The sequence below is a fragment of the Saccoglossus kowalevskii genome, chromosome 17 (assembly GCF_978046115.1).
Source record: "Saccoglossus kowalevskii chromosome 17, keSacKowa6.1, whole genome shotgun sequence".
Taxonomy (NCBI): domain Eukaryota; kingdom Metazoa; phylum Hemichordata; class Enteropneusta; family Harrimaniidae; genus Saccoglossus; species Saccoglossus kowalevskii.
The window spans coordinates 22,211,796-22,336,197 of record NC_140657.1 but is presented as its reverse complement, the minus strand read 5'-3'; the positions used below and the strand labels follow the sequence as shown (position 1 = coordinate 22,336,197).

The window sequence follows — 124,402 nt, the reverse complement described above, 5'->3', positions numbered from 1 at the left end:
TATAAACGTAATTCATTCTTCCAAAGAAGGGCGGAGAATTGAGTCTTAACGCTGAACAAACACCATGACATTTTAATTTAATGTTACTTGTTTTAAAACCTGATTGTCTAAATATTATTGTGGTTACCATGTAAACAATGAATAACATCTTTTGGAAATAATACTGTTATAACACTTTTCAATCCGTTATTAACATGATAATCTTAATAAGTTTATATAAGGGGTTCTTATTCAACTTGTATTTTTTTTATTTCAAGCAGATGAAATGGACGACAAATTTTAAGTTATATTTTGCTATCACTTCTTTTCCGCAAAAACTGAACTTTTTCGTTTTTTATCCAGTTTTATTGCATTTTTTATATCAAAAAAAAACAATAAGACCGTCCAGTAGTGGCGCTGACCGTTGATTTGTCGACCAACAATCGATTAGTACAGTCTTCACGCGAAATCGACAAAATCTGCATATTCCAACAGTACCGAAGCATGGACGTGAGGACTGCGAAAGCCTGAACCTATCCGCTATCGATACTAAATATATGACACTGATTTTACTTTCTTGACCTTCTGTATTAATGTATAATATTAGTTTGCAAAGAAGAAGAAAACGGACAATACAGTGAAGAGCGCTTCAAGACTGTATAATAATGTACCAGACTACAGAATTCATGACAGTAAAAATTCTTTTTTTTTTACCTTCATGAAGTATCCAGCATTTAATGTCACTCCTGCCTTGTTTTACACATACGAGCGATAACCGTACTTACAGAACTTATACCTATGTTTGAGACTACATGACAGTCCTGGTCAAACATAACCACCTCCGAGAGTCGCACATGTCATTAATGTCAGTTTGGCATTATTTTCGGTGTTCAATCCTCCATACACAACGTCATCCACATGGAAAGCGTGATTTGAATGTCTGTCGACGTACCTACGGTAAGGGCGAGAAAGGTGGGCTGACATAATCATATGGAGATGCTCAGTACAAGAGTTAACCATAGGGTAGGGCATAGAACTGTTACTATGACATGCTAATTTAATCCTATTTATTTTAAAACTTATGATTGTGTAAATATTAGTGTGGTTACTGTAACCATATAAACAATGACGCCATTATTGGCGATCATCCGACGCCACGTCCTTATCCTACGCGTAATAAAGTGACGTAGTTTCCTCTACGCGGAGTAACGTGACGTAGTTACCTCTACGCGTAGTAACGTGACGTAGTTACCCCCACGCGTAGCAACGTGACGTAGTTACCTTTACGCGTAGTAACGTGACGTAGTTACCCCTACGCGGAGTAACGTGACGTAGTTACCTTTACGCGTAGTAACGTGACGTAGTTACCCCTACGCGGAGTAACGTGACGTAGTTACCTCTACGCGTAGTAACGTGACGTAGTTACCTCTGTGCGTAGTTACGTGACGTAGTTACCCCCACGCGTAGTAACGTGACGTAGTTATCCTTACGCGTAGTAACGTGACGTAGTTCAATGTATTGTATTATATGTCAGTACTTACACATAAAAAAGTCAGAAGAGACAGTGTTTGTTTTTGTTTGTAATCGTGTCATAGCATTTCTATTATGAAAACACGTTGTAGGGTAGTGGCGTTCAACGTTGAAGGCATCGACCAACGAACTGACGAATCAGTACAGTTTTCACGCGAAATCGACAAAATCTGCATAAAGTTTGTATGTGTAGACTGAGAATACTTATTGGTCGTTCAATTTTGTAGTAATGGACTAAAAAGGCGAGTGATTAGTTTCATTTTAGAAATGTTATACAAAAACGGCAACACAACATCATTTCGACAACAGGAACTACTAGTATATAAAACAACCGCAAGATCGCCTAAGGGGTAAATCACTCAACCAATCAGAGAACGTCTTCCGGCGAAGTTTTACTTACAGGATGTATCGCCCACATCATACTAGTATTGCGCAAATACAGCGCGACGCTTTGTTGTTCAAAACGAGCATTTCACTCGGGATCATGTTCGGACGCAGCGCCACATTGGGGCATAGATGTGAAAACATATTTAACTACTGTAACATTACTTGTCTTCAAAGAAGAAACAGTCTGTGTATAGTTTCGACCCCACTAAACTGAAAAAATGTTAAAAATACGCAGCGTTAAAATGCGTTAATTTTAGTCAGATTGTAATAAGGAGTTCATGATATGGTGACGGAGACCACTATGAACGCAAATTACAGTAGATGCATGGGAGCGGTTCGACAATTACACTTGATATAACTTGAACCCACCATAACACATATCCTACAAGCGAAGTTCTGCCTTAACACCACACATGGGTCGAAGCATATGTACAAGTCATAATTAGTTTGATCCAAGCTTTAGTGATGGCTTTGTAAAATAAAGCATTGCACAAGATGAAAGCGCGGTGGTCGTCGCAATGCGCGTGTTCAAATTTCAAGTAAATAAACAATGTATTTTACACGCGTTGTATACGTACGCTGACTACACTCCCGCTTTAACAATGATATTTCAAACAGTGGATGCGATGATGGAACATAATTTGAGGAGAACTGTGAGAACTATACACACATGTGTGTAGTTATCACACCCAATCCACCTGGTAATCCGGCGAACGATGATAAGTGTTTACAACTTGGTGAGACTGTATTTGAAATCGACTGCGTAGGTGAGGAAACCTACACTTTACATTATTTTAGAGGGAGGGGTCTCGGTTATGCTACTACACGTATATTTTAGCGGGAGAGGTCTTGTATTATTTATATAATTTATTTTGTATTTATTTAGTGATTGTATTTTGTTATTTAGCATATTGTTTTCTATTTTTTGTTTATACCTTGTGACCATTTCCTTTCCCTCCGGGCATTGTGTAACAGTCAATAAGTAAATAAATAAATAAATAAATAAATAAATAAATAAATAAATAAATAAATAAATAAATAAATAAATAAATAAATAAATAAATAAATAAACAAACTACGGTCCAGACCAGTCGGTAGTTAGTGCGCCCACGCCTATGGAAAAATGGGATTCGACTGTTGTGCTACCCTTTAGTGGAAAGTCGGCTTGAATGTTGTTTACATTATGTATTATTCACTTGTTCACAATCTAAGTTTGTTTTATAGTATGTAAATATTGAATTGTGAAATGAAGGACTTATAAGTAGCGTTTACGCACTGGCACTGCTCCTTAGCACGTGTGTGCGTGAACGAAGTGTGCGTGAACGCTTAGCTCGGGTTAAGCTCCATAAACGCCATTGTATTCAATGTTTAATAATATATTCATAAATATTCATTTCGGCATGCCATTCCCGACATGACAATCAACGCGCACACATAGACGAACATTGTTCTAAATAAACAAACGATGAGATTCGATGTGCTACTTTCTGTTATTCTGCAATCTGCACTTGAACTTGTATGGGTATTGTTTTATAAACTTTGAACTAACATGTATATCTTCCTAGTACTGTACTTAGTAATCATAGTTAAAATGGTGAAATGATTTTTGTATATTCTTAACAAGTTTGGGCGTTCCTTAGCCGGTGCTAAGCACTGTTCCCTACAGTGCGTGGACGCAATTGGGTCTATCTGATATGCAAACATATTAGATTAGGTTAAATCTTAGCCCGTACTTCTTGTAGCGTGAACACTACTATACATTATATACATCTAAAGAAATAACTAATCTAAATGTTGAGTGCATGACTAAAAAGAGAAAAAGACTTCATGGCAATAGTTTAATTTTTATAAAACATGCACTAAATAAATAAGGCTATGCATATTTGTTTAAGTTCTATATATAGCAACAAACAATAGAAATATGGATGATGTATTAGTCCATAGGGTCTATGATTAGTCCGCCGTTTGAAACATTTTCTTATACGCTATTGTTAACTAGCCATTTGAGAAATTACTTAGAACAACGATTATCACATATTATGTATATAAGTCACTAACTATCTCAGTTTTTTTATTCCAACAGTTCCCACCACTGCTCCACCGACTACGACCACTCAGGCTCCCACGGAAGAATCAGGTAGTGCATGTATGCTGATCACACTGCAAGTTGCGCCCTCTAGTGACAAAGCGCTTCATGCATGGATGGAAGGCCGTTCACATCGTTGATATTGCTTTAATCACAGTCCATCAACACCGTGAGGGACTGTGTTTTAATCTATGGAAATACTGTTTTTTTAGAGATTCACTATAAGATATACTCCAAATCAAGAACATCCACAACATTGCTTCACCGATCTACGTATTACCGGTAGTTACGTCATAGATGTGCTTCGTCGCTGGAGGGCGTTACATATAGGAACATGTGCATTGACATTGTAATTGCTCGATGTGAAATTGTGGTTTTAACAATCAGTTGTGATTTGTTATAAATTACAAACTCTGGTATAGTCAAGCGAGAAATATTCAGTTGACGAATTAATGAACAATCCAATTTGTATTTCTTTGGAATTACTGATACGCACCGTTCATCATATATGTACCTTAACGTGGCAAGTGTTTCTCTTCCTCCCTAGGTGGCTCGCATGGTATTGACTGTTGTTATACATCTTCATTACTTATGCTAATGTTGCTACTGGTTCTAATGTAAACTTCAAGGACTGCGGATTTGTTCGAGTAAGTATGTACAGGGAGCTGTAATGAGAAGGAGACTGGACCAAGCTATCCCCTTTGATGATATGATGGACGCCGTTATTTACTTTGCAATAACGAAAGTTTGTGTAGCGGTTTCCATCCCCCTGTTTTCGAGTAGGGGATTACGTGGATTATGGTTCATGAATAATCATCGGCTAAGTTCGGAGATTTCCGTCAAAACTTTTGTAGTTAAAAACCTCATTACAGCTCCCTGGTATGTATAAGTGGGCAACAACAACCAAACGGATTTAACTGCCATTGAAATTGACAAAGATATACCGTGAACGACGATGAAGGGAACGCCCTTGTAGCACTGAGAGTATCTTTATAACCCAATTTTGAAATTAATGTTTCAAATTCTGAAAAACAGTTAAATAATTTTAAATAATTTGTAAAATTTAAGGCACCCACTTACTCATTTGGCCTTGCTTTTGAAAGAAGATGAAGTCAATGAAGATGGTAGCATTTTAGAATATTATAAAAAAAAAGGAAACGTTTACATAGTACACTATTTTTTTGTAATAAATTAAAACATAATGATTATTCAACGAATGAGTGGAGCTGGCAGAGCTTTTACTGAGAGATAGCACATATCATTATGTAAAGTAATTGTCTACTAATTAAATGTGTTTTTGTTAATTTTAATTGAAGCCACGCAATACAAACATTTATATAATCTCATAGTTACGGATGCAAGTCTAGACAGTCACGTAGCTGTCATTTTATATTAGTTGTATTTTGAGAAAGAATATTACCATAATACTTGGTGAATCTTTTCTTTAAATGTATATCAACAAATCAATAAATAAATTTTATAATTGTGTACGTTTATACAATTCGTGTAACACAGGTATAATTTTGACCGATGAGCACCAGACATGAACTATTATCAACCAAGGTATATTAGGCACAACATGAATGGTTATTCGTCTACAACAATATTTCCCGCCCCTGCAATAGTTCAGTGCTAAACGTGGTCTCAACCACGCACCAATGCAAATAAAAGCGACATACTAGTACACACACCACAGCAAGGTCGGTAACGATGCAACAAATGGAAGAGAAAACATTCGATACCCTGCATATATATATATATGTATACAATGTAACTTTTTTAAATAAAAAAACAGCTATCATAATAATAATCAAGCCAATTTTGTTTGACGACTTCACCAGCAATTACAAAAATAAATGTGAAAGTAATCTGATCCACATAATTGTAATTGTAAACTTTAAGAGTTATAGAAAATAGAATTAATGTGTGTACATAGGTATAGTTTTTCTTAGAGTACTTATTTACCAAGTTCAGTGAAGTCGAATGAGAGTTATTAAAGATATCTGTGGAACTGTAACAAATTGGTTGATTATTACGCGAATTGGACAATTACTGTGCACTGATTACTAGGCATGTATCGAGTTACCTTGACATTCTCAGGTTTGTTTTTCAAATGATCAACCGATTTCTAGTGACGTTTATTAAATAAATATATAAAATTTCATCAAATCAATATTGACCCTTCCACAATTTAGCATATAAAGCAGGAGGGCTGTCATCTGCGCACGCGCGGGAATTGAAAACGCAAAGACTCATGGGTAGACGCTTGTTTGTAAACAATGACACGCTAACAAGATGCTTACCACGTGACCTAACTAAATTGATTTATACTCATTGTTAATAAAAACAGCTTTAATCACTATGCAAATGTATATGCAAATTAATATGCAAATTAAATACATTGGTTTTAGCCCGTCACATGGCATAGTCATTTAGATGCAATGTTGCATGTTTACCCACAACTGGGCTTTTGGAAATAAACTAATAATAATAATAATAATAATAATAATAATAATAATAATAATAATATTTATCTATAACATATCTATGACAGCATCTCGAAGTTTGATGTAATCATTTCTAGTATTGTGAACCTGGGCTGACAGGCGGCACCAGAGACGTTCTTGGTGATATACAATCATAACATATATTCTGTATTTTTCGTAGATTCTCTGGACAAGCTGAGGAATGTTCTTGTCATTCGTATTCATTATTGGGCCCTTACTGGTGTCTGGCAAAGCAACAATACCCATAAAAGGCGCCCTCATACTGTCAGGTATAGGCAAACTTTCTGTCTTCCAAGATTCTTTTAATAACTCCATCGCCCAAAGAAGTAATTCTGTGTTGTATTTGGCGATTTCCTCCTGCAAATACAAGGTCAATGATCAAATGACAGATTAATTATTTTAACAGTAATTAATATGTTATGATCTACATAGTCAAAATTGTCAGCAAAACTAAATTAAATTCACAAATATCCACATTTCCAAAAAAATCTGAACATCGTTTTTTATGAAGGGATCCACAATTGCATTATAGAATCAGTAAAAGCATCATAAAAGTGCAGGCACTGTCAGAAAACAAAAAAGTGTACTTGATAAATAAGACAGCACATGCATGGCAAAATACAAGAGGGAGAAAGTTAGCTGTATTCTACATGTATAAAACATCTATTCGTCTAGAAGAAGCAAAATTTGGCAAGTGGAAATGTACATGTTAATAACAATAATAGAAACTTACAAATCCACCAATATCTTCATAGAATTGTATAGCCGCCGGTGCACAGAAATAAGGAGTAGAATCGCGTGTTCCTTGACTGGAGAACTGATCGAACAAACTTTGCCGATAGCAGAGAGACGTGATCAGTGGTTTAATAGACTCGCAGTGTTTTGGGTGTATCCACAATAATGCACTACCACGGACGGCAAATACCCATTTATGCAAATTACCTGGTACATTAACATATAAACAGATACATAGACGATTATAGAAACACGTCATACTTGCATTTGAGGTACAGGCTGAATCCTCCAAAAAGAGGATATGTGGGGTCGAAAATGCAGCCATGTGGTCTCACTCTGCTGGGCGAGTTCCCCTGCTGACAGACTCGCGTTTTCTTCTGGTGAGACATGCAACAAATTCACTGTACATTCCAAACGTACCCCCCTCCGAATCACACTGGTAATTCAACACTCCTTGCGGCTGGCAAAATCAATTGAGAGGGTACATCTGTCCGACAAACTGATATTCCGACAACCAATATATTTAACGCACGCAGAAACGTGTCGTGTTTGGTATGGGACATGTTACGCTTTAATACTCACCAATGTAATAGTCAGCACCAAGCTTTTCTAGATTTAATTGTAGTTGTCCAGGTGCATGTGCCCCGTCTATTACCACCTGTACACCTCTACTTTGACAAACTACTATGAGTTCTTTAATTGGCATTACCATGGCGGATGAACTGGTGATGTGATCGATGACTGCGACCTTGACAGATGGATTGTTTTCCAGGACATCTATATATTGTTGTATAATTTCCTCTTTGTTGTTAATTGGAAGTTTTAGAACTAGTCTAATGACAAACATTTCTAAGAAAAAATGAAAGATATAGTTACAGCAGTGCATTGTTAAAGGCAATATTTTGTTTGAAGTTTCAACAGAATGAACAGTGATTCTGGGTTTTGGGTTATACTAGATTAGCCTGACGAGGTCGCGTGAGTTGCGCCCTCCACGATGCTCCAAACCCAACACAGTGGGGTCTGTTGCCGTTCGGCCGGTGAGGGCGTACTCACGCCTACACGTCAGGCTAATACCAGTTGTGATGGCAGAAAACACAGCGGTTATAAAGAGACCACCACGACTACAAAGGTATACAACCTAGTGTGGTCACATTTAAAGGGTCAACGTCCCAGTGTGGTACTAGTAATACCTTAAATCATAGTATGAAACCTCATGAGCACTGCACACAATATGCTATTACCTTTAACTAGGTTAAAGGTAGACATATTACATGAATATTAATTTAAAGTGCAATTATTAATAGAAAGCAATTATGAAACTCCGGAATCGTGTATTTTCGGTCTTGACCCCCACTGTCTATTGTGGTTATTTGAAGACTATACATGCTTTCTATCATCATTGAATTGTCACCATATTTAGCAAGTGTCTGTTCCTTTTACACTGTTTGCCGATATGAGCATTTGCAATCCTGAATAAGTTTAGATTGTAATAGCACCACCAGTGGCTGTTCCTGGCTCCATGCCTCTCGTAATTTGTGCCATTTTCTTAATTTCCCACTGAACAAAATCACAGTTACTGGTATATACATTGATATGATCAGTCAACAAACTTGGTGATTTTTAGAAAACTGTTGATTAAATTACTGTAAAAGTATAACATGTGCAATGAAGTGTACAGAAACCTGATGTAACGTATAAAAATAAAATGTGATACCTACATAACCTATTGACAATAAACATTTCAATCTGTAGTTTATTAAACATGAAGATCAATTAGTATATAGAAACCGATAAGATACTATAGAAACCAAATCTATGGAAAATGGTTCCCATTGAAACCCACAAGTCTACTAATATATAGGCGTGTTTATCTATAGAAACCTATAGGTTACTATATAAATGTAACCTATAGACACAATTCCCTATTGAAACCTATAGGTTCATATAAGGTTTCTAAACCTTTAGGCTTGTTGTTCTATAGAAACCTATAGGTTACTATAGAAATGTATCCTATAGGAGGTAAAACCTATAGAAACCTATAGGCTCCCTATAGGTTACTATAGAGTGCTATAGAAGCCTATAAGATTTTTTGGTAAGGGCAGTACTGGTTCGACTGCGATAATGCATTTGGCCCAGTCAGTGCACCTTTGCGTTATTCAGAAACTACAATGACAGTACATAGCGCAATGGACCTTGAACGCTCAGATATCGTTGGACGCAAGAAAGAGCCATTGTTTTTACCTCTCTAATACATCAGCGCAAGGTAGCAATGAATGAAATATGTCCTTAAACTCTCGATGTTTTCATTTGAAGGAAATGACAATTTTACCGTCACCTGTACTATCATTTAACACATAATCATTCGGAACGAAATTAATGTTCGCCAGTTTCGGTGAAAATATATGAGCTCACAGTCCCTCAACGAACGGTTGGGAAACGCTGCACGACCACTGTAATTGTCATGGTAATCTGGTTTGATGGCTCGTCTCATTGGCTGCTGACGAATTGGTGACGTCATGTCGACTGTTTACAAGTGTCAGCTGACGATGCGCGTTTCGCTTTTCCCAAGTGTCATTGACGTCGCCGGCATCTCGCCCACTTTCTGGTAGTCGTAACAGCGGTTTCATTACATGACAAAACGGACATTATTTATGTTATATACTTCGATAAAAGCATCTACACCAAGAGATTACAACTAACAGGAACCAAAGCAAGGTGAGTGTATCTGACACTGTTAATGTTTTTTTTTCATTTTTTTCATTAGAAAATCATGAGATTGTGTTTGTACGTGTTTTGACTTCGTACCTCAGGGTGTCAGTGCAAAGACAATTTTTTGTAACCATCTACCGAGGGCCTAATGTTGATAATCTGTTCATTTATAAAACAAATATTGAAGTTTAATTATCGATGATTCAGGCTTTGTATTTCTTTAATCCGTACTGTTATCATAAATCATCTATTTGTTAAAATTTGCAGACGACTTGTTTCTCGTGAAGAAAATACAAATGGCGCCTTTGACTAAAAATAATATCGTCTGCCCCATTTACTTATTGCCTGCAAAAAATAGTTTAAAAAATAAAAGGACTTTTCAAAAATAGTATCTTTAACCACTATAAAATTCTTGTAAGAATTAGTTTATATGTTGGTGTTTTACTTTCAATATCTTTAAATTCGGCTATTTTTACGAATGTTGTCGTCAGGGACTGAACACATAACATTTGATTTCATGACTGTGTTTCGGTTTGACCACTTAAGTTTGTAACCTTTTTATACATGGTGTATGATGTTGAATGTTGTCCTCCTCAGTATTTATCTTTTATTTATAGTTCCTTTTATCGGGGAATAGTCTCCTTTTGAAGAAAGTGTGTTATATTCAATTTGATTTAATGGCAACAAAAATGCAAATGTTGTGAATATGCGTCATGTCTGATATAAAAAAGATCTACTCAATGTCAAATTTGGGGGGGGGGTAATATTTTCCGTTCATTGCTTTCAATTGAATTATTTATATCCTATGTAGCATTTTTTAAAATAAACAATTTATTTTTTCTTCAATTCATTGGGCAGAAAATTTTATGTTGTTATATCCAAAATCTTCCAGCCCACCCTATTTTTGTATTGTAGAGCCCTTAAGAAGCCATACAGAGCTCTCTGTTCTTTCACCAGTTTTAGTAAGGCTCTGTATTGTGGCTCATAAAACAATTTGTATTTCTGGTGATGTTCTTGCATTAATTTTAAATTATCTTACAGGATCTTAAAATGCCATACAAGAAAAATAAATGGGACCAGCCTAAGCGTTATTACAAAAATTTAGTTGAAAGAAAAAAAGTGGAAAAACTGCTTCAGGTAGACAGATACATAGCTTACACATTATAGTTTCACAGTATCACAATGAGACAATGAATCTCTTTATGGCAACAGTGGCATGAGTCAAACTCATATTGTAACAACCTAAATATAGTAATATTTTATATTTCAGGTATGTCATGAACCAGAACCAGAGCCAGTTTTGTTTTCTTTTATGTATCTTAAACAACATGTTGGTGAGGTCGTGCTGCCTTCCAGTTGGTCAATTTTGAGTTCATCAACAGAATTCCGATTTTGTAAGATTGAGTTTGTTGGTGATGAGTCAAAAGTAGCAAAATGTCTTATGATCGATGATAATTTATGCTGGCGTGTGAAAATTCATGGAAAGAATGTTATCAACAGTAACAGTATGTTTGCAGGCATTCCACCAATAGTAACAGATATGAGTATTCTGAACAACTTGATAACTCTGATAAGTCAATGTAATGTATGCATGGGAAATACAGATCAGTCATTTATGGAGCTCCTACAGAATAGAGGAGGAGAGATTGTAAAATCAATTTCTTTTTCTGGGGAAAAACAAATTTCTGCATACATTGAAGATGCTTTTAATGCAAGATCAATAGATGGTACAGTCTACACTTCTACCATTCGGTCTGTTGATTGTTCTTTAATTGTCACAGGAAAAAAAAGATGCACTAAATGTTCTAACTATCGAAATAATCTTCGATCATTGTTGTCAAGAAGAGAAAGTCAAGATCATGAACGCAAAACACATCCTGACAGTCGAGTCAACTTACGTTATCTTGACAAAAAACAACTGCAAGAAAGAGCTGAAAACCTACAGAAAGAAAAGACAACTTTCCGGAAGTCATTGAATAGAGCAGCGAAGAGACTCATTAGTGTTGACAGTATATGCGTTGATAAATCATTGCATTGTGACCTTAAGGCAGTAATGGAAGATAAAAGTAGTGAGGTAATTAAATCTTATCCAGAAGACAGCTTTCAACGATTATTTTGGGAAGAACAGCTAAAACATGCTAGATGTAATGACAGCCGACAGATGCGCTGGCATCCAACAATTATACGTTGGTGTCTCTTTCTCAAATTCAAATCATCATCTGCATATGAAGCATTACGTTCTTCAGGGTTTGTTAAGTTGCCAAGTCAGAGAACTTTGACTACTCCAACTGTATTAAGCCTCAGCCAGGAATCAATCATTCAGTTTTGAAAGAAGTGATATCTGAATTGAATTCACATGGGAAATGTGAAGGTGGGAAATATGTAGCGCTTCTTCATGATGAGCTTAAGGTTAAACAAGAACTAGTATATGATAAATATACAGGGGAGCTTATTGGGTTCATTAATCTTGGCAACATCAATAATGAGCTGTTGAAACTTGAGAAATGCAGCAACGATGAGAGCATTACTGGAGAACTGGGAATTGCTAGTCACATTTTGGTTCTCATGATTCGTGGTCTAGCATCTAATTTGCATATGAGTGTGGCCTACCATCCAACTGATGGTTGTAGGGCCGATCACCTGTTCCCTATCATCTGGAATACAATTAAATACCTTGAAGTATCCTGTGGTTTGAAAGTTTTGGTATCAACAAGTGATGGTGCTTCATGGAACAGGAAATTTTACAGAATGCACAGGGTTCCAGGTGCACCCAGAGATACACTAGTATTCAAGTGCAAAAATATCTGGGCTTCCAATGAAAGGTTTATATATTTCATATCTGATGTCCCCCACTTGGTTAAAACTGCCAGGAATTGTTGGGCTAATTCTGAGGCTCATCGAAAATCAAGAAGTTTATGGGTATGTATTGGACATATATATCATAGATTGCATTTTTGTATACTTGATCATTATGATTTCTTTGACACCTCTGTCATTAACATAGAGGGCAAGCACTACTAACATAACAAATACAGTATGTGAAAAAATATATTCAAAGGTGTAGGAAACTTATGCAATGTAATGTAGTACATATGGTTTAATAATTATGCATCCTTGTATTTACAGAATGGAAATCCAATTTTATGGAGACATTTGACTAACTTAGTAATTGATGACCAGTCAAGGGATATTCATTTATTGCATAAAATTGGATACGAACACATTAATATAACATCCTTCTCAATTATGAAAGTGAACCTTGCAGCTCAGGTGAGTAAAAATAATTATACACAATGAGTGGATAGTATTCTTGTTGATGACCCTTCACTGCTTTACCCCAAATGTGCAAATGACATTTATTCATCAAACTATGCTAATGCAATATACCGTTTTCTGTTCAATGCAAGATCCTATGTTATGCATGAAATCAAACCTAAAAACGAAACAAACAAGGGTCATAGCTTTGTGGTGACATCAAAATATCACATGGGATTCAACAAATGCTAAAATAATTTTGAGGTATTTTCCTGCCAAATAATATATAAATTTTATGATTGTCGATTTTGATGAAGTAAGAGTATTCCAATTAAATATTCCCCTCCCAAAGGTTGGCACTGTGACATTAGCTATATATAAGGAAATTCAAAATCAAATCATAATGCCTTTTACAAATATGCAAGATCTTGCAGTGAGCGGAAAATCAATGTATATTGAAGTTATACATGTAACACATTAGCCGAAACAAACATTTAAACCAATTAACAAACCTATTTTTTATTTATTGTTTTTGTGTAACTTTATGATTATTTTTTTATCCTAGGTCTTAAGTGAAACTGTAGCCAATGCTATAGAAACTTTTGGACCACCAGAAGCTACAGCAACTGCCAAGTATGTACGTTTTATGGACAAATTCTTTGATTGCTTGAATGTGAGGAGCAAGGAAAAACATGTGCGGAAAAGAAAACCAAACCTAGCCCCTTATACTGATGCAAATGATCCACGATTGAAGGTAAAATATATTACTTTGCAAGGGGCATGTGTATGACATCATGGAATAGCATAACAAGTCTTGTACATTTATAGGCTATCAGTTTCAGTGACTATAATAAATTTACTTGATCCACAATTTGGTGACATTAAGCCAATTTTAATTATATGCCATAGATCTGATATACCAGTATAATATAATACATATTGGCTTTATTTCAAATTTAAATGCACATTTCTTACATTCCAGTGGCTTAAAAATGATTTTCTTAAATATCTTGATGATTGGGAAGAGGCTGTCTTGACACGACCAGGAAATTTCACAAAATCTCAAAGAAATGCTATGTGCATAAGTAAACAAACATTGGAGGGATTAAGAATGACAGGTATGTAAACCATTTGTGTTTTAGTAATTTCTGTTTGTACCACAGGCAGTATAGGATTGGAAAATTGAACAGCATTGTTACCTAGATATAGTTACCTACCTGAAAACTGTAAGGGGACTGGAAAAAGAAATAATGTAATGGAATAAATTATTTGCCAAAAAAAAATATTGTAGTCGTCCATTGGTTCTAATGGTAAAAGTTTCCCCATATCTCAGTATTTGGCGAAGGTAATGAAGCCTAGTCATAATTTTTGACAAAATTGGTCATAAATTACATGACAATGTTCATTAGTTTATTATGTACAATCATGAAGTTAATGTCTCATGGTTCAATGAAATACCATTATTTTGTAGGTTACAGTTACGCTTTTTAGGAAACGTGTCCTAATATTTCTTGAAAATTGCTATTTTTAGAACAATTCCATAAAACAAAATGTTAAAAAAATGCATTTTTTGACACTTTTTAAAACCCAGATTTTTTAAATAATTCAGAACAACAAAAACTACTCCATCATTAACAATAAAAAAAAATAATAATATGAAGTCTATATACCTCGGCTATTTACGATAACCTTAGTTTTTATGAGTTTAAAAAAAAAATAATTCGACCGACCGACTCTAATAGTGTTAAAATGGCGACGTTCCACTAAAATACAACCATCAATTTCTTGAAAAAAAGGCTAGTGACCTCCAACTTTTTTGAGGTCAATATCCTTATATTGCCTTGAAATACAATTTATTGCAAAATGAATAAATTCTGGGTTTTTTAATTTATGAGTAGGCTTCTACCTTAAATGTCTTGAATTAATTTGAAAGGTAAAAATAATGTTGTTTTGTTGTTAAAAATGTACAATATCTTTCTTTTTTGTTTGCAGTTAATTCATTTGTGGAAGCTATGTCATATTTATTACAGCATGGAGTTGAATATTTCTTAAGTGAGAAGCTGTGCCAGGATCCTTTAGAGCAACATTTTAGCAAACATAGGCATCGAGGTGGAGCAAACAATGATCCAACTGTTTATGCATTTGGTTACCAAGAAAATGCTATTCGGTTGCAGAAATCGCACCATTTGCAGTGTGTCACAGGCAACACAGGGCACTATAAACGAAAAGAGCCTGCAGATCATGTCATTGATAACACTCCCTTACAGAAAAGGAGTAGGAAAGGAGTTTAGATGAAAAAAACCAACACCATGTTGAATTAGTAGCCTTTATATGTATATGATGTTGTATGTTGTGTTGTGTCTATGGTCAAAATAAGTCAGATTTTAATACTGTTGCCCGTACTGGGCTGTAGACTTCTGACAACTACTCAAGCACATTAGAGACTGTTAATTATCAGTTATATATTGTATATTGTAAAAGAAGAAAATATTAAAAGATAATATTATACATCTGTCACTGTATGTTTTTTTCTGATGCCACATTTATCAAATTATCAATATCTATACATTTTCGTATTTAAATTAAATATGTGTAACTTACTTCAGGTACATTGGAATCTGTATGCTTTATCTATATTTATACATACAATGGAAAATTTAACTATGTGCCCTCAATGGATCATTCAAATGTGTGGTTTAATGATGCTGAATATACCGTATATAATTTAAAATTCACGTTGAAAACCATCCTCCCAGTCACAGTGGCTGACACTAGTCAAGGGTACCTCGATCACTAGATAAAAGTTTGAAAGGCACTCCTAAATCTGTTGTAATTAGAGACCAAACATTCCATAAACAACATCCGTGGGTTATACATGTACTACAGGAAAATTAAATGGTATATTTGCTCTATTAGTAGCGCATACATTTGCATATATTACACACACATACTTTTCTATTGTCAAATATTTAATATTTTAATGGTTTAGTATACAGCCAATGTGATTTTTAGTTTACCCCGGTATATGCGCTTTTATTGGAGATGCGCTTGTAATATAGCAAATATGGTAGAAGCATTTAAAAAAAGTAAAACATGATTGTTTGCATTGAAGTTTATTTTTTATTTTTATATAATAAGTGGTAAGAAGACATTAACGTTGAAACAGAACATACATTTGTTTGTTAATAAAATATGAAATTCAAAAGAGACACTTGTACAGTATGATTTTATATGGGAATGTGATCATTCCAACCAAGTGTGACCTCATCCCTTACATCTTATTTCAATTACAACCATATTATCATTAACTAATTAGTTGAGATATATATTATTTAGGGTGAACAAAATCCAGATGAATATGTATAATGTGTAACATTTTTTGAATTAAAAATATAATGCTTTTAAATAATTTAATAAAAATTATTCACTTGTCTCAGCAAAAATGTTTGATAGAATTAAACAACAACAAAAATGTCTCAGCAAAGAGTTTTGCCTGATAGTTTCAAAAATTTATAATATAAACGTACAAGAAAAAAATCGGAAATGAAATCCGTTCCATTTGATACAATATTGTACCAGTATATTGAAATTTAACATTTTAATGACTTTCTGAGCCCCTTTGAGCCCTTAGTGTGTATATTATTTCTCTTCTTGACAAGATCCATTACGCTTTTAGCAAATGTAAAACACCGGATTTGAACATACAGTTTAATAACCATAGTAGCAAGAACTGATGAAGCCTCTTCACTTGCTGCTTTTCTTGCCACACAAGACCAAAGAATATTAACTTTTCTATTTGCAAATAGATCATCCTGAATTTTGCTATGAACATCCCTGGTGGAGATATTCAATATTTTGTTGGTGAGATGCTTTTTGCATACTTTCTCTACTTCTTCGAAGAACAAAAATACTCTGTCAGTAATATTAAACAAACCGCCTCGGTCTTGCTTGTGTAGCCATGTTTTTGTAGCTGCCATACAGCCACCACTATGATCATTGTCGGTTTCCCTCATATCATCAATTATATCTGACAACTGGGTCATACCACCTTTGGCTCTATTTAATTTTTTCATTATTTTAAATGGGATATACCCAGCAAAATAACGAAGAGCCTGTTTCTCTTCATTACTCAATGAGACATCATGTTCATGTGCATTTAGTTCACCTTCAGCATTATTTTCAATTGTCCTGACAATTTTAATAAGTTCAAACAAAAAAATTCTTGTCAAAAGGAAAATGTGAAAATCATTAATTTGTGTGTCCTCCAGAATTGCATAAAATTGAGTTGATAATATCTTGGTAGTGGTGGTATCAATCCATTCATTGTAAAAGGTATGCCATATCTCTTCATTTTGTGTGCTGTACAAGGTCATCTTGTCCCCAGCTGATAAAACTTTCCATATTACTTTAACCATAACTTCTGTTATTGTGGTGATGTCATAACCCAGTTTTATTTTCATTTCGAGCATATGTGCTAATTCAGAAATATCCTTTCCATGAACACTTGTTTCAAAGTTTAAATTGGGGTCACTTCTAATTTTTTCAAATGCCTGTTGAATATAATTGGGCATGTTATGACTAAGTTCATCCAAATCCAAAGCTCTATGAGGATTGACAAAACCTGAAAAACAGAAAAACAGAAAATAGTGTCTAGCTTATACGTGTTTTATACATGTGAATAGATATGTAGGTGATCATCTGGCTATGATATTAGTTGTTACAATGTTATATGAAGAACATAGAGAAGCTGCTTATAACAAATTAAGAGAATCCATGTATAGGTCATTACATGTAAAGGTAAATCATCGAATCTTAAACACAACTAAAATCAAAAATCAAACTAAGCCCTTTACCAGAACCATCAACAATTATATCAATAATTTTATCCACTTTAATTGATGATAAAAACAAAATTTCTGCATACCTGTTTTCTTTGAACTATCTGATGGAGTCTTTATGTCATTTTTAGAACCATCTATGGGAAAAGCAGGAGAAACATGTATAAAAGTATTGATGATCAATTTGCAGTGTGCACAAAATGTCCATAACTATAAACGTCTTTTCAAAGGTATCTGCTATAACCATTGAGTCTCATTGAGTCTAGAAAATGCTAGACTTGACAAATTGTTTTGCAAAATAATAAGCAGACATTTTTTTTTATTACTATAAATGGAGTTGTATTTACAATTGTATACTGTATTCATTATCTAAAATTAATTTTCTTGTCAAAAAAAAACTTATTAAAAACTCAATACCTCTTTGCAAATTATCTTCTAAATTGTCATCAGCTATAATATGTTTGTGCTGAGAAGCTGTAAAAAAATGGTTTAGAATTATTACATCTTAAAATTCATAATTCAAATATTGTAAATTGACCAAAGATTATAGTCGCGGGACGTTTCCATACATGAAAATAAAAAAATAAAAAAACATTTCATATCAAAACTCACCCTTCACATCTTGGTGGTGGTGTTTTTTTACATGCCATCTGAATCCACTGGCACTTTTATAATGCTTACTGCAGAACGGACAATCATACCCGTGTGTACTGGTCACCGAGGGATCACCGATGTCACGGTCAACAGCGAGTGAGGATGTTTCTGGCGAACCAGATAACACTGGGGGTTGATTGTCCGTATTCTCCACGGTAACGTCGTAGTTGTCATCGCCTTTTTCTTCTAAAACGTACGACCAATCAACGTCGTCGTCATCAAATGCGACAAAATCGTCGTACGCTTTCCACATAGTACCGGTAATATAATAAGACACCAAAACAGCTGTGAATCAAAACAACAATACGCGCGTGCGCACGAGAAAAAAATAACGTCATCGCGTATGCTAATTTAAATGACCCCAAACAAGACGCGTAGAACAAATCAGCGCAAACGAAACACGGTCTGTCACAGCTGCGTTTCCCAACCGTTCGTTGAGGGACTGTGGGCCAAATAAACAAACCTCGGCTGGCAATGACGTCATAATATCTGATTATTGCAATAATTGCTCTATGAGAAAAGCATAAACAAATAATAGCGTTTATCGTAAACTGAATCTTTAAAATATGATTTTTCCGAGACAGACCTGTCATTCACGTAAGTGTCACAAATAGTGTCCACTCATTTAATCTCATAAATAAAATACAAATAAATTAATAGAAAATATTGGTTGTATGTAATTGATGGCAAATAAGTAAATGTAAATAAAAATTCTCACCTAATTCTGGATTATCACATACATCTACAACTGTATTAATTATACCGGGAAACGTCCAATTATTTATCAAGATACTATCGCCTTTCTTGAACTTCATAGCTTTTAAAACTGTATTAATGCCTTCAGAGGAAATTAACATGAGAATGTGGTGAATGTATGTATATGTTTTGAGGTTACAGCGGCCAGCATTAAAAATCACCAGGAAAATTGTATTCCACGTATGAAAAAAAGAGTTACCTTGAATTGCAAATAATAATTTTTGGAACATGCATTTCCAAGGAGTAATTCTATTTTTTGTATAAACAAGAGAATTTACATTTAGTCTAATGAGGGCGCAGTTTCGTTGATAGGGTGAGTCAACAGTGCAATCTGTATGCTAGCGGAGTTTGTCAAAATAGTTCACACGACCACAAATATCAATCGTGTAATATCTGGAACAAAAATATCTAACGTGTAATGTTTGCAGCAACAATTTCAAACGTGTAATGCCAGGAGGAAAAAGTCAAACGTGGAACGTCTGGAACAAAATTATGATCAAATTATTGTCAATATTTATTGTCGCATGTGAAAGTACATACCCGACGAATATCTAATTCCGCGGTCAAAACGAAATGTGAAAATCACTGAACACAAATATTACATACATATCATAATAAAATCAGTTATAGACCCCATATATGGATACCATGGTATGCATAAAGTTATGCCAGATGATTCAAAACGAGTAAGTACATCACGACACCCGTCTTAATCAAACATGTTCTATTAATAGTGACCTTGAAGCCATTGAAATCATCTGTGTTATATCGTATTTGACTGCAATTACATCTGTCAACAAAACTTTTGAATGTTGTGGTTAGTCGTTTTCTACAAATGTTTCAAAAAGGTGAAAAGCAAAACAAGCAGATATGTCTGTTTTTTGTCTTTATTAATTCTGTTTGTTTTTAGTACACGCTATTCATATACACAATGTTACATTGCTATATTTAAAAAAGCATGCACGCACACAATGAAAGTACACAATCAAACCAGATAAATATCACTGTGCAAGACTCACCCCTCTATCGATTTGTCACCAAAACATCGACTTAACAGAGATGTACTATTTCTAGGTGTGTACAAGTAATCAATCACCAAACAATGATTTTATAGCAATACCTGCTGTTGTATTCTCCACAAATACCAAGTGCTCAATATTAGCGCCGACAAATTCAGCAACTCTGAGAAGCGCTTTCTCGTAATAAAAGTTACTTTTCAGTCTCATGAATATATCAGGGGAATACTCTGCTTCTTTTAGGAATCTACATGAAAAGAAAATATCACGATCATAATATGAATAAAACGTTCGGCGGGAAGTTTTCTTCATCATAATATACCTAAGATGTAAATGGCCGCCGATATCTCGTTGAAAGCGAGAGTTGCGAAACTTATTTTTACAACTCAAATAGTGTTCCATTGTCTCGCACTTTCAACGAGATCTCGGCGGCCATTTATATCTAAGGTCTATTACTCAGAACAATGACTGACAAATTTGAAAGCATGAAGAAAACAATTCGGTTTGAACCACTTGGTTTCCAAGACAACAAATATTACATACACTCCTCTCGCTTTGAGCACTTGTTTTGGCACAGTACCATAAGAACCATGGTTACAATTGGTGACATCATCGCCTAGCAGGAATGCCTCGTCTCGAATCTTCCGCCCATATCTTGGTTTTTCCTTCTTTGGCTTCCTAAGCAACCATACAGATACATAACTTAGAAAGCTCATAGCAGAAGTGACCGCTAATGCAACCATTAGAGGTCGAGGTGTCGTATCCCATGCCATTTGGATACCAGATCTGGAGGTAGTAATGCGAAATATTGAATAAATAATTTTAATTAAGTCTACATATAATATAGTATAATATTGTCACATTTGTTTCATAATTACTCGAGTCTACTTTTTATTTGTTGTTTCGTGATAGGAAAGCAAGGAATATTATCTCAGGTAAACGTATATTTGCCTATCGCTGGCATGTCTCATAGACTCGGACAATAATTTTCCTGCTTATGAAGGTGCAGATGATTTAAACAGAAATACAACATTCCCGTTGTTATCCCTGTGCACAATATCTACAGTATAGCGGGCAGCGGGCAATTGGCAATTGAATTCAAGCCTTTTTTTACTATTCTGACGTTTTCTTGGTGGTATTTTATATATACAAGTCATACACTGATAAGAAAGTATTACATAAGTTATCAATCCGGGCATAGTCAATATGGGACCTGAAGATACCGTTATCGAAGTTCACATTACACAGTATACAAGTACTGGAAACTGCTAAGTACACAGTGTAGTTAAATCAGACAGCAAAAGATAATATGAACCCTGTGGTATACATGGAAATGTAACTATAAAATAAATGTCAAAAATGATAAAAACCTCAAATGCAACCATAGCACACATGCAAAGTAAACACAATTATCGAGAGTGATTTTGGATTTGTCAACAAATTTCCAACATGCATGCTGTGACATTATATATAATTGGTGGTGGGAATTGCCAAGCCAGTTTATAAACTAGTGAACAAATATTTTCGTAAATAACACTGTCCGCGAAATACGCCCATCATTGCTGATGGAATATTTTTTATTGCAATTTCTTTCAATTTAAATTTACAATAAATCTTAACTATATTGGAAAATTGTTCTGGGGATTATTAATTTCAATAAACAATATTCAACTATCCTTCTACAACACCAATAAGATAATTACTTATAATATGCCACTAAGCCGTACGACAAGAATGTGTGATGCAGAGCGCATTCCATGAAAGGTCAAATATTTCTTGGTCGACGTAAAAAAAAAAACAGGGTGGTGGCAATATCAGAGCATGGGTTTTATTTAGGAACTCCTGCTAGAGCAACTGCACAAATCATAAGGACAAATTAACAGCTCCTAACGACGGTATTCCCTGATTAACACCAGTTGTTAATGATACAGTAAACTCTGATGAAAGGACCAATTACTGCGATAAAACCATACTCACTACGAAAGCCACTCATCGCGAAGCTATTAGTTCAAAAGTTTTAAAAAACATTGTAATACCCGCAGGCGTTTGATGTAATGGACGGAAAATATTTCTACTGCAGTCACGCAAAAATCGGTGACATTAATCAAGTTCAATCAAATACATGAGTCTCAGTAAGAGATGGTCACATGACACTTTCGTATTTACGATTAAATAAATATACAGTGTTAATACGCTGTACTTGCGATGAGCGACGAGTTACTAGTGTGAATATATACGATAAAATGTTGTACGCAATATCAAAAGCATACGATTCAATCATGAATGGACAATAATCATCAAACAAATTTTTTTACCAACCTGTCTAGAAACACAGTGATACGTAAGCAAGTTGGCACTCGGGAAACTCAAATTGACCCCCAAAGGAATACACACCAGTTTCCTTCCGATAGTTCAGCTTCGTTCCTAGGCCAACCCAACTACCACCCATTCGTCTCCGGTCGGGTTGCAATGTCTAATACATTTCTGTAACACATACAACTGTATAGCAGCACTAGCGAGGCGACACCGGCGACAATATGTCATCGGCCAATTTTTGCAAGCCGCTAACAAAACCACGTGATTACCAAGTCTGAAAACACAAGAGCAGGCCTTTCACAGTTTCAATACATAATACAAAACGCGTACGCGAAGTCCCTAGGGTAAGAATTCAAGTTCAACGCGAAGTACAAACAAAGACCGGCATTTCAAAAGCATGCTGGTAAGGGGTTGACAATTCGATGAATGCGGGGTGGTTGTCAAAACAGGGAAAATGAAGTGTCTGCTTTGGGCAAATTTGCTTTATATGCATTGGTTCATGCACAGTAAAAGATACACGATCCTCATGAAAATAAATTATGTACTAAACAATCAATTTTAAATCTTTATAAAACAGAACTCAATTTGACTTTCAATTCGATTACAAAAATGCTTTTCCAAAACCATGTTTACACTAGCCTGAGGAGGTCGCGTGAGTTGCACCCTCCGCTGTGCTCCAACCCCAACACCGAGGTCTGATGCCGTTTGGCCGGGGAGGGTACTAATCACGCCTACATGTCAAGTATTGACACATTCAATTCTGAACCAATTCTGTACATACACATTACTACATCGTGGAGAAATGTTGAACTGACCTGTGATCAATTTAATTAAAATCAAAGACATTTTGGAGACAAATTTAAGATTCGCTTTTCAAACGAGAAGCCTGGCAACTAATATTTGTCTGCAATTTGAGATGCACAACATGAAAAAAAATGTGATTCACATTATCAAAATTAATAATATATACAGAAAATACATTTGATTTTTCATCCATGGTTTTAGTCTAATTCCAGAGCACCTCTGTGGAGAATTCAATTTAAATCTGATTTTTTTAGATATCAGAAATGGGCTAATAATAGATAATCAATATGCATGTTTATCAACTAATCATGTCTGTGGATTACCTCAATGAACCAAATTAATTATTACACAAATTAGGCAATTATTATGCATAAATTTAGATCTGTATATTGTTTCAAGGCGCATATGTACACAATTTCATTATAATGTGATGATTAATCCTAAATAAATTAGTGGGAAGCTGAAAAGTAATTATGCAAATTAGGTAATTATTATAGATGTATATAAACCTAAAACTAATTAGATCATCATATTGTGTTAGGGTATATATGTACCAAGATTCACTAAATTAAGATAAGTACTGTCACAGACCGTCTATGTACAAAGTTTCATTGAAATGTGATTGGAACCAACAAATTATGAATTATTAAGTAGCAAATTAGGTAATTAATATGATCTGATTTTAACCCAAAACTGAGCAGATCTGTGCACTGTTCTAGAGCACCAATGTACCAAGTTTCATTGAAATGGAATAATTAGTACATGTGATATCAGTGTGAAAGCTGAACATTTGCTAATTATGCAAATTAAGTAATTAATATGCACTGATTGTAACCCAAAACTAATCAAGTCTGTGCATTTTCTTAGAACATCTATGTACCACGATTCATTGAAATGGGTTAATTAGTACATGCAATATCAATGTAAAAGCCGAAAATTAACTAATTATACAAATTAGTTGATTAATGAGCACACATTTTTACCCCAAATTAATCAGGTCTCTGCATTGTTCTAGAGCATCTATGTACCAAATTTCATTGAAAAGTAATGATAGTACTTAAAATATCAAAAGCTGAAAATTGATTAATTGTGCAAATTAGGTAATTAATATTTCACATATCTGTGCATTGTTCTATGTATCTATGCATGTTTCATTGAAATGTGATGGTTAGTACCCCAAATAACAGTGGAAAAGCCGAAAAATGACTAATCTTTATGCAAATTTGGTTAATTATATGCATAGATTTTTACCCAAAACTATGTACCAAGTTTTATCAAAATCCAATGAATGGCTCTTTAGATATCAGTGGAACAGCTAAAAATTAGCTAATTATCATGCAAATTAGGTAATTAATATGCATAGATTTTAACCAAAACCTAATGAAATCTGTGCATTAGACCAGAGCATCTATGCGCAAAGTTTCATTAAAAACCAACATACGGTTCATGAAATATTAGTGGACACACACACACATACACACTCAGACAGACTAACTGCAAAGACTCCCATTGTGTGCTGTGCTTTGAATAGGCAAATTGGCTCAACGCTCAGCAGTTTTTTTGCCAAAAATAAATGTCATTTTATTTGGGAGTACAGTTGGAATCTACCAGGTGTGCTTGGGATTTACGTAACAAAGGGTGTTTACAACTTTGGAAGGAGATTTGGAATCTACCAGGTGTGCTGTTATTTGAATAACAAAGGATGTTTGTGATCTACTGAGTTGCCTACGTGACATAGCTGCTAGAAAGATCATATTCTGATTGGTTCATGTGAAAACCCAGGTGGTGTCACAAAATCTTTACCATTCATGTCTATAAATTGGACAGACTGAGGACAGTTGGGGTCCATCATTTCAATTTAGTATCCTGAGTGTTGCTGCTATGATATTGTAAGACAAGTGATGCAGACTTCAACCATCATTCTGTGAGACATGTATGAACTGCTCTGCGACCTCCTGCTTTCAGCGGTGCCCTCCAGAATACCAGCGTTCCTCTGCAAGCAAGACTCCTGTATTTCTTCGTTGTTGTGATGCAGAAGCCATTGACTGTCATCCATTTTATATCCTGGAACTGTAAGTTATCACCAATGCACACTTCCCTTGGCAATCTATTTTAGTGACTTTATTCATTGTATTTTTCAGTGCTTTATTTCTTGTAATTATTTTGAGAGGTATTAAAACCAGGAGCTTTAAGTCGATATGTTGGTGTATGTGTATTTCATTTCCATTACTATTGTCTTGTCTACCCCATTCTAGCAGTGAAAAAGCCCCCAGTCCACAGGTGACGATCTTCCCGCTTTAAGCGTTTTTTAATTTACCCGTTGCTAAAACAATTGATCTTATGGTTTAAATAAGATCGAGTTCTTTGAAGAGTTTCTTCCTCAAAACAATACTGATAATGTTCTACATGGTGATATATCAGTGATTAGCAATCGTTACTTGGTATGTTGGCACCATGGGAGACAGAGGCAATTGAGCTGGTAGTTTTCAAGAAGTCAAAAATAGCATTTTTTTACCAAAAATATTCACTGAAATTGATGTTATCATAAAATGAACAAATCTGGTTGTCTGATACATTAGTTATATCATATTGTCATCTGACATTATAGCACTAGCATGCCATACATCATCCAAACTATTAGGTTTGTATAAACCTGTTTGTTTACCTAATCATACCTACAAGAAAGTCTGTGGAAATAATAAATTTCATTTATTACTCATTAGGCAGAGTAGTATGCTCACCGAAGGTGGGGAAGCTCCGACAGCTGAAATGTACATTTTTCGACACAAAAGAGGAAAGGTCAAAAAACTAAATCTGAAACTACTCACTAACAAAGTCTTATCCTAGGATACAACCACTCAGGCAATCTCCAGAACCCTGCTCGGAGCACCTGCTCGAGCGAGGCACCAGAAATCAAAGCCAACAAGTTGGCTACTCCGTGCACTTTGTGTGTCTTCGCCTGGTGACATTCCAAAGGAGTCGATGAAGAAGCCGTTAAGTTATACGCTTCCACGATCGTATCTACAATCCACTGTGAAATGATGATATATTCGAAGCGAGGTGGCTCTGTTTGCCTCGCCCATAACAGACAAACATGCGCTTCTCACTGCCCCTAGACACCTTGGTGTGGTCGAATTACCAGCTCAGAGCTCGGAAAGGACATAGAATCCGTTGATTCTTGGCAAGAAAGCCTATCCGAGTCTTCAATATAACTTGTGAGTTCATAAAGGAAGCACATCCGTCACTAAAGGACAGTGCCCCTATCTCTGAGCGCCGCCTACCTGACGCCAGAGAAAAACTGTTTTCATAGTGACATACTTCACATACTGTCCGCCTTATCTATAGACTTGAAGGGGGCTATCGTAACGCCGCTAGAACCAACGACAAGTCCAAGTCAGGAGGATTTGCTAGCCCCTTGGCGCATGGCCTCTTCGAGCGGAAAGACTTAAACAGTTGACTCATAATAGAACTCGAAGGCAGTTTCAGTCCAGCAGATTCTGATAAAACTGGGAATAAAACTGACAGATATCAACAAAATCTCGATATAGATTTTTCTTGAGCAAATAAATATAGGAAAAAATCTGCTACCCTTCCGTCACACCAATCAATGTACAGTTTTCATTTGGATTTGTGCAAACGTCTGGTGCCGTCCGACTGTGCTGAAGAGAGGAACTTGGACAACTCTGCAGAAAAGCCTTGCACTTGCACAAGTTTATTTACAGCCTCCATGCATGAAGATGGAAGATCCATCAACTCTACGGGTGACTCGACTAGAAGTTCCAGCAACATTGGGAACCAGACATTCACAGGCCAATTGGGCGCCACCAAATTCAGAAGGCAGGTGGGCTTGAGTCATAAATACTCCAACACTTGGTGCACTAGTTAGAAGGGTGGAAAGGCGTACACATCCATGAGACTCCAAAAGATTGATAGAGCATTCGTGGCGAAAGCGCTCGTCTCCAAAGAAAGACGATCCACACCCATTGGGGGATCTGTCATTCAGTGTTCTGGAACCGAATACATCTTGAGAGGATATCCACAGAGCTGTTGCGTATTCCCGGAATGTGGTGAGCTGATAGATCCACTTGATTTTCCAGGCACCAAAGAAGAATCTCCTCCGCTAGCTTCGACAACGTGGGGGAACGTGTCCCCCTTCTCCTTGTTGATGTACAACACTACTGTGTTGTTGTCTGTCTGAAGCAGGTGGTGGTGTGCAACTTCTTGAAAATGTTTCAGAGACAGTAGGACGGTCTGCAACTCCAACCAATTGATGTGGCGGTATGAATATGCGGGCGGCCACGTCCCTTGGACCTGAAGATCTATCAGATGACCGCCCCATCCTTGGAGGGACACATCTGTAATGAGAGTCAGTGAGGTAGTCGTCGAATCTAGGGGTATTCCCGTTTCCAATTTATGTGTGGACTCACCAAAGGACGGCCGTCATCGCTTGGTCCGACGAACTGAAGTCCTTTTTCAATCAGCTGCATCAGTTCGGAGGAGACCGAAGAGGAATCCGATACCCATGCGACACTACTGTGAATGTCCAGGGATCAGAAATTCTCCTGCGCCAAGCTGGTATGTGCTGCATAAGGCGCAATCCCACGGGAAGGAGCAGAAGGGGGTTCAGAGCTAGTGCTTCCCGAACTCCAGTATGGGAGGACAAAGGCGGGGAGCCTAAGGACTCTGGGGAGGGAGACCCGAATTCATACTACCATCCATGTCCAGACCCCTGGTCCCCAAAAGTGTCAGAACACCCACCACCAAAGCCACGTTTCTTAAGCTTCTTCTGATGCTTCCCACTACTGGTCTTCTTCTGCCCCTTTGAAGGAGATCATGTTAGCTTTTGATCCTGGCTGGTTGTGGTCCTAAGCGGAGGACTTACTGCCTGAGCCTTGCGGTTTGATTTGAACTGCTGACCAGAAGGACTAGCCACCTTGTCCAATGGTGGCGATTGCTTCAATTGGACACGCTGTTCCAAATAACCGGTCACGCCCTCAAGACCTTCTCCGCAGGCATTCAAACTCACGCTGAGTAGAATAGGCGCACAGACTCAGAACTGCCTCTTGCTCAACCGAAACTGCTCCTGCCAAGAGGGCAGTATGGACTCTCTGCGCAGCTAGAAACTGGACCATCTCCCTGAGGATCAAGGTTCTTTGCTGAGTACTCAGACGGTCAGAACTTAGCAAGGTGAGCTGACGCTCTCACGCTAAAAAAAAAACTTTCTATAAAACTGATAGGCCTAAGTTCTGCCTGCAAAGCCCGATTGTAGGCACTGGTGCCGGTCAAAGATCCATAAAACGTGGCCTTCCCGGGAATCCGTGGAGCAGGCTGTGCTACCACATGAGTATTTCCACACCAGGGAACCCATCAACGGTTTGCATAGCCCCAGTGGGGTATCGATTCACCTCGTAACAGGGGTGCCAACACTGGAGTCCTCCCTCACAGTCACAAGTGGGGGCACTCTGCGTGGCTTGGTGAGGCGCAGGAAGCGATGCCTGGTCAGCCTGTTCCGTTCCAGGGAGAGAGCCCCTTTCATAAAAGAAGTGGATGCTCCCTTTCCCACTGATGTGAGTTGCCCCCCCACCACCCCGATCCTCTAAAGGAGAGATCACTGGGGGGATGGGACACACCTGACCCTAGCCCTGGCGGAGGAGGGACAGGCAGTATCTCAAAAGCGGTGGAACAGTGTTTGTCCGCCTCGATAACATCGAACGGGGAAACTAACTCCACGTTGGGAGGATTTAGTTCCATCATAGGTTTCTAAGTTATCGACAGACGTCCCCATCACCTCAGAGATAAACGGTTTTGAAGGTTTTGTCTCAATCAGTGATCCAGCTACATTGAGCAGGGAGTCATATCATGACAACTCTCGAACACTCTCGGTTGTCGGAGGCGAGCCTCGTCGCAATTACCAAGTGGAGGGAGAGATTTGTCACTTATTGAATCAGACATTTCATCGCTAGCTGCAGCTAGGGATTTCTCTTTTTTATCGCCTCGCAATACGACCACGTTTTAGGATCCCATTGATCACAGAGGCCCTCCAGGCAATACTCAGAGTCCCTGACACAACCGTGACATGAATGCAGGTCCCAAACCGGCATTTGTTTAAAGCAGGATGAGCATGTCTTACGTCCCGACTGTTACGTCGGGACATTCTTCGTCTTTTTTTGCGACTTAAAAAATACAAAATGAGATCGTGAAAAAACAAGAAAATTCACTGCGCCAAAATTCGGAATCCAGGCGATTATAAACTGAGCCGGCGATCCAACTAAAACAGTTAAAATGCGGTCCCAAATGATAGAAAGCCTTTACCGTAATGGAGTCGATCACCAACACTAGATTTCCTAGATAATTTGTCATAAAAACTGCAACCTGAAAAATATCTGCACCCATTGGTAGCAGAAACAAGAGAGCACAAACGAATCAGGGCGGCGTGCGCGCATGAGCACCCTAAGGGTGACACACCCCCCCCCCCCTTAGGCGAGGCCTTTTTTTCTATAGGGAATACTACCCTAGAGTGTTATTTGTGGACCTGGGGATAGTTTTCGTTTGGGGCTGTAATCTAAAGAGTAATAAATGAAATTTATTATTTCCATTGACTTTCTGGTAGGTGATGTAGTAAACTGTTACATGCTTAGAAAGAATTAGTGAAAATATACAGGGATTAATTAAAGAGCGTTTTATATATTAGTATAGTTAATGCACAGTCCCTCTATCCCTCTATAGCGGGACTGTGGTTCATGTAATAATATGACAATGATTGCTTACAGATTTTTATTTGAACATCCATTATCAGTGATTTGATTAATACACATGCAATCATTATTCATTACAAATATTCAACTGAAATCTGAATTATATTTTTGTAAATATATGTACACAAAATAATTTATCAATATTGTATAACTGATACTATTAAAATTTATTGGTGTAATTATATTGGCCAGATGATATTTGCAAACTTACTGAATTACTATTTTTCAATATCATTGATTTCAACAAATTACAATTATAATAACTGTATATGTAACTGATGAGTCCCCGCTAATTTTTATGGACTGGATCCAGCCCATAAAGGTTTTATCATATACCTTAAAGGAGTAATTACAATTTTACCACAGTGTGACCTCAAACACTCAATGTAATTTAGAATGACGCTTTTTGTTTTGATTGATGAAAGCCAGGCGTACTGGGCTGGGCATGATACTAAAATTATTGACCAGATGTGAGGGTGCACATCCCATAGCGTTACAATGCTGGGCAATAAGAGGTATATGATAAACAACATGTGTAATATATATTGTTTATTCGAATACAAGGAATTCAATCACATGAATACGGCTCGTTCAATTGTGACATTATTGGTTGACTTTTAATCTGAATTTACTCAAATAAGATGCTTTCATACGAACTGAAATCAGATCACTTTCAAAGCCATGCAATGTGTTCAAATACAGGTAATAACAAAACACACACATAACCAGATGTAGGTAGAAATGTGGAAATACATACTTAACCATAAACATTCAGGTATACCTAATGTCATTTTATGACAAATGTCATAAAATGTTTATTCACATTGGCAGACATTTCGACTTTAACTGCATGAAATTCTGGATAATACACAATACAATTACACATGAAATGAGTTAGATTGTCCATTTTCATTTGCTCCATTTCAAACATACTTGAACAAAGGACTAATTATTAAGTATTGATTTTAAGAGGATGATACATCTTTCAAAGCATATGGGCTGGACGGCAAATTTGTTCAAAATATATAATGCAATGCGTCTTCAATAATAAGTGTAATAATTATAAAAGAAGCAACTCCATATGTCATAGATCAGACTAATTCATTACACAATTGTCACAAATTGTTGAACCTTACCATGCCAATGAGGGAATCTGGTTATTTGATCTGTGAATCAGCTAACAGAAATACATGTATATTTTTAATGTTGATAATGTTTTAAAAACAATTTCACTAACCAAGCTATTTTTTTTCACAAAAAAATGTTATGTCAAATGATTTATTCTATTTAATAAAATTTGCAATATGAGATTTGAAGATGGAATGGATGAATGTCAAGCATGATTGCAATGCTCAAATACTGCTGTAAAAAAAAATCAAACTGAATCAGAAATGTAAAAGTTATAAATTTAAATCAAAACTGTATTTATGGTTTATGAATTCAGAATTTTTTCTACATAGTTTTGTACATTAATATGCAACTGGTCTTTTGTAGAGTTGAACACTTGGAATGCCATTTGTTGAGCTTCATTCGAACCCTGCTTCATTGCACGATATATTGGAAGTGTGTATTTCTGCTTACCTGAAAATAGATTATTATAAATTACAATTAGCATATTCAAAATGCAATGTGGATTTTAGTGAATGCTTTAATTCATTTGGTAGCCTGATTAACCTCGAAATCAAAACTATTCAACCGATTTACCTAAAGCTATTAGCTGAGACACATATGACATAATCAAAACTATTTAACTGATTTTACATAAAGCTATTGGTTGAGAAACATGCAACATATCAATTCACTTACTGATTGCCAAACACATAATTTATAAATATTTTTGACTACTTGAAAATGTACACAGGTGAATCTATGCATGAACATTTTCAAAAATGAAAATTTGTTTAAACAAATTGGCTCAAATTATATGGTTGGAACATTGCACACTAGATGCACAGGTTTTAAGGTTATGGAGAGGAATGGTAGACTATTGGATTAAAGAACTAGAAATTAGTCTCTTTGCATATTAAAACTATTTTCTGAAATAGAAATGAGTGATGAATTCTCAAACATGGAGATTGTGAATTTCACAATGTCCTGTGAAAACAAATCTATTTTTAAGAAAATAGAAAACTAATTGAATCCTATGAAGAATATATGACTCTGTGCACTTTCTTTACAAATGTAGATATTATATTAAAATAATATGAGAATTGTTCACTGATCTTTGTAATATCTCTACAATATCTGCAGTATATTATACTGATATTTGAAATAAAACAAACCTTGGCTCTCCAAGAATGATCTGATGCCTGCAAAATGTGGTTTGTGGTCATTTTTTAATACAATCTGAGACCATCTGAGTTGAATCTAAAAAAAGTAGAAAAGATGAGATTTTCGACAAGTAATTGAGAATATCGGTCAAGATAATCCCACCAATGAATAACCAGAATGTGTATCACATATGATGTCACAGACTCAAATTACTGATATTTGTCAACATAATTGAAAGAATGAGAATGGTAAAATTGGTGTTCACATCATTTTTACCTTGCCCAATCATCATTAGAACAGAGGTACATGTGGGAAAGATGTTTGTTCTCATTGTTGATGCCTCCGGCATAAAAACTTGTTACATTGTATTTCATTTTTGTTTAAAATCTTGATATTTCTTTAGCCAGTTGGCCTCTCAGCAAAGTTCAGCATTGACATGGGTTTTACGTATATTTTTTAAGATGTTAGTAAAAGTGAAATTAAAACTCTTATTTCAAACTTGGAAGTTATATCAATCCCAGTTTTCATTGTGAAGTACAAATCATTCTTTTCGCTGCAAAAATTGGTGGTCTTTATATAAATTGGTATACAACAAAATTACATAATTATATAACAAAATTACACCAAATGTGATATGAATATACACAAACATGTGAAAAACCAAAATAACAAAAAGACCAATAAGCTGTATTGTATTCATTACTATATGTTGATAGTTGTAAATTACTCGTATTAAATAATGCATTCGAAATTGTAAATAAATCAATGTATGATGCATGTTTTTTTTTCTATTTATTCAACCCTGAATAATAGTAGTCATTTTAAACTGTTGTAACATTTTTATTTTTCAATATCTTTATATGTATATTGATTTCAATGATATTTAGTTTGAGTATAAGCCAATGAGAGTACCACTGTATGAAATTGAAATATAAAACAAGCCATGCATGACATAGTCCCAGTTAGTTATTAAATTTAAGATATATAGCTGGAATATAACCATTTCAGAAATATGATTTTTTAACATTAAAATGATTGACATTTGTATCTGATCGTCAAACAAGTACTTGTCCATATTGAGAGATATTGCTCTGGAACAGCATTCAAAATCAACCATTTTGAATACATGTATATATATATATAACATGATTTATAACGAATATATAACATTTGAACATAATCAGTCAAAGACATGGCTCTAGAAGCCCAATCATTAAAACAAAATGGCTGCCAGTCAGCCATTTCGAATCCGATCTGAAAAATAAAATGACGTGCATCAGGAACCCGTAATGTCTAATGTATGTACCAAGTTTGAACGAAATCCATCCATAAATGCCAGAAATGGTTGATATTTGATGATTTTTTAGCACAAAAATGACCACCATTCGGCCATTTTGAATAGGATCATCAAACCAATATATCTGTCTATCTATGACATGATGTATAATGAATATTTAAAATTTGAACATAATCAGTGAAAGCAAGTCAGAAATATAGCACAAGAACCACATTCATTAAAACAAATGGCTGCCAGTCGGCCATTTTGAATCTTATCTGAAAAACAAAATTATTTGCATCAAGGTCCTATAATGTCTAATGTATATACCAAGTTTGAACAAAATCCATCTGTAAACAGCTGGGAAATGCTTGATTTTGATGATTTTTAGCACAAAAATGTCCGCCATTTGGCCATCTTGAATCAGATCATGAAACAAATTGACGTGCATATGTATAATATCATGTATGATGTATTTTTGAAGTTTGATTGTGATTGGTCCAAGCATTTCTAAGATACAGGTCCGGATGCACGCACGCACACACGGAGGTCAAAACATAAGTCCCCGTTTTCGGACTGTGTCTGAATGGGAACTAACTAGATAGGGGAATTCTAACAAATAAGCCAATGAGAATACCACTGTATGAAATTGAAATATAAAACTAGACAGGAGAATTTTCTAACAAATATTGAATTGTAAGTACCTCGGCATTATTCGATTTTGATAGATGTGGATATTCGTTATCCAATTGTTCAATAGCACCATCTGGTAGTCTTGGTCTGTTCAATAACTGGTCTAGAAAATGTAACACCTGGTATACTGGCCAATCAGTAATGTCCTTTGATGTGGTCTGAATACAGATAGATATGATTGGTTTAGGAATATATAATACATGACAATGCAAGTAAAATCAAAAGAGAACTCACATGCATGAGCAAGTAATATATTCACTTATAATTGATTCAGCTGGTTTGTTCAACCTGCCAGGATATATTCTCCTGCCCAGACTACTGTTATTAACTCATCTGATTAAGTTACTTACCTGTGCATCTTCTCCAGCCCATACTGCTGCAAGTAACTCGGCTGGTCTAGTCAGCTCCTCACCAGCAGACAAATCAGGAAGATATGGAGGCCATCCAGGAGTATTCAACCATCTGTCAAATTCCAAGTTTTTGCTGTGGAATAATCAGAGCAGATGAGATTCATATCAATATGTCTCTTCCTGGGAATATTTTCAGATGAGCAGAAAAGCACGTTTTTCTATCCTGCCAGCCCCATGTAGTTTTTGCATTGACTTGATCATATACGGGTTAAACTGAAACCAGACAATTACAACAAATTAGTTACCTGTTTGATACATCTTGGTCTTTCAGGTCAGGAAAGTAGTCCAGAAAAAAATCAAAAAGATCTTCTGATACAATACTCTGAAAACAAGTCATTGTCAATAATTTCTATTATTTATGTATTGAGGTGAACGCAAGCATTCAGCGTGGAAGAATGAAGGTTCTGGCAAATCTTATAACTACGGTATGTACAATAACACAAAATCCATCCTGGAAAACCAAAAATCAAAAGTTCCCAAAAGCCTTTATTTTCAACTACATTTGATACAAGTCAGATATTTTGAATCAGAACTTCAAATAAATACATAAATGTACATATCATGTGTAAAATGTTTCAATGTGAATGCTAAACATGAATGACTAAGGTATGTCAGAGATATGGCTCTGGTAAAGCTTTCCTTAAACCATATACTGTGAAATACTTTATTATAGCTGAATTTAATTTTCGCTGAAAAGGCTTTTCGGGCGTTATACATGTATATGGCATTTTCACTGATTTTTGATGAGTTGAATGTGAAATATAGGAAAAAAAGTATATTCGCAAGATTTTATTTTCATGGAATCATCCCTTCAGCAAAAATAGCGAAAATAAAGTATTCTACAGTATGGCCTCCAGTTGGCTATTTTTGAATCTGATCTAAAAACAAAATATCTTGCATCAAAGTCGCATAATTTCTAATATAACACGTGTATTAAGTTTGATCTATACATGGCTGGGATTCAGAATGGCAAAAATGTTTGATTTTGCTGAATTTTTAGAACCAAAATGACTTTGTTCAAACAGACACTACTGAGCAGTTGAACAGTATAATTTTGTTGATAACAAAAAGAGACATCACATGATGAATGCATTTGTTTATGCCGTTGACTAGAACAATATGTTAATACTGTGGATAGTACTACATGTTGGCATGTAATTGTGATCCGTTGAGGTAAGCTGAAAAAAATAATTCAACAAATCAGGTAAACATATGGACCTCAAGGCATCTTCATTCCTAATAATGTGAGGTTATTGAAGGATACCTCAAAGTATGCATGAAGACAGTACAGCCGGAGTATCGACCGACGAGATGCAGAGGTTGATGAGATGGCGTACTGTCTGAGTTCATACTTTGCGGTATCCTCGTAATAACCGTATTATTATACACCTTTTCCTCCCAGGAATACATCATGAAAATGCCGAAATTCATAAAGTTTAGAACAGAATCGGCAGAGTCCGGTCAAACCCTGGTGGCAGCCTCGTTTGTTTTTATTATTAGAGGACGCTTACGTGCGTAATCATTCCCTATTTGGAATTCGCATTTGAAAACAGTATGCAGCATAAAATGTTGATTTTGCTGCAAAACAAATTATTTAAATGTTTTTACCTTAAACTTATATTTCTGTACATATGCTCTGAGAAATTCATCAAATTTATCATAACCACCTGCAAGACTCTTCAGATATGAACAAAAGCAAAATCCTTTCTCGTACGGTGTCTCATTATAAGTGTCATCTGGATCCACACCCTCATCAATCACGACTCTCAACCGATTCAACGGATGATCCTATGGATATAGTACTAACTTAAATGAGAATTAAGGGATACAAATTTGGATTTTATAGGAAGGAGAAGAAATACAAAGAGGAAGAGAAACAGCAAGTCAAGGAGGATGAGGAAAACTAGGAGGAAGTGGATTAGAATTAGGATTAAGGAGATGGATTAGAATCAGGGTTAAGAGTTGGAGGAGGGGAGGGGTAAATTTTAGAGAAGATTATGATTACTGTAAAATCTGTATTAAAAGCCCCGGCTTCTATTAAAATGGTACAATGCAACAGAGGAGATGCAGCTTCTATTAGAGCATCTACACATATGCGACCTGATGAATTTTTGGGTCTCGATTGTTCAAAAAGAATGGGTGCGACTTCTATTGGGGATGCGGCTTCTAATACAGATTTTACAGTAGGACAGGGATGAGGAAGGATGGGGGGATTAAAATTAGGATTAGGAGGAGGAGGGATTAGGATTAAATAGATTAACATGAGGTGGATTAGGATTATGGTGGGGATTAGGAGGAGGCGTTTAGGAGGAGATTAGGATTGAGAGGTTGAGGAGGATTAGGAGGAGGAGGATTAGGAGAGGTGGATTAGAATTAAGAGGAGGGGATTGAGAAAAGGGAAGGATTGAGATTAGAAGTAGGATGATGATGAGGAGGAAGTGGAAGAGAGGAGTAGTGAAAGGAGGAGGGGGAAGGGGAAGAGGTCAAATTTATTCATGACAATTAACCACTGTTGTGACTGTGTTGACCATGTCCTACAGAATGTCTGAATGCAGTGCGGTAGTACTTTCATTGTAATCTGCTATTACAGTAGTATGTTTGCAAGACTGTAATCAGCTTCTAGGTTTCCTAGTTAGTATAAAGAATGCACATTTGTCGTTGCTATAAGACATAAAGGTCGGCACTAAATTTTATATGTGGAAGTCATTTACCAGTTCCCTCTTTTTATCACAAATTCACAAAATAGTCCAGTTTATAGTCTGCACTTTCCTTCAGAAGATTGTCACAAAAATAGCCAAATTGTTTGATTAAAAACTGAAAATTGGCTCAAATTGTGTGTTGGCTCCAAAATTAGGGCTCATTTCCAAAAAATATTGAAGAATATCAGAAAAACGTGGAGAAGAATTTGGTCAGGAATGTTTGGTGGTGAAAAGGTTAAAATAACCTATTTACCATCCATTATTTGATGCTTATCACAATCATTAAATTCTCCAATAATATCTTTGATCAAAATTGTATTAACTATGTAAAACTGTAATCCAAAATGTATGTTGTCTGAAATGGTCAACTTAAAATAGATCAAAAGTAACATGTCTCTGCGGCACGATATTTATTTATCATATTTGATCAGATCACATAGGATTACATGCAAGTCTAAAAAAAAATGGGTCAAAAAAAAGCGCCTATGTATAATATACCTCCCCTGATGAATCCATGTGAAGTCGCAGTAATGATCTTCCGGTAGCTGCTTCCAGACAAGTATAAGATTCACCCATGACTTTCATAGAAATACGTCTCTGTGCATACATAGTAAATCCTTCATTTAGCCAGAACTCACTCCATGTGGCATTGGTGACCAGATTACCAAACCAACTATGTGCCTACAATACAAACAAGAAAAGAAATAGGCTTTTACAATTGTCAACGACATATTGTGATTCATCCATAAACACTTATTTTCAAAGATGTTGAATACAAAATGTAATTTTACTCAATTTTATTTTTGTGGAAATATTGAAAAGTTAGTTACTACTTACTATTTCGTGCATAACTACGTCAGTTAATGATTTGTCTCCAACAACAATACATGGGGTCACAAAGGTCAAACACGGATTTTCCATTCCACCGAACGGGTATGATGGCGGTAGGACAAGCAAGTCATATCGTCCCCACACATAGGGTCCAAATAGCGTCTCTCCCGTAGTGATGTACTCCTCTACCACCCCGTCAAACTCGGATTTTGCTTTGTCCTGAAAAGAAAACAAGCATTCCATCAGGTGATATCTCTGGTTGCCAGGCATTGAAAGTAACGGTAACTCTCTGCTGACCTCAGTGTTGTGTCACATGACATATTTTATCCAATCACGCACAAGAAATATATATGTATCAAGTGTCAGAAAAATGTAATGATGACGATAACGGACAATCAGTAATATAAAACATTTAACTATATACTATAGTGCTTTCCCTTAAGGAATTTCATGCAGAATTCAAATTTAATTCTGAGGTGAGTGTGCCCAGGAATGCCATAACCAGGGAACCTACCCAGAAAAATCAAAACTTGTATATTGTTGACTATGATGCATTCCACTTACAATACCTCACTACAATATTTGCAAAGGTACATTTCTATACAATCTGATTGTGCTCATATTTGCCCATAGATTTGATTGGTTGAATGATAATGAATGATTAAACTCAACTGACCAATGAACATGGATTATTTTATTTCTCCAGACAATTGTGTTACCAAGGTGACGTGCCTCAGTAATCCAGTTTCTCATGACAGTATGGCCGCCAATTCAGCAGTCAAATGTCAACCCATATAAAAACATACTGAAGACTATATGTATACCTTTTCTGTTTTTGTCTTTGTACAAATGGAACCAGGCATGTCCAAGAAATGATGGAACAGAAAAAGTCTGACTAAAAACATTAAATTCTCATCTTACCACCATTGCGGGTTCTGCCCAAACTTTGCTCCTTGGACCAATATCAGCTGAGACAATGTCACCTACTGCCATGGCAACTAAGTATGGAGGAATGGGATTGGTCATTTCAAATTTGAAAATAGTGTCCGCCTCACCCTTCTCACATTTTTCAGCACTCATTACAGCAGTGAAGCCATTGGGAACCTGTAAAAAAAGATCACAAAACTAGGCGCTGTAGCTGCTCAATGGTAATTTTATGAATAATTATAATTATTTACCCATTTCTAACCATTATTTTCAATTAATTTTAACAGGTTCTGGCCGAAAAGCATTTTTTCCGGAACTGGAGGAAAAGTTGTTGAAAGGTTCAAGGAGAGATAAGATAATAAATGTGCAGTCTACTCCTGATTTAGCGAAGGATATGTCAATGCACACATTGATGAGTGGATTCAACTTTTCATGAAATGTCACAAACTTTGTGTCAGAAAAATAACCCACTGTGGACAAGCAGGCGACAGATCTGCTGCTGGGAAAAAAATTTATAACGCAGGATCATTTGACAGTATTAAGTGACATGACTGTTTGAATAAGTGAACAAAACATTTTTAACATGGATGAAACTCTTGTTTATATTGATAAGCTCTCAGATACAACTATCGATTTTACTGGTAACAAGAACGTAGAAGGAGCACATTGCAGTGCTACCAAGACGAGATTTACAGTTGTCTTGACTGTGTCAATGGGGAAGAATTTCTAAAGACGAGTCATTTTGCTAGGACTCAAAAAAACTACCAAAGGAAAATGTTCCTGAAGACATTGTGGTTTTGTTGGCTAAAAAAGGCAGTATGACCCAAGAACTTTTGAAGGAGTGGATCAACAAAGTATACAGCGTCAGAAAGGGAGTTTTCTTCAGTCGTCAACGCAGTCTACCCCTAATTGAGCCAGTCCTCACAAGGGAGCGGATATTATGTCTATGTTTGAAAGAACCCACACCGCTGTCAAATGCAGCGAACAACTTCCACGAACGTCTTCCATCTTGGGAAACTGTGTTTGGTTTTGTTAGTAGCAAATGTTTTGTGGCAGTAACAGAAAGGAATCAAAGAAAGCTTAGAAAGAACTCCCGTGTGCTGAGAGTTTTGGAGACACATTAAAAATTAATTCAAAATTACTTATACTTGAGATATTGATGGAATAGCTGAAAACTAATTATGCAAATAAGGTAACTAATATGAACAGATTTAGGTGTAAAACTAATAAGGTCTGCACAATGTACCAAGTTTCATTGAAATGTGATTAGAATAAAAAAAATATTAGTTATTATGCTAATTAGAGAATTAATATGAACAAATTTTAACCCAAAATTAATCAGGCTGTCTATTGTTCTAGAGCATTTATGGATCAAGTTTTATTCAAATGTGATGATCAATACTTGAGATATCAGTATTAATTAATTATGTTAATTAGGTGATTAAGAAGCATAAATATTTACCAAAAACTAATATGCTGCATAGTCTTAGGTTCATTGAAATGTGATGGGTACTCTTTAAAAGTTTCATTGAAATCCAATGAGTGGTTTTTAGACATCAGTGCAACAGCCATAGAACAGCAAAACATTAACTAATTATGCAAATTAGGCAATTAATAGGCACAATTATTTATCCCAAAATTAATCAGGTCTCTGCATAGTCCTAGAATATCTATGTCGCAAGTCTCATTGAAATGTGATGATTAGTACTTGAGATATCAGGTGAAAAGCTGAAAATTAAGTAATTATGCTAATAAGATGATTAATATGCACAAATATTTACCCAAAAACTAATTAGGTCTCTGCACAGTCCTCAAGTAACTATGTACCAAGTTTCATTGAAACATGATCATTACTACTCGAAATATCAAAAGCTGAAAATTAATTAATTATGCAAATTAGGTAATTAATATGTACTGATATTACCCTAAAAACTATCAGGTCTGTGCAGTGTCATATGACACCTATGTACCAAGTTTTATTGAAATGTTATGATTAGTACTTGAGATATCAGTGGAAAAGCCGAAAATTGATTAATCAATCAGATTTTTACCCAAAACTAATCAAATCTGCGCACTAGTTCAGAGCATCCATGTGCCACATTTCATCAAAATCCAATGAGTGGTTCTTTAGATATCAGTGGAACAGTCTTGGAACAGCTAAAAATCAGCTAAGTATCATGCAAATTAGGTAATTAATATTCATAGATTTTTACTAAAACTTATTCAACTCTGCGCATTATCCCAGAGCATCTATGTACCAAGTTTCACCAAAATTTGATTAGTGGTTCTTGAGATAACGGTGGAACAAAAAAAGTAACATCCATACATACATACATCCATCCATACATACAGACAGACATACAGACATAGTAACTGCAAAGACTCCCTTTTGTGCTTCGCACATGGGAGTCAAAAACAATGTGGATGTCAGAAGAGGATTTGAATGCTGTGGCATTGTCGCCAGTGTCCCACATGACAAATTGAATAGCAACTTGCAGCTTGTTTTAGAAGGTGAGGATAATGCCAGGCTATGACATCGATAACTTAAGTTTTATGGACTCTTCTAGCGAAGACGAAAATGCAGATATATCAGACGACGAAGATATCTCAGCAGCTATGCAGGATTTTGTGGACAGCACTGACTCAGAGCTGGACTTTGATGATTTTTAATTAATTAATCAATCCAGTAATGAAATGTATCAGTGTGCTCTGAACCAATGTCATTAATTTCAATAGGTTTTCACATTCCATTGCATTGGTATTATTTAATGATTCGTCTGAACGAATTCTTGATTTTTTGACTATGTAAAGGTTTTATTATGCAGACAGTAAATAAATCATGATTCCTAAAAATAAGTTATCCTTTAATTAAAAATGAATGAATGAATGAACAAACGAAAGGCCGACTGTATCACACCCCTAGCTATAATACTAGTAACGTTATTTTTTATGTTATGGTTCTTTGCCAAAAATGTAACAAAATTAACAGGCACTGGTTTACATTTATTAAATGAGTTGACCTGGTTTTCTTTATATCCACGTACATTTGCTATGGTGGTCCTACCGTCGCCATTGTTTTTCCTCTATTTTTATCAGCACAGGGTTATTTTTCTAGACAAGATGGACTTCATAATATCTGCCATAACACCATAACCTTTTGGTCCACACTTTTCTATAAAAAAAAAATCAAATCCTCCATGTGATCACCCAGGGTTGGGTATCAGCCGAATCCGATATACATCTAAAGCAGTGTGGGGAGTTAGCAGAGATGAAGAAAGATACTGCTACATTAGCTCGTGATGATGGAAGCAATATCAAATCAAAGAGCCAGCGTCAAGACGACAAAAAACAGCAACCGTGACCATGCCTTTAGCTCCTGTACAAGCACGCATCTACAGATGAAAAGTTATACTTGCGAATGCTGATAGTGGGGTAAAATCTTTTATATTTTTAACTAAAGAATTAAAAAGAAGCAGCTTCAGAGGCTGTTTGACAAACTGCAATGAAGTCACCATAGTCTTGATGAGCAAAGAGATGGAGACATTTTTGATGAGGCATGCTTTCAATATTCAAAGTCATTGTCAAAAACAAATATTGTGCCTTATGATCACTTCTGATCATCCCGATTTTTTTCTGTACGGGTTCTTGCTCTGGCAAGCTGTCATCTGCGTGGCAGCCGACGCAGTGGCTGGTAGGATAAGTTTTCCGATTTTTTACTCCTGTGTCGTCTTTTTGTGTGCATTGCATACAAAAATAAAAAAACTTGGGTGAAGCAAATTTGACCACGTTGTTGGATCTCTTTGTGTCTTGTTCTTTTTTAGAAATGGATAGGAAGAAAGGGAAACACATCAAAGGTACCTCAGCTCCTGTTTTGTCGCCCCAAAGATCGGGTGGTCATGCGGCGGTTGCCACTAGGAGCTACAAAGTTGGAACCCCCATAGCAAATGCTACTTGTGTTTGGACTGTGTTCGGGGCTCAGGGTTTTGTCTAGAGAATATATGTAACAACTGGGGTTGCGAGACCTGGCATACTTTCCAAAGCCGCATGCAAACTGCACTCAAGTGTAATGCAAAACAAACATTTTTGTCTCAAATGTACCTATGCTGGTAATAGCACTACATCTCCCTCTCACTCACCTTGACATTAGCGGAGTATGTAGATTTCACAGCTGGCGTGTCCGTGCATGGGAAGAATGACCTGTTACACACTGCCTGTCCTTGGGTATACATAAAGGGATGCTGTTTGCCTAGAACAAATTTAGGAATTATTCATTTGAAAGCTCGGGAAGGAGAAATGGATTAGTACATTGCATTGTTTTCACATCAGCATGTCAATAAATTTTTTTCTTTTACATTTATGTTGTATTTAAAGTCAATTTTATGTAACCAGTTTTGGAAAACTCCTTTCATTTTCTACTCCTTTCATTTTCTTGGATTTTGTAAATATGATTTAAAATACCAGTCACAGTATGTAAACAATGGATTTTACATGCGTTATCAACAAAACCAATATTGAACACAATATAACTCATCAGGCACTTGACGCTCTTAATTCTCTTAAGTCACGACGTGATGAGATTGTTATTAAGCCAGCTGACAAGGGTGGGGCAGTGGTGGTTTGGCGTAGAGATTTGTATCTGGTGGAGGTGGAGAGGCAGTTATCGGATACAGACTCCTACCAGGCACTTGATGTGGATATCACTAATGAAATACAACGGGAAATAGGTGATGTGGTTAATGGTTATATTGCTAAAGGTGATTTGCCGAAAGAGGCCAAAAATCTTATAGTGCGCAGACCACGAACACCAATCTTTTATCTATTAACTAAGATTCACAAGGTAAACAATCCTGGTAGACCATTGTCTCAGCATGTAATTGTCCGACTGAGCACATAGCTCGATATTTGGATTCAATGTTGAGACCAGTTGTGTCACAGCCTACATATGTTCAGGATACTAATGATGCACTTAGGAAACTAGAGTTATTTCGTTTCACGCCGGATAAACCCAGATTTTTATTTTCTATGGATGTAAAATCACTTTATACATCTATCCCGCACACTGATGGACTGTTGGTTTTACAGCATTTTCTGAATAAAAGGGCATTTAAGGATTCTCCTACGTTTGTGTTGGTGCGCCTAGCGGAATTAGTTTTGAACGGGAATTGTTTTTCTTTTTGGTCCGAGCTATGCATGTTTATTCATGTCATATCAAGAGGAGTTAATTTTTTCGTCCTTTCAAGGCACTAAACCTGAATTTTATGTCAGGTACATTGATGATGGCTTTGGTGCCGTGTCAAGCAGTCGGGATGAGTTATTACAGTTAATTGACTTTGTTAACAACTTTAATCCCGCCATACAATACACACATGAGATATCAGAAATAACACTACCATTTCTCGATATTTCTACTAAGGTAGATGGTGATCGGATTTCTACATCAATTTACACAAAACCTACTGATTCACATTGTTATTTACAGTATGAATCATCACATCCTACTAGAATGAAGGACTCCATACCTTACTCACAGTTACTCCGGGTACGTCGTATTTGCAGCGATGATACTGATTTCCGTAACCAGGCGAGGAATTTATGTGATTATTTCAAAAAACAGGGTTATCCTCGTAATGTCACTGGGAAAGCATTGGCCAAGGTTATGTCAATGTCAAGAACGGATTGTATTGGATCTACGGTTTCCCGTGACAATCAGGATCGTGTAATTTTGGCACTTATGTACCATCCTCTAAATGTCAGGATTAAAAACATAATGTACAAACATTTTTACATTTTACAAACCAGCGAGGAGACTAGTTCCACGTTTCCACTAATGCCTACTACTGCCTGGCGCCGTGACACTAATTTAAGGAGGTTATTGGTGCATACGGGTGAAAGGGGAGACCCTTAGAAATATGGTTCTGTCCCGTGTAATCGTCCTAGGTGTAACACTTGTACTTTTATTACAGACTCTAATCGTATATTTGGTCCCAAGGGAGATGTTGAGGTCAAATATCCGTTCAGTTGTATCACCATGAATGTTGTATATTGCATTTCGTGTATTAAATGCGGGAAACTTTATATTGGTTCTACAGTTTGTCGATTGGGTGATTGGTTTGCTGAGCATCTACGGCAAACTAGACAGAAAAATCGTTATTATCCAGTTTCACTTCATTTTAATTCTAGTGGACATACCGTACTCGACCGCGTTAGCGCCCAGGGGCCTCAACTCAGAAAATCACGATTTTTTAGGGGTGGGCGCTTACCCGAGCACCCCCCTCGAAAAAGAGTGCAAATGAAAAATTTGATTCATCAAGTGACAGATTACGTCTTTGAGGGAAAATCAAATTACGAAATTAGTTGAGTCGTCATTTATTTTCACAAGGAAGAAACAAAAATGATCACAACAAATATGCACATTTTATTACAATATTAATTACGTACCACCAGAATTTATGAAATTAAAAACATTTGAGTCTGTTGGAACACAGTCGAAGTCAAAATTGTCATATTATCTCCACTGACGAAGGTGTTGGATCGTACACAAACTCTCGATGAAAATCACTTTCCGCCATGATGCATTTGCATTTGACCTGCAGCAGCATCCTTTGACCTAATGGGTCAAGTTGGTTATTTACCAATCAGAATGCTGTATTGCACTGAAGGCAATTCTTCGGAAATTTCCGAAGACTTTCCGGTAATGCAATGCGGAAGTGAATTATCGATGTCGAAGTACGATCTGTTGGAATTTATTTCAGCGAATAAACGACATGTTTTTTCCAAAAAACTAGTAACTAGCCATTTTTGAGAGGTAAACTGAATATGGCATGAAATATTTACCGCATTTTACTTGTATTAACAGGTCATTTTCGAAGCGTAGTTTATGCACGGTTACCGTGTTCTACGCATTCACAACATGTTCACAGTGGTCGATATCCACACTGTATCATATAAAAACGATTACCAAGATTCGTTACGCAAGACCAAGTTTTAAATTAGTTGCATTTTGAAGGGGTGGGCGCTTTGCCGAATGTGACCCCAAATATAAAAATTGTGCAAAAGTGGGGGGTGGGCGCTTGCCCGGGCATGGGCGCTAACGTGGTCGAGTACGGTAATATTACAGATATGTCTATTTCTGGTGTATGTGTTGTCAATGGCAACAAAAATCAGCTCAGGCGTGTCGAGGAGGAAACTATATTCCGCCTTGGAACTAAAGAACCCCATGGAATTAATAAACAGTTCAACTCATTTGTTGAGCTCACTACCTAATGCGCGTTATTTGTTCTGTTGTGGAATTTTTTGTGATTCTAACTTATAGTTCATGCGTGTTCTTACGTTCCTATGTTCTACCTGTACGTTTTAACATTTTCTATAAGCTATCGATAAAGATCCATTGCTCGAAACGTCTAGCTATTTTTAAGTAGTTATTTAGGACTACGATTACCAAATATTATCTTCTATATATCAATATTGAACATAAGTAAGCAAATAACACCGAATAAACGGCAAGGTAAAGACTATGTCTAATTATAGTAAATACGTACTGCGTGCGTGACTCGAACCGGCGCTCGCGTACGGCACCTAATCGCCTAGCTTCACGCCACTACACGTGAACATGACGTGACATATTGAACATATTGAACATGACGTGACATATTGAACATATTGAACATGACGTGACATATTGAACATGACGTGACATATCCAAATCCCAAGAGATGTCGGCCTTTGACTAAACAGAAGAATCAATCAATCAATTAAACAAAATAATGTCATCATATCATGTCATCTGAAAAGTATCCTACCTGCAGTTTGTACAGGTGCCAGCCAAACCACACCAGGTCCATGTGTCGCTGTGTAGTTAATTTCAAGTTGAAACTTATCACCAACACTGCATTTCGTAGGAATGTGTAACGCTGTTCCATAACTTGCAAATGGTTTCACATCAAACGCTAAAGATTCACCATTTGGTTTCTGGATCACTTTGTGGATTTGTAAAGTGTCATGAGAATCAAGAACAACTGAAAATTCAAAATGTATACACAATTTAAATGTTATATTAAGTAGGCCTGTTTCAAACAAGCTGTTTAATTTTGTTATAACATGATGATGTCTGACCATAGACATATTTTGGAATTGTACCAAGAAATTGCATTCTTGTGTAGCATGGAAGAGCAAAAGAAATGGAACTGACAATATATTCTATGTACAAATGGAATCTGTTTTCTGTACTAAAGTTGGAATCCTTGCTTATTGAGGATCCGGGAAGCAAAATAAAGAATAAACTGCATTTCAAAAGCTATTTGATATGTGAGGTATGTAAACGCTTACAACTAAATTAAAAAATAATGTCGCTGAGAAAAGTCTTCAAGTCTTATACAAACTAATTAAATTTCCATTGATGATAATGTTAGCATTTAGGTATTTTTTTTTTTAAATATTGGGAAATATTGAGTGTGCACCTTATCCACATATATGGTATGAAACATACATGTATTGATTACAATTTGTGATAGGTGACATTTAATAATTAGCAGACAATTTTAAAATATGGAAATCATAATTATGGTAGAACTGCTCTTTTTGCTAGCAGACAATAATTATGTCACAAATTACAGTTAAAATATTAAGTGTGCACCTTAACCACCTATGTGGTATGAAACATACATGTATTGACTACAATTTGTGATAGGTGACATTTAATAATTAGCAGACAATTTTAAAATATAGAAATCATAATTGTGGTAGAACTGCCCTATCTATATGCTGGCAGACACTAATTAAGTCACTAATTACAGTAAAAATATTGAGTGTGCACCTTAACCACCTATGTGGTATGAAACATATATGTATTGACTACAATTTGTGATAGGTGACATTTAATAATTAGTAGACAATTTTAAAATATGGAAATCATAATTATGGTAGAACTGCTCCTTTTGGTAGCAGACACTAATTAAGTCACAAATTACAGTAAAAATATTGAATGTGCACCTTAACCACCTATGTGGTATGAAACATACATGTATTGACTACAATTTGTGATAGGTGACATTTAATAATTAGCAGACAATTTTAAAATATGGAAATCATAATTGTGGTGGAACTGCTCTTTTTGCTAGCAGACACTAATTAAGTCACTAATTACAGTAAAAATATTGAGTGTGCACCTTAACCACCTATGAGGTATGAAACATACATGTATTGACTACAATTTGTGATAGGTGACATTTAATAATTAGCAGACAATTTTAAAATATGGAAATCATAATTATGGTAGAACTGCTCTTTTTGGTAGCAGACACTAATTAAGTCACAAATTACAGTTAGAATATTGAGTGTGCACCTTAACCACCTATGTGGTATGAAACATACATGTATTGACTACAATTTGTGATAGGTGACATTTAATAATTAGCAGACAATTTTAAAATATGGAAATCATAATTATGGTAGAACTGCTCTTTTTGCTAACAGACACTAATTAAGTCACAAATTACAGTAAAAATATTGAGTGTGTACCTTAACCACCTATGTGTTATGAAACATACATGTATTGACTACAATTTGTGATAGGTGACATTTATTAATTAGCAGACAATTTTAAAATATGGAAATCATAATTGTGGTAGAACTGCCCTATCTATATGCTAGCAGACACTAATTAAGTCACTAATTACAGTAAAAATATTGAGTGTGCACCTTAACCACCTATGTGGTATGAAACATACATGTATTGACAACAATTTGTGATAGGTGACATTTAATAATTAGCAGACAATTTTAAAATATGGAAATCATAATTATTGTAGAACTGCTCTTTTTGCTAGCAGACACTAAGTCACAAATTACAGTTAAAATATTGAGTGCGCACCTTAATCACCTATGTGGTATGAAACATACATGTATTGACAACAATTTGCAATAGGTGACATTTAATAATTAGCAGACAATTTTAAAATATGGAAATCATAATTGTGGTAGAACTGCCCTATCTATATGCTAGCAGACACTAAGTCACTAATTACAGTAAAAATATTGAGTGTGCACCATAACCACTTATGTGGTATGAAACATACATGTATTGACAACAATTTGTGATAGGTGACATTTAATAATTAGCAGACAATTTTAAAATATGGAAATCATAATTATGGTAGAACTGCTCTTTTTGGTAGCAGACACTAATTAAGTCACAAATTACAGTTAGAATATTGAGTGTGCACCTTAACCACCTATGTGGTATGAAACATACATGTATTGACTACAATTTGTGATAGGTGACATTTAATAATTAGCAGACAATTTTAAAATATGGAAATCATAATTATGGTAGAACTGCTCTTTTTGGTAGCAGACACTAATTAAGTCACAAATTACAGTTAGAATATTGAGTGTGCACCTTAACCACCTATGTGGTATGAAACATACATGTATTGACTACAATTTGTGATAGGTGACATTTAATAATTAGCAGACAATTTTAAAATATGGAAATCATAATTATGGTAGAACTGCTCTTTTTGCTAACAGACACTAATTAAGTCACAAATTACAGTAAAAATATTGAGTGTGTACCTTAACCACCTATGTGTTATGAAACATACATGTATTGACTACAATTTGTGATAGGTGACATTTATTAATTAGCAGACAATTTTAAAATATGGAAATCATAATTGTGGTAGAACTGCCCTATCTATATGCTAGCAGACACTAATTAAGTCACTAATTACAGTAAAAATATTGAGTGTGCACCTTAACCACCTATGTGGTATGAAACATACATGTATTGACAACAATTTGTGATAGGTGACATTTAATAATGAGCAGACAATTTTAAAATATGGAAATCATAATTGTGGCAGAACTGCCCTATCTATATGCTAGCAGACACTAATTAAGTCACAAATTACAGTAAAAATATTGAGTGTGCACCTTAACCATTTATGTGGTATGAAACATGCATGTATTGACTACAATTTGTGATAGGTGACATTTAATAAATAGCAGACAATTTTAAAATATGGAAATCATAATTGTGGTGGAACTGCTTTTTTTGCTAGCAGACACTAATTAAGTCACAAATTACAGTTAAAATATTGGGTGTGCACCTTAACCACCTATGTGGTATGAAACATACATGTATTGACTACAATTTGTGATAGGTGACATTTAATAATTAGCAGACAATTTTAAAATATGGAAATCATAATTGTGGTAGAACTGCCCAATCTATATGCTAGCAGACACTAAGTCACTAATTACAGTAAAAATATTGAGTGTGCGCCATAACCACTTATGTGGTATGAAACATACATGTATTGACAACAATTTGTGATAGGTGACATTTAATAATTAGCAGACAATTTTAAAATATGGAAATCATAATTGTGGCAGAACTGCCCTATCTATATGCTAGCAGACACTAATTAAGTCACAAATTACAGTAAAAATATTGAGTGTGCACCTTAACCACTTATGTGGTATGAAACATGCATGTATTGACTACAATTTGTGATAGGTGACATTTAATAAATAGCAGACAATTTTAAAATATGGAAATCATAATTGTGGTAGAACTGCTCTTTTTGCTAGCAGACACTAATTACAGTAAAAATATGTGGATAAGGTGCACACTCAATATTTCCCAAAAAATATTGGGAATAGTGTTTATATACACGCACATAGAGATACACTTTCAGGGGGAGTGAGTACATTTGTTAGAATTTCTCTGTTTAAATGAATACTAGTATTAGCCATTACGTGATTACGTGATGCAAAAAGATGTGATAAACTTTGATTCAAAGCAATATTATGCCTGATAGACTGTGGCTGCTAGTGTGTCTGCTAGCTTCCACTGTCTTCTGGGAGTGTCTGCCAGCTTCAAACGAGTCAAGTTATTGCATGCAAGTTATCGCAGCAGATCGCCTACCTTCTACACACGGTCTGTCAATTTCAATGTCGAGAATTATAGCACCAACAATGGTCTGTGACTCAAATCGCACGTCGAGATCCAAGTGAAAATGTCTCACTTTGAAGTCTTTGTAATTCGAAGCTGTGGCAATATCGATAACTTTATCAGAATGCAACACTTCCACGTTTGGTGCTGTCATGTTGCCGCCTTAGCCAACGATCCGGTGACTGTGGTCAAAGGTCATGAAATTTTTTATATTTATTTCAAGTGATCATAAAAAACAACAATAATTAATTTATATTGTTTAAGTGTGTTAAATAATGTTAAATAAATTAAAAACACACTAATTAAATACAAGAAGAGTAGAAACGTAAATTGGGCTCAAAAAGCAATCACCTAGGGGGTTCAGGTGGTGACATCATATGCAGGATCTCATTTTCATCGAGAAATTAAACATGGAAGGATTCAAGAAATTTTCAGCTGAAGCTGGTACGCTGTTTACTAGAGCTAAGCAGGTAAATCTTAAAGATTGTAATCTATGAATAATGCACGTGTTATCTACATGCTATCCAGCGTATCGCAAAAATTGCATTTTGGCATAAAACATGACAAATCGGTTAAAACGTTGAATCAACTCGCATAAATAATGACCGAAACTGCCACGACGTACGTTTCCGGGCATGATGTCGACTCATTTATTTTTCCATCTTAGCTTTGCGTTCAGAATGATCGATCACTTTTAGGACCTGAATCAATTTTTTCAGATATTGCAGATCCATATTATTTTACTAATACGTTAATATTGACGAAAGCGGAGACGGGCGTGGCACAATAATGAACGGAAACAACAGCCTGTGACTTGAGCTATAACTCTGTAACGCGACAGTCTATAGAGCAACATTGGGGTAGCAGGAATAAACTGCAAATTAATATTACAGTTAATATTTACAAATTAATATTTATCTGAAATTGCTGCAAATTTACATGCAATCTTTAATTGATAAACATCTCCTGTTGATTGACACAATTATTAAATACCTAATTTTCGCAGGTGAATTGGTTTGAACTTTTATTTGTAAAACTGATTCATCTTTTTATTTGTTATTTTCTTGAGGTTCAATATCACTACACTATTTTTCTGAGATTTCATCCCCATACTAGTTCACTAAACTTTTTATTTCTAATATGTATAAATTGGCATGGGATTCCTATGTTGGATTGTCATAATAAATGTTTCACAAATAAATAATAGTAGTGGAACCCTGCTAAAGAAACAGCTTTTGTCAAAATTGTATACAATTGCAGATATTTCAAAAGAATTTCATTAAAGATGAATAATTGTTTTTATGTGACAAGCTACATAAGCCGCTTAAATGTGGACATGATTTTAAATGAATAATCAACAGTTGTACAATAATAATATGACTATATCTCATTAAAAATTGTCTGTGGACACTTATCTAATTTGATTGATCAGTGAAATTGTCAAATTTGTTAGCGATTCAAACTGCACAACAAATGAAAATAACTAGGGTCTTGTTTATCCTGCAACAGCTTGCTTTGCACAGTCAGAACCTGGTTGTTTAATAAAGTTAATTTAAAAAAAACAGATCTATTAACTGGTGAGGAATAGTAAATATTGTAATAATCATGTTGACTATGAATTTTTGTTCTACCCATGGTTCTAAAAACAATTTGAGTGCAATTGTCTACTTTTGGCATCATCTAAAAAAAAATATTGTATGCAGTCTTCTCTGCATGAAATGTCGATAAAAATTGACAAACCTTTTGATCAAAAACTAAAAGCAATATCTGAACTTGTCTGTACGGCCAAATTTTACAGAATGTTGAATATATATGCACTTATTTTCGGGAGGGAAAATATCTGGCACTCAAAGGGTTAAATTTGTTTATAATATAATAGTAAAATCATTTGTGTTTTGAACAATTGCAGGCTGCTCTGTGTGAATTCAGACATACTGTTGTATTTGAGTTAAATATATGCTAAATTCCTGCTGTTGGTTTTCAATTACTAGTATTTTCAATCATTTAATAACCTTTAGTTTATTAACCTTATTAAAGGTGGTGTTCCAACACCTTTTGCAGTACTCCATTGTGTATTTAATAAAACCGAGTTAAATAAATGATGTCACCTTGTAGACTATAAAATTATATTTATAGTTTGATTACATAGTAGACATCCTGTTTTGTAAATAAGTGAAAAGAATAACAATTGGAAAACAAATATTTGGTTTTTGCTATTAAATGTAAATGTAAAATAAGTTGTGTAACAAGGGAAATCCAGGAACTTTTTTATTTTATGTGCATTGAGCAAAAAACAAAAATTTTGAATTCACGAAATTCATAAATTTTTTCATGTTAAAACATAGACCTTAGAATTAAGGTCTATGGTTAAATCAAGCTTTAGGATGACTCCTAAAAAACGCATAATCGTGAAGCAGACTAAAATATAATATTCTGGAATATTGTTGTCTTCTTTTATTGTCGTATTTCTAAAGATGTTTGACTAGGCTAATTAATTTTCACTGACATTTGTTGTTTCCATTTTTGCTAATTCAAAACTACTTTCAATGCAAATATCACAAAATAATTACGCTTAGTAATTTACCCCCTAATCTTTAAAAATTTAGATCAAGTTTTTTTAGCAAATGCAAATTATGTTTAATTAATCCAAAAAATTGAAAAAGCATAGATAAAAAATATTGCAAAATATTGCACTAACATTTTGCAGGAAAAATGACAGTAAACAAATAAAATGGTTAAACAAACAAAATATAATTAGCTGGTATTAGGTTGTGATGTGGCAAAATAATTCGTGTTATGTAACAAGATAATAATGATATTCCAGAATTAAACAAAAATAACACAAGTAAAATAAACTGCCTTATTTTTTGACTCATGCTTGCCAAATTTTCTCAAATTTCAGTGACTGTTTTGGATCTACTTTTGTTAATCCCACAAGGGCAACTTATGTTTTGGGTTCTGTCCATCCATGTGTATGTCCATTCATGCAAGTCGTTAACGTTACCTTGAATATCTGTTTGAATCTGAATAGCTTTTTCACAGTACTGCCACTGTCGATATGAAAATATTTGTAGTGTACGTAATGTACGTCCAGACACAACTACAGCAACTTCATTTAAATACAATATGCATGTACTATGTGAAATGAACTATCCAGGTAATAAGTGAAACAGATTATTCCATCAGTTATGATGTCAATAAATTTTAGTGTTACTAAATGTGTATTAATTACATTTATACATACACTTTGACTGGTATGTGATCTTTTGATGCTGTTTTTTGCTAATTTACATATCAATGAGTTTTAATGAACATTTTTAAATGAATAGAATAGAATAGAATAGAATAGAATAAAATAGAATAGAATAGAATAGAATAGAATAGAATAGAATAGAATAGAATAGAATAGACTAGAATAGAAATTAGTAATAAGTATAATGACGCTATAATTGTAGTCAACTTATGTCACCATTTACAAAATGAATGCACGTAATTTGATCATATTTGTAGTGAGTAAGGTATTACATCCATTTGGTTCAAAATTAATAAAGAAATTATAGAAAAATGTATAAAAGTTTTGGCGGGAAAATTATTGGCACTCAAAAGTGAAATCTGTATCTATATTAAGATATGCATTGATGTAAGGATGATTGAAAAAAAAAATACATTTGGAGTGAGTTCATATTCTATTCAGATATTGTCTAGGTTCAAATAACCATGCGAAAAATACCACAATGCTATAGTACCTGTCAGATTAATAGTTTCCTTTCAATGTTTAACTCAGGACTAATAATTATTAATATTCATCAAATTCTGTAAGTCCATATATGCATATCAAACTGTGTGCTCTAATGTGTACTTTGGTATGACCATATTGTACATTGCAACTATGTCGTTGTCATGGAAACAAAATTAGGAGCTACACTGTCATTGCCAAATCAAGAGCAAATATCAGAAAAAACTCTTTGGGTGTACCATCTTAGACTCGCATATCACATATTACCTGTTTTAGACACCCTAAGTTAATATTTATTATAACCTGTTTTGAACACCCTAAGTTAATATTTATTATAACCTGTTTTGGACACCATATGTTACAAATATGGAACACATAATCTGTTTTCCAAGTTTAAATATATCAACTCCCAAGATTAACTCGTATTATCTTTTTAGGCACCGTAATTTGAAAAATGTTCAATACCCGGTACTTTATTTGCTATCATGGTACTAAAAGCTAAAAACACACATACACAAATAAATGAATGACAGAGGTGAGTCTGCGGTCAAAATATGATGCTTCAATGGTCCAACATACAATAAATGTATTTTTGCGTTTATTTTTTAGTTCTACTTGCACTTATAAAAGAGCAGATACAGTTCTCAAATTTTCCAACTTACAGTATTGTATGATTATATTTTTTTTAATTATAAAAAAATGCTTCATTGTTTTACTATTTCTAATCAAATACTGGCTTGGTATTATTGAAGTATGTAGTATTATTTAATTATTCTTCATATCTTAATTTTATTTATAATTTTGTGCTCAGTATATTTACATCTGACCTTTTGTGACCCTGAAAGTTTAGTTACTTTATTCGCCTATGTAACAAACAAAAAATAAAAACTATTTTTATTTATTTCATGTGAAATATTGGTTGGGAAATTTCTCGTAATATCGTATAAATACAAAATGTTAAATTGTCATCATCAAAAAATGAACAAACTTATTCAAACCTATCTTGATCACATGATCTACTGCCTTGATCACATGATATTCTGTCCCGATCACATGATCTCGGGGGTTTTATTTAGCAAAGTTGGACAATGAAGAAGTGCATTATTGTATGTAACAGCCGAACTGGATCGTAAATCCCCACTCCATCTGTGCGATGTTACTAATTGAAAAGCATAAACAAACTAGAGATAATATTATTATATTCTCTTGGTTCCTGACGATGTGTATTCAGTGGATGGGGTTGGGTAATGTGTTGGGTGCATACTCCATTTCGTAATAGGGAAGGTAGTTTATTTTTTACTTTAGGAACATTAATATAAAAAATAGTTATTCTAAAAAGACCGAACGAGTGATTCAAAATAGTTAAACATGATTTGCCAGCTTTTGAGTATGGTGTGACCTTTTTGTTGCTATTTTGATTGCTATGTATTGATTCAGCAGAATAAATTACACTGTTCTCTACCGTTCGTTAGTTTATTAGGGATAGATTGGAGAATTAAACCAGTGGCATTATGGTTCATTGTACAAAGTAATTTATTTCTAAATCAAATCTCAATTTATTTACTCAGTAGTATGTGTATAGAATAATGTACATGAGAATGTGTCTCCAAAGTTGGAACTTCATCACGTTCTCATTACTCTAGCTGCTTGACTTGCTATTCACATTTGATCTTATCGTCAATCTTGGTGTTAAAGGGTGTGTCGCATATCTACAATGACTCATAAATATATAATTTTGTAGAGCATGAATTATATTTAACAAGTAATTTATTTTTTGAAAAATTTATTCTACAGACTAATAATTATGCATAAATAATTTATTCTATAGACTAATAATTATGCATAAATAATTAATTATTCATATTAATAATTGTGCATAAATAATTATTCATATTAATAATTGTGCATAAATATTTAATTATTCATATTAATCGTACATAAATTATTAATTATTCAAATTAATAATTATGCATAAATATTTTTTTTTTAAATGCCTATATTACATTATAAAATGATTCTTGTTAATGTATATTGCCAAAGTTCAAGTTTGGTTTAAGAATAAATATATATTAACCAATACTTGTTTACACTTATACATACACGTGTACATATATTTGCCCATTTGTCAATTTCTAAACTCTCACTGTATAAAATGTTTGTTCTACCCGTATACATAAGCAGCTCTAATAATGAACAATGGGTGGGGGTACCTGCGCTTGTGTCAATTCTTTGCTAGTTGTCAATGGCAAATTTTATTTAGGTTTGGCTACAATAAATTATGTCACTTTTCTCATTAATGAATTATTCTGTGAAAATGATCATTATTTATAAAGCATGTCATCATATGCGCAGGAATGTAAATTAAATATTCAAAAAATTATGGCTTGTTATGAAATTTATGTTACAGTAGCACATTTAAATTTTCTAGGAATCTGTTGTAGTGTTTTTCATCCGGTAAATACAAAAAAATAAAATAAAATGATAAATTCATTATTAAAACAAGTTGGAAATTGGATAAAATAAAACACTGTAGTAATATCCGCTGTGGCTAAATCAGCAGGTACTTGCCATCAGAAATATTATATGGAGATACACGTGTGCCACCTTTTGGCTTGGTTTTAAATGTTTTCGCTATTGAATAAAAAAGATGCGCTGTCAGTTTTTGTGGTTTTGGTGAAAAACCATTGGACATTGCTCAGTCCAGCAAATATAGCTGAAAGTTAGTCTGATGCTGTCTCTATTTCTTAGAATCAGCATCCTAGGGGGCTCTAAAATGCTGAGCTCCCAGTGACTTGAAAGACCATATGGTACCAGCAAACCTGTTTATAAATATCTGGGGACCCACTGTCACATGACTGGTGTCAATAAAAAAAATTAATAGCTTTATTATACATGTATATAGTTGGCATTTATGTCAGTTGAGTTTATTGCCATCATATTATTCACAACAGTAGTAAATATATGTAAATTTTTATATTATTACATCGCTGTGATTGGCCAACATACCCCATGTGACTAATGTTTAACTGTGCATAAATTACCAATATACTGTACCATGGTTACAGTGTTTTTATTAAGACCTGAATATTAACTAGCAAATATTAATACTAAATCGAAAAATGAGTTTTGTAGCAGGATGTTGACGGCAAGAACAATAATGGCCAAAATCTCTATCAAACCTACTGTAGAATACTTTATTTTCGCTATTTTCACTGAAGGAATGATTCAGTGAAAATAAAATCCAGCAAATATATTTATATATTTCTGTTGATGTTTTAGTTAAAGCGAGAGGGTTGTCACCTGCGCACACGCGGGAATTGATTCCCAAGCGACGATAACAACACACGCTAAAAACGTAAAGGCTCATTGGTAGACGCTTGTTTGCAAACAATGACACGCTATGGCCATCTGACGCATGTGCAGGTGCCAAGGGTAAACATTAACTTGTGCTCTTGTTATGATAGGAGAAAAAGATGCATTTTTTAATAGAAAAAAAAGTTTTTTAACAGGTTATATGACAGTACATATAACAAATACCATTTTTATTTAATTGAAAAAAAACACAAAAAAACGGCCCTAAAAGACTGTTCTGCTACCTTAAATGTAAGTTATTTCTAAAATATAGTCATGAACATAAAAAAAAAAACGAGTATAACAGGTCATGCAAGTGATGCCAGTAAATTGGTTGTACTTGTTCACTTCAGCAAAGCATTGTCAAATCAACAAGTACCCGTAAACCATGCATGTGCAATTTACTATGTGTATGATGTTGTTCCGCAACTGCTATATTTTAGAAAAGTATTTGATGACAATGTTCAATCTGTCAACATCAAGAGAAAACTTACACATAAAAACAAACAGAATTACAAATATGAGATATTTGAATTTTTGCCTCTACTTGGTATATGTAAAATGGTGGAATGCTGGTTCCAGGGCCCAATTCTTGTTCTTCATTTAAAATATGACAGATGCTGTCCACTGAACATGAATATTTTGAGTGTACATGTTTGAGTACTCATACCAATTGTGCTCGTTTTTTTGACCATTTTTGCAAAATGGATCTATATATGACATCTGTTTGACTCCCAGGAAATCAAGGGATTTTGCCATCTGTTGTATTCCCAGGAAATCAAGGGATTTTGCTATCTGTTGTATTCCCAGCCATACCATGCACCATCCAACAAATATGTCAATTCAAGTCGTGTGTGTTGTGTTACATTCAATCAAAGTTGACACGTAACCATGTGGATGCTGTGATTGTTACTCAAGTCAGACTAACATTGAAATAATATAAACTTGTATTTTATGAAACTATAATTCTAAAAAGTGATCAGTACTTTTATTATACAGACATGCTTGGATATGTAACTCATTTGCATATACAAATAGCACTTACCAGTAGATACAAATAGCAGTTGGAATAAATGTATACTTTATTGAATGTGGATATGGTCTATATACAATATGGTCTATACTACTGATACTTGGCATCGCTTGGTTGCACTGTGGTCAAATGCATATCCAGAAAGTATGCAAAACAAACCATGTTAACATTATGTTGTTTTTCCAACCGTGCAGTACACCGAAGAAAAACTTGGAAGTGCTGAGAAAACTGAATACGATGCTCATTTCGAGAATCTCATGCAAAGGGCCGAGAGGACCCGGAGGTGGACGGAATTAATTGTTCAACAGACTGAGACAGTCCTCCAACCAAATCCAAGTAAGATCCCAATATATTGTTGAATTGTTCTATCCTTTGTGAAGTATTGGTATCGTGTATTTCCTCGTAACTATAACCCCCCTGAATATACCGGTACCTTCTGAATACACATTAATTACTCATAGTAGTAATCATGAATGAAACTTGAGTTTTGTCTGTTGTTATTTTTTAGATGCCAGAATAGAGGACTATGTGATGGAAAAGGTTGATCGTAAACGTTCAGACCGCGTTACGAATCCTGAGATTCTGGGTCAAACTATGGTAGATGCTGGAAATGATATCGGTCCCGGCACTGCATATGGTAAGCATGTTTGTTGAGTTCCAGTCAATGCGGTCATCACATCCAAGTGTTGGCAATAAACATAAACAATGAATGTAAAATGACTGTTGTATACGTTCAATTACATGAGTTCCACAACTGCCAGTGTTTGATCACCTAGTCACTGGCAAAACTTTTAAATTTTAAAATAATGACGATCTGCAGCAAAATGTAGAAATGATACTGCTGAGTCTCATATCGAACAGGACGCAGCGAATACCACCCTTTAAACTTACCAATGAGTGCCAGTTAAAATCATCAAATATAATAATATTATTATAATTATTCTCTATAGGTGCAGCACTCGTCAAATGTGGACAAGTTCAACAGAAACTTGGGGTTGCAGAGAAAGAGCTCATCTCAACTAGTATCCATAACTATCTGCAGCCATTGAAGAATTTCTTGGACGGTGACATGAAGACTATCAACGTAAGTTACTTTGCTGAGTGAGCTTTACTGTAAACTGATTTGACTTGGTGATATTCAAATTTTCATGAACTTTGCCAATCTGGGGAAATTATTATGAAAAAAATTCTTGTAACAGGGATGGTTCTAGGGAATTACAGTGGCTTTCACTGGGAACCTAGGAAATTACAATTGCTTTCACTGGGGTCTTAGGCAGTTCATGGAGCTAAAAAAAGAAGGAGATCGAACTGCCTTTGAAGCTATTGTTTAAATGACCGTTGCCGCTGTTTACTCAGCAAACACGGCGTTCCGATAATTTTAAGCCAATAAACAACCATGAATATTTAATGAGGGGCGTTCGGGTTCCAGTCGGACAGTTTCGGCAATTTCCGAGCATGCAACAAATAAACACAATTTCAAAATGGCGGCGATGTCAACACGTTATACCGAGTGCGGCGAATAGGAAACCCCGGGGATGTTAGCACTCGACATAAACAAACACGATGGCGAATTCGTGTACAAATACATCGAAGTAAAACGAGAATTGCAGACTTGGCCATATAATAGTAATCGTGTAACCTACCTAGAAATGATGTACAGCAGAAATCCTTTCGTTTGAACTGTTTTTTACCGACCGGAGTTAAGATTATCACGAGAAATTACAGATTGACAAGAGCTCAAGTTTAACGTGTTGCTCAGCTGAGTGCAGCAATAACTATGAGGACCCACGGGAGACATAAACAGGAAACGAACCAACAAGCGGAAATGGAAAGTGTGACGCTGCGTTTGGCCACTCGAAGTAACAAGTCATCTACACATTGTCAACAAGTATGCGAAATCTACTCTCTTTTTATCCAAGAATTATTTTCCGGGACCTAATATCACGCTAGAAAATCGATTTTTTTCGAACGATGTTTTCGCAGTAAGAAAATAACGAAAATTATTGTAACTGACGCATTAATCGTGCGATTTCCATGATTCGAACGTCACCATCCAACATGGTTGCTGAAAAACTTAAAATTGGAAATCGCGCATGTTTGGTGAACTTCGGCACCAACTGCGCAGCTCTCAAAGTTCAGGTCACTGATGCGAGGAGGACGCTCATTAATTATTCATTGTTTAACGCCGGCCGCGATCACGGAGATGAAAGGCAAACGCGAACAATAAACTAATCAGCTTAAAACAAAGGACTCAAGTAGGATTACAATCTGTTCGATCTCCTTCTTTTTTTAGCTCCATGGGCAGTTACAGTAGTGGCTTTGTTGGGTTACTAGGGAGTCACAGTGGCTGTCATAGTGGTTTTTACTGGGGTACTAGTTTGGCACAGTGCTTTTTTACTCATCATAAATGTCCTTAATTCACAAAATATACATGCATCAATTTTTTTATTTTTTGTCAAAAGAAAATTGACTTTAACCAAATTCTTCCAGTATGAAAACCGTGTCTGCTCTCATAGTAACACATGTCTTTCCGAAAATTCCAGCCGTGTTTGTGGTAAAAATAAATTATATTATAATGACCATTTCGCAAATATATGTGCTTCTAATAGAGAAAGTACAATAGTCAGAATAACACATCGTCTGCTAATGCCATTATACACCAGTCATTTCAGCAATCCATGAATGCTTTCATCAGCTGATGTTTTAACATGTGCTCTTATTTGGTGAGCCACCATTACACAATAAGATTATGCAAATGTGTGTTTATACATTAAAAGCTTTGAGTCACATACCAGGTGATGCATGTGATGTATGCATTGTTTTTTTTGTGTACAACTGTTGCCAGCTTACACTGGTGAGTCATAATATTGTCATCACCAGTCCCCCTAACTGCTTGATTATTAGATGCTGTTTTACCACACCCAAACTGCCTAGATTGCCGTAAATTGCTGGTTTGTTTAATCTTAGAATGGCTTCCAAGTGGCACACACAAATTCATATATATTCCTGTATAATTGGAATGTGAATTTAACAACAGATTATGATAAAATAATCTCATTACCCTAGATATAGTAGAAGCATTGGTGCATCCTTTTTTGATAGTTTAATCCAAATTCACATTTTGCTCTACTGAGCATATATACAATGCATTATGGGAGTTTAATCCAAATTCACATTTTGCTCTACTGAGCATATCTACAATGCATTATCGGAGTTTACTCCAAATTCACATTTTGCTCTACTGAGCATATGTACAATGCATTATGGGAGTTCAATCCAAATTCACATTTTGCTCTACTGAGCATATGTACAATGCATTATGGAAGTACAATCCAAATTCTCATTTTGCTTTACTGAGCATATGTACAATGCATTATGGGAGTACAATCCAAATTCACATTTTGCTCTACTGAGCATATGTACAATGCATTATGGGAGTACAATCCAAATTCACATTTTTTCTCTACTGAGCACATGTACAATATATTATGAAAGTTTAATCCAAATTCACATATTGCTCTACTGAGCATATGTACAATGCATTATGGGAGTTTAATCCAAATTCACATTTTGCTCTACTGAGCATATGTACAATGCATTGTGGGAGTACAATCCAAATTCACATTTTGCTCTACTGAGCATATGTACAATGCATTATGGGAGTTTAATCCAAATTCACATTTTGCTCTACTGAGCATATGTACAGTGCATTATGGGAGTTTAATCCAAATTCCCATTTTGCTCTACTGAGCATATGTACAATGCATTATGGGAGTTTAATCCAAATTCACATTTTGGTCTACTGAGCATATGTACAGTGCATTATGGGAGTTTAATCCAAATTGACATTTTGCTCTACTGAGCATATCTACAATGCATTATGGGAGTACAATCCAAATTGACATTTTGCTCTACTGAGCATATGTACAATATATTATGGGAGTACAATCCAAATTCACATATTGCTCTACTGAGCATATCTACAATGCATTATGGGAGTTTAAACCAAATTCACATTTTGCTCTACTGAGCATATGTACAATGCATTATGGTAGTTTAATCCAAATTCACATTATGCTCTACTGAGCATATCTACAATGCATTATGGGAGTACAATCCAAATTCACATATTGTTCTACTGAGCATATCTACAATGCATTATGGGAGTTTAATCCAAATTCACATTTTGCTCTACTGAGCATATGTACAATGCATTATGGGAGTTTAATCCAAATTCACATTTTGCTCTACTGAGCATATGTACAATGCATTATGGGAGTACAATCCAAATTCACATTTTGCTCTACTGAGCATATGTATAATGCATTATGGGAGTTTAATCCAAATTCACATTTTGCTCTACTGAGCATATGTACAATGCATTATGGTAGTTTAATCCAAATTCACATATTGCTCTACTGAGCATATGTACAATGCATTATGGGAGTTTAATCCAAATTCACATTGTGCTCTACTGAGCATATGTACAATGCATTATGGGAGTTTAATCCAAATTCACATTTTGCTCTACTGAGCATATGTATAATGCATTGTGGGAGTACAATCCAAATTCACATTTTGCTCTACTGAGCATATGTACAATGTATTATGGGAGTACAATCCAAATTCACATATTGCTCTACTGAACATATCTACAATGCATCATGGTAGTTTAATCCAAATTCACATTATGCTCTACTGAGCATATGTACAATGCATTATGGGAGTTTAATCCAAATTCACATATTGCTCTACTGAGCATATCTACAATGCATTATGGGAGTTTAATCCAAATTCACATTTTGCTCTACTGAGCATATGTACAATGCATTATGGTAGTTTAATTCAAATTCACATTATGCTCTACTGTGCATATGTACAATGCATTATGGGAGTTCAATCCAAATTCACATTATGCTCTACTGAGCATATGTACAATGCATTATGGGAGTTTAATCCAAATTCACATATTGCTCTACTGAGCATATCTACAATGCATTATGGGAGTTTAATCCAAATTCACATTTTGCTCTACTGAGCATATGTACAATGCATTATGGTAGTTTAATCCAAATTCACATTTTGCTCTACTGTGCATATGTACAATGCATTATAGGAGTTTAATCCAAATTCACATTTTGCTCTACTGAGCATATCTACAATGCATTATGGGAGTTTAATCCAAATTCACATTTTGCTCTACTGAGCATATGTACAATGCATTATGGTAGTTTAATTCAAATTCACATTTTGCTCTACTGAGCATATGTACAATGCATTATGGAAGTTTAATCCAAATTCACCTTTTGCACTAAGGCATTATTGAATAAAAAAAAAATGGCACACATAAAACAAAATACCTAGACTATGACTAACTTCTATTGAATAAAACAAACAAATTTGTAAGTGATGTTACATCCCTTCATGACAAACAAAAAAAAGTGGGATAACCATGCCTTGTTACCAAGGATACACACATTTTAGTATCACCATGCATAAAGAACGTGCATGTATGCTACTGTTTGTCATTTCTGTGTAATTAAGGACATCCTATTTTTAGTTCATGTGTTTGCAAAGCACACAAGGGGAGATAATGAGTTTGTGTCTGTCTGTCTGTGTGATATAAAAATTTAAAAAAAACTTCTGAGAAGATTAAATTTGATATGATGATTAGTTTCCGGGGCAATTTTGTACATATTAAGTAGCTAAATTGCATATTAATTACCTCATTTAAACAAAATCTCAAACACTTTTGAGCAACTTTTGATCTGAAATACCAATAAATAATTCCAATGGACAGTGTAATTGTGTCTTTATGGAATATATCATACTAAGTCCGTTGTAGATTTATTGCATTTTATTGAGGTTCATATTGAGCAATTATTTTCATCAGATTGAAGGAATATTTAAGTCTTAAATTAGGACAATAACCATTAATACTCAGGGTATTCGACTGGTGAATTTAAAATATGATGCTATTTGTCTGCTGATGCATTGAGTTGTTAAAAGTGTCATTGATAACAGTTTTCATCCATACGGTGCGATATGATGAGGTGGCAATGGTGAATGACACTTGCTGCATATTAATGAGGTGTATAGCCCCCCTAGCCTCGTGTTTGTTTCTCCTTTTCAATGCCAGAATAATTACGCTCCAATAAATAGAGAAATTTTACTCAAATTGAAGTTGATATGATTTGCATTATAACATTGAGCAGTGTCAGTATTAATTTTTACAATATTTTATTTATAATATTCACTTACTGCTTGTGTTTATTGATTATTTTTTTGTAAATCTCTCAATTAACCTTATATTCTAACCATGAAACTATTATTACAAAAATTGAAATTGTTTACTTTTCCTTCCAAATTTGTCAAGCCCTGCCTAGTGATAAATAAGAATGTTCTTCAGTTCTATGATGATCTTGAATTTATATCCATCCATACAATTATAGCAAACACTTTTACAAATGTTATTAGCTCCGCTGTTTACTTTGTCGAACAGAGCTTATTATAGGAGTAATTGTCTGGTGGCGTCCGCCGTCAACGTCAACTTGTTACTACTTTGACTTCTTCTTCAAAACTACAAGCCTTATTGCTTCGATACTTGATGTATATGCATGTACCTTAGGTAGAACTCTCTTAGATTTGTTTATTTCTCTAATTTTGATGAATATTTCTGTCATTTTTAGTAAAAAGTAATATTTTGACCTCTTGTTAAAAACGATTATTTTGATATTATATATATATATATATATATATATTAGGGTACCTCAGGTGGACCTCTCTCAGATTCATATTTGAACTTCAATTCTTTAATAGAAATGTGTATTGCTAACAGCAGAGCTAATCTCAGCTGGGAGGCTGCTTGTGTTAATATGTATCCACTGTTTTTTGTTTTAAACAGAAAGAACGTAAACTCCTGGAGAACAAGCGTCTTGACTTGGACGCGGCCAAATCCAAACTGAGGAAAACAAAATCTGATGAATCTAAAGCCAAGGTAAGTACTGTTGTCAGAAAATCAGCTCTTTATACAAGGGCGGATAAATATGAAGAGTGTAAGAATTGGCTTACATCTAAAAGAGATGATCATATTAAAATCAAGCAATGAGTTCACATACATCATGGGACTTCTGCATCAGAAAATAATACATGGTTTTCAAAAGGGCCGATTTTCTAACTACATTTACTGATTATTTGATTCAGTCAAGGAGTGATGTCAATTTCACTTTGTACTGAGTCAGTAGTCTACCTTTATGTGTCAGATACTTTTTCATCAACTTTTGGTTTTGTGCTAGCCTAGAATCGATGGATTCTTAAAGACATCTAAAATAAACGCCTGAGCGCTGACTGTCAATAAACGCAATAATGGTCACCATACCATGTCATGTGATTTGCACTTGCAACATAAAAATTGACCAATGAATGGGGAGTATTTAACTTTGGATAGTTCTGGCGAAGTTGGCTCTTTGTACGTTGCATTTCAGTATATTGACATGGCCAAATAGGTTAAACCAACCTTCAATGCTCGGCGTGTATTTTAGAATTCGTAGAGATTTTTGAAGACACCTCGATTCTAAGTTAGTTTTGTACTGTAGGGATTCATTATAAACAAATCGACCAATCAAAGGTGAGCTGGTGGTACCCTGGTCACACAATTCATACATTTGAACTGAAGTAATACATTGCTAAGTTTCGGAACTGTTCTGCATTGTCTCTGAATGGGCTAGGGTAATTTATTTTGATGAGCATTGTCTCTTAAAAAAAAACACGCAAACAAATGAGAACCTTAAACAAATGTTTTGAGTATGGAATTAATGGCGATTTGATATTGAACTTCCTGCTTTTCTGAATATTGAAATGTCTGGTATAGGAATCATTTTGAATAGTGCATGATGGGTCTTATTGCATGTTGTCATATGTAGTCTATGTGTAATGTGTGTATTTATAATGTCCTTATTTCGTCATATCAATTTCTTCTCTCAGATTTTCCCGATTAATATCTGCATTTTTTTTTCATGGTTGCATTTTATCTGACTTTTGAATTCCTTATATCTGCTTGTTCAGTGGTTGTTGCTGTTTGGCAATCTCTCATCCTTTATGAATGTTTTACTGAATGAATATCTGCAGTTCTGCTACAACAAGGTTCATTGACAACATAAAAACTGAACTTTTTGTAGCAACACCTTTATGTTAATTCGCCACCTGGTCTCAAAAGCCAATCAGTGGCTCTGTAGCTGTCAGATTGATAGATAAATATTTCCTCTGTATGCATAGATTCCAATTTGCATTAGATGTACATTTTCTCTCATAATAAAATACAGATAAGAAAAATTTCACTTGATGCATATTTAGCAAGATCATTTTAAGGTATTTTCAGAAACAAATCGTAATTATGTTTACAGTAATTCAGAGAAATCCACAACAATGTATTCAGTCTAGATGATATAGTTTGCATTTCTAATGCAATTAAAGTATCGCCTTTTCTATTCTCTTCATAGAAGGGACACAGCACGCCTGTTGTACTGTATGTGAAATAACTACAGTACATTGACGCACACATGTTGTCAATGTCTTCCCATGCTTTATACACCCCACACTGCTGTCACCTCACATTGACATCAGGAGTGGAAACCATGGTAACTGTGAATTTCATGAGCTTAAATTAATCCTAATCCTCTTTGGACTGATCTGCACATTCCTCATTTCAATTAAACAAATTTCTAAAGCATAATAATAATTTTTTTCGATTGAGGAAGCTTCATATCAAATCAGGTGATGAAATTAAAGTTCAGGATATGGAGGGGGGCTTCAGATCTCCCCTATTTCATGGTTCTCACTTCTCTTGTCACACTATAAAGTAACATTTTGCTGTTTAAAGCGTGTCTTTTTCTCATATTTTACTCACATGCTAATTCTAAAGGTTACTCCTGGTGACATTGAAAAAGTAAGTATACACACAACAGACCTGTTCACCCCTCCCATCTTTATAATTTGGCATAGTCCATTGTTCGTCAATGTATATATGTATGGATGGGAGAGGGAAAGTAAGACATGACAGTAAGACACGTCAATTATTCATGTTCTTAACTCTTTGCTGTGGCATTTACTCGAATATTTTTATTCTGTTTTACCTAAAATGATAATCGCACTGAAATTTATTTTTCTGTTTTCACAATCTGGGAACTATTGTCATAAACAAATAAAGTCTGTTGAAGTGAAAAATTCATTGTCATTGTTTCACAAAATAAATTTTGATTGAGTCATTTAGAGAATAGGACATTATTTTCATTTTCAAGAAAAATACTTGAAAATCTGCAAAAAATTCTACAATCTAGTGAGAAGAATAGTTGTGATCCAAACTCTTTTCTTTTACACTGTTTTTTTTTTTAATATTTGAACCAATGTAAAATGCGCTAATGAACCACTCCCAACTATACGCCCCACCCCACCACTCCAATCTGCATTATGTTTGTTCTCGCTAACCAATGGTTGAGGATTCTGTAGTACTTCTCATCCACAATAAGGCTTTGTGGTATCGCTGGATGTAGCATTTCAAAATACACTGTTGCAACTGCACAATCTAAAACAAAACAATGCTGAACAATTAAGTGCTGTGAATTGCCACCAGAGGGTGCTCTGCTATGTATGTGATGTTATATGTTACCACTAGAGGGCAGTGTGCACTATCTCCACATAATATTGGACAGGGTTTAGCTATTGCCTTTATTTTCACTTATAGCTAAATATGCTAAATTAAAAGGAAAATCAGCTAAAATTTAACACTGTAAATATACCCCATGAATTATAGCATTCCTAGCTATGTTATGTTTTTCTATAACATTAACAGGGCTTGAACTTCTGACAGGCATCAAAGGTAATCACCTTCACGCCAAACAATTTGCCTTGGCTTTTGATACTCTCTAGACTATTTCTATGATGCCAAGACAATTTTGTCAATTTTAGCTTTCAAAATTGGTGTCCTGCAAAGTTCAAGCCTTGCATTAATCTGTTATTTGTATACACCGCACTGCTGTAAAGATTCACTCGCTTTACATACAGGGGCAGACTTCTGTTCAACTATCTTCTTTTCACTATGTTGGAACTTATTTGTTTCAGTTATAAGTATATTTGAGTTTCTATGGTTACTGATTATCACCATGGTAGTGTTAATTTTTCACCATGGAAGTGTTTGTCTCTCACCATGGAAGTGTTCATTTCTCATCATGGTAGTGCTCATTTCTCACCATGGAAGTGTTCATTTCTCACCATGGAAGTGTTTATTTCTCACCATGGAAGTGTTTATTTCTCACCATAGAAGTATTCATTTCTCACCATGGAAGTGTTCGTTTCTCACCATGGTAGTGTTTGTTTCTAACCATGGTAGTGTTCATTTCTCACCATGGAAGTGTTTTGAACAATGTTTTATTCAGTAAAAATATCTCCAAAACATTTACTTATCTGGCACAGTCAGGTTAACCTAGTGAAAAGGTTGGTTTTTAATATTGCTCATAGGATATAATTGAAAATAGCTTCTTCCGTGAATCTTTGAACTCGGTACATACAGCCTTTGTTAAATTAATAAAGTTATGTTTATATTCACCTTTTATGCCCGACAATCAGTTTATCTTATTTGGTGAAAAATAAGTTGCAGGGATAAATAAATTTATACCCCTTTAAGATTTTTGTTTCTGAGGTTGTATTTTATTAGTCAATCAAAACCTGTCTCTACAGAGATTCATTTAGTATCTGTAGTGTATTGTTGGGTTTATAGTTTATTGCAGCACTTTATTCAGTGTTTTTTTTACAGTTGATTGTCGCCATTAATTGTGCATGTTGAATGAATTGTTATGTTTCTGGGGCAGTGTTGGCCAGGCTCTCAGGATTGCAAACTGCATGAATTTATCACCTGAGGGCGCCTGAGGGCATGTATTTATCAATAGGGTTGACCCAAATGAATGGTGGCTGTTGCTATGGTGATCACTGCTACATTAATCCTTCCATATCTCCCCTCCAAATTAAATTAATTGGTGCTGTTTGATACGATAATGCATGAACAGTATATTTGATGTGGTAAATGATATATGATATGTAATACCACATTAAACTTTGCCAAAATTGTATTAAGTTGTATTGCCAGTTGAAATTTCTATTTTGTGATGTAATTTGTCCCCAGGATATGTTCTGAAATGGATTACTGTAAATTGTTTTAAAATACAAATGTTTGTAAAATTTGAAAATTGTTGCTCATTTCATTTGAAATCTTTAAGATTTTAAAACACAAAATTTTTTGTTTGGATATTGACATTTAATACAATTTGTTATCTGCCGTGAATAAATACTGTTTCACTGTAAAACTCTGTTGACTCCAAATGCATGTTAATTTCATGAGAAACTGAAACAGACATGATATCACAAAGGGTGTAAGACTCCCACTGTCGCTCGCATTTCGCATGTGACAGTTGGCGTCTGGACTGTACAACTCTAGTTTTATTATGCTAATATCCTGGAGGAAAATATCCATAATAATAATCTAAGATACTAGTAGTCAGATTTAGCTTTTATTGACTATATTAAAACATTATTGAAATGTTGTATTTGTTTTAAAATTTGACAATAATATCAACTTTTAGAAAAGTAAACTGGCAAACCAAAATGACTGTCATTGTTTGTATTTTATTTCCTCCAATGTGTGTCTCAAAGGATGAGAAGGAGATTGAGGTGATTATAAGAGTATTTTTCTGATTATCTAGCTTCAAATTTTCATTTTTAGAAACTTGAATATTACCTGTCTGCTATCTTGTGGATGTATCAGTAATGTTCTTTTAATGAAAACAAACTATATAGTGAATAATACATGTTTTTTTTTTTTATAATTGTGCTACTCTATTTGAAGTATTTTTATTTTGTGACCAAACCTTCCAACTCCAGGTGCCTATATTGATGATTTGAATGAACTTTTGAAATTGTCAGTTTGTTATTAAAGAAAGGTCACGAAAAGTATATATGCCTGCACAGAAAAAAACATTCCCTCAATTGCCTGCAAATTTATTTATTTTGCCATATTTAACAAAAATTTCAAAAAGTTTGAAGCTAGAAAATCAAGTTATTTGTTTTAAAAAATGATGTTTTGTAATGACCAAATTACTGGGACACTTGATCTGTTGAAGGAAATCTCTTTCTATTCTGTATACTGTGGTATGTCAAGCAGTAATTCATATACTGGCGTTTGTTGCTGGTCTGTAATACCGATGATGTTACTTGAATCTCATTAATCAGAATACAATTATGTCATGTGACATGAATATCCAATCAGCTACAGCCCTGGATAAAATATTCATGTTCCTGGTCATCGCGTCTATCAGTTATAAATTTCTGTTTTTATTGTTTTGTCAGAATTTTAGAGAAACACGAACAAAAAGATGAACATAATACCAGAATTTATCTTCTCGTATATTGTTCACTTTTACATTATTCTTGATGCTATGCGTCTTGGATAATATCTTCGCTGTATGATGTAATCAGACATAAATTTTGGTATTTTCTGAATTACCTTATTATCACATGACCATGATATCATCCAAAGTGGTACTGTTTAGTGTAAAATGTCAATATGCACGGATATATGTCATTTCTCTGTGTGCTCAAACTACATGGAGAAAATACAATAAATCAGACGACAGAACCGTTTGTTATAGATGTGATTTGAGAATTTTCGGTCTGGATAACAACAATTTACTTGCAATAACAGTAATTGATAATAATGACGGAAAGTTTATGTGAAAAAAAATATTATATTAATTTCGTTATTACACAACTGTACCATCCAAACATACTATATGGTATAACATCAACAAACTATCGCATAGCATCGTAACTCGGAATACTGTGGAATACTTTATTTTAGCTGGAATTAATTTTCGCTGAAAAAGCAATTTGGGTGTTTTGTATGGAATTTATTTTCACTGATTTTTTGACGAGTTGAATGTGAAATATAGGGAAAATGTATACTCGCTGGATTTTATTTTCACAGAATCATCCTTTCAGCGAAAATAGCGAAAATAAATTCCAAGCGAAAATAAAGTGTTCTACAGTATTGCTAGGAAGGGTATCATTTCTGTTGATTTTGAAACTATTGACGATCGTAACTGAGTATTTAGACGTCAAAGATAATTAGCATAAATTAACATATGATTTTTTAAAGTGCAGTTCTGTTAAATCTCTCAGATTTCTCTGTTTTGACATGTGAAGTTGGTCATGTAATTAAAAGGTTATCTCTGGGTATCGGTTATTACTTTGTGGAGCTGGTTGATATTGGGCCGAATTATTTACGCTAATGTATTACTTTCCGGTTGTAGATAGTACTAAGCCATGACGTCATTCGTGATGTCATGTGATAACCACGCAGTATCGCAATACAAAGTACCAATCTAAGTCGTCTAACTTCACTGTGTTTTTAGGCACGCTATCAATTCTACGCTGCGTCACATTTGATATATCATGATTTCGTGTGTTTTAATATAACATCTACACTAGGCATATTTTAGTAACTTGATATCACACACAATGGGGGAGGTAAGAACCACACAACACCGTAGACAATGACAAGTTTACATACTGACATGTTTGATAAGCCATCTGATGAGCACATCTAAGAGCTGAGATCATAACTCGATCCATCTTATTGTGTTTTTTATTAAAATCAGAAACTTCAATTGTTAGCAAGGTATTCTATCTATTTTTTGATAAAATTCCTCTAAAAATGAGAACAAGTTAACCATTACTGATGAAATGTTACGTCTTGTACAATACTGTCACCGTGTTTTTGTAAATGTCAACAATTTCATGAACTTATACCTTTTATGTTGTGATTCACAGTCTGAAGAAGAACTGAGAGTGGCTCAGAGTGAATTTGACAAGCAGTACGAGATCACCAAACTGTTGTTGGAAGGCGTCAGCAATGCCCATGTAAGTCTTTTTACATTGTAACATTTTTAGTGTTCTTGTTTATAAATATTACGCAGAACCATGGTTACACGAGCCTAAACATGATGATTGGAATTGCTTATAATTTCTACATCATGGGCCTGATTGACACCTGTATAGTACTTTTAATTGCCAGAATTCTATTATAATAGCAACATGGTCACACAGCCCTGCCATGTTGTCACAAATATGGCTTCTGTGGAAAAATGTACTATATGTCAGCACTTCCCCACTTCTGCACATAAAAAAAAGTCAGGAGAGACAACAGTGACATTAAATCTTCAAAACTGTTGCCGGACACAAAAATATAAAAAAACAAACATGGTCAGTTGTCATGACAACCAGTGAATCTTGGAAACAAATACATTCATTCATTGTCCAGTTAGTGACACTGTCTTAAGGACTGCATATGCTTACATTCTACCTATTTATGTTCCTCCATTGTCTCTATACCAACATCACATGCACTTTATGCTAATCGTTTTTTTTTTACAATATTGCTTTTTTTAGCATACCGGTATTTGCTGTTTTTATATTTCCATAATTTTGTTTTTGTGCACTAGGCTAACCACTTACGCTGCCTTCAGGACTTCGTAGAAGTACAACATGCCTACTTTGTGCAGTGTACCGGTCTGATTGCTGACCTGCAGAAACAACTCACAAGGTTGGTTTTCTGTATTTTTTTTATTTTATTGACTCAAAATTTTGAATTTTTAGCTACAAAGTATATTAAGTTGAAGCTGTTAAACTGAATAGTGATATTTCCATGCACAACTCAATTTTTTGCTTGTGATGTTGAACTTTGCCTGTGAGAACATGATTTGTTTGTTTGAGGTTTGTTTCCTTCACTGCCCTAGATGATGACCATGCTTTTTCTCACTCAGACTAACTCATTAACTATGAGTCATAATTCAAAGTTAAATCTTTTGCTAGTGTATACTTGCATTCAACAAAAACAAAAATTAGTACCGGAAGAAAGAAAAATAGCAGTCTGTGTGGTTTTATAAAAAAAATTATTAAACTGAGGTGAATATTGTTTGACAAAAGATAGCTATCATGTTGTATAAATTTAGAAAGATGCGGATAATTGTAGATATTATTTTTGGATTTTGTTTAATTCTGATAATGGATTATTGTTTTACAGTTTCACCTCATAATTTGAGATCAACCTCTAATACTGTAGATTGCTTTAATTTCGTGAACGACAAATCTTTGCTAATTTCGCAAGTCAGTTAAAATTTCACTGACGTCATAGAACCCAAAAAGTCACAGCAACTTTCAGAAAATGTATAATCTGTAATTGTTATCTCGCGAAATGAGAAATGATTTCCAACCATTAGAGGGGGAGAGGTCAATTCGCATCAGATAGCTATGTTCAGTCAAGATTTATAAGTTTGCGGTATGCGATGAAAATTCATAATTTTGAGATGATTACAAAATCACAAAACAGACATATCTACATATTCCAATGCTAATTAATGAGTCTGAACGAAATGTTCAATGTCTGCCTTAAACCATTTTTGACAGTATCCTTGTTCGTTCACAAAGCGTCTGTTTTGTGTTTTTAAATACACGCAATAAATCTGTTCGTGTAATCAGACATTAGAATGACGTGCATGGAATGGGATTGCTTTCAATTAAAAATGTCAGAGTTTGCCTTCTGTTTCATATGGTTATGAACGTTGCATACCGTTATCTTATAAATTCGTCTCCAGTTACTGCAATTAGATTAAATCGTTACTGACTGATGATGTTTAGTCTCTCCTATGTAGTCTGTATCCATAGCAACATTGCATTTGCATGTCATTTGCATATATACCTTGCTGGCAGGCCGTGGTGATCTCGTAATGGTGGTGGGTGCAATAAACAAAGTCTTTTTCTCGTCTCTTTCATCTTTCTTCTCAATAGTGGTACTTTGTTATCGTAGTTTTCAAGCTTGGGTTTCTCACAGTAAAAGGAGTATCGTGTGACTTTAATGAATTAATTCTGTTAAAATGATATGACTGGATATTTTACATTATGTACACCAATACTTGAAACTTCAATTACTCTAAGACATTTCATTGAAGATTAAATTTCTTTGGCGCTATCTAGACAATTTGAAGTTTTCCAGACAATCTAAATTACGTTTTATATCTTTTTATAACTGCCACAATGAATGACTTGATTATTTTCAATCCAAAGAAGTCTGTATCACAGTAAAACTGTAAAATCTACTAGAAACTTCATTTTAAATATTTAATGTTTCTAATGTGAAATAAAAAAAAATTGATGTATACTTTAAAAAAAAATTAATATAAATTGTATTTAGAGTTGGCAAATTTCATTGGTTGATAGTAAAGCGCCATTTATTGGCTAATCACTCTCACTCCTGAATCTGTTAGTATCGTAGTATTTCATTGGATGACTCCAGCCTATTTTTGTATCAGCACATGTTATTAGCTGGTTTTTCTAATTTTAGCATATTTGGTTACTTACAGCCTTCCAGCTGGAGGTGACTGCATTCCGTCTGCCCCACCTGCTTCTGACAACTGAGACAGTACACTCTTATTTTGAAGCATTTATTCTGTATGTACACTATTTTTGTTTCCACATTCTGCAAATCATTCCATCGTGATGTTGATGCATTCCCGGGTGTTTCTTCAGTCTTCCAGGTGCTGGGAACCATTCAAACTCTGTCAACATATCATCCGCCCCTTCTGCCCCACCCAAGTTCCACGATAGGGCCCCGACAGGCACCAGACGGGCACGCGTGCTCTATGACTACGATGCTGCTGATCTTTCAGAGCTTTCACTTCTCGCTGACGAGGTACATACAAACTGGGACAAAATTAAAAAGCGCTTATTTCGTACAGACCAGAACAGGCCTTGCTAGTGCAAGACTATATTTGGAAACAAAATTGACTTGTAACTAAAATCAGTCATTTCAAATAGGGCTTTGTGTCTATTATTTTCATTTCTGTATATTTCAGTCACGCTTTACTTTTCTTCCTCTCGTGTTATCTTGCTTATATCTTTTATTACTTTATACCCCTCCCACTGACATTTACAATGTTAAATTTCGTTTCTTTTGTACCAGATTTAATTTATTCCTCCTCTCATTTTCTTCCAAACTCGTTTTGTTAAATGGCTGCCAAGTCCCAATTGTCTGAATGGCCTTGTCGGAACTTGGTGACCTAGTTTTACTACACAACTTAACTCTTTCTGCGAGTAGAGGAAAAAAGATTACACGGTTACTGGTACTATTGCATTGTTGAACAGTTCAATGCCTACAGCATGTAAATAGTGGATTGGTATAACCATGTGTTTGTGGTGTAACCCCACTAACCTGATTGTTGTACCTTCTTATAGTGTCAGGGGATAGTAGGCTTGGTAGCCATTAGTAAAAAGGGTGTGTCTCTTCTCATCTTTTTGTTAATTTTTTTTTCTTTGAGTTTTTAAAACTAGTCGAAAACAGTCATGCATGCAAAAATAAATGTTAGTCCTATAGACGTAGAGAAAAACTAAAAAAAATTGAAGGCTTTACACAAGTTCTGGTATGTGCTGTAGGTTGCTTTGCTTGCACCTTTCATCCCCGTGTCAAATGGTATAATCCATGCGTATAAATTCAATTTTATATTATGGTAAATACAAAATTTAATCTTGTCAGTCACTGTCTGATTTCACATGCATGTGTACACCAAAGTTTTGCACGCGGCTGATTGAGATTAAATTGCATGGTGCACACTGGGATACTTTGTTTTTGTTTCTTCCCATTTCTATCGTAACTTGTGTTTTCAGCAGTTTCATCTGCTGTCTGTAAAGTATAATAAAAAGTGATCAACCTGAAACAAGTCATAATTTATTCAATATATCATGGATACAAGAAGTTCAGATGTCTTATTTTGATGGCGTTGTAGATTAATCTGATATCAAAAACTTCATTCAAGATTTTTATTAACGCATTGCCTGCTGAATTAAGCCTCTATGAATAGCCGAAATTGAATTGGAAAAACGCAGACGATGTGTGAATATACCTGTACATGTATATGTTTATTTAGTGTTTAGTGACCACCCATACCTTACCCTCCCTCCCCACCCTTAACATATTGTGTACATTGTGCTGTTAATTTGCAGAACAGTAGACAAATATGCGAGTATTCAAATTATCATATTCATGTTCCCTGTCCTTCTAGATAATTACAGTATACAGTCTTCCCGGCATGGATTCCGATTGGATGATGGGAGAACGAGGCAACCAAAAAGGAAAAGTACCTGTTACATTTCTGGAGCTTTTAGACTAGTGCATTTTTTTTTTTTTTCACATTCTTCATCTACACTGGAGAGACAATTTGTCGGCCATCTTGATTTCACTACAAAAGGCAGCGCCCTCTATAGGGATTTGTAACATCGTGTACAGTGCCCTCAAGGAGATTACTTACAAGACGACCGTCTAAAACGTACAAGAATTGAACAGACTATTTTATTCCGTAGTTCTGAGACAATCTACCTACGCCACTAAAAAAAAATTGTTGACAAACTGAGTCCAAAAAAAGGAGCATTTAGCAGTCTTTAAAAAAAAATGCAAAATTACAAGTTTGTGTCTTGTGCAATTGTGTCATCAGTTATTGCGTGATTTGTCATTGGGTTATTTGTTATTAGTCATTATGCGATGAAAAAAAAAATTGTTTTGATGCGGATTATAAAGGTATAGATTAACACAGATTTGAACTACATCTATTGGTTACCATGGTTACAGTAATATTGTTGCGTAGTAGTCTGTGTGTAGAGTTATGCAATTGCAACTGGTGCTCTAGAAAAATTCGAATTATTTATTTCTGTTTTGTTTTTCCAGACCTTTTTCATTCATTTTGCCAACTTTTTTTCACCAAATTAGTGAGTGAAATTAGTGTTGAAAAAATGCCTTAATTAATTATGCTGAACTGTAGAAGAATGAGACCTCTTCTATTTTGTGATTGTCATAAGTTGAGAGTTGCATTCTGGGATATTACTTGTACGTTAATTTCAGTTTTGAAACTATCATACATGCACCTTGTGACATTTTTGATGATATTAATATGCACCAAATATTTGAGAATTCATCCTAATTCTTACTTACTGTGATGTAATTCAGAATTAGGTGAATTTTTAGTGAGTCTGTGTGGGCGTGAACAATTTAGCAAGAGAACAGGAAAGCCAAAATAATCTTGACATTTAGAATATGCATATTCCTGCTGTGAAATATGTCTTGTAATAATAGTTACAAAACTGCAATAATCTCAAGTACCATTTCTGAGTGTAACTTTGAAATCTGAGCTCAAAATGTATGGAACAGTTCTGAAAATAAAATCTTTCACCAAGCGGTGGTGGTGGTGCACTTTGAGATGCAATCTGTTCAATCTGGTAGTGAACTCTACCAATACACATTAAATTCACTAGTTCATCTTTTAATTACTTTATAATTGGTGTACCAGACAGAGAATAATGTAGATAAGAATATATTATGGGAAAACAAATAAAATATATTAATTATATGGACTTTATTTTTTTTTATCTGGTCTTGGATGTATGCTAAGCTTTTTAAGCCTCAGTTGTTGTAGTCTGCTGATCAAGATAACTTGTTGTCGTTTGTAATTTGAACACTGTCTTAATATGCTCTTTATATCTTCATGAACATCTTCAATGCAACTCAAAACAGTCTGAACTGCAGTGCCTCATTTGCATATTGCCCTTTTACAGTATCTGAAATTAGATAATCCACATAAAAATTGAGAATATTGTTGTTTAACTATTGAATACAGAACATGTGTGGCGCTCTCCATAATTCTACCCATTATTTGTGATTATTTTGAGCATTCACCAAAAATGCAATTGAAGGAAGAAAGTTTCAGTGTTGCTGCTAAAAGTACATTAAAAAAGTGATTGTGCACAATTTTTTTTTCCTATTTTCAAAGAATCACACTTTCGTCTATAGGAATGGTATTTTTGCGTTGTTTCCCCATCACAAGTATATTGCAGATGTCATTTTGTGCACACAAAGTATATTGCAAATGTCATTTTTTTGTGCACACAAAGATTGCAGATGTCATCATGTTGTGCACACAAAGATTGCAGATGTCATCATGTTGTGCACACAAAGATTGCAGATGTCATCATGTTGTGCACACAAAAAGTGACATTGTTAACTTTATTGCAGGTGTTGGTATTTATTATAATTATTAAGTTTTATTGTCATTTATTTCAAACGTTCTTGTGCAGTTGTTATTTTAGCTGGAATTAATTTTCGCTGAAACTACTTTTTGGGTGTTTTGGATGGAATTGTATTTACTGATTTTTGATGAGCTAAATGTAAAATATAGGAAAAAGGTATATTCGCTGGATTTTATTTTCACTGAATCATTTCTTCAGTGAAAATTGCGAAAATTAATTCCGAGTGAAAATAAATTATTTTACAATAATTACTCACAAAAAACTTAGGCATGTTTCCCTGAATGTGATTTTTAATGTTTAAAAAGTAGACATAGCTTAAAACAATTCTATCTAGGCTGTCTGTATAGAAGTAACATTGTTGAAACTTGTACAAAACCACCCATATCTATTTGAAGTGCACATGCTAGCGTAAATGTAGTTATCATTAAATAAGCATGATTTTTGCGTACTTAAAATCCCACGAGAACTCTAAATTGTGTTTGACATGCACCTGTAATGACGGAAATGAGGTATTCCTCCCAATAATTAGATCGGACATAAAAAATGTATTCATTAGATTGAGTTGCTTAATTATCAGTGAGATAATCTCACATGTGAATACAAAACAAAAACACAGAATGATTCAACGGTGTTGGTGTTGACTAGTTTATTTCTCCTCAATAAGGAAAAAAAACATCAGGATGGAATTGTTAGTGATTGCCATGTTGAATTGCAGGAGGAAAGTAACTTTTTCAGCAAAAATCATATATTTCAACTAATAGTCAGTTTACTGTATCATAAAGTTAAGTATTCAATCCTGCAGATTTGCAGTAAAATTATCAAATCAAATTGCTTCAATATTAAACTGCCTCCGTAATTTCTTCATTCTGATTTCATGTACAGCTTAAATATTTACAAAATTGTAAAATCCACTTTAATTTCATGAATATTTGGTGAAGGTATTATTTCTTTCATAATTATTTAACCTTTTTAATTGAAGTGTTATTGACATTGTCCTAGGGGGTACTGTAAATTTTGCTCCCTAACTCAATGTACTTGTTACTGCAACCTGCATAGATGTGTTTAGGTTTTGTGCCATAGATGAAGTGCAGTAGATCTAACTGTACATGTTTTCATTGACATGAAGTTGGGGTTAGATTATAATTTGCGGATGTAGTCATGAAAAAAAAACAAGCAAGAAAGCCTACATACATTTAGGGGAGAGCTAATATTTTTCTGTAAACAAAAACCATGAAACTAATGGACAAGATCGGGGTCACATTATCAGACACGTTTGCAACAGGAAGGGAGACTATTTTTACGAAAAATGTATGTGTTTTGAATGTTGGGTAGCCAACTTATAGCTATTGGGATTAACAAGGTTTAGATATGTGCCAATTGTATCAGATCAGGGACCTGTGTAGATAACATCTCATTTTTGAAGATTGTTTCCACCTATCCAGCCTCTGCTTGTGATTTCTCAACCCCCCAGCCCTCACCCCCATGGCAGCGCTCTCTAGAGACATGTTATATATACCATACACATATCTTATCCCAATAGAGCAGTGTTTGTATTCCAAAATTTTTATTTTCAAGATCTGTAGGGGTCAAATACATACTGTAAATCAATTTGAATTCTACAAGACGTATATTTGTGTCTGTCAAATTCAAGATATTTTGCCGCAGTGAAATTTCGCAAAATTTGTTATGTATGACTGCCATAAAATCCGTTTCCAGGAGTTAAAATCTAGCGATTTACAGTGTAAAAGTATTAGTGAATTATCTTCCCTCCATTTTAGATATGTTGGTTTAGTCCAAGTATATTAAAAATCTAATAAACTACAATTACTGTCTGCTGTGGTCATTGTTATACAATCAAGATGCAATTCAAGGCGGCCGACTGGCGGCCATTTTGTATGTGACTGGAATGGACAAGAACATGTCATTTTTTTAGCTGCTGTGTGTGCAAAGCAAGTTTGGCGCGTCTATGACTGTAAGCAAAAATTTGTGGGTGGATTTTGATAAAATTTATCACATCAGTACTTTGGGGACACGTACACATACATACAAACTCGCTAACTACAAAGACTTAGGGGAAATGTGCAACATGATTAGTTTTAGGGTCATGTGCCATGCATATTTTATTTCAACCTGTTTAAGCAAAAACTTCAGAACGAATATTGGTGCTGAACATCTGTTGGCTTAAGTTCTAATACTAATGGGAATTTTCTTTTTCTAGATGTGTTTTTTTATAAAACAACATTGATTGCATGGCAAACTTTAATTCAATCATGAAATGAATGGACGTGCATTCCAATATGCATGAAGTTTGAATGTGATGTAAGATGGTCCCTGAAATGTGGGTCTACAATGGCAGAAATCGGCCATTTTGAATCCGATCTGAAAAAAACATTTTGGTCTTGTTATATATATTTATGTATATTAACAAGATGGACTGTCCATGTATAACCGAGATGTAGATCTAGAATGGCAGAAATGCTTATTTTGGTGCCTTTTAAAGATTAAAATGGTTACCATTCAGCCATCTTAAATCAGATCATTTTAGTGTGCATATGTGTTACATGGTGTATCCTTAAAAATCTGAACATCAGAGATGTGGTTCTGAAACCACGTTCATTAAAATGAACTGGCCACCAGTCGGCTGCTTCAAACCCGATTTAAACAAAATTAACCAAGTTTGAATGAAATCAATCAATACATGACCAAAATCGTGGTTCAAGGATGGAAGAAATGTTTAATTTTTAACCTTATTCCAGTAAAATGGCGGCCATTCAGCCATCTTAAATCTGATGGTCAAACAAATATGTGCCTGCATGACATAATGGGATGATTATCTCTTGAAAAAAGTACTTAAGATATTGATGGAAAAGCTGAAAACTGACTAATTATGCAAATGAGGTATTTAATATGCTCAGATTTTAATGTAAAACTATTATGGTACAGTGATTGACTGCTAGATCATGTGTAACCCTGCACATTCACTTAGACATGCTGTTCAGTTGAGAACTAGAGATCAGGGTGATTGACCAACTCATTGTAGCGAGTTTTATAGTCATATCAAAGGCCATAAGTCGTGCATAAAGTTGCAACTTGACACCCCTGTCGACACCTTGCGCCAGGCTGCTGTCACCCTTCTTATCTCAGTGATTGATTCACAGTAGGTGTTAAGTTGTCTCCTTCATTTTCCAGCCCTTCAACGGCCAATTAAATACTTGATGCAAAAAAACATTAGTTCTTTTACTTCAAAACTGCCAACACAATTTTTGGGAGCCAACCAACTACCCATGAATTAGTGAGGTGCGACTTGGCGAGTGGTCACTGTACAAGATTACATACCATCTATGTACCATGTTTCATTGAAATTTGATTAGAACTTAGATATCAGTGTGAAAGCCAAAAATTTTATAATTATTCAAAATAGGTAACTAATATTCACAGATTTTGAACCAAAACAAATCAGGTCTGTGCATAGTCCTAGAGCAAGTATCAAGTTTCATTAAAATCCATTAAGCAGTTCTTTAGATATCAGTTGAACAGTACTGGAAGAGCAAACAAATTTAGTTATGTAAATTAGGTAATTAATATTCACAGATTTTGAACCAAAACAAATCAGGTCTGTGCATAGTCCTAGAGCAAGTATCAAGTTTCATTAAAATCCATTAAGCAGTTCTTTAGATATCAGTTGAACAGTACTGGAAGAGCAAACAAATTTAGTTATGTAAATTAGGTAATTAATATTCACAGATTTTGAACCAAAACAAATCAGGTCTGTGCATAGTCTTAGAGCATTAATGTATCAAGTTTCATCATAATCCATTAAGCAGTTCTTTAGATATCAGTTGAACAGTACTGGAAAAACAAACAAATTTAATTATATAAATTAGGTAATTAATATTCACAGATTTTGAACCAAAACAAATCAGGTCTGTGCATAGTCCTAGAGCAAGTATCAAGTTTCATTAAAATCCATTAAGCAGTTCTTTAGATATCAGTTGAACAGTACTGGAAGAGCAAACAAATTTAGTTATGTAAATTAGGTAATTAATATTCACAGATTTTGAACCAAAACAAATCAGGTCTGTGCATAGTCCTAGAGCAAGTATCAAGTTTCATTAAAATCCATTAAGCAGTTCTTTAGATATCAGTTGAACAGTACTGGAAGAGCAAACAAATTTAGTTATGTAAATTAGGTAATTAATATTCACAGATTTTGAACCAAAACAAATCAGGTCTGTGCATAGTCTTAGAGCATTAATGTATCAAGTTTCATCATAATCCATTAAGCAGTTCTTTAGATATCAGTTGAACAGTACTGGAAAAACAAACAAATTTAATTATATAAATTAGGTAATTAATATTCACAGATTTTGAACCAAAACAAATCAGGTCTGTGCATAGTCCTAGAGCAAGTATCAAGTTTCATTAAAATCCATTAAGCAGTTCTTTAGATATCAGTTGAACAGTACTGGAAGAGCAAACAAATTTAGTTATGTAAATTAGGTAATTAATATTCACAGATTTTGAACCAAAACAAATCAGGTCTGTGCATAGTCTTAGAGCATTAATGTATCAAGTTTCATCATAATCCATTAAGCAGTTCTTTAGATATCAGTTGAACAGTACTGGAAGAACAAACAAATTTAATTATGTAAATTAGGTAATTAATATTCACAGATTTTGAACCAAAACAAATCAGGTCTGTGCATAGTCTTAGAGCATTAATGTATCAAGTTTCATCATAATCCATTAAGCAGTTCTTTAGATATCAGTTGAACAGTACTGGAAAAACAAACAAATTTAATTATGTAAATTAGGTAATTAATATTCACAGATTTTGAACCAAAACAAATCAGGTCTGTGCATAGTCCTAGAGCAAGTATCAAGTTTCATTAAAATCCATTAAGCAGTTCTTTAGATATCAGTTGAACAGTACTGGAAGAGCAAACAAATTTAGTTATGTAAATTAGGTAATTAGTATTCACAGATTTTGAACCAAAACAAATCAGGTCTGTGCATAGTCTTAGAGCATTAATGTATCAAGTTTCATCATAATCCATTAAGCAGTTCTTTAGATATCAGTTGAACAGTACTGGAAAAACAAACAAATTTAATTATGTAAATTAGGTAATTAATATTCACAGATTTTGAACCAAAACAAATCAGGTCTGTGCATAGTCCTAGAGCAAGTATCAAGTTTCATTAAAATCCATTAAGCAGTTCTTTAGATATCAGTTGAACAGTACTGGAAGAGCAAACAAATTTAGTTATGTAAATTAGGTAATTAATATTCACAGATTTTGAACCAAAACAAATCAGGTCTGTGCATAGTCTTAGAGCATTAATGTATCAAGTTTCATCATAATCCATTAAGCAGTTCTTTAGATATCAGTTGAACAGTACTGGAAGAACAAACAAATTTAATTATGTAAATTAGGTAATTAATATTCACAGATTTTGAACCAAAACAAATCAGGTCTGTGCATAGTCTTAGAGCATTAATGTATCAAGTTTCATCATAATCCATTAAGCAGTTCTTTAGATATCAGTTGAACAGTACTGGAAAAACAAACAAATTTAATTATGTAAATTAGGTAATTAATATTCACAGATTTTGAACCAAAACAAATCAGGTCTGTGCATAGTCCTAGAGCATTAATGTATCAAGTTTCATCATAATCCATTAAGCAGTTCTTTAGATATCAGTTGAACAGTACTGGAAAAACAAACAAATTTAATTATGTAAATTAGGTAATTAATATTCACAGATTTTGAACCAAAACAAATCAGGTCTGTGCATAGTCTTAGAGCATTAATGTATCAAGTTTCATCATAATCCATTAAGCAGTTCTTTAGATATCAGTTGAACAGTACTGGAAGAGCAAACAAATTCATGTAAATTAGGTAATTAATATGCACAGTTTCAATCAAAAACTAATCAAATCTGCGCATTAGTATCTTTGAAATCCAATAAGTGGTTCTTTAGAAGACACATACAGGCGCACTAACTGCAAAGACTCCCATTATCTTCGCACCCGGAAGTCAAAAATCAAAGTTAACCTCCGGTGACATTGCCCTTTGTTACATATTTTTATTTCAATTATCAAAGTTTCTTTTTAATATGAATATGCAATGTCATAATTAATCTTTAATTAGAAACAAGTTTTAAGACTGAAAGATCAGTGAAAAGCAGTCCACAAAAACTCCATGATTGATGTAATTATCTTACAAAAACATTGGTGCCTAATTTGAACTTATAAAATAGTAAATATACTCGTTCAGTCTAAACTTTGTTTACATTATAAAATACTGTCACACTCATCATCAAAGTTATATTATTTACCATCTGGAGAATTGATACATGCATAGTAATGAGATAATGTCGAATGATGAACTAAGAAGGCATAGAGTTCAAATATTGTGTTACCATGGAGATCACCACTCACTATTCGATGTATTACTAGTAGATAGGAAAATAACTGATGTTTCAATTTTTGGAACAATTTGAGAATTGCTTCAACTGAATAAAAAAGTTTGGTGGCAATATTTGAATTATTTCTTTCTTTACAATATCATGACTAAGATTGCAATCATCAAATGTATAATCCTACATGCAAACCGACTCGTGCTGGACGGGGAAAAAAATGTGAAAAATCGGCGGGGTGCGGCAATCGATTCCACAGGGCACCGAGCGAGGGACCTGCACCGAGAAGGAAGCGGTGACACGTATGCCTGACAAAGTTGATGACAAGTTTGAATATAGTGATGCATCATCACAATGCACACTGGAATTCCCAGGGTACATCTCAATGTACACTAGATTTCCCAGGGAGCATCTCAATGTACACTAGAATTCAGGGAGCATCTCAATGTACACTGGAATTCCCAGGCATCTCAATGTACACTAGAATTCCCAGGGTGCATCTCAATGCACACTAGAATTCCCAGGGTGCATCTCAATGTACACTAGAATTCCCAGGGAGCATCTCAATGTACACTAGAATTCCCAGGGAGAGTCTCAATGTACACTGGAATTCCTAGGGAGCATCTCAATGTACACTAGAATTCCCAGGGAGCATCACAATGCACACTAGAATTCCCAGGGAGCATCTCAATGTACACTAGAATTCCCAGGGAGCATCTCAATGTACACTAGAATTCCCAGGGTGCATCACAATGCACACTGGAATTCCCAGGGTGCATCTCAATGTACACAGTTTTGGGTTCTGGTTCATAAATATTAAACAGACTAAAATATTCTTTTCGAATATGTAACATTTTATTACGTCTTAAGATACAGATAATATAAGGGAAAAAAAATAACTTCATCTTAACTACACAGAATGAAAATAAGATTGGAAAAATAGTCAAAAACTAAATTTTCTTTCCTTAAAAATTGTTTTTCAAAGTTTGATAATTGTGTTCATTCTGCTAACTACAAAAAATTATTATATATATATATAAATAAAAAACGTAACACATTTTTTTCTCAAAATAATGAGAACATCTGAGGGCTGGCAAAAACTGCAATAGATATCGATGTTAGTGTCATCCCCATACTGTACTGTCACAATGTACTCTCAGAAATAGGGAATTTGCCCCAAAGAGTACTGGGAAAAAAGCAAGTAAATGGTAAACTGGGAAAGCATATTTACAAATGAAAATACAATTTTCTCTTCATACCATGATTTTTTTTTTTTGCACAATTTGAAAGCTATCTAGTCTATCAACACACTTACCTAATGCTACAAAGCTTTTTATTTTTTTATTTGTATCCATTAATTACTTTTTTGTTCAAAATTTTCGTAAAGAATCTCAGAGAAAAAAAAAAGTAAGGTAAGGAGGCCAGTTCTATGCCCAAATGTTTACTGGAATGCCCGCAATGAGTGGTCCCAATTAAAAATGTCAATTAGTTTTCATGTGAACAGAACAAAGGTTACTTAAATGCCTGGCAGTGTCTGGCAATCATAGTTACGCTAAAAATATAATTTTTTTTTTAAATTGTAAAAAATAAATCACTAACCCACTCATTGTGAAGTAACAGGAGTGTTAGACGAGAAAAGTAAATAGACAGCAAAAAAAGGAGCAACAATCGGTTAATATTTACAATAACTGAACTTCACAATGAGTTCTTCAAATACAATGGAAAGAAAAGATTGATGCCTAATAAAACATAAAATCCGTACTGAACACCCCCCCCCCCCCCCCCCGGGCAAAAGACATTAACAACCCAATGAACCATTAAATGTCAAAATTCTTTTACATGTATTCATTTAAATAAAAACAAATGGCAGTTCTAATAATAATAACTCTGGTTTCTAACTTCTAAACTAATACTTTGTGCAGCACAAACAAATTAATAAACCATCAAACGAACCATACATAATATGCGTGTCACAATAATGCTGGGAAACAAAAAATAAAAGTTCCAATATATCAAAAATAGCAACTCTGTTTTATAAGGGCAATTATTTTTTGTTGTTGTTAAAATGTCCAAAAATCATAATCCAATTACAATATTAAAATGAGTCTCTGAATAAAATACACACTAGTACACAAGACTGGCCTAATTTAAGATGTGGACTCGCCACTTATTTAAGTAAAAGCCTATGCAACCATCTCTCTCTTTAAAAAAATTACTTTGTTCCCCAATGAAAAAAGAACATATACATAAATAATGTTATTTCTTTTTTGTTATATATAGAAAGAACTGGTCTCCCTCGTTGAATCTTGACATTAACTAGAAATATAATATTTATCAAAAATAACAAAAAAAATAAAAGTAATAATACACATGAACTTATCTTATGTACAATATTGTTCTCAATAATAAACATGCATATATATAAATCATGCATGCGACTGGATTTCCCCTATTTATAATGGAACAGTCCATTGAATCCAATCAACCTTGTTTCCAGCAGGATCACATTATAATGGAGCACAGGTGTGGTGATACTTCTCAGTTACCACTGTGCATGGTTAAACAGAGCAATGGCATCAAAACATACACCTTTTTGTTAAAATAGATAATGTCCACACAAGATTATATATTACTTTAAAATATATTATTATCTCTATTGTGGCAGACTACAGTATGAGCAGTGTTCCCTCAGTGTTAATTTGTTAATAAGTGAAATCCAAGTGGCTAACATCTGCCTGTCTCATCCAGTCATCAACACATTGTAACTACAAAACGGTAAAATGCAACAGTTTTAAATGTAATCACTGTTATTTTCCAGTAACTAACAATTTCTTGAAACTCAAAAATAGAAACTGAAAAGGAATTACAGAAAACTTCTAACTTGGTTCCAAAAATAATTTTTGTCTGGCAGTAAAAGAAAATTACTAGTCACTTTTTGGACACTTCTTTATTGCTGTGTTTTACTATCAAAATATCAAAATGATGCTGACAGTTTTCAATCAGCACAAATGGTCCTGAAAGAGAGAGCAAAATAAATTTGAGGAAAATTTGCACGTTTGATGAAGCTAATATGGCTCCTTTTTCACAACTTGTACGGTCCATGATAAAACGCAAGATTTTGGTCCAAAAATATGTAATAGATATGATTTTTTCCAGTTAAACACAGCAAACAAATTCAGAGAAAAAATACTGATTCAGAATTCAAAATTGCATTGTCCTCTCCGATCACGGAGTGAATAATCACAGTGGCATTCAGATTTAGATGCATTAATTTGTTAATTCCTGAAATAATGATAAATGTTATGATATTATTGTACAAGAGTACTGCAGCTTAGATGTATATTGCTGTCGTCGTGATCTTTGGAGGAGGGGCATGGTGACCATTGGCATGACTTGACTGGGGAGGGCTCGACACGCCTTCAGACCAGTCTGAGTTTGCAGAATGTGGAGATGAGCTGGACCACTGACCAGGCGATTCAGGGGAAGGAGTCAGATAGTTTTCTGGCATAATGTTGTTGATATGATTTGGAGTGTTTTCTAAACTGGAAGGGTGCATATGGCTATGCTGAGATGGAGGTGTAGGGTACTTCTCAGCTGCCATGGCGACGTGTTGTGGGATCTGGGACTGAGGTAGCTGGGTCTGGGAATGATGGGAGTTGTTCTGGTCTGTGGTGACGTGGTGAGGTTGATTGTTCTGTGGACAAATCATATGCACTGGAATAGCACCGTTTGATATCTGGGTCACATTAGTTGTCGGTCGAGCAACTGAATACTGAGGCGGTGGTTGATCTTGCTCAGACTGTGCTGCATATGCCAACTGAGACGCTTGGTTGCCTGCAAGTGCCTGGAATGCAGCCATCTGTGACGGGGATGTCGCAAAACTTGTATGAGGAGCGGCAGTAGAAGAGGGAGGATGTGTACTCATGTCCAAATTGGGCTGCGAGCTGTGATGTGGTGCCAATGACTGCCGATTTTGAGTGGGTACCGATACATGCCCATTACGGCGATGAACAGAGGACATCCAATCAGAAGGTACAGACACGGGTGCAATCACTCCTAAATCAAGTCCAAGTCCACTGCTATTAAGTACAATGCCATTGCGACTGGCTTGACACATGCTATCAGGCGAAGGATGAGATAATCTTGGAGCTGCTGTAATATTTTCCTTGTAATACTGAGGAGCTGAGGACACATTGTGTCCATTTATAGGTGCAATAGTGTCCAAGCTAGCAATGCTTGGATGAGACAAAGCAATAGTGTACTTTGCATACATATTTTGCATACACGGTGAAGTCTCGTGGTAATTGGGTGGGGACTCCAACGAGTCAACTGGTGAGAGAGCTGCTGATGTTTCCATAGAGTCCCGCTTCTTTTTCATTGGTTTCCTCGGTGGTGGTGGTGGATGATCCTTATTACTGTTCATCATTTTTGGACTTAGTTCATTCATGTGAGCACCATTTGGAACAATAGGGCTGCTCCCTTGATTATGTGCATGTTTGGATCGGTGACCTTTCCTTTTATACTGTTTAGATCCAGTCATATGAGGCAAGAAGTTTCCACAAAGTTGACCCGGACTTGTCATAGGTCCGTTTGATGACATAGATACAGCCACAGGTGGGCTTTGTACAATATTGTATTCATCAAGCAATTTCACAATGTCGTCATGCAGTCTTTCGTGTGCAATATCCCGTGGTGACCTGTCCATATGATCGGTGATCTCCCGATTTGCGAAATGGTCAAGTAAAATTTTCGCTGTCTCAAAACTGCCTTCCCTGGCAGAAAGAAACAGTGGCGTCTCCTCCTACAAAAAGAAAAAAAAAAAAAAAAAAGATCATAAACTGGTCTTAATATTTTCTTGGGCAAGTACTATAAACAGTTATGCTAAAGTAGAACTTAACAGTGGCTGTCAGAAAATCAACTGCATTTTATCTTCAGCAAGTCCAAGAAGTATTTGGACAGCAAGTTAGCAAATTTGCTCACTAATTCACTGACAACTTTGCTTTTGATAAATCAATGATTTGACTAGTGCAATTTAAAATCATTTAAAATACTGTTTTTTAAATATCACTCGCATTCAGTGGTGACAGAATGAAGAGCAAATTGTACTTAAAATGTGTTCACGCTTTTTATTTTGGCATTAGTAATCGAAACACAATATTTGTGTATATTTGTTTTTTTCATTTTATTAATTAGTTTTTCTCAAAAACATAGACACATTAAGTGACAGAAATTTGTACCTTATATACAGTATTTGTTCAATGAGAAGCACAACATCAATAGTAGAACATTTAAAAGTTTGAAAGTTTCATACAAATCTTAAATTGGTTTGTGAACTATTTTGACAAGGCACATGTGCTTCCAGTAGATTAAATCAACATGCAGCCGGGAATAGTGAATATTTACCTTTTCATCTTGTATATCTTTATTAGCGCCGTGATTAAGCAAAGTCGTTGTTGATTCTACATTATTGACAGCGGCAGCCCAATGAAGTGCAGATTTACCTGAGTAAAAAAACAATCATTATATAAGTATGAAGGGGTTGGCATGGTAAAATCAAATTGTATGTTGAGTAATGATACATGTAAGAGGGGGGGGGGGGTGTCTAGGGATTAATGCTTACCACTACTGTCAACGGAATTCAGATCTGCTCCAGCGTTTATTAACTCTTCAACCATGTTTTCCACCGCTAAACGAGATGCAAGTACCATCGGTGTTGTCCCGTCAAAATTCTTGGCATCTAGATTAGTAGCTCTGTTTCTCAACAGGATCTGTATTTGAAATGAAGACACAATTACAACATCTGAGCAGTTTTAAAAGCAGAGAAAACCACACTTCAAAATATGGAATGAAATATAACACGTACCTGGAATACTCCTTGAGCATCTGCAGCCACTGCAGAGTGTAATGGTGTCCTACCAGTATAGTCTTGCGCATTGGCATCAGCTCCTGCATCAAGTAGGGTCTTGGCAGCATCAGCACGGGCATAACGTGCTGCTAAATGTAATGAAGTTTCACCTGAAAAATTATTGAATGTAAAGTCAACCATATTATTCAGATTTCCACAATGCAGTTCAGCACACAAGTTTACAAATAAAGTTGTATCAACACAACCCCAAACAATTTATTTTATAATTTTACCTGTCCGTTCAGTTGTTGCCGATGGACATGCTCCCTGTGCCAGCAGGTCAGTTATGATCGCCGCGGACCCATCTTCCATTTCACTCTCATCATAGCCAGTTCGACAAGAAACTAACATCAGAGGTGTAAAACCACCTGACAAAGAAACATTGAAATGGTTGTCAGAAAAATATTGCACCAAGCTGAAAAATTAGAATGAAGATGACAAATGGCAAAGAATGGACATCTGACTCTTATACAGTGGAGGACAGAAGAGCATGTCATTTGTGTGTATGCTGCATGTTTTGAGACAGTGCAATAATGTTTTTATATTATCAACACTACCTAATTTCAGTAACACTGTTTTCTAAATTATGCCCTTCACAGGAATCATTATTCAAGCTTTCAATCATACTCGTTGCAGACACTAACACTACAACATTTTTGGCACATGTTCATTTATGAAAAGCATTCTAACATTCAGCGCACACTTAAGAACTTGAGTGTGAATTGCTAATCTGATACACGTGTCTACATAATCGTATTATCCGCTCACCTGGACCTTTGACATCCACTTCCAGTTGATCAGATTCATCTTCTCCTTCCCCTTGTGGTGGGGTGAGTGCCAACGACGCTGGAATGGGCACATCCGCAGCATCATAATGTGACTTTGACCACAGTCTGTTATCAATCTCATCATCGGCAGGGAGACTTCGCTCATGATCACTGTGCGAGCTGGTACTTGGACTTGGCTGTTCAGTCTGTAGTAAATAAATAGTATATGGTTTATGAGTAATTCTTATCATTGGCGCAAATAAAACATGTCACAGTCTCGTGTAACTTCTTGCTCTTTGTCTACTTTCTAAGCAGTTTTGATGAAAAGAAAATGTAAGAAATTTAACTAGTACATACATGTACCTTGATTCGTTTTCTGTGCGGTTCAACAGAAGGTCCTTCATCGTCCCAGACTGAGTTTTCGTTAGGATCGGCGCTACCAGATGCCCCATTCGGCATATGAGCCATACGTCTAAGGAAGTAAAACAATTAAATTTCTAATTAAAATTGATTTTAGGATACACAATTGATTTTATTGCATGCAGCATATGTCAAAGAAACTGAAAAGTTGCTGATGCCATTCATAAAACCACCTGCAGCATAATGAATCACATGTGGAAAAAGTGATTGCTATTAAATACAAATTAGCACTGACCTCATTCCAACAGAGTCTTCTCCAACTGGTTCCTTCCGGCGAGAGCGACGCCGAGGATTCTCTGGTTTACATACAAACTTGTTGAAATTCTCTGGATACCACAGGGTGCCGTGGGCTTTTCTCTTTCTGGCAGTGGAGACTATCACCCCAAGTACAACAACCACAAGGACAATAGCAACACCAGCAACCAACACCCATACGAGTTTGTTAGGCAGCTGGGCAGTAATGATATCTTCATCCGTACCTGAGAGTCAACAAAACACAGTTTATGTTAACACATGCTGACAAGCATGAAATCAAACTCAGAAGAAAACTAAGACATAAATACCGTAAAAACCCTCAAATAAGAGCCACTTTGTAACACTTTCATTTCTGGGTGGTGCTTATTTGAGGTAACAGTTTGACAACTTTGTAGCCAGTGGCTCTTAAACCAGGGTGATCAAACTTTTTCATTGTGAAATGGGGAAGGGATAGGCAAACACACACACAACCAAAACAGACAAATAATTATTAATGATGTATCATTGCAATTAATTTATTCTGTAAAAATACTGTTATGGGAATAACAAATGTCAAATAAATAAGAACGGCTGCTCGCTGACCGTGCTGCTTAGCGTACACGACGATTCGACGTTTCACCGACAATGTGTAGCGATGCCTGAAGTCATGTTTCACTGACAATGCGTAGCGATGCCTGAAGTCGGATTTGGTAGCACTCTCAGGGTCTGACCCACACTTGTACTTCCGTTGTACAATTGTTTACCAAGTCTGGTACGGCAAACTCCAATTTTTTTCTTGAAAACTGGGAATAACTTGCGTGGCTGTGGCTGGCGTGGTGGTTGATTTGGTGACGATATAAAATAGTTTCGATTGAATTTATCTGACCAGCAGCGACAGGAGCATGGAACGAATGAAAAAAATGATGCCCAATCATTTGTATTTATGGCAAAAACAATAAAGAAAAACACGTTTTTCTATAGATTTTTACAGCTTGGGTACTTGGGCATTGTTTTAATTGCGCTAACGGTCTGAAAGTACAGCTTTGGTTTATATATTTCCTGTTTCATAATCAAGCCAGCTTATAATGATATGTTAATGATATTCACGTACTTCACCGTCCAGGCAAACGGGGTCAAACTATAGCCCCACCCCTATATAACCAAATACGAAACGATACCGAGAAAGTAACAATTACATGTATTAAAAATAATTTCCTGTGACCAATCGGAGAGACTAAATCATTTACGAAAGCCCAGGCCTGTTACAAGGCATTTTCTAATTGGTACAAGTCCAGATTATTTTCAATTCTCACAAATAGCTAATTTAAATATTTGGGTCAGGCGGGTCACGTCGACTCGCTTTGCTGTAAGACAAGTTGATCGCGCAAGTTTGTGGAACTAATCCATTCGACTTCAATTTTGTTTATTTTCGGCAAGAGAGTCCTCTCCAAACTAATGCCAGTTATTTTGTCACTTCCCTGAACATTTTGTCTCGAATCACCCCAAAACAAACGTCTCAAATGAAATGCCAAAAATAACCCAAAACCACGATCAGCGAGAGTGGGCTGCGTAATCATTACATTCTCACAGTCGGAGCTAAGTCACGATCCCTCAAACGTTGCCAGGACCGGATTAACACCTCTGTTTCCCCCCACGCTAACCAAATTTCCCCCACGCTAAGGAAAAAATCTTTTGTTTTCTATTGACTTCCTGTTCCGGTCCGTCTGTGAGAAAGTATTTTCGATACCTCCGATTTTCCGATAAAGGCGTTCTAAAATCGTGACGTTTTTTACTTGGTTATAAAGACAACATTGGCAATGAATATCTCAACGTGTCCTTCGGTGTTTCGGCAAAAAAACATAGTTACTACTAAATAGTTTGTGAATTGGTCGATTGTGTGTCAGGAATTTAAAATAGACAAGTTGATAGTCACATTCACGCTCTCAGTGTATTTCTTTCGTCTGTCATTCTTCCGTTTTCAATTATACTGGACATCAGGCAAGCTATGGGGATAATCTTTATTTGTCTCACACCTTCTGTGGGGCAATAAACAATGCAGGGTGGAAGTGAGGCAAGACAAGCTTGTGTCTGCCTGATTGTAAACAACCGGGCGGCTGGCGCTTATTTCTGGTTTCTTATTGACAAAACCACTCAACTCTTGGTGGCTCTTAATGGAGGGTCAAATGTAACAAATTTTCACTGAGTGGCTCTTAATTGAGGGTGGCGCTTATTTGCGGATTTTTACGGTAGTGGCATGATGAAATATACTAAAAATACTTACTGCCAGCACCTTGCACAGGAAATCCCGCAAAATCTAAATCATCCTGGGCGGCATTAGCTCCAAGGAATGATGCAGCCTCACCTGCCGTGGCAAAACACTCATTCTCCTCTTGAAGACACTTGCGGTTGTCAAGCTTCAGAAATACTTTAGATCTACAAAAAAGATGATGATGATAATTGAGCAAACAAACGCGACTGCCATAAATTTGTGATTTAAAATTATATCGATCTTAATAACTCACCCTGTGCGACCTGCTCTCTTGTGCCTCCCGATAATAATATCAAGAAGGCTGCTACCAGAATAGGCACTTCGTCGGTGACGAGCCATTGCAACATTTGTGGCCAGATCATCTCCTTCACTCCACGGTAGAATCATCTCATCTCCTTTTGTATCTTTCACAAACACCACTGTTGTACGCAACTTATGACCAACATCTCGGAGAAACTGTTTAGAATTATTCCGGATCACTTCTGGTGGTGCCAAAATTATCAAGATCAAGGTACCTTCTGCAAACATGGGTGGGTACTCATCACAGTCCAAACCGTCCCAATCGCATTCAGCATTATTACATCCATGGTCACAGTGTCCATTTGCATAGTGGTTTGTACAATATGCATCATATATAGGGCTGCATTAAACAAAAAAATAACATATTAGACATTTCACAAGTTTTCAAAAGGCACACAAATCAGGAATTTAAATGTTTAAGTTGCCTGATGACAAGATTCAAAGAACGCCAGCAAACGTACAACTAGCGTGATAACAAAAACCTAAAAATTGAACACCAGCAAAGGTATAAATAGCCTGATGGTGAGAATTAAAGAAATGAACGCCAGCAAAGCTATAGCCTTGATCAAGGTAGCTTCTGAGAAAAAAAAACTATCTGATGGCGAGAATCAACAAATTGTATCACAGATAATGTACAAGCAGCCTGATGGCAAGAATTGAATAATTGAAAGCCAGCTAATGTATAAATAGCATGGTTGCGAGTATTGAAAATTCAAACTCAAGTAAATGTACAATGGGGGTAAAAAACACAAGGCTTGAAACTTCAGTATTCTGGAGAAACTCAATTTTAAGGTTTTCAGGGAAATTGTGAGGGAAATAAAATTTGAAAGGCATCAATACATTCAGGTAGAACATTTAGGCAATCGTCTCCATTGTCTGTGAATTATGAATCATGGGTAGGCCATCATTACTTACTTGCATTCCGAAACTTGTTTCTCACAGTCAAAGCCATCAAAGAGACACTTCTCATTATTACACTCTTCATCACAGAAATCGTTCTGGAACACCTCCCAACACCTGACACTAGTGGATGTGCAGTTCTCCCATGGTAGTAGTCCTAATGAGCAATCTTTACCATCCCATGCACATTTATATGTGTTGCATTCCTCCTAGAATACAGACAGACAAACAGCAGTTAAACACACATGGCAACAGATTATGGGTATTAACTGATCTGAATGTAATGAATTGAAAAATTGTTTCTAAACATATAAACTTACATCACAAACACCATCTCCATGTTTTTCAGTGCAACCTGCAATCGTGCACCCACGCTCCTCTTCATCAGGAGCAATGGTTGGTGACACAGTCACTGGCTTGCCAATACCACCTGTGAACTCTGGATCATAGACATCACACTGGACACCATTCTGATAAGGTGGGCATTCACACAGATAGTATCCGACAAGATCCAGACAAGCACCACCATACAAACATGGTGCAGAGCCACACTCATCATACGTGTCAACTTGACATTGTTCACCTGTAACCCCAAGTAGGCAATGACAGATGTACCCAGACACTGTTGGTTCACAAGAGCCGCCATTCTGGCAAGGATTAGGTAGACAGTTGCTTTCAAGTAGATGACATTCATCTCCAGTAAAACCCTGAAAATATAGACTAAATATTACCAGCAATTCACAACACATTAAAAGTTACATAACACATAATGTTTAAAAATTTAAATTAGCTGACTGAGTGCAAGAAAAGGTAAACTTACCGGTAGACAATCACAGGTGTATCCAGAGACTCCATCAACACAATTACCACCATTTTGACAAGGATCAGGATTGCAGAAGTCAAAGTCTAAAGCACAATGTTTACCTGTTGTATATTAAGAAATACATCAAGTCAGCAAAAAGATAAGATAAAGATGGCAGAGTTAACAGATGATGACAATGACAAAGTGGGTGGTGATTATCATACCTGTAAATCCTAGCTTGCAGTCGCAACGATATTCGTTGACAAGTTGAACACAATCCTGCGTACCTCTAGGATCACAAGGACTAGAAAGACATTCATTGATGTCACCTTCACAGCGTGGTCCAACATAACCAGCACGGCATTGGCATCGAAATCCTCCAACTTGGTCCACGCAAGTGCCACCATGATGGCATTTCTCACCTGGTCGTATAGTACAGTCATCTATGTTATCCTCACAGTTTTGGCCTGCAAAGTATGATAGGACAGGATGTAAAATACTAACAATCACACACACACACCCAAAAACACACTTCAAAAGTCAGGAATAGATAGTGTATGAAAATTAGGACCATATTTATGAAACGGATATTATGGATTTCAAGTTAACATACTGAGTGCCATTGGATTTCTTGACATAGGGTCAAAAGCTATGCCATACTATCACAGCTATAATAATAGAAAACAGTCGCTCGAATGTTAAGGTAGCGGGACTATTATTTGTGTTGAAAATTACGATTTTCCCATTTATTTATTAATTGATGAAATGCACTATAAACTTTCATATGATAAAGTCAACACAACATAAAATGTCATGTAAGTTGGTTAAAATGTAGATTCTCTGAAGGGAAGCAAGGCAGCCTCAGTAGTGTTTTCCAAAATCAACAACACAGGTTTAATCTGTGTGCCTATAAATTTAAAAGATTAAGACAAAACAATGTTAGGATGTGTTATCAGTAGCTATCTGACACACAATGAGTGTTTCCAAACATTTGAGTGGTTTGTCTCCAACCCTGTTTGTTTCACAGATTAGTCATTTGCATATGAATGTGTCAGACACAAGGTCACACAGCCACTGAAAAAAAATCATTGATTTTGGTGTTTTCATATGCCAATTTTATCCCATTCTTTTATTTTTTTGGTTTCCAAGAGCCTTACACATTTGTATGCCCCTACACATGTTAAAACCAACCTTGATGGGAAAACAAATTGATTGTGCCGATAAACAAGCTTGAAAAATCTTTGCTGTGACTTCATGGACATTTTCTAGGAGTTTATGTTTTTCAAAATACAAGGTCTTTAACAAAAATAACATATACTTATTGTCGTCAGATTAACACCAGATTTTCACAGCTTTAAGGTAACAATGAGAGGAACTTGAACGTGTCCAGACAAACTATTTCATCGATTATTTACCAACGTGTTGTGGTTTGAGTTGGGGGCAATGCGATGAGGACAGTAATTAAAATGCAGCAAACTACTTTTTAAAACATGCTGCTTGAATTAAACTGACCAGACACATTCAATTTACCCGACTATTGAACAACTAGGAAAGGTAAAATCAAAGAAAGCTTAGAAAGAACTCCCATGTGCTGAGAGTATTGGAGACACATTAAATATAATTCGAAATTACTTAGCTGAAAACTAATTATGCAAATCAGAAAATTAATATGACCAGATTTGAGTGTAAAACTAATGAGGTCTGCGCAATGTAACAGAAAATCTATGTCTCCAAGTTTAATTGAAATGTGATTAGAACCAAAAAATTATGAATTATTATGCTTATTAGGGAATTAATATGAACAGATTTTTACCCCAAACTAATTAGGTTTGTACATTGTCCTAGAGCATCTTTGTACTAAGTTTCATTGAAATGGAATAATTAGCACCGTGAAAACTCCAAAATTTCGACCCCTCTAAAAATTCGTTCGCCTATTTATTTGCCGGGTTTCGGTGTTTTATTTGCCTCCAAATTTTCGACTCCACTAAAAATTGCCGACTCAGTCTTATTCGAAAATTGCGACCAGTTTTAGTTTTCCCTCAAACGAAAAAAAAACCGATGTGAGCGTTCAAACGGGACCTTCCTCGAAGGCATGAATCCGGGTTTCTGATTGACTGAGAGATTTTTATTTTATTGGTAACAAAAATATATTCTAAATAAACGAAGTTTCAAATAAAAACGAACACAAAAATCTCGGCATGCTGCGTTTCTGAATTGTTGATTATTACTGTACTCAGTAGTGATTATAATAATGTACACAAAATAAATTTGTTGAATGGTTATGAAATACAAATAAAAGTCAACTTAGTTTCATCGTAAGCGAATGATTCCGGTCTCGTATAAACGTTTGATGCTGTAGGATATCCGCCATGTTCTCTTAGGTCAAATAGGTCAAATCGCTAATTAACCAATCAAAAAGCTGGATGATGCCAACGTGTTCAAATTACCATAGCTTATTTAAATATGTTAATGTTATTGAACGCAATGCGGAAGAGATTGATGTTGTAGTACGATATTTTGGCTTGGATTTTGATGCGAAAACGGCATGATTTTTTTTAAATAAAAAAATTAGTTGTTTTTAAAAAATAAACTGGTCATCTGAAGAATAATTTAACATTGTTCACAGTGATAACAGCTCATTCTCGAAAGGAAGCTTACCCGCTCACGCTAGTCACGATAAAAATCATACACGTGTACTCTTGAATAGACAGACGTCAATGACTACAGTAAAACTTAGACTCTATTTTAGCCGGCAGGATTGATTGAAATGTCCGAAAAATGACGCCAAAATACACCTTAAAAGTCCCATTTTATTTTCTTAAATCCCATTTTATTTTTTAATCCAGGGGCGAATTTAAGGCAGAATTTGGTCCCTCAAATAAGGGACACGTGAGCTTTGATTCTAACCGGATACATTGCACTGGGTCGGGGAGATCGTTTGCTAAACTTCCATGTATCTTTTGTCCAATGGGTACCTGTACTTCGAACATTCGCAAGTTTTCCTAGGTAGTGCGAGACAGCTTTGTCTTTTGACCTATTAGTTTTGTGCTGACCTCTTCTCCGCGTCTTGATGTTTTGTTTTGCTTGTCATAATACTGATTGATGACTTTGTTTAGATTTTGAGTTACAACTCGGCCACGATCTTTGCTTTTACCGTGAAACATGAGGAAGTTTACGTCAATTGACGGACATTGCATTTTTTAAAAACTAATGAAGCACACTGTCTATCATCCCCATTTTTTCATTTGCTGATTTCTATTCTGAAAAATTCGACCGTCCGAAAATGCACCTTAATTTTGACTCTAAAAACACATCACATTTCTAACACCAATTATTTAAAACCGGTCGAAATTTCGGAGTTTTTACGGTACTTTAGATATCAGTGTGAAAGCTTAAAATTGGTTAATTATGCAAATTAGGTAATTAATATGTACAGATTTTAACCCACAATTATTCAGGTCTGTCTATTGTCCTACAGCATCCATGTACATTCATTGATATGTGATGTATAGTACCTGAGATATCAGTGTGAAAGTTGGTTAATTATGCAAATTAGGTGATTAATATGCACAAATATTTACCGGAAACTAATTGGGACTGCATAATTCTAGATTCATTGAAATGTGATGATTAGTACTTTAGATATCAGTAGAAAAGCTGAAAATTAATTATGCAAATTAGGTAATTAATATGCACAATTATTTACCCTAAAAACTAATCAGGTCTCTGCATAGTTCTAAAGGATCTATGTACCAAGTTTCATTGAAATGCGATGATTAGTACTTGAGATACCCGTGGAAAAGCTGAAAATTAACTAATTATGCAAATTAGGTGATTAATATGCACAAATATTTATCGAAAACAATCAATCTCTGCATAGTCCTTGAGTATGTAAGTACCAAGTTTCATTGAAATGTAATGCTAACTACTTATATCAAATGCTGAAAATTAATTAATTATGCAAATTAGGTAATTAATATGTACTGATATTACCATAAAAACTATCAGGACTGTGCAGTGTCGTATGACATCTATGTACCAAGTTTCATTGAAATGTGATGATTAGTACTTGAGATATCAGTGGAAAAACCGAAAATTGACTAATCATTATGCAAATTAGGTAATTAGTATCCACGGATTATTACCAAAAACTAATCAAAACCTAGCATTAGTTCAGAGCATCTATGTACCAAGTTTCATCAAAATCCAATGAGTGGTTGTTTAGATATCAGTGGAACAGTCATGGAACCACTAAAAAATAGCTAATTATCATGCAAATTAGGTAATTAATATGCACGAATTTTTACCAAAAATTAATCAAATCTGCGCATATGTTCAGAGCATCTATGTACCAAGTTTCATCAAAATCCAATGAGTGGTTCTTTAGATATCAGTGGAACAGTCATAGAACAGCTAAAAATTAGCTAATTATCATGCAAATTAGGTAATTAACGAGCATGGATTTTTACCAAAACCTAATCAAATCTGCGCATATGTTCAGAGCATCTATGCACCAAGTTTCATCAAAATCCAATGAGTGGTTCTTTAGATATCAGTGGAACAGTCATAGAACAGCTAAAAATTAGCTAATTATCATGCAAATTAGGTAATTAACGAGCATGGATTTTTACCAAAACCTAATCAAATCTGCGCATTGGCCCAGAGCATCTATGCACCAAGTTTCATCAAAAACCGATGTATGGTTCTTGAGATAGCAGTGGAACAGTCGGACACACATACACACATACACACACACATACACACATACACACATACACACATACAGACACACTAACTGCAAAGACTCATTTTGTGCTTCTCACATGGGAGTCAAAAAATACTTCTTATCACCAGCATAAATGCGTAATTATTTTTTTTACAGAAAAACTAATTTTTCACCTTTGATTGAGTAACACATTGTAGTATACAAATACGGGCATGAAAAACACTTTTGAAAAGCTTGAAGTCTGGCGATTCTAAAAATATATACTTTCCTGGGTCTATTTGTAGTCATTTAGTCAAAATTAGAAGATGAAAACAAGTATGCGAATAATAGCTACCTTAAACCAGGTTAACCGATTTTATAATCACTGCTAACCAAGAATATAGAGAACATGTTATGGAGTTAAGCTAATACCTTGAGTGCCTGATGGGCATGAGCATTTGTAACTGTCGATAAGGTCATGGCATACACCTCCGTTCTGACAAGGTGAACTTGCACAATCGTCAATATTGATTTCGCAATTGGTACCGGTGAATCCAATGGAACAGTCACAATAATAAGAACCAATCATTTCATTGCATGTAGCACCATTGTGGCAAGGTGCTGACAAACACTCGTTGGTATCGAATTGACAGTAGCTGCCTTCATAGCCTGGGGCGCAGTTGCAAAGATGACTACTACGATCGTTAACACATGTTCCACCATGACGACAAAGATCACGTAATTGTACATCTGTAAAAAAAATATATATAAATTATTTTCTCTAAATTCCAAATAAAGCGGAAATAGAATAGATCTCATATCTTAACAATAATAAGTCAAAACAAGCCATGCATGGCTCAGTCCCCGTTAGTTATCAAATTTAAGATAGTTTTGTTTATAGTAATATAGCTGGAATATAACCATGTCAGGAATATGATTTTTTTAAATGATTGACATTTGTATCTGATCGTCAGCCATTTTGAATACATGTATATATATATATATATATAACAAGATGTATAACAAATATGTAAAATTTGAATATAATCAGTCAAAGCATTTAAGAGATATGGCTCTAGAAGCCCACTCATTAAAACAAAATGTCCGCCAGTCAGCCATTTTGAATCCAATCTGAAAAATAGAATGACGTGCATCAGGAACCTGTAATGTCTAATGTGTGTTATAAGTTTGAACAAAATCCATCCATAAATGTAAGAAATGCTTGATATTCGAGGATTTTTTTAGCACAAAAATAGCCACCATTAGGCCACTTTGAAAAGGATTGTAAAACCAATATATCCGTATATCTGTGACATGATGTATAATGAATATTAAAAATTTGAACATAATCAGTCAAAACAAGTCAGACATATGGGTCTGGAAACCCATTCATTAAAACAAAATGGCCACCAGACAGCCATTTTGAATATGATCTGAAAAATAAAATGACGTGCATCAGGAACCTGTTATGTTTAATGTACGACCATTAAAACAAAATGGCCACCAGACAGCCATTTTGAATATGATCTGAAAAATAAAATGACGTGCATCAGGAACCCGTAATGTTTAATGTACGACCAAGTTTGAACGAAATCCATCCATAAATGCCAGAAATGCTTGATATTTCATGATTTTTTAGCACAAAAATGACAACCATTCGGCCATTTTGAATAGAATCGTTAAACCAATATATCTGCCTATGATATATAATGAATATTTAAAATTTGAACATAATCAGCCAAAACAAGTCAGAGATATGGGTCAAGAAGCCCATTCATTAAAACAAAATGGCTGCCAGTCGACCATTTTGAATGTTATCTGAAAAAAAAAATTATTTACATCAAGGTCCCATAATGACTAATGTATATATCAAGTTTGAACAAAATCCATCTGTAAACAGCTGAGAAATGCTTGATTTTTAGGATTTTTTAGCACAAAAATGGCCACCATTCGGCCATCTTGAATCAGATCATGAAACAAATTGACGTGCATATGTAGAGGTATGTAAATGTGTCGAAATGGGCGTAGTGCGAGTGGTTAGTGCTAGTAGCACTAATCCGAAATAGTACTAGATCTAGTGCTAAAATGGCACTAGATCTAGCGCTAAAATGGCACTAGATCTAGTGCTAAAATGGCACTAGATCTAGTGCTAAAATGTACATAGTGCGAGTGGCATTGATATCGCATTGTCAACGACGTCGAGACATCCCGTAATTGTCCGAAAATGAATTAATATTTATGTAAATTGTTGTATCTTTCATTCATTGGGAAATGTGCTGCAGTGGGAAAATTGAGAATGTACATGAATGTCATAGTCCACGTTTGTCGTAATCACGGTTACTAAAAGAGACCTTTGAAACAACGCGATCGGCCGGGAAACTAGCTCCACGGACAGTGAAACTGCAGGTCAAACTTCGCAATTTTTACAAATTGTGAATAGATACACTGTATGAAATCGTATTGTGTGGAAGTTTGTGTTTTCAGCTTCGGTGGATATAAACTTGTAACTTATATGTAAATGGTGGAATCATGGAACTATAAACCCCAGGAAGAACAACGAAACTAAGAGGATTAAAAAAACCTTTGTCTTAGTTTATCTTACAGTGCTTTCGCTTTTGTTTCCACAACATTAGTCATACTCCATGTTAGTTGCCGCCGATACGCCCGTATCAACCGCTTTGCTGGAAACGGAAAACTTGAAAAAAAATATTTCATATCTGCGCAGTGAAATATTTAGTTCATTACGCATGCGCAAACAAGTCGGTCTGCAGGGTGACCTTCAGTGTACCGGATATCATGCAACGGGTCGGAGTTTTAGCGAGTTTTCATAATTTTCAATGTCGTTTTTAGATTATTTCTTGTTTTTTCCAACCCTCGAAAAAATAAGGTTGCGAAAGTTTGCGAAACATGGGGTTTGGTATGCTGTTTGTTGTCGAGATATCCCGACTTATTCCGTGTTTCCCTTCGATCGCCAGAAGTGGCAATGTGTTTTTTTCCCCCGTTGAATGTCGCTCATTTATCAGTGTTTTTGTCTTGGCGCCATTGTTTTTTTATGCTATAACCGAAACAACTCGATCACGTGATCCCCGAAGTCGCCCGATTGACTCTGAAAATGACCGATAGTCGGAGATAAACGTTCATTTGCGTAAATCGGCTTATTTTTTAATGCGACGAAATAAACAGTCAAAATAAACATTCGTCATCGCGGCAACTATCATAGTTCAAAGGAAACGAAGTGGTTGTTCTTCCTGGGGTTTATAGTTCCATGGTGGAATTCAGCGTTGATTTTTTTTAAATCGCTGACGTGCCGTTTTATTTCTAGTCGGCGCCACATTTAATGAAAATAGATCTTCGAAAATGAAATTATGATGCCATATGTGAACTAAATAAAAAATGTGTATACTCCTAGTCTAAGTCCCGGGTCCCTGTAAAGCTCGGTGGATTTTGTGTGTACGGCGACCTGTGAATGGGCATGTCGCTCAGTACCGCTGGGAACCAGACAGAAAATGAACCGTTGTCTGGTTGTCATGACATTGACCTTTGCGGACATAATCAACCAATTATAAAAGTGGATTCACGCAATCCTGTTGTTACATTGTACCAAGGAGCATAGACCTTAGAATGTCTATGCAAGGAAGTACTAACGGAAGCAGCGACAACCCCTCTCAAGTGGCCATTTAAGCCTCTTAACTGGCTTATTTCCTTTCGTTTCAACCCAAGTTAATCCTGATAAGGACACTGTCTAGCTCATCTTTGATGCCAATGATAGTTTGCGATTGCTTACACAAGTAACCAGTTAGCGGAATATGATATAACCTCGCTGATTTTTTAACATGACTATATAATATATGTCTAGACACTTTCTCAGCAATAGTATTTTTTAGGAGTCCTATTATTTGTTCTAGACTCTCGAAATTTTGTTCTTGTTACAGTTGCTAATAATTAAAACATGTGAAATCTGTGAAGTTACAAGTTAGTCTGTTGAATTTCCGGTTGTGAAATGCGCATTTTAACCCTTCACAGCTAAACAAACCCAGTGCGCATACGTGATGACCGTAGTTTCGTAATGCGGCGATTTTTCGGCAGTTTTTAAATATTTTGGCGTAATTTTTTAGACATTTCAATCTTTCCGGACGCCTAAAATAGTCTATTTAAGCACCGTCCCTCAACACGGACGGTGATTTAAATTTTTATTATTCAAGAGCGTGTTTATTGTTACAAGCGTGAATGGGTAAGCTTTGTGTGGACAAAGAGCTGCTATCACTGTAAACAATATTAAATTATTCTTCTGATGCTCAGTTCATCTTTTGAAAACAACTATTTTTTGACTTGAAAAAAAAAAATCATGCCATTTTCCCATCAAAATCCAAGCCAAAATATCGTACTACAACATCGGCAAATCTCTTCCGCGTTGCGTTCAATCTATTTAAATGAGCTATGGTGATTTGAACACATGGGCATCCTTCAGCATTTTGATTGGTTAATTAGCGATTTGACCTATTAGCTCAACTCATGCAAAAGAAACATGGCGGATACCCTACAGCATCGAGCGTTTATATGCGATCGGAATCATTTGCTTACGATGAAACTAAGTGAATTTTATTTGAATTTCATAACAATTCAATGAATTTATTTTTTGTGCATTATTATAATCACTACTGAATAATATTCAACAATTGTGAGACGCAGCATGACCGGATTGCGCAACCAGAATCATTTGCTGTTCGTTTTTATTTGAAACTTCGTTGAGAATATACTTTCGTTACCAATAAAATAAAAACAAATGTATTTGAAAAATGACACTGGGCGATATTGTAATGAAATTGCAGGCGGTCTACTTTTTAATTCAACAAGAATTATTAATTATTATTGTTAATTCTGCAATAGTTTCTTTCGTCTTAGGTGGCCCAACTGACGGTGTTGAAAGTCTGCGTACACTAGTTAGATACTTCAATGATGAAAATGGAAGTCCTCAAAAAATATTTGATGATTATTTTTTGAAATTCTGAGCCCAAAATAAGTGCCCACCAGCCGTGAAATCCCCAGGCGATTTTCGGGTGGCTAATTTACGACGGCATATAAAGAAAGTATTATTATGGACATCTCGCGTATATTGCCGATGTTTTATACTGTTTGTAGTTTGCATATGAAAGTGGTTGTTGATGCCCCTCCTATTATTCGACGTCGTTGACAATGCGATAACAATGCCACTCGCACTGTGCACATTTTAGCACTAGATCTAGTGCCATTTTAGCACTAGATCTAGTGTCATTTTAGCGCTAGATCTAGTGCCATTTTAGCACTAGATCTAGTACTTTTTCGGATTAGTGCTACTAGCACTAGCCACTCGCACTACACCCATTTCGACACATTTACATACATGATATGTATGATATCATGTATGATGTATGTGTGAAGTTTGATTGTGATTGGTCCAGGCATTTGTAAGATACAGCTGCGGACACACACACAGACGCATGCACACACACATGCATGCACGGACACTCGGAGGTAAAACATAAGTTCCCGTTTTCAGACTGCGTCCGAACGGGGACTAATAAATGACAAAACAATCTACAAGAACACTAAATAAGCTATCCAAATAAGTAAAAGAAAGATACATGATTATGATAATGAGTAAAATTTATCGCTATGGCAAGTCATTCTTTCCCAGAAAGTCAGATTATAATATTAATTTGAATAATGAATCGCCTCCATAGTAATGTGTAAACGTAGGACATTAAAGTCAAGTATACATGTCTATGACGATTCATTTCATGATCAGATCAAAGATGGCCGACTGGCAGACATTTATAGCACAAGAAAAGTTTACTCAGTGAGTGGTATGCAAATGATCTCATAGGGAACATTGCCAATGAAATATACCACACTTGGGTTCAGTCAACGAGATCAGATATAATTGTGAGAGTTCAGATTAGTGTATTTAATCACACTACATGGGTAACACTTACGCTGCTGTAAAGCTGCATCCCCACAGGAAACCATGCTAACATCACACAGTAGACCTGTCCATCCGGGCATACATGTACAGGTATACTGGGCATTAATTTGAGTGCAAGTGCCTCCATTATGACACGGATTATTAACAGCACTGCACCAATCAATCAGAGTCTGGATCAAAGCAAATAAAACAACATGAGAATGTATCACTCACAATATGCAATACAGTAATTGGAGAATCATCGCTCAGTTTAAATCAAGCTGTCTCCAGAAAAAATTTACAAATGTTGTTATATGGAAGACCCTGGGAACCTTACGATACAACAACTCACAAATATTTAGGTACAATATACACATGTCATTTTAAAATAACAATGAAACAGCAATGTCTGTAAATTAGTTCATATTCCGCATGATTAGTCCACATAGCAGCTGACACATATTCTCAAGGCTACTCATAATTTTCAATTCATCCATGTTAAATTTCAGTAATATGCTTACAAGACGTGAACAGCATTCAATTAATACCTACACCCCCCACATATAAAGTTTGAAATCTTTTCAAAGGTGCAACCACATCTCAAAAATGTATCACATGATTAATTAGATTGTAGGGAAGACATGCAATATATACAATTATAGAATATCATAAATTGTTGTTTTAATACACTATAAGTATTAATCTTGTAAGAAAATTGGTTATTATCCACTTGTACCAAGTTGCCTTTCAAATTGAAGTCAAATTCACTGCATAGTTATTCACGGTATTGTTACATATGTCTAGTTCCTAATAATTCACTGATCACTGTAACACATGTCAAAATCCAGAAGTGGATTGACGATGATGCAATGCAGACAGATGCAGACAATGAACAGAGCAATATCTTACCTGACACAGCTCCCCATAATAACCTGAAAGACAGTTACATGTGTAGAATCCAGAATGATCAATGCATGTAGCATCATTCATACAAGGGTTAGATGCACACTCGTAGACATGGTACTGGCAATTAGGTCCTGTATAACCATGTGGGCAAAGGCAAGTATAACTGTTGACATCATCAATGCACGTACCTCCATACATACAAGAGCTGTGAGAAAAACGAAACGATGCATTTGATAGGATTACGCAGAGTTGGCTAATAACACAAATGATGTAAACGTATAACAATTAAGGAACAGCAAGTGAAACAGGTCAATGATGGACAATGCATGCAGGTGATAATTACCGTACTCAACCGCGTTAGCGCCCATGCCCGGGCAAGTGCCCACCCCGCACTTTTGCGCAATTTTTATATTTGGGGTCACATTCGGCAAAGCGCCCACCCCTTCAAAATGCAACTAATTTAAAATTTGGTCTTGCGTAACGAATCTTGGTAATCGTTTTTCTATGATACAGCGTGGATATCGACCGCTGTGAACATGTGAATGCGTAGAACACAGTAACCGTGCGTAAACTACGCTTCGACAATGACCTGTTAATACAAGTAAAATGCGGTAAATATTTCATGCCACATACAGTTTACCTCTCAAAAATGGCTAATTACTAGTTTTTTAGAAAAACTATGTCGTTTATTCGCTGAAATCAATTCCAACAGATCGTACTTCGACATCGATAATTCACTTCCGCATTGCGTTACCGGAAAGTCTTCGGGAATTTCTGAAGAATTGCATCAGTACAACACAGCATTGTGATTGGTTAATAACCAACTTGACCCATTAGGTCAAAGGACGCCGCTGCAGGTGAAATCTGCAAATGCATCATGGCGGAAAGTGATTTTCATCGAGAGTTTGCGTACGATCCAACACCTTCGTCAGTAGAGATATGACAATTTTGACTTCGACTGTGTTCCAACAGACTCAAATGTTTTTAATTTCGTAAATTCTGGTGGTACGTAATTAATATTGTAATAAAATGTGCATATTTTTTGTGATCATTTCTGTTTCTTCATTGTGAAAATCATTGACGACTCACTAATTTCGTAATTTGATTTCCCTCAAAGACGTAATCTGTTACTTGATGAATCAAATTTTTCATTTGCACTCTTTTTCGAGGGGGGTGCTCGGGTAAGCGCCCACCCCTAAAAAATCGTGATTTTCTGAGTTGAGGCCCCTGGGCGCTAACGCGGTCGAGTACGGTACATATAGTGTAATAGTTTTATTCCTAGATTTAATGGTTTGTCTGAATCAAATGTTTTATTGCATAAATTAACAACACAACATACTTTGATTCATAAATTTGTCATTCATGAATATCGCTACTAATTAAAGCGGGGGAGTCGTCACCTACGCATGCGTCAGATGGCCATAGCGTGTCAATGTTTACAAACAAGCTTCTACCCACGAACCTTTGTGTTCTTAGTGCGTGTTGTTGTTATCATCGCTTGGGACTCAATTTCCGCGTGTGCGTAGGTGACGACCCTCTCGCTTTAAGCAATTATGGCAACACAATACACACCAACAGCACTATGATTGGCAGAATAAAAACCTACCTGTCGGTGCAGTCTTGGTCGTTGGTCTGACAATACGTCCCACTGAAACCCAGTGGACACGTACACGTGAAGCTGTCTACATAGTCGTCGCATGTTGCATCATTCAGGCATGGATTGGACATACACTCGTCAATTTCTTGCATACAGTTCTTCTGAGTAAAGCCTGGCACACAGGCGCATGAATAATCATCAACCTCATCAATGCATGTTCCACCATTCTGACAGGGATCTGAAAAATATACCACAAGATGTTTCGTACAATTGTATACACATCAAAGTTATTGCAAATGAGCAAATTTTCGAAATTAAATAAAGTCTATATATTTTTCTTTCTTACCTGGATCACAGTCGTCAATATTATTCTCACAATTTTTGCCATCATATCCTCGTACACAGAGACACTGGTAGGTTCCATGGGTGTTGACACACTGGGCACCATTTTGACATGGTGAAAAAACACATTCATCAACATCATCAGCACAGCGAATACCTATACAGTGGACATAAACAAATGAGGAACATCTTATCAAGTAATTCGTGTACAAAAGATAGAGTGAAAACATGATTTAATCAATAAATAAGCACAGACAATCAGATATTTTTTCACCAGATTCATTAAGATGGCAGCCATCTGATGACTTATTTACAATCACTGCATGAAGTTATTTTCACAATTTCTAAAAATTTGCAATTCCAAAAAAAGAAAGCAGCATTGCAGCTACAATGACTTACCAGTGAATCCACCAACACAGGAGCAAATATAATCCTGATAGGACTGTGTGGGTTCACACACGGCTTCATTCTGACAGCCATGATTCAAGCATGGATCCAACCGATCTTCACAGACGGATCCAGTGTAAGGTGGGTCACAGGCACATGCGAAATCATTCACAAGGTCAATACACTGCCCGCCATTGGCGCATGGTTCAAACGCACAATCATCAATGTTGAATTCACAATTGATACCTTCATAGCCAGTTAAACACGAACACTCATAACCATCCAGATAATTGTGACAGGTGCCACCATGCTGGCAAGGATTGGAAGAGCATTCGTTGTAATCAGCTTGGCACCTTTCACCGGTATAGCCACTTACACACACACACATGAACTCATTAACTCCATCAACGCAAGATCCTCCGTGCGCACAAGGACTGCTAGAGCACTCGTCGACGTCCGAGAGACAGAACGCATCATAGTATCCCAGCGGGCAGTTACATATGAATCCATTTATACCATCTATACAAGTTCCACCATTAACACATGGATTTGAGGAACATTCATTAATGTTTATTTCACAGTGTTTTCCACGATATCCTGGTGTGCAGTAGCAGGAATACATGTTAACCTTGTCCACACATGTAGCCTCATTCTGACAGGGGTTGCTTTGACATTCATTGGTATTGATTTCACAATTGGGACCTACAGAAAATAAATTAATTTTTTTACTTAAATATAAATAAATTCTTATGAACTTTACAAAATTTTGTAAATTTACAGACAGTGTGTATAGTAGAAGCTGCCAATACTCATAATTTTTAAACAAGTTGATCATAAATCGCATGGCAATGTTCATTGTTTTATTGTGTCAAATCATGAAGTTGTGTTACAGTGAGCACAATGTTAATAAAAAATAGGCCAATGGCTTGTTGCTCAACAGCTATTGTACAAAGGATTATACTGTATATGACAAATACCCAAAAAAGCATAATGCTAAAAGTGGAATTTTTTACAAAAATAACAGAAATATTCAATAAAATTAGAATCAAAGAGAGCTTAAAAAGAACTCCAGCATGTTGAGGGAATAACATAACATGATATTTGCAATTATCTGAATTCGTAATACATGTATATACCAAGTTTTGTTGAAATATGTTGAATGGTTCTTGAAATAGCACCCAAATAGCTTGAATTTCACAAGCTGATATGCAAATTATCTAATTTGCATCAATTTACACCAAAAACTAAATATATCTGGAAACTGCCCCGACACATCTATGCACCAAGTTTTATTAAAACATATTAAATGGTTCTCAAGATATCCTAAATATTGGTATGTAAATTAGTCAATTTGCATAATTTTCCACCAAAATCAATCATGTCTATACACATTCAAATATGTTGAGTGGTTATGTTTTCATTACAATCACAATAGACCAATCAAAGAAAACTTAGAACTTCCATGTGCTATATGAGAATGAGAAACAGTTGACATTGGAAATAGTGGTTAGTTGAAATTCCATTTTTAACCAAAAATGACAAAAATATTTGCCAAAATTAAAGAATTAAAGATATGGCCATGAGATGAACAAATCTAGTAGATGTCAACACAAGGTACATACACACCAAGTATCAAAGCATTCAGGCTACCGGTTTTGAAGAAGAAGTCGAAAATATAATTTTTGACCAAAAATGACCATTTTAAAATATTCGCCAATATTAGGAAATTGAAAATTAACAAAACTGATAGAGGACAACCCAAGGCACATGCACTATCAATATCAGCACTGTAGACCACTTAGTTTCATAGTAGCATAGAAGATATTTTAGAGTTTTGGGGGGCTAATTTGCATAATTTCTGGAAGATCGACTTCTCATGAACAAATTACCATCTACACTCATCAAGGCATCCACACACCAAAAATCGAGTCAAGCGGTTTGGCGTTTTTTTAGAAGAAGTCGTGTACAGACAGACAGATAGACGGACGACAGACGCAGGACAGAAACCCATCCCATAGGCTCAGCGGACCTATGGTCCGTTGAGCCAAAAATTTCATTTTTTGTCACTTTTCAAAACCCAGATTTTTTAAATGGCTGACAACAAAAAAGACACCTTAATTAACAATACTGTGGAATACTTTATTTTCGCTGAAATGGTTTTTGAGTCTAATGTGAAATATTGGAAAAAAAGTATATTCGCTGGATTTTATTTTCACGGAATCATCACTTCAGCGAAAATAGCGAAAATAAATTCCAAGCGAAAATAAAGTATTCTACAGTATATAATTTTATTATTATGTCACCAGCCTACAATTTAAGATAACTTATTATCTTTGCCATAGGAACCCATAGTAAAAGCACTCTAATACTGCAAAAATGGACACTATCCACTAAAACACAGCCACCATTTTCTCGAAATTAAGATGGTTACCCCCAACCTTAATAAAGTCAATTTCCTTATATTGCCCGGAAGTACAATTTATTGGAAAATGAATAAATTCTGGGTATTTGAAATCATGAGTAGGCTTCTACGTTAAAGTAAATAATAAGTGTAGCCCAGTCTAGATAAAATAACACATATGTAACCACAATACACAAAACGTTGATGTCTCTCCTTGAGCTGTGATTTATGAACATCAACATCATTAAATTCCGAGTATACACTTCAGTTAATGTTATTTCTGAATAGATTACGTGTCGCGTAGTAACCTCCTTCAATAGCCAAAAAAGGATTACAACATCTCTTGTAGGATCATCCATCAACACGTACCATAATGTTCAATTACCAGACTACTTACCAGTCAGACCTGCTACACAATCGCAACTGTAACTATTGATCAAATCTGTACACGTTCCGCCAAACACGCACGGGTTACTAGCACACTCGTTGATCTCAATATGACAGTTGTTGCCTTGGTAACCGCCATCACAGTTGCAAGTGTAGGAGTTGATGCTATCCTGGCAAACTCCATGAACGCAGGGAGAGGGATTACAATCGTCGATGTCAGTTTCGCAGTGGATCCCAGCAAAACCTACAAGTCAAGTCGAAATAAATTGAGAGTGAGACCAGATAATTTGAGAAAGTCTATAAGAAAGACAATATAATAGGAGGATGACAAAAAGTTACTTACCAGGCACACAACGACATATATAGCCATTTATGCTGTCTTCACAGGTGGCACCATGCCGACACGGGGCAGAGGCACATTCATTTATATCGAATTCACAGTTCTTGCCTTGAAAACCAGTTGTACACTCACAGTAATACTGATTTACTCCATCAACACAGTACCCGCCATTCTGACAAGGACTGCTCTCGCATTCATCTATGTCTATATCACAGAAAACACCGGTATAGCCTGAAAAATAGAAATTATCAATCTTGAATAAACAAACTAGGTCAATGAACAATAACATTAGGTAATACAAACAGATGCCTTTCTCGGTAGCCAACAATACAAGGTCAACAGGGTACAACTTTTCTGTTTGCTATGGTACTCAAGTTATTTAGACTCACCAGTCATACAAATGCAGACAAAGAAGCCGTTCCAGTCTTGGCACGACCCATGGTTTCTGCAGGGAGATGACTGACACTCATTGATGTTGACTTCACAGCGTGGTCCAGTGAAACCGGTAGCACACTCGCATCGAAATGTACCGGGTTCATTGACACATGTCCCGAAATGCTCACATGGGCCATTATCTGAGAAGATAATAAAAACAAATGATCAACAATACTGAATTAAAGAACTCAATGTAGTTAGTGGGGTATTTCATTTAAGATCTGGGTCATGAAAATGAAAAATGAATGAATGAATGAATGAAAAACGAATGATCATACGATTTTCACGAAGGAATGTACCATAACATTATTTACCATTGTCACATTCATCTATATCCTCACTGCAATCACTGCCTGTGTATCCATTACGACACGTACATAGTGCAGACCCTGTAGATGGATTTGTGTCACATAATGCACCTTGGTGACAGGGATCGCTGACACATGCATCGTCAAGGTGACAAAGTAATCCTGGTGATAAAGTGAGAGTAAAAATTAGATTTCAAGTAAATTTATAAAAGAAGAACTGTTACTGACCGTAATTATTGACTTTTAACACATGACTTTATTTTAATGCTGTTGCTCACAAAATTCTGATAAATAAATATTGTCACTGAACTACTTCGCATAAAAAATGTGTCAAACACCCATGAAAATTGCTCATGAAGACAAATAAAAAAGTGACTTACCAGTATAGCCTTCAACACAGTCACAGTGAAATGAGCCCACTCTATCAACGCATGTGCCACCGTTATAGCACACGGCAGATCCACAGTCATCAAAATTGATACCACAATCCCTGCCTATCCATCCGCTCACACAAATACATGTAAAACCACCAACTGAATTGCTGCATGTACCACCATTTTTACAAAAGGTCGGCTGTTCCAAACATTCGTCCACATCTTCTGTACAATATTGACCTATAGTGTGAGAATCAGTCAACAAAATATTTCAGTACTGATTACTTGCAGGGATTTTTTAAACAAGGGAACAGGGGCGCAGCACCCTCATGTCATGGCCATGCGCCCCCTTACCCTGGGGAGCAGATTCTTTGACAACCATAAAATTCTGATTGACCAGGGATCACATGTGGCCACAGTCTTCAACTGTGATCTGTTCGATACTAATTTTTTGCCCCAAGGAAGCCATAGAATGCTCCATTTTAACTTAGATTTATCAAAAATTAACCCCCTGGTAGGGAGAACCCCATCTCCCCTACTTGGTGGCTCCGCTGAATTGCAGTGCTCCCTCTTGCATTTTTTTGTTATAGAAAAACCCCTGACTTGCAAGGAAAAACAACAGAGACAGATTGAAATGTGTAAACCAACAGCTGTTATGTATGTGTACATTACCTGTGAAGGTACTTGGGCAATCACATGTGTAATCGTTGAGACCATCAATACAGGTAGCACCATTCATACATTGGTGGTTGTGACAATCATCAATATTAACTTCACAGTTCTCACCGGAAAAACCTATCAAAAAAAAATATATGCAGTCATCTTGTTCCGATCACTTTAGATTTGGTTACAGCAATGAACTTTCACAATGTAAGAATGTGTGTTTGAAATTACAAAAGCAAGTCAAAGCCAATTATACTAATTCTTGTCTCAGTACTACTATTTTAGATATTTTAAAGATATTTTCTAAATCTACCAGTTTGTCTTCAAAATATACGAGTGTCTTGGACAAAGTGAGCAATGACACTTGTAGGCATGACAACACAATACCTACAAAATCTGGTCTACCACCTTGTCAAAACGTCACATCCATAAACAAGGCACATCATTGCATTTTTGAGCTTCAAGTCCAGTAATAATGACAGCTGCAACATCAGAGCAAGCCCTTCCAATTAATACAACGAACATGACCACGAACTACATGTAACAAGATTACTTACCTGAAGGACACCGGCATTCGTATGATAGCAAACCAGTCACATGACATGTGCCACCATTCTCGCACTCTGACGGTTCACATGGCACGTATACATGTTCACAATGTCTGCCACGATACTCCAATGTACACAAGCACTCATAGCTGCCTGTTAAATCTTGACATGTGCCACCGTGTTGACAAAGACCAGGATATAGTATGCATTCATTGATATTGATATCGCAAGAAGATCCAGTAAATCCGGTAGTACATTCACAGGAGAATCCATTCTGTGTTGATGTACAGGTTGCACCATTGCTACAAGGTGACAGGCTCTGATAACAGTGATCAGGTTCATCACAAGTATCCCCTTAAGAAACAAAAACAAAAGTTTTGAAGAATATAATATAGAGGGCACCAACCACTACTTAACCAGGATTGAAAAACCAGGGTTTCTAAAAAAATATAGGAATTATTATTTTTTTGGGTATTCTGTATGTCTGTCCGTTTCTACTCTCTTTTTTAGAAAGCAAATTTGAGATAAATTGTTAAACCATTTCTTCTATGATGTATTATGAAGAATAGAAAATATATAAAAGAGGAATTGTGATGCAGAAAGAAAGAAAAATGCCATACCTATGTAGCCTTCTGCACATTGACAGATATAATCTTGCAAAGTAATAAGTATACAGGCTCCTCCATTGTTACAAGGTTGTTCAATTTCACAGATATTTGCTTCTGGACTCTCACACAGAGTCGCAGAGAAACCAATGGGACAGATACACTCAAAATTGACTCCATTGGTACTAACCACGACTTGACAAGTACCACCATTCTGACAGGGAGTGTAGTTGGGGTTGTTTGCATTCACACACGGATCTTGGTAGTCACAGTATTCGCCAGCGAATCCGACCACACAACTGCAAATAAAGTACAAAATTTAATAATTACAATAAAAAAACATGTGTAGTACTGTAAAATCTCTATTAGAAGCCGCATCCCTAATAGAAGACGCACCCAATCTTTTTGTACAATTGAGAACCAAAAATTCATCATTTCTCATATGTGTAGATGCTCTAAGAGAAGCTGCATCTCTTCTGTTGCATTGTACCATTTTAACAGAAGCCGCGGCTTCTAATACAGATTTTACAGTACTGTCTTAATAGTGATTCATCCAAGAACTGAAATAAAAATTTCATTTTTTTTTTAAATGCCTATATCATTTCCTAAGTTAAATATCGAGCAAATTCAATTACAACATAAAGGCCTTCACAATGCATTGAAAATCAAATCATGTGCAAATCACCAAGTGAATTTAAAAAGAAAGTCAGCTTCAAGTTATGCAGTGTGAAACAATTTGATGAGATATTGATGGTGAACAAAAGCAGACAGCAGGGTGCCATGGCACATTGAAAGCCCTGGGTGCTGAGAGACATAAGCAATAAAACACTATCTAAGAACTAGAAATACAATCATCATACATAAATAAGTCCACTTTAGTGATAAAACTAAGAAAAGCTAAATTTTACTCAAGGAATTTGTTGGAGAAAGACACACATAGTTGTAAAATTAAGTTATTCTGTCATTAGTTTAAATTAAAAGAAAACTACATAAACAAAATTTCCCTTTATTTGCTAACATGGAGAAATACTTGCTACCGTAAAATCTCTATTAGAAGCCGCATCTCCAATAGAAGTCGCACCCATTTTTTTTTAACAATTGGGAACCAAAAATTCATCATTTCTCATATGTGTATATGCTCTAATAGAAGCCACATCCCCTCTGTTGAATTGTACCTTTTTAATAGAAGCCATGGCTTCAAATACAGATTTTACAGTACTAGAAATTCCCCATCATTCTCTTTCTCATTGGCCATTGTTTAACCAAGTGTGTCAGGTTTTTCATGACAATACCCGGATGCTTCACACCGAACACTGTGGCTTTTAGAATTTAATTACTGACTTGAGGACAATGGGACCAGGAAGATGTACAGGATGCGGGTTGTAAATAACACTCCAAAGTATCTATTAAGTCTAATTCTATGTATTGTCTCGGTGTTCCCGCCAAAATAACTTTGAAGGCTAGTCCTTGACTGCAACCCCTCCCCCCCTCTATGAATGAGCACCACATGCGCAACTATGACATACAGTAACTGTGAAGGAGAAAAATGTTCATGAATTTATCTAATCATAGAAAATTGGATCTATTTAATCGAGTCACTGATAATAGGATCTTATGTTCCAGAAAACATATTTTCTATGACTGCCCTCAAAAATTCAAATTGAATTTTGTCTTTTTTCTAAATTACATGTAAATCTGTATTAAAAACCGCGGCTTCTATTAAAATGGTACAACGCAACAGAGGGGATGCGGCTTCTATTAGAGCATCTATACCTACGAGAAATGGTGAATTTTAGATTCTCAATTATTCAAAAGGAATGGGTGCGACTTCTAATACAGATTTTACGCTATATTTCCTTTGAGCTATTTTTTTTTTTTTTTGGAACACAGCACAAATAATTGAAAACCAAACAGTGAAAAACACTAGCAGAGTCGATGCAAAGAATAACAATTAATTTCACACAGGAAATTTTTCACCAAAGACGGAAATAGACATGGTGGTAGACATTTAAATAAACAGACAACCAACATGAATAAAAATAAACACTGATCAGTTGAAAACTGCCATGGAGTGGCAGATGTGAGAGTAAATTTATAAAACATTAGAATAATACAATTATTATCTATGCAAATTATTTTCACAAATATACACCATTCTACAAAACACTGTGGTTGTCGCAAAATTTTAATTTGCCCAAATAAAACTGAAGGGAATCGAAAAAATGTCATCCAACAATGTTGAATAACCTGCATGAGTAAAACTTTAATATTGAAAATACAGTTTTGATATCTGTGTTTATATGCCAGAAATGGAAACATGAGAAAATAACAGCTTACTAAATTCCCAGAGAAGAAAAAACAAAACATTCCCAGTACGGCAGTCAAAATAAACTGCTTGGTGTATTTTTTTTAGTTCTACTATGAGAAAAACACACCACCCCATTAGAGGTGTGTGGAGATAAATCCATTAAGACGAGGATTTTTGATAAATTTCAGTCATACAGCTTAAGTACAGATTTACGACAGAGACATTAATATTAAATGCCTTACTCATGACCTCTCTAGTATGGTTAAACAGTGTGGGAAAATTCCCTATCTGTTAGACTATTAAATTTGCTTATTTTGTATTATTATCACTTCCCAAGGGAGGTTAATTTAGCTGTGTTCTACCTCCTCTTTGACTTAAAACCCAGTTAAAATGACATGTGTATACAAAACCAAACTCCCAGATGGCCAGGGCAACTTATGCTTTGGTAGAGCCTAGGCTTTAAGGGGACTGATTGAAACTCCAGTGTACTTATAACTGGATATGCAAATAAGGTTAGGGATGCCCCATATTTCGTGGGAAACTAGATTCTCCATTCAATTTGGCAAATGCGGCCCTTTCATGATAACAATAGCTGAGTACAAAGATGCTCCCCCAATATAGCAATAACAGCTAACTTATGGCGGCTCTTTGCCACACGAAACAATATACCAATCAGCAGGGCTAGCATATGGCACAATTCGAGCATCTATTTTTGACTTGATAAATAAAGACTTTTTCAGCTTGTTTTTAAACACTTTTTTTTTCACTCAAATGTATTTTCTTAGTATCACTGATGAGAAAGGTTAATTTAAGATGAGGGCGCAATGCTACATATATTAGTTAAGATGTTTCTAGCAAACTTTTCAAATTATTATCTTTTATTTTGTTTGGAACAACATAATTTTTTTTATATTGATTTTAAATTAATTTTTATAGCTCAGACCCTAAGACATATCCTGCCATTCTCCATATTCCTAAGCCATCTCTTTAACATTCCTAATTCCTTTCATATCCCCCCCCCCAACAATTGCAAGCCAAACCCTGTCATTCCCAACATTGATAATTTATTCCTGTCACCCCTCCCCCAACATTGCTAAACCATCACTGTCATTCTCCAAAAACTTTCAAGCCATCCCTGTCACCCAAACACACACGCATCCCCCAACACACACACAAACATTCTTAAAGGGGAACCGCTCAATCCCATGGATTGCACCAAAGAATCATGGGACACTATTGTTTATGTTGTTTACAAAGTAAATCTATCTTTTGTTATCCATTGTAATTTTAATCCAGAAAGTGAATTTGTTGTGACATTAGGCTTAACTGGAAGTGCCCTTTTAAGCCAATCATCATCTCACCCCACCCAAACCTTAATGCAACATTTATAAGCCACCCGAAACATTCCAAAACCATCCCTGTCACCCAAACCTTTCTAGACCATCTTAATAATCCACCCAAACATTGCGTTTCTGCCACCCTAAATTCCTAAACGATTCCCCACATTCCTAAGCCATCCCTGACCCTTCCATCATTCCAAGTTATTCCTACACACACATGCGCGCGCACACATACACACGAACGCACACACGAACCGACCATTCCCACACACTTCAGTGGACACCCCTAACACACACTCCTAACCGTTCTCGACCTACTTCCAAACAGCATGAAAAAAGGGTCAAGGGTTTTGTTCAGTGGAAGATACAAGTATCCAGTGGCAGTGTTGATAATAATTTGACTAATAACATGAAATTGAAAACACAGCATGACAGATGCTTCTCTGAACGCCAAGATATGCAGCCTCTTTACAGCTGTTTTCTCCTAAACCAATGAGACAGCAGTCACCAGGGGCTACCAGACAGAGACATGTATGAATCATTAATACTGTAAAGGGGGTAATTATTCACTGGGTTTTAATTTAGCTTATTTCGCTGACTGGAAAAATGCGCTAAATTAAAACACAGTGAATATGTAAAATTTAGCATAGAACACATTATCTAAATGACGAAACCGTGAATTTAAAACCCACTGAATATGCCTGAAATGGTAAATCAGTGAAATTTAAATCCAGTGAAAATTAGTCATTTTACAGTATCGCATACAAGAATTATATCTGAAATTTGTGGTCCTTGGACCAACAATATAGGATGGTCATACAAGTTTTTTTCTTTGATGCATATTTTTATAATTCGTTGTTTATACAGTTCTCACAGAGATGGAATATGTTTTCATTAATTCAGTGTTCCTTGGAGAAGTCTCTCAATAATAAGCATGCATATCTTTCCATTAGACAATTGGCTGAACCAGTAAAGCAAATAATCCATGCCCAGCCACAAAGCCAAACCGACAACATGCCACATTCTACCTGACAAGGAAATACCAAACACACATATGTAGGTTTATGTTGGCTAGATCTCCCAAAATATGGGGGCGAATTCAAGTTAGGTTTGCCAACTGATGACTTCAAACATGTAATTTGTACATGGAAAATACATTAACTATTTACACACGTGAAGATAAAAATCTAGTTAAAAAATATCTTCACGAGCTTTTCAATTTAGAAAATGATATAAAAAATTTGGGGTTGAGAAAAAAAATCTCTTATTTTATATTTATGTAATGTGTAATATTAATTGCTCCAGGCTTTAAAAAAAAAAATTAATCAATACATGAAAAATAATAATAATAATAATGTATATGTAATTGCCAAAATAACATTACTTTCTTTTTCAAATCTTGTTTCGCTGAAGGAATGAGTCAGTGAAAATAAAATCCAGCGAATATACTTTTTTTTCCTACATTTCACATTAAACTCATAAAAAAAAGTGAAAATAAATTCCACACAAAAACGCCAAAAAAGCCTTTTCAGCAAAAATTAATTCCAAGAAAATAAAGTATTCCACAGTAATTGCCAAAAAACAGACTTTTTTTTTCAAATCTTGTAACAGAAGCATTAGTTTTGTAAACGAAAAAAAAAAAATATTCAAATACAAAGAACTACACAGTGTTATATTGTATTTAATATATTGTTATATTGAATGCACCTATCACAATTTTAGCTTGAGTTTATTACACGTTTCCAGAAAGCTGGAATATTAGCTACTTTCAGCAGCTCAATTTCCGATGTTTTCATTTTATGAAATTTTAATGATATGGTGGACTTTAGTAGAATACAATAACGTCTGGAAAGGGGGAGCTCCTCACAACAAGAGTTATATTTAAATCCCCAGAATTTACATTTTTAAATGACGCAGAACTTTTTGGATTCAGTCGTAAACAAGAGCCAAGAAAACAGATGAAAAACAAAACTAGGTATAAGCTCCTCCCATTTGTGAGGGCTTTATGAGTGCATATAGAGCCCATCGAATGGCGACTGGAAATGTCCCCTTTGTGTTAAGTGTCTTACTCGCTGTGCAGTCCATTCACTCACCTAGCAGATCAATAGGACATAACGTATAGTGCATGAAAACCTTTTCTTTCCCTGCAATGCATAATAAATATTTAAGACACTGTAATTGGTCCAAGGGGTATAACGAGCCGCCAGGCAAGCAGGTGTGCATACTAATGAGGATGTGTGTATACAGGGCGTCAACATACATTTTGTACGTACGTTTATTTCCATATTGTAGCATAGGGCAAGATACTACTCAGATTTAAAAAACACATCACCCAATGCAAACACTCGAGTCTTCAAGTAAACAAGGCTGTATATAAAACATGTACGTCTGATAAAGAATGAATCAATTCCTGTACCACTGACACAAAGTTCCCAAATACCATATGCAACAAAAAATGTATTTAGTAGAATCAAAAAAAAAATTTCATGAAGAAAAATAAATGAAAGCAAAATCATAAAATTCAATTTCCAGCAATATACATTTTGTACAAATGCTGAAGATTATTGTTCTGTCATCTGTTATCCCAGATTGGATTGTTATGCAGTAGACACCAGATTATCACTCAAATATCAAATTACATGACAAGAAAACCTATATAAATCAGTACATGCAAAGACAACACGAGTGAACATGCCATTACATGACAAACACACCATGTAAATGATGATGATGCCATCCAGATGAACCAACCAACAGAGTCATCTCATACAATAGTCCTGAAACATTTCCTTTGTGATTTAATTAAAGCCCAAATAGGATGCCATGGGGTATCATGACACAGTAATTCCGGAAGAAGAAATGTAAACACCACTAAAGACACAATGCCATGCACTGGAACTACTTCATCTTTGTGGGCGTGGCTTAGGTCGTCATGGTTACAAGTTAAATCCCAGTCACTGTTGACATTTAAACGGAAGACTTTTAAATTTTCAGTGAAAAGAAAAAAATTTCCCTTCAAATAAACAATCATTAGTATGGTTTGTGTTTCTAAGGCTTTCAAAACTCGTGCTGAAAAGAGTTGTATTTAAATAGATTGGATGTTGCAGGCATGTTC

The 124,402-nt window shown here is 35.3% G+C and overlaps 6 protein-coding genes across 8 annotated transcripts in view; 2 read left to right on the top strand and 4 right to left on the bottom strand.

Annotated features, from left to right (window-relative positions):
- Positions 1–6,516: 6,516 nt before the first annotated feature.
- LOC144355796 (uncharacterized) lies at positions 6,517–7,930 on the bottom strand. Its single transcript, XM_078010810.2, has 3 exons — positions 7,807–7,930; positions 7,223–7,431; positions 6,517–6,846 (listed from the first exon to the last, which is right to left on the bottom strand). Exons 1-3 carry the CDS (start codon positions 7,928–7,930, stop codon positions 6,517–6,519), a joined length of 663 nt encoding a protein of 220 aa, XP_077866936.2.
- Positions 7,931–9,777: 1,847 nt separating this feature from the next.
- On the top strand, positions 9,778–15,700 carry LOC146732754 (uncharacterized). Its single transcript, XM_085491937.1, has 8 exons — positions 9,778–9,939; positions 10,975–11,070; positions 11,204–12,077; positions 12,191–12,852; positions 13,060–13,203; positions 13,754–13,942; positions 14,171–14,306; positions 15,181–15,700. The coding sequence occupies exons 2-8, from the start codon at positions 10,984–10,986 to the stop codon at positions 15,477–15,479; spliced, it is 2,391 nt and encodes a 796-aa protein (XP_085348063.1). The 5' UTR covers positions 9,778–9,939; positions 10,975–10,983; the 3' UTR covers positions 15,480–15,700.
- Positions 15,701–16,285: 585 nt separating this feature from the next.
- Positions 16,286–18,963, bottom strand: LOC146732753 (uncharacterized). Its single transcript, XM_085492526.1, has 4 exons — positions 18,639–18,963; positions 18,444–18,500; positions 18,113–18,163; positions 16,286–17,809 (listed from the first exon to the last, which is right to left on the bottom strand). Exons 1-4 carry the CDS (start codon positions 18,931–18,933, stop codon positions 16,779–16,781), a joined length of 1,434 nt encoding a protein of 477 aa, XP_085348652.1. The 5' UTR covers positions 18,934–18,963; the 3' UTR covers positions 16,286–16,778.
- Positions 18,964–30,861: 11,898 nt separating this feature from the next.
- LOC100370561 (aminopeptidase B-like) lies at positions 30,862–51,620 on the bottom strand. The gene is made up of 12 exons (XM_078010811.2): positions 51,364–51,620; positions 47,234–47,449; positions 43,571–43,680; positions 39,429–39,611; positions 38,514–38,726; positions 38,175–38,357; positions 36,586–36,765; positions 35,223–35,299; positions 34,918–35,050; positions 34,579–34,725; positions 32,610–32,694; positions 30,862–31,908 (listed from the first exon to the last, which is right to left on the bottom strand). Exons 1-12 carry the CDS (start codon positions 51,542–51,544, stop codon positions 31,760–31,762), a joined length of 1,857 nt encoding a protein of 618 aa, XP_077866937.2. The 5' UTR covers positions 51,545–51,620; the 3' UTR covers positions 30,862–31,759.
- Positions 51,621–51,750: 130 nt separating this feature from the next.
- Positions 51,751–81,506, top strand: LOC100372076 (endophilin-B1-like). Of its 2 annotated transcripts, XM_085492467.1 has the most exons (11): positions 51,751–51,860; positions 59,705–59,846; positions 60,019–60,147; positions 60,461–60,594; positions 66,415–66,507; positions 68,431–68,454; positions 71,211–71,228; positions 73,386–73,475; positions 74,057–74,157; positions 75,974–76,061; positions 77,669–81,506. In XM_085492467.1, the coding sequence occupies exons 1-10, from the start codon at positions 51,768–51,770 to the stop codon at positions 76,026–76,028; spliced, it is 879 nt and encodes a 292-aa protein (XP_085348593.1). In that variant the 5' UTR covers positions 51,751–51,767; the 3' UTR covers positions 76,029–76,061; positions 77,669–81,506. The 2 variants fall into 2 exon arrangements, with proteins under 2 accessions (XP_085348593.1, XP_006818767.2); XM_006818704.3 differs by lacking the exons at positions 71,211–71,228; positions 75,974–76,061 and adding an exon at positions 76,140–76,302.
- A 5,430-nt stretch (positions 81,507–86,936) lies between these two features.
- Positions 86,937–124,402, bottom strand: part of LOC100313684 (notch receptor) — a 55,314-nt gene continuing 17,848 nt past the window's right edge. Inside the window, exons 3-30 of one of the 2 annotated variants that reach the window (XM_085492068.1) lie at positions 117,655–117,938; positions 117,044–117,388; positions 116,496–116,618; positions 115,830–116,063; positions 115,456–115,611; positions 115,096–115,281; positions 114,710–114,937; positions 114,377–114,610; positions 111,591–112,280; positions 111,196–111,348; positions 110,859–111,087; positions 109,256–109,457; positions 108,378–108,537; positions 102,838–103,155; positions 97,925–98,167; positions 97,719–97,822; positions 97,219–97,605; positions 96,914–97,107; positions 95,952–96,338; positions 95,711–95,862; positions 93,431–93,674; positions 93,133–93,247; positions 92,777–92,981; positions 92,242–92,376; positions 91,967–92,118; positions 91,724–91,871; positions 91,507–91,604; positions 86,937–90,904 (exon numbers count right to left, since the gene is read on the bottom strand). In XM_085492068.1, the coding sequence (XP_085348194.1) occupies positions 89,435–90,904; positions 91,507–91,604; positions 91,724–91,871; positions 91,967–92,118; positions 92,242–92,376; positions 92,777–92,981; positions 93,133–93,247; positions 93,431–93,674; positions 95,711–95,862; positions 95,952–96,338; positions 96,914–97,107; positions 97,219–97,605; positions 97,719–97,822; positions 97,925–98,167; positions 102,838–103,155; positions 108,378–108,537; positions 109,256–109,457; positions 110,859–111,087; positions 111,196–111,348; positions 111,591–112,280; positions 114,377–114,610; positions 114,710–114,937; positions 115,096–115,281; positions 115,456–115,611; positions 115,830–116,063; positions 116,496–116,618; positions 117,044–117,388; positions 117,655–117,938 (7,576 nt within the window). In that variant the 3' untranslated portion in view covers positions 86,937–89,434. The remainder of the gene's footprint in view (positions 90,905–91,506; positions 91,605–91,723; positions 91,872–91,966; positions 92,119–92,241; positions 92,377–92,776; positions 92,982–93,132; positions 93,248–93,430; positions 93,675–95,710; positions 95,863–95,951; positions 96,339–96,913; positions 97,108–97,218; positions 97,606–97,718; positions 97,823–97,924; positions 98,168–102,837; positions 103,156–108,377; positions 108,538–109,255; positions 109,458–110,858; positions 111,088–111,195; positions 111,349–111,590; positions 112,281–114,376; positions 114,611–114,709; positions 114,938–115,095; positions 115,282–115,455; positions 115,612–115,829; positions 116,064–116,495; positions 116,619–117,043; positions 117,389–117,654; positions 117,939–124,402) is intronic. The other variant, XM_078010817.2, reaches the window with a different exon arrangement.

What these genes read in the sequence shown, in the direction of transcription:
- LOC144355796 (XM_078010810.2), bottom strand. Translation starts at nt 7,930, where the DNA reads ATGCCAATTAAAGAACTCATAGTAGTTTGTCAAAGTAGAGGTGTACAG. An exon ending in TGGTGCTGACTATTACATTG is followed by an intron (nt 7,432 to 7,806) that starts GTGAGTATTAAA and finishes TTAATGTACCAG; the next exon opens with GTAATTTGCATAAATGGGTA. An exon ending in ATGAAGATATTGGTGGATTT is followed by an intron (nt 6,847 to 7,222) that starts GTAAGTTTCTAT and finishes TTGTATTTGCAG; the next exon opens with GAGGAAATCGCCAAATACAA.
- LOC146732754 (XM_085491937.1), top strand. Translation starts at nt 10,984, where the DNA reads ATGCCATACAAGAAAAATAAATGGGACCAGCCTAAGCGTTATTACAAA. An exon ending in AAGTGAACCTTGCAGCTCAG is followed by an intron (nt 13,204 to 13,753) that starts GTGAGTAAAAAT and finishes TTTTTATCCTAG; the next exon opens with GTCTTAAGTGAAACTGTAGC. An exon ending in CAAATGATCCACGATTGAAG is followed by an intron (nt 13,943 to 14,170) that starts GTAAAATATATT and finishes CTTACATTCCAG; the next exon opens with TGGCTTAAAAATGATTTTCT.
- LOC146732753 (XM_085492526.1), bottom strand. Translation starts at nt 18,933, where the DNA reads ATGTGGAAAGCGTACGACGATTTTGTCGCATTTGATGACGACGACGTT. An exon ending in CCACCACCAAGATGTGAAGG is followed by an intron (nt 18,501 to 18,638) that starts GTGAGTTTTGAT and finishes ATTTTTTTACAG; the next exon opens with CTTCTCAGCACAAACATATT. An exon ending in AGATAGTTCAAAGAAAACAG is followed by an intron (nt 17,810 to 18,112) that starts GTATGCAGAAAT and finishes TCTGTTTTTCAG; the next exon opens with GTTTTGTCAATCCTCATAGA.
- LOC100370561 (XM_078010811.2), bottom strand. Translation starts at nt 51,544, where the DNA reads ATGACAGCACCAAACGTGGAAGTGTTGCATTCTGATAAAGTTATCGAT. An exon ending in GACCAAGATGTATCAAACAG is followed by an intron (nt 35,051 to 35,222) that starts GTAACTAATTTG and finishes ATTATTCCACAG; the next exon opens with CAAAAACTTGGAATTTGACA. An exon ending in GGGCTGGAGAAGATGCACAG is followed by an intron (nt 34,726 to 34,917) that starts GTAAGTAACTTA and finishes ATCTGTATTCAG; the next exon opens with ACCACATCAAAGGACATTAC.
- LOC100372076 (XM_006818704.3), top strand. Translation starts at nt 51,768, where the DNA reads ATGCAGGATCTCATTTTCATCGAGAAATTAAACATGGAAGGATTCAAG. An exon ending in CGGTCCCGGCACTGCATATG is followed by an intron (nt 60,148 to 60,460) that starts GTAAGCATGTTT and finishes TATTCTCTATAG; the next exon opens with GTGCAGCACTCGTCAAATGT. An exon ending in GTGACATGAAGACTATCAAC is followed by an intron (nt 60,595 to 66,414) that starts GTAAGTTACTTT and finishes TGTTTTAAACAG; the next exon opens with AAAGAACGTAAACTCCTGGA.